General features: G+C 33.0%; 4 protein-coding genes across 19 annotated transcripts in view; 1 reads left to right on the top strand and 3 right to left on the bottom strand.

Annotated features, from left to right (window-relative positions):
- Nucleotides 1–6087: 6087 nt before the first annotated feature.
- On the bottom strand, nucleotides 6088–112427 carry LOC117684530 (uncharacterized). Of its 3 annotated transcripts, none has more exons than XM_066065815.1 (7): nucleotides 112034–112427; nucleotides 110781–110863; nucleotides 110554–110644; nucleotides 108642–108749; nucleotides 7973–8293; nucleotides 7783–7876; nucleotides 6088–7700 (listed from the first exon to the last, which is right to left on the bottom strand). In XM_066065815.1, the coding sequence occupies exons 1-7, from the start codon at nucleotides 112074–112076 to the stop codon at nucleotides 7349–7351; spliced, it is 1092 nt and encodes a 363-aa protein (XP_065921887.1). In that variant the 5' UTR covers nucleotides 112077–112427; the 3' UTR covers nucleotides 6088–7348. The 3 variants fall into 3 exon arrangements, with proteins under 3 accessions (XP_065921887.1, XP_065921886.1, XP_065921888.1); XM_066065814.1 differs by lacking the exons at nucleotides 108642–108749; nucleotides 110554–110644; nucleotides 110781–110863; nucleotides 112034–112427 and adding exons at nucleotides 8655–8762; nucleotides 10199–10289; nucleotides 10426–10508; nucleotides 11689–11884; XM_066065816.1 differs by lacking the exons at nucleotides 110554–110644; nucleotides 110781–110863 and having other exon boundaries at nucleotides 112034–112425.
- On the bottom strand, nucleotides 21461–89480 carry LOC105318823 (uncharacterized). Of its 12 annotated transcripts, none has more exons than XM_066065806.1 (17): nucleotides 37136–37799; nucleotides 36124–36303; nucleotides 35750–35850; nucleotides 35036–35126; nucleotides 32698–32805; nucleotides 32336–32506; nucleotides 31874–32236; nucleotides 31378–31397; nucleotides 26897–26974; nucleotides 26382–26552; nucleotides 26012–26112; nucleotides 25141–25231; nucleotides 23546–23653; nucleotides 23182–23355; nucleotides 22668–23078; nucleotides 22466–22559; nucleotides 21461–22373 (listed from the first exon to the last, which is right to left on the bottom strand). In XM_066065806.1, the coding sequence occupies exons 9-17, from the start codon at nucleotides 26943–26945 to the stop codon at nucleotides 21950–21952; spliced, it is 1623 nt and encodes a 540-aa protein (XP_065921878.1). In that variant the 5' UTR covers nucleotides 26946–26974; nucleotides 31378–31397; nucleotides 31874–32236; nucleotides 32336–32506; nucleotides 32698–32805; nucleotides 35036–35126; nucleotides 35750–35850; nucleotides 36124–36303; nucleotides 37136–37799; the 3' UTR covers nucleotides 21461–21949. The 12 variants fall into 12 exon arrangements, with proteins under 12 accessions (XP_065921878.1, XP_065921871.1, XP_065921872.1 ...); XM_066065799.1 differs by having other exon boundaries at nucleotides 26382–26561; nucleotides 37136–37798; XM_066065800.1 differs by having other exon boundaries at nucleotides 26382–26561; nucleotides 36124–36294; nucleotides 37136–37798.
- On the top strand, nucleotides 96631–99148 carry LOC117684525 (uncharacterized). Its single transcript, XM_034457077.2, has 6 exons — nucleotides 96631–96886; nucleotides 97045–97166; nucleotides 97267–97405; nucleotides 97552–97689; nucleotides 98447–98635; nucleotides 99013–99148. Exons 1-6 carry the CDS (start codon nucleotides 96751–96753, stop codon nucleotides 99063–99065), a joined length of 777 nt encoding a protein of 258 aa, XP_034312968.2. The 5' UTR covers nucleotides 96631–96750; the 3' UTR covers nucleotides 99066–99148.
- A 5132-nt stretch (nucleotides 112428–117559) lies between the features above and the next one.
- LOC136269919 (uncharacterized) overlaps nucleotides 117560–118035 on the bottom strand; it is a 13139-nt gene continuing 12663 nt past the window's right edge. Inside the window, exon 8 of one of the 3 annotated variants that reach the window (XM_066065813.1) lies at nucleotides 117560–118035. This exon is cut by the window's right edge and continues 2806 nt beyond it. The gene's annotated coding sequence lies outside the window, so the exon portion shown is untranslated. The other 2 variants (XM_066065812.1, XM_066065811.1) reach the window with 2 other exon arrangements.

Raw genomic sequence — 118035 nt, 5'->3', positions numbered from 1 at the left:
CCTAATATATTTAATATATTAGGAATGGAAATGTGAAACAATGGATTCAAAAAGTCATCTATTCTATAATTATCAACACAAAACATTTGGATTCAATACAGGGAAAGCTAATTAGACACTTGCAAAAACTCGAGCAATTATTTTGTAAAATCGTAGGCACTGTCCGTTTAAACCACAGATCTATATATTGTGAGTAACTCGCCCTACACTTTCCGCCGTGACGTTAATATTAGTCAACCTGCGTTATTGGTAACCCCGATCTGAAAAGTTCTATCCATCAAAACTAAAATCGTGCATTCAAGAATTGGCTCATTTTATTTATTCAACATTTTTCATATCATAGTTTTATATGTATACCAAAAATAAGTTCCCACTAAATATATTCACTCTTTATGGAATCATTCAATATTATTTCATTGCAAGCATATACTTTGATGCAAATATTCCCACTGACTTGTCCGTCGCCTTACTCTCATTTTTGCTATATTTCAGGCTGGTTCATATGAAAGTAGGTTTTTTAATTATTTCTGAATAATTACTTATCAAATACTATTCAAATATAGCTTACGGACACCAACTCACACGTGATGAAATACTAAAGGTGTAAACAGTTACTCTAGTGTAGGCATTTCGTATTTTATTGGCAAAATGTCTTAATTCATAATTATACTAGATGAAGCCTCGAGCAAGCGCGGGAATTAACGCGCTTAATTAATATGAAGCAATGCTTTACATGTTTTTATTTTAATTCTTTATTTTATCTTTTTAATTTTAACTCAAACTAGTGAGTAAATATTTTGTGTATCTTTTTCTAAATTTGGTTCTTAAGGTCATATTTTAATATAATTTGTATAACTATAATTGTTTACAATCATAATGTCAGATAAAAGTCTGTTTTGAAATAATCACCCCATTAAACTTCACCATTTTAAGCATCATCATGTATCAAAAACACAATCTGTTCATTGTTTACAAATTAATTTCCGAGGTATAGTACCAATCTGTCGTAATATTAAAAAGTATAAAATTAAAAAACCGCTAGTGTAAGCACATGTATTTGCATATTTTTAAAAACCAAAGTTGTCAGAATTAAAGTATCTGCCCGGTGGTTAACTCTTCCTACACTTTACCATCAAAACTAACATCACATCAAATTGTTCCAGTTTATTTATAAACATTTTATATTAATTAAAGGTATCTGCCTGCGAAGTAGGAGGAACTCGTCCTACATTTTTCGCCTTACAATAATAAGTCGACCCGCGTTCTTTGTTACCCCGTTCTGGAAAGTTCTATCCCATTCTCTCACCAGAGGTCGTGCGTCGCAAGCGATTTCAAGAAACACATTGACTCATTTTATTAATTCAACATTTGTCAAACTTAACTTTTATGTATACTCCAAACAAGTTCCCAGTAAATGTATTTACTCTTTGCGTAATCATTCAAGATTATGTCATTGCAAGCATATATTTTGTTGCAAACTTCCCCTGACTTTGATTCGCCAAAGCGTGTCCGCCACCTTACAGCGCTATAGCAAAAGTATTCGCGATTTTTCAAAATGGCGGCCGTAAACAAGGACGCGCTTCAAAATATAAAACTATTAAAAAAGTATGCAAAACTGACTTACTTTTCTCAATATTTCGTGAGATGAGCTTTGGATCATATAACAGCTTGGATCCGACGGGGAATTGATAGGTACAGGTTTTTAACGTATTCAGGGGCGATGTTTTGCCAAATGTCAAGTATAATATTAAAAAGTTCAACCTGGGTAGTGATGTCTCTGGCCATGCTTTGGCGTAACCGCTTTATTTTCAACCAAATCTTTTCAATTATATTAATGTCAGGGGACTGTGCCGGCCATGTAATGGAAGGAATGTTGTTATTAACTTTATATTCACAAGTAATCCTGGCTCAGTGCACGGGTGCTTTGTCGTCTTGGAAAAGGTAAGGTTTATCAGAAAAATGCCTCGCTATAACTGGCCACAAGTGTTCGTCGAGTATGTCAATATACATGTACTTTAGAGCAGTTATTTTGCCATCAACAAGACACAAAGTCCCTACACCATCATAAGGTATGCACCCCAACATCATAACTGCAACTCGACGCTTACGAGGGGGCACATGCACTGAGGTAGAAACGCTTCGTTTGCCTTCCTCCAGACATAAACTCTGTGATTTTCACCAATAACAACTTGGCTTTCGTCAGAAAATATTACTTTGTTCTAATGTTGGTCTACTGTTAATCGCCGTTTCTCTAAACACCAAGATAATCGCTTTTTTCGGTTCACTTCACGAACAACCATACGTTTTCGCACAACTTTTCGTTTATATCCCTGTTCATTGAGAAATCTCTGGACTGTACATTTATGGACAGTTTCTGTACGATGTTTCCCCTCGTTAAAATCCAGTGTAATGTCATTTAAGGTTCTGTACCTGTTACTTTTGACCGCATGCAATATCCAGTTTTCATCTCTGTGTGACAACTTTCGAGGTCTATCAGCTCGAGGTAAATTTTCCACACTTCCTCGTTTGTTATACTTATTCTAAACTGGTCAAACGGTAGATTCACTAATATTCAACAGCCGAACAATTTCACAAGTTTTGTGATTTTCAATTTTCAAAGATACGATTAGATTTTTAACCTCATTGGTAAGTTCACCAGATTTTCGATCCATTGTTAAACTCCGTATGTTTTCAATCACAAAGCAAGGTGCAGACGACAGGTAATATAAAATAACGTCACTTCCTACCTAAAGATAACTCGGTAAAAAAAAAGAACGGATAAATCTAACTTTTCGTAGAGTTATCGCTCTTTTCCCTATCGAGACGCGTAAAGTAGGCCGACGCCATTCTGATAAATCGCGAATACTTTTGCTATAGAACTGTACTTTCATTTTTGCTATTTCGGGCTTGTTTATTGAAAATGAAAGTTGGTTTTTAATTAATTTCACAACAATCACTAATTAGGTACGATTCAATTATAGCTTACGGGCATTATCTCATACGTGTTGGAATACCAAATATGTAAGCAGTTACTCTGGTACAGGCATTTTGTAGTTTGTTTGTTTTAGAAATAATAAAAGATATACAAATCTGTATAATAGTAAGTATAGATTGTGAATGAAATATGAGAAAATCCAGCATTTGAAATTCCAATCCTTCTGAAATACCTGGTATGTAAATGGCTTGTAAGTGCAGGTCTGATAAATTATATTTGCTCTTGTTTCAAACGTTTAATCGACGCTAGATAATGCTTCCTGTGAACAGCACGCACTTTGAATTTGTGTATGCAGTCAACATTATTTTCATATAATATTTTCCGTCGACATTAATGCTTTCCACAGCTAATTAAGGGTTAGTTCACCTCGAGTCTTCTTTTTTAAGCGCTCTCATTGGGTATTTTTTATTTATCTAAAAATGAAGACGAATAAAGATGCTTCTTTTTAAAACAATACTCTGTGATTAATTTTTGTGATATTGGGAAAGTATCTTGACCAGGAGAATTTGGCAAATCTCTAATCTAATTTTATCGAGATTGTGACGTATTTCTTTTTAACTCTACGTGGCATAAAATAGAACCCGTTTGTATCGCCCACAGAAGGGGTTTAGACTATACCATTAGATAAAGGGACACTGTCGATACTAAAACCGTATATTATATTTTGAATGAATTTCTAAGAAGATAACCGCTCTTCATGAAAAAGTTTCGTGTGTGTATATATATATATATATATATATATATATATATATATATATATATATATATATATATATATATATATATATATTGATTAGATATTGCATGCTAACGAAGGTATCATTAAGGATGTGTGGGGCAAATGTCGATATCAATATGGATAAAGTAATGATTATAATCAGAGTACTTGTACCGGTTAAGAAATTTCAAATTATACAATATTTGACAAAAAAGAAATGATTTTTTTTGAAAGCTAAACATTATAAAGGCCCCAGTGAGATTCGAGCTCATGACTTACAGATTCGTAGTTAACGTTCTTACCGTTGTACTACGCTGTAGGGTAATAATTATTATTTTTTTTGGGGGGGGGGGTATATCATGTTATACTTGGTGCTATTGTTAATTTAATAGGAAGTACGTCACACAACAGAGGCGTCCTTAACAAAACATTGGTTTAACTAATTCTTTTATCAGAAAGAAAAATCTCTAAAATCTTACTTTAAAGTGCCATTAACTGTTTATATCTTACTGAAATATCTCTTTATTTGAATCTTTTTCAATCAAATATAAAATCGTATCAAGAATACTGTCTTTCCTTTACCCTATTTTCAAGGTTATTGTAATAACGAGTAGACGAAGTCTTTATTCTAGGTCTTGTTGACTATTTTCATCAACTGGGTCTCTATTCAGTTCTCTAAAGATTATGTGGTTAAATTTTAACTCTGTTGTTTTTTCTCCAGTCTCCTATTTATCAGAAATGTTTTAAACTGCGTTTGTTAAATCATAGTCTTCAATTTGTTTCGCGTTCTTCTTGAATTTCTCAATTTTTCGACGCCCTAACCATTGTCTTATTAAAGTTATCTCCTTTTTTGTCACGTTTCTTTAAATGGAAAATAGAGCGAGCAAGCGAGCTAACTTTAATTTTAATTTTAAAATTAGGTGAATGTATTCCAAAAACTTAAACCTTTAGACTTACGATATTAAGATAGCACAGTTAGTTTCAATGAAAATGTATCTGAATAAACCGATTTTCAAGTATTATAAGCTTTGATATTGTTTCTCTTTTAAAAAAAAAGTGCATAGGTTCTTTTTGTTTAGCAAAAAGAAAAGCAGTGGTATTCTATTTTAACATGTATCTGGATATAAATAGAACGATTGTGATAACACAATACATGCTTAGAAAAGAATCACGTTTAACCAGACACGGAAGGAATTAGGATCTTAACCCACGCCCAACTTTGCAGATGAGATGTGATAATTTTAAAAGTCTTTAAAAAAAGTACATGCCCTTATGAGATCTATGTCGAAATCTAGTTTCAAGGATGATTTATATTTTATATGTATATTATTATTTCTCTAAACGTAAGAAGGAAGGAATTAACAATTATTTATATTTCAATATATACATCTATAATTTTAAAAAAATACTAAAAAAAAGACTAAACCAATCCATTAATTCTACAAACTAACTCTAAGGTGTAATATTTTAGTATATACCTTGACAGTTATATCCACTATATAATAAATAAACAAAATTTTACTTTATATAGGATTATATTCATGACGTTGTACCCCCAAATACATTGTTTTCTGTAAATAATTTATTTTACATTCCAAGCCACAAATATTTTAAAAATCTAATTGCCGAAAAATAAACATATGGAAAGTTTTAATTGCAAATGTCCGAATTCGATAAGCAAATTATCTGTATTTATTCAAATATAATTCTAAAAGCTTAAAAAATCGACAGGATTTCTTTTGTCGGTGATTAAAACAAAAAAACACACACACATGCTCTCTCTCTCTCGTTCTCTCTCTCTCTCTCTCTCTCTCTCTCTCTCTCTCTCTCTCTCTCTCTCTCTCTCTCTCTCTCTCTCAAATATACCAGATTGCAAACGTTTTGTTTAGCGTTTATTTAAAGAATCATGGCGTTCGTGACGATTAGGGAAGCTGGGTGGTAAACAATTTAAACTTGAGATCTATTTTTGATTTTCTTAAATGATATTTTAAGCTATAAACTTTATGTTGCAAAAATCATAAATTTTAGTTTTAAACATAAATTGTTTGTTCTTTAGAAGATCAATATAGTATAAAAATGGCGTCACGGTCATTCAGACGTCATAGAAGGTGTTGAGGGCAAAAATATTATTTCACATATAGTTGTTCTTAATCATTTTCCAAGACAGAATAGCGTGTCCCCTATTTGACCTTCATACTTTGCTGAACATATACTTTAGTCGACCAACTTTGAAACATAGCTAGTCTGTTAAGAAGTACATTTAGTGGCACTTGATATAATGCCTTCAAATACCTTCTTCTAAAAAATTTCAATCGTACTTGTCATACGTTTTGAAATCTTTTCTTTTATAACATGGTAAAGAAAACAATAGAAATTACCTTTCCACATTGCAAAGATATTTTCAAGATTATTATATAGATGTCTATAAACTATTTAAACAGTTTAATCAACAAACAAACAGTTTCATAAATAGTCATTATAGAGTGCTTAAACGTTTGCACTGACCAGTGTCACGGGATCGTAAATTGAGTTCACCGTCGCAGAACTAGAATGTGGGCCGCCAGTAACGCCATACTTTGACATTTCCTCTCGTCCCGAATTACACTGATTGTAAATATTCTCTTATTCCAGGAATTAGTCGGTTTCTCCCAGAGTTGGTTATATGTCATCGTTAGTTTAGTTTCTCCAGATCCTTTAACAGCGTTTGCATCAGTCGTCTTTATGACCGTCTGGTTTTGAACACTGATTTCTAGATTTGAATTTTCTGTTCATTTGAAGAACTCTGTTTTCATTGCCATATTTTCTGTCGGAGGGTTGTCAGGAATACCAAAAATGGATTAAGAGTTTGAAATTGTGTACCAGTATTTCAAACTAGTACTGCCGAGAATACTTCGAAGAGGTGTAATGACATTTGTAAGAGTTTTTTTTTAATGTAAGATGAGAGTTTTTAACATTATCAGAACTCATACTGAAACACTGTTCGTACGGTTTTAGATGCTGCGTCCATACGCAAAAACAGCGTCCATACGTTAATTTGATAACAGATTTTCCCTTGACTATTATTGATGTTATTATTCACTCAAATAATCACAATATAAACAAAAATGATAGCATCCAATAATTATAATCCAAATGAATAGAATACGAATTTACAACTACGTCTGCTGCAGAACCACGTTAACTTATATATGCAACATTTGGTATCGTTATTATCTCCTTTAAGACATAGGCCGCAATAAAGGAGAAGAAACACACATTACATTTCAACAACCCTCCTACTGTACATTTTACACTTCATTCTCATTTATCATGAGTTATGCTGCGATGCTAATATGATATTTGTAAAAGATATGCTTTGTAAAATCTGATTATTCTCAATTTATCGCCAGAATAAATAATTGTTGGCGGCAAATACAAAATGATATTATTATTTAATTACTCGTATGTCGTTCACCGTTCGCATTTCAGCATGGCTTCCACCGAGAGTGAAAAAGACCACGACTTTTGAAAGAGTTTGCTATAAAAAGATGCAATTGCAATCATAATATTACACTCAATACACGTATAAATATTTTTTTAAATTGATCTGTGTCACGAAAAAAAGAATTAATTAATAATGGCAATAAAAAGTGGCTCTAAATTGGAGTGTGTAAGTTTGCATTACCCAATGTCACGTGATCGTAATTTGCGTTCACTGTCGCTGAAATACATTTTGGACCACCTGTTACGTCATAAACAGAAGTTTCATTTCTTTCCAAGGTACATTTATTGTAAACATTTTCTTTTTCAGCCGGTTTCTCCCAAAGGCGGTTATATACATCTTCCTTAGTGCCTGTCATGGGAACTTTGGTATCCCCTTCCATTGCCTCGAGCTTTGAATTGTCTGCTAATTCATAAACCCCCGTGTTTTTTGCCATATTTTCTGGTTGATCGTTGTTAGGAACACCTGACATATTTTTCAAATTCTGCCTCTTTTGATGGGAACACCTGTTAATTAATGTAAAACATGATTCAGCATTTTGTATTTTATGGTTTAAGTCAACTATGACAGAATTTCAGAAGATCCTACCTCAGGTACAGAAGAAAAAGGACCAGCAAACTTAACAGTATCACCAAAACGGAAAGACAATATATTGCGACCATAGCATTGAGGTTCCTTACATCTGCAAATTATAAATTTTATTTATTGTTAAATGTACCAACAATTATTTAGTATAAATAACATACGATATAATATAGTTAAGTAATCAATAAATCACCTTTTTCAAGTGACGACATCTCGTCACGTGGTGTTATTGTGTACGAAGCATCTTCAACTGTTTGTTCCAATTTATTTAAAGTAGTTATTTCACGGGTATATTTTGTTGTGTCTTTTGCTGCCGTTGTTTCCTGGTATTGTGAGATTTTTGTCGTCTGGTTTTGTAATTCTTTTGTTGACAAGTACGTCGTTTTTGTTGTTTTCTTTACATCTCTTGACTCATCAGTGCTTTTACAAACTTCTATCTTCATCGCATTGCAATCACTAGCTTTACAGTCGATCTTACATCTTATGCACTGTGTTTTATTGACAACTGGCATACCTAAATAATGTACATTAGAAAATGTAACAGGTTGAGTATACTTTGCTTGTATAAACTATCTGCAGGCTTGTAGCATCGGGGCTGGGGGATTTTGAAAGTACTATTCCCCGCATTATTGGGAACAAGAGGAGAAAAATATATGGAAATTTAATAAAATAAACAAAAGTAACCGCATATATTGTTCAAATTTTGTACCAAGCACTACCCCCTCCTTAAACAGATCAGAATTTATAAAAGCGTCAAAGTTTCTGTATTTACTCCCCTCCCCGCTTGGTACTTATACTAGATATAATATGTTGTCATGCATAACAAATTTCCTTGGTAAATGATATCAAATGCATCAAGTAAACGAACTGTATACCTTTTTCTACCCAGGAACCAATAGCCTTTTTGACACATTCCATAAGCACAGCTTTTTTCATCTCATGACAATCCATTTGTACACAGGCTTTTAGATCTGCGATTTCGCCTATACCGAAATTAAAATTAAAAAAAAACAACACAAAAAACATTACAACTTATCGATCAAACTACAAACAAATGCAATGTTCAAAATTGACAAACTTGAATTACCTAAATAGATAAGCACTCGAGGCGAAATTTATTAATTACGGTTATTTACTCTCGTGCAAAACAAGTTCATAAAATGTGGTTAAAGAGAATGACCCGAGATCATTAATCATTGATGTTTATTTTCTTGTTTGAAATATCATAAAAAAAACAATTAAATTAAACGCAACAGTGCTCAAATGATATATTGTGTAGGGTAAAATATTTGTTATAATTATAGGCCTGGGACAATAAAAAGAAAATAATATTAATCTATTGTGTAATTGACAATTCTCAAAAGATAGTGTTTGACTAAATAACTAATAAAACGTGATTGGTCAGCAGATCGATACCAATTAACCACGCAAAACGTTTGAGAATATTAGGAATAAAGAAAAAATAATTCGACCAACTTTTTGAAATATTTACTTCGAACACAAAACTAAACAAAAGAGCCAAAGTTTCAATATCGGCATTATTTTGCGCTCAAATTGTAAAACTACAGTTTACAAACACCAACTGGAATAATATAGTAAAACTTTCGTTCAGAAACTTTAATGACACTAACTGTTGTGTCAATGTTAAATTTGTTTTGCAGTTTCAGTTTATAAGTATTCAACTTCTTAAAACCTTGGAATCATTTTATGCAAAATTACATTAATATTGCAAACGTAAAAAAAATTGAAAACTAATTAATCATTTTCCCTCTATTATAGAGTTGATTAAAGAGACCACACCTTTAAGTATCCGTGACAACAGCATGTTTTGTTTTTTTCTCACATAAAACAAATTCTTAACCCTGGCCAAAATTATAGCTCCAATTAGTTTATCAAGGCTCGTTAATCGACGATTTTTAATTTTGAAATATGCTACACAACCATATACCTGGTATGTTATTTTTAGGTTTTAAATTTTAGTTCATAGTCATAATCGGTGTTTTACAACTTTAGGTTTTATTTATGAAAAGTAAATAATTAACATGATGAAAAACTTTAAGTTATTGAATTTAACAAATCGTCATTATGCAGCATTGACAAATTTAGTTTTAAATAATAGATGTGTAAATATGATAGTAAAAGTACATGCAATAAACAAGCGTACATAATTCACAGCTCTAACTCATTCTTGTTGCTCCACCACATTTACTTCCATTTATTCTATATTCTGTGGGAGTGCACAAAACACACGGAGCATTGTTAAGATAGGAGCCATACAGTATAGGTCTGTATTATCAATTATGCAATATATATGTATAGTATCATAACTTGGTAACAATTCATATCCTACAAAGATGTTATGTTAACATCAGACAAGTCTCTTTACTTTCTCTACTCTCAGTACCTGATTATTACATACCTATCGTCCATAACTCCAATGAACGGTTTTGGAGGTCACATTGTTGTTGAAGGTTTTGATGAGTGTCAGAAACAAATACACAACCATTTATCTGGTAAACATATCAAATGAACAAACCAGATTGGTATATTCTTAGAAAGACGTATTTTGTTTTAAATTTCATTGGTATCCAATTAATAATAATAAATGTCAAAAAGGTATAATTTTATCATTTGTACTAAACGTACTTTGATTTCAAGCAAATGAGAGTTTTGTTGTATGCAGTGATTCCATTCGTCAATTTTGTTGACATCATTGGCGTTCAAACATCCTAAGAAAAAAATCTGAATTCTAATTCTAGATCTCCTTTATTGGACGTTTTGAAATCACTGACCAAGCTTTGAGATCAAACAGAAACTTTTAAATCAAAGCAAGAAGCCCACAGGCCTTGACGGTCACCTGAATACCATAATCCGTAGATAGACCAATGAAGGAGTTTCATGATTGCGTTTTAAGTTTCATTTTTTGGTCTTGACCTTTATTCAAGACTCTAACTTTTATCTCGTATTTACAATTTGAATTTGAGTTTCACATGTAAAGAGCATGACATTAAATATTAATAACAATGTTTTTTAATTTTTCTTCGACGAGTGTGAAAGTTCATAGAAAAATATTATTAAATACAACACAACTTCATTTTCTATATGTGGACATATTGACCTGACCCTAAGAACTGTACTCCTAATTCTAGGTCATGAAAGTCACAATTTAGGTAGAGGGCTACACGAACATCATGCATTTATATGAGAGAAAGGATGATTTTAAGAGATTTCATACATGTCCACTATCTTGCCAAATTTCCCCGCCTAAAGGCCTGAATTATTGACCCAGGGGCAATAAATTTCATAATAAAGGTAGAGGGCTTCGTACATATCATAATTATGTATTCAATTATCTCCCAATATTCTGAAAGTAAAGAAGGGGATGTTCTAAGATATGATACATGTTCACTATATAGCTATATTAGCCCTAACCTTGGGCCGGAACCCCTGAGCAGGGGCCATACATTTTACAGTTTTGGTAGAGGGCTTCATGAACATAATAATCATGCATTTAGTATTTCTCCAATATATTTGGATGTAAAGAAGAATACTTTCTAAAATTCAATACGTGTTTACTATATGACCTTAATGTCCCGCCCAAGAACCCGAACCAATGACCAACGGCCCATAAATTTCATAATTTATACAGAAAAGTTCATGGACATCATAACCATGCATTTTGTATTTCTTGAATGTTTACCGGAGTAGAGAACAAGATTTTCTAAGATTTAATACGTGTTTCCTGAATGGCCATACATGTATTGGCCCTGAAGCCTTGACCCAGGGGACATTAATTACATAGTTTTAGTACAGGACTTGATGTTCATCATAAATGCATGGCATGCATTTACTTTTCCCCATTTAGGTGGGAGTAGAAAATGTTATTTTTTTTAAATAAGCTCTTTTTACCTGACATTAAGATCAAGAATAAGTATCCTGGTATCTTAAGCATCTTTCATTTGTGGAATTTTACAGATGAAAGTCCAAAATGGTCAGCAATTCACTAATTTAAAAGGACCGTGTGCACTTTTTTTCATCAGAAGGTTTCTGAGTAAATATAAAATTATGGCAACAGTGTTTGTCTAGAAACAAATTTGTGATCTACATCCCGACACGGAAATTACAGACTTCGAAACAAGAGGTTCTTTCTTCGTCACGTGACTAAATGTGTAAGAGTCTATGTCTCTCCTTTTACTGGTGTAATAAAAATAGCAAAGAGTTTTGAGATTGGATCTCAACTAAATAGAATCCTATTTTTTAACACATTTTTCTCTACAGAATTTAGTAGATAACTTCAGGTTGATAACAAAAGTATGGCTATTAGAGAAAATGAAAGGGAAGTTGTACCCTACTCAAGAGGTAAACCCTCAGCTGTCACTGTGTTAACGCCTTGTGCAGGACGGACAGTGTATACAACCTCTAACTAAAGGCGTACCCCTTCCCTAATACTACTTGTAGAGTATCAGCGACGACTAACTCATGCTGGTCTGCGCGAGGACAGCCTCTGTAATAACCGACTAGTGGTCAGCCTTCAAAAACGATTGGTCCCATAATTATCAATGTGGTATGCCTCTCTCTCAATGCAACCCACCTATCAAATCGTACTTTAGTCTCGCAATTCCTCTCTGTTGGAACTCTGCTAGGGAAGAGAACGCTGCGACACGCTCGCTTATATATACCCTCTATGGGTCACGTCACAATCACCGCTGGTTGCTAGGCGACAATACAAAAGCAGTCGTCATGTGCGGTACGCATGATTTAACATTACATAACACAAAATCGTTACAGTATTTTAAGATTTATATTTGATTCCGAATAAAACTATTAAAGTTGTTTTATTCTCAAATTTCAATGATATTTAAAATGAAATGTCTCAATACATTTTCTTTAAAAAATTAAAAGCAATATGAATACAAAAAATTTGAGCTCTGAATTGTGGCTAATTGCATTAACTTGGTCAGTAATAAGGGAATGCAGACCCATCACTACTGCAAACACTGCTTATCTTTGGAGTTATTGAATTCATAACGCTACTTTATGTGAGCTTCAGGACGTTAGTTGGGAACAAAGGAAGTTATAATAAGATACATGTACAACTGGTGCAGTTGCTACACGGATTCTTGTTCAGTAAAGTACAATTTGGCGGAATGCTAATGGTTTTTTGTGTTTACTTTCCAACGCCGTATTCACATTTTTGAAAGCCAAATTAAACATTTCAACAAGGACTTTACATACATGCTGCTTAGCAAAGTATTTGTACTACCAGGATTAAAATGAAAGGGGGGGGGGGGTAAATTTGAATCTATTTCTTTTAAGTAGAGTCTCAAACCAAGTAAAAAATTCAATAAAAAATAAATAAATAAACTTCCAATAGGTTTTTTAAAGAAATAAGAAGACATTACTTAAGAAGTATTTTAAAATTGCAAGTAAAAATGTACTCGGTTATAAGGAAGTACTTATACCTTATCAAGATAATAAACTTTACGACAAGACACACTTATATTTCAAACGATGGTATTTCCGTGTTTCATAGAATACCATAATTCCAAATATAAATTATATATAGAGTATTTTAGGCCAAGCACATCGATGCCTATAGCTGAAATATGAATGACGCAGCTTCAACCATGTTCATGGACAGCCTTATTTACTAATACAGAGAAAACAAGTTGCTGTCCTTTAAAAAAGGACTTCAATACGTGGACCATTTGCATGTGTTTCCAACGAAAACGTGAACGCCTTAAGATTATCAAAGTTTACACCGACTCTATAGCCGCCTACTTTTAACCACTAAATTTGTACATATATGTATAGCCCTGACTTTTTATCTCAGAATTTAAAGGGTTCATACTTCTAAAATAATTATGATCTATATTAATGAAGTCTGCATGTATAGTATCAGGCATTCGGCGAATTCTACTATTTGCGCACACATTACGATTCGCACTACTTTGTTAAAGCTATACACGCTATAATTTGCGTCAATTTTGAATGACAGTGAAAACGCATGTGTTTGTCTACTTATAAAAGTTATCCTTAATCTGTAAATTACAAGGGTGAATTCCATCTCGTTACAAAGATATAGATTTTTAATTGTTTATTTTCCTGCCAGGAAAATATACCTTTTCATGAATATTGATGAAGGAAGAGCAAAGCGACCTCATTGCGCATGTCCGCGGAGAACTAGGTGGTCGTTATTGTTTGCCTAATTAAATATCCAACTTGATTTTTAATATGCTTAACAGTTGTTAATTTGAAATACATACATGTATAATGAGTAAAATACGCTTGCCATTCACGATACCCTTACTTCTGCATTAACACTTATAGGATCTATAAATAGCACATAGGGGAAAAACACAGGTCTACGTCATTTTTTTAAAGGAAGTATTCATATCTACTCACAGGCTTGTATTTTTTTCTTTTGTTTGTACTCGTATATCGGACAAATTTATGCTTTACTGAAAATATCCTTTCCTTTGTGAAACTATTACAATTATGAAGATGTTGACCCTTCACCAGTTTTGGTATGATAGGCTAAATTTAGCTGTCGATATCACGTGATATATTGATATTCACGAGGAGGCATTACTTTCCTGGCAGGAAAATAAATATTTTTTATTGTTTAATATTTGATATATTTGTTACGTGATCGAATTGAGCATTATAATTAACAGAATAAAGGTAACTTTTATTAGCCTAGTAATCAAACACATACATTTTCCCCTTTATTCAAAATTGACGCAAATCATAGCGTGTATAGCTTTAACTATGCAGTGACAGCTTTAATTAAATTAATTTCATATTTTGATGCATTTTTCTTGAGATTTAAACTTTTATACAATGACATAATTATTCAATCACACTTAAATGCTTAAAAAAAAATTTAATCGGGAAGTACTCTAGCCTAGCCTACTATAAAAGTAAAGTTAATTAAGTTAGTTTATACATGTGTATACGGAAAATAACAAAACATTGCAAATTATGCTATTTGATGCATGTTGTAGTTTCGGAATACATTTACTTATTTATAATACTGACAGTTCATATCACATGCCGATTATTTCTTTAAAAGGAATACTTTGTTTCTGTACTGACTACTGTTTGCCGACAACTTTACAATTACAATTACAGCGCCTTTGAACTTATGTGTGCATATGGCATGGAATCCCGATCCCGATTCAGATAAACTTGTGCTAGCCTGGTTCCCTGAGCTACCCATTACGCACAGGAACCAGGCTAGCTCATGCGCAGGCTGAATTTTCCCCATAGCATCCGGTTTAACCTCGCTTATATATTTTCTGCGTGGACCTCAGGGTCCACGCAATAAAACAGTGTGTATATACGATCAATTGTGTCAACCATCTGTCAGCTTAGAACAGCATCTTTTAGTTTAGCTATGGAAGAATATTGAAAATGCACCCATCCCTCATTTTGGATAGTTGAATTTTCAATTGGTCACTGAGAACGTATCGTCACTTATTTGATTACATGGTGTATTACATATTGTTCTTTTAACAAACGATGAGGCATACTTTAATTAAAATGATATTTCTGTTTTGGTGACAACGATACAATTTGTAAGAATGATAATAATACAGTAAAATATTTGGTAAATGGCAAATGTAATTTGCAATGTTTATCATTTGTGATAGGTCTCTCTCTCTCTCTCTCTCTCTCTCTCTCTTGAAGAAGAAGAAGAAGAAGAAGAAGAAGAAGAAGAAGAAGAAGAAGAAGAAGAAAGAGTTTTTTAATTGTTAGACCAGATAGACATTGTGGGTAATTAAGCTATACGTAATGTTGTTAATTGTAAAACATTGATCAGTTTACACTGTACACAGCATACACTTTCGAAATTCTTTTTAGCAGATTTAGTTATATCAATTAAAACAAGCATCAAAATAAATATTGATTTCAAAAAGGGATTTTATTATCATTTATTATTATCACTTATTATTATGTTATTCATAGATTTGAATAATGTGAAGATGTTTTTAAACTCATAAATATTTGTTTTAATTTGAAAAAAACACGTTTTCATGAAATTACTGGACATGATTCATTAGATATTTAAATCATGCATTTACTCACACCAAATTTAAACTTAAAAGTATTTAACTTGCAAACAAACCAGATTCTTCACGTCTTTATATAAATACAAAATTGTTCGTATAAAGTAACTAAAGGCATACATCCTTCTTGGAACAACGAAATAATGTTTCAGAAATGATGCTTTAACGCTCAATAAAAATGGAATTTTGTTGTAGCGTTAATTCCACCTTCAATATGCAAATTTTCATTTTCCAAATGCATAATTTTGACCGTTAACAGTTATGTAAATATATAAAATAATTTATACTACAGTCCATATTACATCCTTTCCAGGATCGTGAAACTGTCTTACATTTATGTTAATAATTTGTCTCAAATATAAGATTTAGACTTAGTTAAGATTGCTTAATTAAGTGGATCACAAATCGATCTAAAGAAAAAACTAAGATTTGTCTTAGCTATCATAGTAACTCACGCGATTTTACGAGTAGTACTTGCAGTTATAGTTAAATAGATATCAACACCATAAATCACTTTAAGAAATATGTATTGACTAAGTATCGTTGTCTTTTTAAACATTGTGCATTCTGCTTCTTCTCTGTTTACATCAAGGGAACCCGCACTATACCTTTGCGCATGTCCACCTAAATACAAGGAACCCCAATGTAAAAAACGTAAGTATTTAGTAAGTATGAAATGATTCAATATAAATCTACCATTTTAATCATAAATGGAGATATCAAGCTTTATTGTATGATCTAGGGGGCGTGGTCATAAATTTTCATTTAGGTTTTCACACCAAACAATAGTTGGTTTCTGATATGAGTAGAATCCAGCATCTTGAATTTAAAAAGTGTTGTTTGAAAATGCGTTATATTTCTGTAACTAACGTGAAATTACAGCAGGTAAGAAAACTCCCGTGCTCTTGTGTCAAACGATAAAATGACACCAGACAATACCCGCTACGAAAGCCGAGAAGGATCATTCGAGATTCGAGATTCGAAATACGAGATTCGAGATACGAGATTCGAGATTCGAAATTCGAGATTCAATATCTAAATTAACCAATCAAATCATTGATCTGAAACCTGTATCCTAGCAACATCAAACTGTTCTAAATAAAGATCATTCGTACAAATACATGTCTTAAAAGCTCTTATATAGTGGCTATAAAATGGTTAAATTAACATTGATGAATTAACCCCACACAGTATAAACAATTAAATTAGAAATAACACTGTTGGCTTTGCGAATCTAAGTGGTTTTGTTTGCCCTGTATGTATTTCCCCCCGAACAATTTTAACCCGAAGTGTATTCGCCCCAACTGTGTAAAAATCGCCTCGCGAAGAAAGATCTGTTTAATCTAAATGTTTTAGCTATGAAACGAAACTCAATGAAATAATCGACATGTCAAAATATAGGTTATGATAAAGTTTTAAACCATAGAAGATATAATGATTTACAACATCAAAGACAAAAATCCAGATAAGAATAGTGTATTGCAATGCCATTGTCGATATATAGAGAGAGAGAGAGAGAGAGAGAGAGAGAGAGACACACACAGAGAGAGAGAGACAGACAGACAGACAGACAGACAGACAAAGAGAGAGTTTTGTAGTGTCAAATTCAGTTTTGATTTAGAATTTGAAATTGATTTGATTTGTTACAAGCATATATAGACAATAATTAAGCCTCTAAAACGAGAAAAGAGAGGAGGTAGCTAGGGTAGGGCAGACCAACTAGCAAGCTTTAATTTTAACGGTGTTAGCGCACCTGTGATTTACATCGACTCTCTCTCTCTCTCTCTCTCTCTCTCTCTCTCTCTCTCTCTCTCTCTCTCTCTCTCTCATCACCTAGCATTTCCTTTTCCGTGAGGGGGTTTGGGGTATTTGTGATGTCTTACATTAGCTAGCGAAAATAATAAAAAAAACATGAAATTTTCTTTAAATTGTGTGCGGATGTTGTACGCCAATAATCTGTTTTCAGTATATACATTTCAAGAGGGGGGGGGGGGGGGGGGGGGGGGGACTATATAGTCCTAATTAATTTGTCAGTTATTCTGTCCCCACTTTGTTTTCTCTTCGTTTTCCAGGTTTTTTTTATTTGGCTCGGCAAATTAATAGAAAACTTTCTGTGTAGCTCCATAACGATGCACTGTAGATAAATTATGAGTAGTTTTATTTTTGATAAACAGGTACATATCCGTACTTGATTTTTAATTTGACACTTATAATCGGATTTAATATTCCAATAATTATAGGGTAGGAAAGAGTAGACGGGACTTTTTTGCGCATATCCTACTGTACCATTCATTCAACACAGGTATTAGCACTCATCGAGTTCGACTTGCTTTCCTTTTTTTATCTACTGTATCAAAAGCTATTAATTTTTTAAAATATTTTGAATTTATGGCCTGATTATATATAAATTAGAGCTGCGCTGGTGCATATATTCACCCAAATGGACCAAAATATAACCAAATGAATCTAAAAATTTTGACAAAATTAGTTTTAAACGTACGACTCTTTTTCAATTCTAATCGGGTATGTCCTTTAGAAAAATCTTGAACCACACACATTTTAGCAAATAAAACGACAATTGATTCATTTTTTTATGGGGAGGGAGGTGGTGCCGGTGAAGGACATGTATTGCTTGTGGCAGTTGTGCTATACTCTCATTTGTTATAATAGGTAATACTACATATTGATATAAAATGAAAGTTTCCAATTACACTGTACATAGCTTCTATCACGCATTTTGACCCGTGCGATAGTTTAAAACAATTTTCAAAGCATTTAATGTAATTCAACCGATCATTTTTGAAATTTAATTTTCTGGATCCCCGCCTGATACGTCCGCCTCCATGGACATTAGAATTACATGTACGTTGACCATATGTACACATTAACTTAATCGGCTATGTTATGGGACGATAACATTTTTTATCAATGTTTTTGCAGGATATATAACGAATAACAGCCTATTTGTGGGTTTTTGCACTGATTATTTGAGATAATTTGCCGCCATCTTTTATGCATTCCACACACCACTCACAGTTTCTTTATTTGGTGTTCTGTGTGTATGGCGACAAATTGGTAAATTTGCACCACTCACCCCTTGTAGCTTCATCCTGATTACATTTTAAGTGTAATGTAATGTAATTTAAGTGTAATGTAGTAGTATATTAAATACACACATCTTTGTTTGCAGTGCTTATTTACATCTTTAGAGATTTACTTACAAAAAAAGTAAACATTTATATGACTTATATGTAATTATTGTCAATTTTGGTGCGGTGGGGGGGGGGGGGGGGGGGGGGGGTAGGAAAATACAGAGAAACTTAACTTGGCTGTGAAACATATGCTTTTATTCTTTCTTGTTGATATATCAATGAATGAATTATAACAAAATATATGTACAACATTTTAATTAATTTTGAAATATTCATGCACAATCAAATAAAAGGTACTGTTCTCTGCAAAAGAAATCGGCAATGTGAACAAATTCAGGCACGTAGCATCAGGGGGGGCCAGGGGGGGCCTGGCCCCCCCACTTTTTCTTGCAGCAACAATTTTTTTTAAAATTTACATATAAAAAAATGAATTATAATGAGTTGGCCCCCCACGTTTTTGGAAGTAAGTAAAAAATTGGTATAAAAATAAGGAAATGAGGAGTCAAATTGAAGTTACCTCTACCCCCCCCCCCCCCCCCCCCCCCCCCACGGATTAGGAATTTCAAGATTTGGAGGAGAAAAATTTTTGGTAGGGAAGAATTTTTTTTTTTTGGAAGTATAGTTTAGTCTAACCCCCCCCCCCACGGAATACGATTTTGAAGATTTTTGGAAACTTTAAATTTCCTTTTTTTTTTTTTTCTTTTTTTTTTTTTTTGGCTTGTCAAGATTTTTTGGATGGGTCTGGCCCCCCCACTTTCAAAAACGATGCTACGTGCCTGAAATTGGCACCCTATCATCCCTACCTTTAATTGTAGAGAGTAGGTATCCTTCTATATTGAAAACAATTCCAAAAGTAAGACTCATAATAAGTTGTTTACTGAGGAAAAGGGAAAAAAATTGTATTTATCAATAATTCCGTATGATGTGATAATATCTCAATGATTTGTTTATAATCATAGTACTAGTGTATCACTGTATGCATACATAAAAACGATAAGTAATGCTTATATTTATTAGTGAAACAGGACAGATTATTTATATTTAGATTATTTAGATACATGTACTAATCTTCATACGGGGATCTAGAAAGGAGGGGGTCAGGGGATCTGGACCCCCTCCTCGGGAAAATTGGAGCTTATTAAATTTACATAGTAAATTTTTTTAAAATTGGCCTAGGATCCCCTACAGAAAAAATTAGCTACGCTTATGAAGTTCTCTACCATAACCGCATTTTTACACAAAAGGGGTGAATAAACCCGGGTTTTAAACTATTACTGGTGGTGAAATACCTTAGGGTTCAAACGCATCAGGTGGAAATGCACCAGGGCAAACAAAATCACTTAGATCCGCGAAGCACACTGCATTATTACTAGCCTACTTAGATATTCTGTGTAAAAGTAAATACAAATAATTATTTAGTTAGGTAGGGAGAAGTGAACATAGCATTTATTTGTATATAAGAGCATGTACGTATGATTTTTATTTAGAACAGTTTGATGTCGCTAGGATACATATTTTCAGATCCTTGATTTGATTGGTTAATTTAGATATTGAATCTCGAATTTCGAATCTCGAATCTCGTATTTCGAATCTCGTATTTCGAATCTCGAATCTCGAATGATCCTTATCGGCTTTCGTACACCAGACAATACCCGCTGTGAACAGTACGCTCATAAATGTTAAACGTATTTTGTATCAATTTTTGTCGCTGGAGATGGGATGCGGTAAATTCACTTCACTTCTTATTTAAGCGCCCTCAATAGGTAAAATTCTTTTTACCAAATATCTCGAGATCAATTAACTAAACTATGACTAATAATATTTCGAATTCATAATAGCATACAATGGCAAGTTTTTCTTAACCAAGAAAGAATACGAATAAAGATGCTTTTTTTATTATTTATTCCATGACCAGTTCTTGTGCTATCAGAAAATATCTCAACTATTTAACAGCAAGATTTAACAAATATCGAATTTAATTTGACCGAGATGATTTTTATAACTCAAGTTTGTTACCAAACTAAAGTTATAGCCCGTATTATATCACTGAAAGAATGGGGTTTGGAGGTTACAATAAAATAAAGATACACTATCCAAACTAAAAACGTCATAAGAGCAATGTAAAACACCTAGATTACATTTCTGAAAAAATAACACCTATTTAAGGAAATGTTTCGTAAAACAACTGTTTGGATTATTACGCCATTTAGGAAATTGTACAATAAGGATCGATCAAACCAATGGAATAAATAAAATGCATTGTTCTTGATTTGTTTTTATATTTATTAAAAATTGCATGTTACCTAAGGTATTATTAAGGAGGTATGGGACACATACCGATATAAATGTTGATAATCCAAATACTTTCACCGGTTAAGATATTTTTCATTTTAAATTTTTTTTAAACAAACAATATAAGTCAAAATAGAGAATTGCAAAGTGGGTTTTTATTTGTCAGAAAAAAACATAAACGACGGCATTTGGGTGTAAATAGAATGACTGTAATAACATAGTATTAGCTTAGAGAAGTTTCTTCAAGTTCAGCCAAACACGGAAGTAAACAAGGAAACATTTTTTCCTTTCAAAACGAAAACTATTTTTAATCTTATTGCTGAAAAATATAGAATTTGAACTGTGAAATATTTAAATCTAGTCAGTCATTTAGTTGTATTTTTTTAAATATAATTTTCAAAGCTATAAAATCCAGTAATTTTTGTCGTAAAATGTTTAAATAAAAACAACTCTCTCTCTTTCTCTCTCTCTCTCTCTCTCTCTCTCTCTCTCTCTCTCTCTCTCTCTCTCTCGTCAAAAATACTAGATTGCCAAAATTTTGATTATCATTAAATAAAAAAAAAATTGTCATGACGGTTATGGTGTCTTCTTACTCCTATAGTTGTTTTCAACACTTTCAATAAATTTATTATCACCGTTATATACGGGATGGCTCTATCTGGACGTATTTACGTTTGCACTGACCAGTGTCACGCGATCGTAATTTGTATTCACCGTCGCAGAACTAGCATGTGGACCGCTAGTAACGCCATACTTGTAAATGTCTTCTCCTCCCAAGTTACACTGATCGTACATATTCTCTTTTTTGGGACAGGAATCAGCCGCTTTCTCCCAGAGGTGGTTATAGACGTCTTCATTGGTCTGTCTTCCTGTTAGTTTAGTTAATCCACCAATGGACCCAATAATGTTGCCTGGTTCTTTAACAGTATTTTCCTCAGTGTGGTTTTGATCCCCTCTATCTAGCTTTGAGTTATCTGCTAGTTCATAAATCACTGTCGTCAATGCCAAGTTTTCAGCTGGAGGGTTGTTAGAAATGCCTGACTTATTCTCCAATATCTGCTTCTTTTGATTGCGACATCTATTAATAAATATTTAATATAATTCAAAATTTTGAATTCTTTGGTGTTAATCAACTTTTATGAAGGTTGAACTACATTAAGAAGATCATACCTCTGACACAGACAGTAAACGACAAGCAAACTTAAAATTAGCACCAAAATGGAAAGACAATAAACTGCCACCATTTGGTAAGGTTCTTTTACATCTGGAATGTATACATTAATTTTTATTTATTTTTTGTTATTGTACAAAAATCATTTCTTAAGTATGAATACAAAACCTGTGTGCTATAGTTGTGTAACCTTTAACACACCTGTTGTGGTGTCGGACGCAACTTTTGTTGATTGTTCTATGGTTTTGTTCTCACCATCTTTTGTTAACTCCATTGTAATTTGTTTAGGCATTTCTTTTGTAGTTTTGACCTGCCCATCTTTTGCTGCATCGCGTTCTGTATGTGTTAGTTTTTCTTTCGTAGTTTTGTCCAGTTTAATTTTTGTATATTTTGTTGTTTGGTCATGCACAAGATTTGTTGTCTGGAAAAGCATGTCTTTGGTTGGTTGATGTGGCCTATCCTTCGTTGTCCCGCTCTCCCTATCTATTGTTATCGTTACACTTACCGACTCCACATTGCTCTCACAAGCCGCTATTCTCGTCATATTGCAATCTTTAAATTTACAGACGTCATTGCAGCTTTGGCAAAGTGTTTGGTTGACATCTGATTCATCTAATAAAAGAGTGCACATTAGAAGTGACATCAGTTTGACTAATCTTGCCCTATAAAGACATTTCCTGGATAGAGTTGGTTTTTATGCATACATTTTTCTTACCATTGCTTTTGAGAAACTCCTCGGTATATTCCAACGTGCCAAAACCAAACCAATATCTCATTTTGTTATTGGTATCGTCTTCAGAGCAAATTTGGTTTGGGTGATCATGTTTGAGACTCGCTTTCGTTTTCATACATTGTTCAGCCGCACTCTTCCATGTAAAATTTCCAGAAACTGCAGTTTAACCAACAGAAAAAAAAATTAAAAATTAAGGAAGAGTTGAAGATCAACGAAATGCAGAACATGTCTGGTTACTGATATCCTATAGTATTATCTTATTGTGTCAAGCTTATCAATTTACATTTTCGACTTTGTTACGATAAAATTGCACTTATTACAAAAAGTAAAGGACCGTTTTGAATACCTTTATTTCCACAGAAAACATTTGCACCTTCGTCACAATTCACAAGATGGACAGTTTTATTCTCATGACAATCAATTAGTAAGCAGCTTTCTCGGGTTTTTGGGGGTTCTGCATATAGAAAACAACACAATATATCATAGTAAAGAAAAACGTTTTTAATAAGATTTATACTTCCAAAAAACCTTTAGCTATAATTTGGATACTCAAGACAAAATAATCTATTACTTTTGCTATTCTATTACTCATGTTGTGTCAATAGAAAATAATACGCACCTTTACCTTACACCATTCTGTATCAGTCTGAGAAACCGATGTCAGACATAGGACCGAGGGCCCAATGGCTGATATAAGACGATGGCTGATTGATTAGTGATATGCTTAGTAATTACATACTGATAACATATTTTAGGGAAAAAAACTGCTACTTTGTTTGCTAGTTTTGAAAAAAAACAGATAGTTGAATTATATTATAATAATTGATCAATTATTGTGATATATTTTCAGTGTAGCATGAAATACTGAAGTTGAAAGATTTTACAATTATTAGTTTTATTACCATTGAGAATTTGAACACAATTATTGTGTTATAATGATTACAGTATTAATTTATAAAAACGTTTACTATATTGGGACTTATATAATTAATGAAGCGGAAAAAAATCAGACGAGTTTTGAAAGGGGTGATGTACGGATCTGTATCAGCCCTGCAGAATCCGTATCAGCTCTGGAGGCTGATACTGGTACAGAAACCGTAGTATAAGCTATATCGCATATTATTTACCTAGTATGTAATGCATTATTTAAAAAAGGTTTGATTTTAAAATTTCAAGTGCGGATAGTTTTTTATTTAGATTGTAAATTACAAAGGCTATAAATACTGTATTTCTATTACTGTACTTAACTTTGAATACATGTTATACTTATAGTGAATACAGGTTACAATACCATACAATACAATACAAAGGATTTTTAAAAAGATATTTTTGTTTATAATGAAAAGTTGATATTCAACAGTTTCAATAAATGTAAGTTATTCCGAATTGTTGTTAAACAATACAAATTTTATATTAATGAGCAAAATGACAAAGCGGAAACCCTATGAAATTAAATAAATCAGCATTATGTATCGTAGCATTTATAAATTATGTCTTATTCAGCCTAAAAACAGTAAGTTGGTATGGTAGTAGAATTGCTGAGCTACAATACACACGAACGTCTACTTTATTTGCTCCCATACCTTTCATCGTTATTTACTCCCATACCTCTTCATCGCTCTACAACATGCAATTTCATTTAGGTTTCAATCATGCCATTTATTTTAACGATGTATTGAAAGCAACAATATCACATTTTCCTTCATAATTTTTTAATTATACCAAATGCGAGAAGATACTATTTGTGGGACTGCATTACACTCACTATAACAGTGTCAAAAACGGGAGCCATGTACATGTAGTATTAGTCTGTCTTACATGTAATGATACAAGTATTTATTTTTCAAAGATAGTGAACATTAATGGTTTATAAAGACATGTTTTCAAATGCACCTTAAGATTGTTTAGTCTGTACTTTAATTCTTTGATTATATTACATACCGATCGCTCCAAACACAAATGAACTGGTGATGAGGTTACATTGTTGTTGAAGTTCTGGTTGATGGTCAGAGAGACAGAAACAGCTACTGTTCTATAAAATAAACAAAACGGTGGAAATAATTCTATAAAATAAACAAAACAATGGAGATAATTCTATAAAATAAACAAAACAATGGAAATAAATCTATCAAATAAACAAAACAATGGAGATAATACCATAAAATAGACAAAACAATGGAGATAATTCTATAAAATAAACAAAACAATGGAGATAATACCATAAAATAGACAAAACAATGGAGATAATTCTATAAAATAAACAAAACAATGGAGATAATTCTATAAAATAAACAAAACAATGGAGATAATTCTATAAAATAAACAAAACAATGGAGATAATTCTATAAATTAAAAAAAACAATGGAATAAAATCTATCAAATAAACAAAACAATGTGGAAAATTCTATAAAATAAACAAAAACATTTGGAAAGTCTTTAAAATAAACAAAATAATTGAGATTATTCTGTAATATAAACAAAACCATTGGGGTATTTCTATCAAATAATCAAAACAATTTGGGTATTTCTATAAATTAAATAAAACAACTGGGATAATTCTATTAAATAAACAAAGCATTTGCGATATATCTATCAAATAAACAAAAGAATTTCGACTCTTCTATATAAATAAACAAAAGAATTTCGATTCTTCTATATAGATAAACAAAAGGATTTTTATTTTTCTATAAAATAACAAAATCATTTGGTGTATAATTTATCAAAGAACGTTGTGTTTTTAGAATTCGTTAGTTATTCTTTTAAAATTGTAACAAAGAAGCCACTACATTTTTGGTGTTAAATCTAAACTTACTTGCTTTACAAACAAATGATGTCTTTTATTTAAACATTCCTGTACACACTGGTCTATTTTCATGTGCTCAGATTTCTTGACATTATGGGTGTCCATACATCCTAAAGAAAAAAATTATATCTATGTAAAAGTATTTCCAAATGTGATAGTTTGAATTAGTATGTTTTGAGATTGATGACCAATTAGCAAACTAATGTTTTCAGAGAATGGATGTAAATAAAAAAAAATGATGAACAATGTTCTTATTTTACACTATTCGTTAGGTTATAAACTGTAAAATTGCATGGGACCCACAAGACTACATGAATTCATCAGAGGCGTGAGGAAAACGCCACTTGCTAACATGTTTATTAAAGGTTAATATACTAACCATATAGGTAAATAAAGTCACTTTCTTTTTTGTACAATCTTGTCCAGAATTCCTCAATCTGTTTATCCGCAAGACCAAGCTTTGCCTTTTTCAAAACCAGCCCGTGTTTGCTGCAAAATTGTACAGCTTCGCTCCAGTGCATTGTGTGGTTAGAATACAGATGTGTCGCCTCTATAAAGACTTTTTGTAAACATTTTGTACATCAGAATACATAGACTTTGATTGTAATGTGTTCAGTAGAAGGATATATTGGGCTCAGACTAGAGATGTTGTATTGTCATATTATTATGCAAGTTTTACCCACCATAACCATTGTTATACTGGAAATTTTGCCATTTAATTAATCGTTATTTAAGTTAATAAATACATTTAAGAAGTAACAGAATATTATCAAAACGCAATCAGTTGATAAAACAACCTATCAATAAGACTATGATATTAAAGATATTAATTTTCTTTCAACACAGAATGAGAATTGAGTTATTATAAAAGAGCTAATATGATAAATGGTTTACCTGATAATACAAAGATTAAGAAAGACTGTCCTAAAACCATATCCATCATTTCCTGTTAGATTTCATTGATGAAAATTCCTAAAAACAATTATATAAAGAAAAAAAACAACGTTCACTTTCTCAAAAATAGTTGTAGAATTTTGTATCTATCTACATTGCATGTCAACAAAATCCCTGCTGGATACAACAAGGGACTATGTTGTGATTTAAATCCTAACACGGAAGCAGATAAAAACTTGAGAGTGATGCAATGAACACAAATTGGTTCTTTCCTCATCATATGACCTAAAAGTGTTAGAAATGGATATGTTATTGTTTATGTTATAATTTCCTTCAGAATAGCAGTGAAATTCAAAATTTTATCTGAACTAAAGGCTATGTTTAACTTAAACATGAGGCCCTATTCCACTCTCTATATAAAGATACTAACTTAAGCATTGGTACAGCTATTGGATAAAAAGGGGGAAAAAGGTGTTCTTCTATCTGTAATTGTTTCGTAAGCCACATGTTGCCGACCAATATGTTAAAAATCCTCTTTTTGACCTCCTTGACAATTACTTTAACACAGGATGTAAAGGCTTTACAAATCTGAGTAGAAAAACCATGCATATGATAAATCTTCTAAAGATTTTCAAAGATACTCGAGTTAATAATAATAAGGACATATTTCATCGGGATGATACTCTGTTTGTTTCAAGTTTTAATATGTTATTGTAACTTCAAAATGTATCTTGTAAAGGAATCTCTTTACTATTGTATACTTTATTCAATGACATGTGTGGAATTGGATGTTAAATTTAAATCAGGCAAACTGCGTGTCCCACACACTTACACAGACAGATCACGACAACAGATGACGCCTACAGACACAGTTTTACCTGACTATACAAAGATCAGGAACGGTTGTCCTAAAGCCTTATCCTTTGCTTTTAGGTTTTATATATAAAACTTCATAAAGTCAATTATTCTGTAAAAAAATGTTTACATTTTCAATAGACGATTATACAATTTTATATCCGTGGGAAGTTAGTTGAATGTAAATATAGCATGTCAACAGTTTCTGTTTGGAACTGTAAGAGACTGTTGTAATCTACAGTTCAACACGGATGATAAATACTTTCCCGGGATGCAAAGAAAAATTATATCGGTTTGTTCTCTGACCATATACGTTAAAGTGTTTGAATTGAATTAATATCCATTATTTAAGAATTGATTATGTTTGAACTTCTTTCGGAATGAAAATGAAATCATAGATATAATCTTAACTTAAAGCTTTGTGTTCCTTCAACATAAATGATCTTTTTCCATGATAAATTTCATCATCGATTGCACTAAATGTCGAAAGAGATTCTATTAAAAATAGTTGGCAGTGATAGTAGGTGTTAATTAGTAAACGAACATTTAGTTCTATTTCCTAAATATGAAATATGTGCGAAGCAAAAACACATTGAATAGGTTTTTTTGTTAATGGAAAATTGATTGTAAAATCCTATTGTGTTTCCACCTCAACAATAGACTCCAATCGATTTTAGAAGTAAATTGCATGAAGAATTTTTAATGGTACTAATTATTTTCACAGAATTTGCGTATGAGGTTATTCAGTCCTTGACAATTTTTTTTCAATGGGTGGCACTTTAGCTCCCCGGTCGTCCAACTGATTTTATTAGACCGGGAGCTACAGGCCTGCAGCTAGTGTTCACGAACTTTTTATGCAATCTTTGTTCTTTGGGCCAATGGTTTTGGAGAAGATGTCCAAAATATGAAAATATGACAGAAAGATAGACGGGCGGACGAGTACGACAGGTTTAGGTTAGCTAAAATACAGACTTCTTATTTAATTAATTATTCAACAACACTTTAAAACTGTCTGCCTATTAATCAGAGAATTGAAAGGGAAAAATGGCGGTGTTTATTGTTGATTTCTAAAATTGTTTTTTATGAACTGCATTTTATTCTATATACTATAAAATCAAATCAGTCGGGCTGTATGTTTGTTTGATATTCAAGTGCATAGACGTCTGACATTATGCATCCTTGATCTTTTGTAAAGATTCGGATGAACACTTAAATTACTTGTTTTCTGTAGATTGATTTTACTCTGATAACACTGGTGTTGATTATCAGCTGACATCATGAGCAACATCGAAAGTAATCTATTCGTAAGTTTTATGGTCAATACAACGACATTTTTAGCAAATACAATCTTCCACCGGGTCGCATGCTGACTGACAGTTTTCATACTTATTGTTTTATCATAATTAATCACCCAATTTTCTACAGTTTTTCCCGTTTCCTAATTAAGACAAGGAACGGTCAGCACGGGATGCTCATTCCTCCATTGCACATGATCCTACCTTCATTTTTTGGAATTCTGTTTGCTCTGCTCCTGACTTATATTTTCCTTTGAAAATATGATTTTCAAAAACATTGTTTGTTGTCATTACATGTCGTAAAACACTTTTTGAGAAAGAAAGTGAGAGAAAGAGAAATAATGTTTCTATGTAAAAAAAAATCTTACAAAATACATAGTGTTACTTCCCCTTAAAATCGTTCTTTTGTTATGGAGAAAATTGACCGGTCTTTAAAATGTAATTTGTGTTTAATTTGATAAAATGTATAAACGATTTCCTCCGGTTTATAAATTGGGTTTTTCATTTGTTCATTTTTGTATGATAAAATGTAAACGTTGTATCCATTTTGAAATCGGTTTTTTAAAATCACAAATAGCTCATAAAGACTATATTTAGCGATCAAAATAAACAACAATTATTGCGCATCGAAATGCATCTTTATTGTATCATTGTAGATATCGTTTTTATACTGCTTTGTTCAGTAGTTATCTCCCTAGTGTGAGATTAAAAAAGCGACAACTTATCTATCATAACGAATGATAAAAATTTCAATCAAAATTAAAACTTCGAGTAGTATTGGAGACTAAACATACAGAACAAAATGAGAAGTTATGTTGTTTAAAAAATGCAAAAATATTGGTAAAGTTAGATTAATAACACGACAAAACAATGATGTTTATTTCCCTGTTTGAATCATTAGGTATAAAAAGTTCCATGTGATAATGACAATTAGACCTACTTAGATATACAATTGTAAAATGGAGAATTCTCACAGATACAATCGTACCAGTCCACGTGAAGGAGACTGAATGTTTGACAGAATGTGGTGAAATAGTGAAATCATGCTTTTCTAACATGTGCATTGATGAGAACTTCATTTTATATTTGAGCGAAAAGAACACTTTCTTGGGAGTTCGAAGCAAGCTCAAAAATGATAACCCCGTTAAGAAAATATAATAACTTAAGCCATAACAATGTTTTTCATGGACTCAGAACAGAACACCTCTCTGTGGGTTTTTTTTTTCAAATGAAGGTCAACACCCTTTTTTAATGGGAGATAATTAAGAATTATTGAAAATTTGTTGATATTTTTCAAAAAATTCTCAAAACTTCTCTTCTTCTCAAAAACTATTAAGCCACAAAAGCGAGATACGTAAACAAATACAAAAAAGGTCATGGATGACGTCACAGTGTTGACCTAAAAACTGAACTTTATTAATTTTACAACGATTGAAAAGCAAGTTCACAATCTTTATTAACATCTCTCGTTGGCAGGGATGTTAGCGCGAGGGAGTTATTGGTGTGGGAAGAAGCTGGAGTACCCGGAGAGAACCCACGTGGTTAAGCGGGCGACCGCCGTATCCCATCACACACAACAACTGTCGTCCACAGGGATCAAACTCGGGCCGCAGCGGTGATAAGCGAGTGCATTGTCCACTACGCTTCTTTGACACCATGCTCTCGTGCTATATTTCCCGCGATAAATTTAGAAGTGGATCAAACATCTGTAATGGGTGTTCTAGCTATTTCATATATATGACATATGATTTGTTTTTATTTATATAAAAATATATACTAGCAAAATACAAACTTTACTGTCATATCGATCCATTTTGATGCTAATTGTGCATGCATGTACAGTAGGCAGGTAAGTATATGGGTAAGGAGGAAATAAACAATAGGATAATTTGAACTAAATAAAAAGGAATAAAGAGAAAAATAAACCGTTAAAAAATTTATGAAGATATTGCATAAAGTCAAACCATTAAATTTGAAAGGGGATCTACAAACAGGGACGTCTCTCTCTCTCTCTCTCTCTCTCTCTCTCTCTCTCTCTCTCTCTCTCTCTCTCTCTCTCTCTCTCTCTCTCTCTCTCTCTGGGGAGGGGTGGGGGTTGAGGGTTGCAATATACGTATCATAACCATTAAAACTAGTACCTTTGGTATACTTATTGTATAGAAATACTCGTTCAAAAATTGTTTGACGTTCGTTGATACCTAAGTAACACTAAGTTGACAATGGTGCAAGGTATGTGTAATTCTTGCTGCGTTCGCCACAACGGTAGCACCGTAAGGCATATTATAATTTTACAATACAAATAAATAAATAAGAATGACTGAAAATTCTTACCTTTTAGCCTCAAATCGAATCTGAAAATATTCAACATCTTCTGCTTCCGTGACGTACAAAATGACGTATGATTGCAAACGACAAAAAATTAAAACCAATCGAGATTTAAATCCGAAATTGGTTACAAATAAATTTTCTGTAAGTTAGTTGGCAGAAATCTATTAAATAAATTTTATTCATAAATGTATTTATTAATAAATGGATAATTACAGGTTAAAGTCATTAAAATGAATAATAGATAAAACATTTCTTATACGTGTATATGTTAAACATATGTTGTTTGAAACATGTATTAAACATATATATTTATATATATATATGTTAAACATATGTAAAATGCATATCTTACACACGTGCATGATATATGTGTTGAACATGTTAATTTCAAAACATGTGAAGTACACATGCATTACATGTGTAAAACATGTGTAAAGTCATACACAAATCTTATATGTACCCATGTGGACATTTTCCCGGTGTATAGTTTTGTTCTCACCTTCTTTTGTTAAACCTATTGTTGTTTGTTTAAGCATTTCTTTTGTAGTTTTGACCTGCCCATCTTTTGTTGCATCGCGTTCTGTTTGTGTAAGTTTTTCTTTTGTAGTTTTGTCCAGTTTATTTTTTGTATATTTTGTTGTTTGGTCATGCATAAGATTTGTTATCCGGAACAGCATGTCTTTGGTTGGTTGATTTGGCCTATCCGTCGTTGTCGTTGTCCTGCTCTCTCTGTCTATTGTTATCGTTACACTTACCGACTCCAGACTGCTCTCACAAGCCGCTATTCTCTTCGTATTGCAATCTTCATATTTACAGAGGTACTTGCAGCTTTGGCAAAGTGTTTGGTTGACATCTGATTCACCTAACGAATGCACATTAGAAGTGATATCAGTTTGACTAATCTTGCTTTATTAAGACAATTCCTGGATAGGGTTGGTTTTTATGCATGCATTATTCTTACCATTGTTTTGGAGAAACTCATCGGTATAATTCACCGTGCCAAAACCAAACCAATATCTCATTTTGTCAGTGGTATCGTCTTTAGAACAAATTTGGTTTGGGTGAGGCTTAAAACTCGCTCTCGTTTTCATACATTTTTCTGCCGCGCTCTTCCATGTAAAATTTCCAAAAACTGCAGTTTAACCAACAGAAAAAAAAATAAAAAATTGAAAAGTTGAAGATAAAAGAAATGCAGAACATGTCTGATTACTGATATCGTATAGTATAATCGTATTGTGTCAAGCTTATCATTTTAAACTTTCGACTGTTGTTTCTTACGGTAAAATTTCATTAATTATGAAAGTAAAGGACCGTTCTGTATACCTTTATCTCCACAGAAAACATTTGCATTTTCGTCACATTTCACAAGATGGACAGTTCTATTCTTATGACAATCAATAAGTACGCAGCTTTCTCGTTTTTTGAAGGTTTCTGCATAAAGAGTTTCAAAAAATCCACAATATATCATAATAGCGAGCGCAGCTCGCCGGCGCGCAGCGCCGGAGCGAAGCGAGCTCTACCGGTAAGGCGTGTGTGAATAGAAAATTCGGACCAGTTGCACATTCATTCAACGGATTTTTTTGGCGTCAGTAAATCGGACCAGTAATGCATTGTTTTCATCGTTCCAGTAATTCCCTGTAATCATGGCAATTTTTTTCACTTCACACTCCCACGAGAATCAGCAAGACAATATAAAAACAATAACGATGTATACGACATACAGTCAAAACTACCTCTAAAGTTCACCTCAGTACACTCTCAATCAAAAATAATCGAGTGACGTCACAATGGTTTACACATTGATCCGATAGATTTTTTCGGCGTCAGTAAATTTTGACCCACAATTCATAGTACCAATGGTTTCCAACTTCACGTTCTCGCGAGAATCAAAGTAAAACTTTTGAGAAGCATATATATAAGATGTGTAATTTTAAGAACGTCATGCTTTTTAAGTAAATAAAACAGTATACTTCGCGTACTTTTATTTCTCAGCGGAGTTTTAAAGAGTCAGACGACACTTAACCAACGTCAGCTTTGACGTCACAATAAGCACTGATAAATTACTCTAATTGAAGTTATTGTGAATCTGCTGAAATTACCAAAATCCTCTGATACAGGAAACAGTTGTAAATTGCACTCATTTGGATGAATGCTCACATTTATTTTATTCACTATAAGAACGGTAATTTCCTGTAACGTACACGTAGCATCGCCTTTTTTTAAAGGGAATGGGTGGATGGCAGGCTCATCCAAAAAATCTTTGCAAGCGAAAAGAAAAAAAAAACATGAAAATTCTACTCCTTCAGCTCTTCAGCAGTTCAATTGTATCTCTATTTTCAATTCCATTTATTACATGCAAGGGGGGGGGGGGGCAACACCATGTTCTTTTAATAGATTAGCAAATATTTTTAAGCGTAAATTAAAAAAAAATAAACATTAACTTTTTAAAAAAGTGGAGGGGCACATCCATGATAAGTCGATTTTCTATGCGTAAATTGAAAAAAAAAATGAAACATTATTTCTTAACATGGGGGCCTCAATGATGAGTCAAGCTGTCGTAAGTTTATATGTAAGTTTAAGAACAAATGTCTACTGCAAAAAAAAGGGATGAATTGACGTTACAATCACTTTAAAAGAGGAGATACAGTGGAATTTAAATTTATATTAAAATCTTTATTACTCAACAACATTGTATCTGAGATTAAACTACTGTTCTACTTATAAATAAATAAATCATAACAAATCTTTTAGACTATGAATAATGAAAAATTTATTGAAAAATAGGTATGTTTTATTTTATTTTGCAATCAAATTCATTTACGTTGTTAATTTTATTTTTATTGATTTATCATAATTCATTTTATGATCACATGCTGTGCTCGTCCCAACGGTCGCACCGTAAAACATATTAGATACAAACGTTTTTAATAAGATTTATATAATGAATACAATATAAATAAATAAATATTAAATAAGACTTCCAAGAAATATTAAGCTAATAATTGGACCCTCCAGACAAAATAGCCATTACTCTTGCTACTCTATAACACATGTTGTGTCAATAGAGAATAATACGCACCTTTACCTTACAACATTCTGTATCAGTCTGAGAAACCGATATCAGCCATAGGACCGAGGGCCCAATGGCTGATATTAGATGGATATGCTAAGTAATAACATACTGATAGCATATTTTAGAAAAATAAATGCTACAGTACTGTGTTTGCTAGTTTTGAAAAAACAACAGATAGTTGAATGATATTATCATAATTTATTAATTATTGTGATATGTTTTGTTGTAGCATGAAATACTGAATTCATAGGATTTTACAATTGTTAGTTTTATTACCATATTGAGAATTTGAACATATCTAAGTTTCAATCATGTCATTCCTTTTTACAACGTACTCAAAGCAACATTATCATATTTTCCTTCATACTTTTTTTTATTATACCTAATACGAGAAGATACTGTGGGACTGCACTACACTCCTTAACAGTGTCAAGATGGGAGCCATGTACGTAGTATTAGTCTGTCTTACATGTAATGGTACAAGGATTTATTTTTCAAAGACAGTGAACATGGTTTATCAAGACATGATTTCAAATGCACCTTAGGATTGTTTAGTCTGTACTTTAATTCTTTGATTATATTACATACCGATCGCTCCAAACACAAATGAACTGGTGATAAGGTTACATTGTTGTTGAAGTTCTGGTTGATGGTCAGAGAGACAGAAACAGCTACTATTCTATAAAATAAACAAAACAACGGAGATAATTCTATAAAATAAACAAAACAATGTGGAAAATTCTATAAAATAAACAAAACAATGGAGATAATTCTATAAAATAAACAAAACAATGGAGATAATTCTTTAAAATAAACAAAACAATGTCGATAATTATATATAATAAACAAAACAATGTGGATAATTCTATAAAAAAAAAAGCAATGTGGATAATTCTATAAAATAAACAAAAACATTTGGAACGTCTATAAAATAAACAAAACAATTGAGATTATTCTGTAATATAAACAAAACCATTGGGGTATTTCTATCAAAAAAACAAAACGATTGGGGTATTTCTATAAATTAAACAAAACAAATGGGATAATTCTATTAAATAAACAAAACATTTGCGATATATCTATCAAATAAACAAAAGAATTTCGACTCTTCTATATAAATAAACAAAAGAATTTCGATTCTCCTATATAAATAAACAAAAGAATTTTGATTTTTCTATAAAATAACAAAATCATTTGGTATATAATTTATCAAAGAACATGGTGTTTTTAGAATTCGATAGTTATTCTTTTAAAATTGTAGCAAAGAAGCCACTACATTTTCGGTGTTAAATCTAAACTTACTTGCTTTACAAACAAATGATGTCTTTTATTTAAACATTCCTGTATGCACTGGTCTATTTTCATGTGCTCAGATTTATAGACATTATGGGTGTTCATACATCCTAAAGAAAAAAATTATATATATGTAAAATTATTTCCAAACGTAATAGTTTGAATTTGTATGTTTTGAGATTGCTGACCATAATAGTAAACTAATGTTTTCAGAGAAAGGGTTTAAATAAAAACAATGATGAACAATGTTCTTATTTTACACTATTAGTCAGGTGATCAACGGTAAAATTGCATTGGACCCACAAAACAAACTTCATTAATTCATCAGAGGCGTGAGGAAAAATCCACTTGCTAACATGTTTATAAGAGATTATGATACTAACCATGTAGGTAAATAAAGTCACTTTCTTTTTTGTACAATCTTGTCCAGAATTGCTCAATATGTTTATCTGCAAGACCAAGCTTTGACTTTTTTAAAACCAGCCCGCTTTTGCTGCAAAATTGTACAGCTTCGCTCCATTGCATTGTGTGGTTAGAATTCAGATGCGTCGCCTCTATAAAGACTATTTTGTAAGCATTTTGTAAATCAGAATACATAGACTTTAATTGTTATGTGTTCAGTAGAAGGATATATGAAGCTCAAACTAGAGATGTTGTACTGTCATATTATGCAAGTTTTACCCATTATAATCATTGTTATAATGGAAATTTTGCCATTTAATTAATCGTTATTTAAAGGGACATGGTCACGATTTTAGCCATATTTTATTTTTCTGTTTTTATTATCTAAAATGTTTTAGGAATGCATTTCTAATGATCAAATAAAATTTGAGAGTCAGTCGTAGAGTTATATGCAAGATACAGGGCTCACAATTCTTTGTCACGTAAACAATGCCCTTGCCCTGTTTTTGTTTACATAGGTTCAATATACCAGGAAAAAAATCTTTTTCAAGCTGATTTGTCTTATCTTCTTATTTTTTTAAGCATGAATAAACAGTTCCTAACGTTTGACACATTTATTTTAAGTCTAAAAATGAAATTTTTACTTCAAAATTCAAAATGTAAACAATAGCTTTTTTTACATAGCAAAGAATTGTAAGCTTTTTAATTCGCGTATAACTCAGCGAATGACACTTAAATTGCGGTTGCTTATTACAAAAACCTTACTTAAGCACTGTAAACATTAAAATCGGAAAAATAATTGTTGACCCAAATCGTGACCATGCCCCATAAGTTAATAAATGCATTTAAGAGGTAACAGCATATTATCAAGCGCAATCAGCTGATAAAACAACCTATCAATAAGACTATGACATTAGAGATATTAATTTTGTTTCAACACAATTGAATAAGAATTGAGTTGTTCTAAAAGAGCTAATATGATAAATGGTTTACCTGATAATACAAAGATTAAGAACGACTGTCCTAAAACCATATCCATCCTTTCCTGTTAGATTTCATTGATGAAAATTCCATATATCAATTATTTTAAGAAAAAACCTAACGTCCACTTTTTCGAAAGATGGTTGTAGAATATTGTATCATTAGATATTCAGGTATATACATTGCCTGTCAACAAAATCCCTGCTGGATGCAACAAGAGACTATGTTGTGATCTACATCCTAACACGGAAGAAAGATAAAAACTTGAGAGTGATGCAATGAAAAGCTATTGGTTCTTCCCTGATCACATATGTCGTTAAAGTTTTTGAGTTTGTTATGTTATTGATTATGTTGTAATTTCCTTCAGAAAAGCAGTAAAATTCAAAATTTAATGTGAAATAAAGGTTACGCTGAACTTAAACATAAGAGGTCCTATTCCACTCTCTATATAAAGATACTGACTTAAGCATTGGTACAGCTATTGGATAAAGATGGGGAAATAATGTGTTCTTATATCTGTAATCGCTTCGTTAGCCACATGCTGCCGACCAATACCTTGACATCCTCTCCTTGAACTTCTTGAAAACTACTTTAACACAGGATCTAAAGGCTCTACAAATCTGAGTATATGCACCATGCATATCATAAATCTTCTACAGATTTTCAAAGATAAACGAGTTAGTGAAAATAAGGACAAATTTCCCATCATGATGATACCGCCGGTTTTTTTTTTCAAGTGTTTATATGTTATTGTAACTTCAGAATGTATCTTGTAAAGGAATCTCTTTACTATTCTATATTTGATTCAATGACATGTGTGGAATTGGATAAATTTAAATCAGGCAAACTGCGTGTCCCACACATTTACACAGACAGGTCACAACAACAACTGACGCCTACAGACACAGTTTTACCTGACTATACAAAGATCAGGCACGGCTGTCCTAAAGCCTTATCCTTTCCTTGTAGAAAAAGAAAATTATACAATTATGTATTGATGGGAAGTTAGTAAAATGTAAATATAGCATGTCAACAGTTTCCTCTTTGGAACTGTTAGAGACTGTTGTGATCTACAGTTCAACATGGATGATAAATACCTTAACGGGAAAAAATAAATCGGTTTTGTTCTCTGACCATATACGTTAAAGTGTTGGAATTGTATTATTATCGATTATTTTAGAATTTATTATGTTTGAACTTCCTTCAGAATAAAAGTGAAATTATAGATTTACTTAAAGCTTTGTGTTTCTCAAACATAAAAGATCTTTCTTCATGATTCATTTTATCATCGATTGCACTAAATGTCGAAAGAGATTCAGATATTTCTTTAAAATAGTTGCGAATGATGGTAAGTAAGTGTTAATTAGTTAACGAACATTTTGTTCTATTTCGGAATCTAAATATGAAATATGTGCAAAACAGGAACACATTGAATAGCTTTTTTTATAATGGAAAATTGATTGTAAAATCCTATTATGTGAGACCACCACAACAATAGACTCCAATCAATATCAGTAGTAAATTGCATGAAGAATATTTAATGGTATTAATTGTTATCACAGAATATGCGTAAAAATAAGGATAATCAGTCGAAAACTAGCGCATTTTTTGTGCGCAATAAATATAAAAAATTTTCAATGGATGGCTATAGCTCCCCGGTCGTCCATTCGATTTTTTTTTAGGCCCGGAGCTACAGACTTGCAGCTAGTGTCCACGAACTTTTTCTGCAATCCTTGTTCCATGGCCCAGTGGTTTTGAAAAGGATGTAAAAAATGTGAAAAATATGAAAAGTTTTCAGACAGACAGAAGGACGGACGGATGCGTACTCGGTACGACAGCTAGGTTTAGGTTAGCTAAAATACAATCTTCCTATTAAATTAATAATTTGAGAACACTTTAAACTATCTGTATTTCAGAGAATTGAAAGGGGAAAATGGTGATGTTTATTGTTGATTTCTAAAATTGTTTTTATGAACTTCATTTTATTTTATATACTATAAAATCAAATAAATCGGGTTGTGTGTTCGTTTGATATTCAAGTGCATAGACGTCTGACATTATGCATCCTTTATCTTTTGTAAAGATTCGGATGAACACTTAAATTACTTGTTTTCTGTAGATTGATTTTACTCTGATAACACTGGTGTTGCCCTGTTTTTCTTCCTCTTTATCTCTGCTGTTAGATGTAAATGGTTTATTTTTAGAAAATGACTGATTTTCAATTTTTCTAAAATTCACGGAAACGTTAACTGTTGGTGTGTTTTGTTTCACAGAAAAGACGAAACTGATTTTAAATCGGAATGATTTTTAAGCACATGTGTACCTTCGATGTAATCAAATACTTTGCATTTTAATGGTGTGATATTGGTATTCAACTGATAAGAAATCGTTAGTGTTAAAAATGTAGAAAGAATTCTTCCCAACTGTTTGTATAAGAATAACTACCAGCATCCAAATTTGTCCTACCTCAATCTGCATGTTCTCTTATGCGTATCCAAACATAAAATCATGATTACCTTTAATAGATAGTTGGTTATAAATAATATTATATTGTATATTTAGAACATAGTTTGTCACTTTAAGGCAATACACTTTTTAAGTTAAAGTAAACAATTGCCAACAATGCATAGTAGGGAATGCAAACTTAAAGTTTTCCAAAAATAGCACACCCACACCTTGATTTCATTATAAGTTTGAAGATGCTACCGTTTGGGTGAGCGTAGCAAGAATTACAGATATCTTACATCATTGTCACCTCTGTGATAATTTGACAATTATCAGCTGACATCATGAACAACATCGAAAGTAATCTATTCGTAAGTTCTATGGTCAATACAACGACATTTTTAGCAAATACAATCTTCCACCGGGTCGCATGCTGACTGACAGTTTTCATACTTATTGTTATATCATAATTAATCAACCAATTTTCTACAGTTTTTTCCCGTTTTCCTAATTAAGACAAGGAACGGTCAGAACAGGATGCTCATTCCTCCATTGCACATGATCCTACCTTCACTTTTTTGGAATTCTGTTTGCTCTGCTCCTGACTTATATTTTCCTTTGAAATTATGATTTTCAAGAACACTGTTTGTTGTCATTACATGTCGTAAAACACTTTTTGAGAAAGAAAGTGAGAGAGAGAGAGAGAGAGAGAAATAATATTTCAATTTTTAAAAAATCTTACAAAATACATAGTGTTACTTCCCCTTAAAATCGTTCTTTTGTTATGAAGAAAATTGACCGGTCTTTAAAATATAATTTGTGTTTAATTTGATAAAATGTATAAACGATTTCCTCTGGTTTATAACTTGGGTTTTTCATTTGTTTATTTTTGTATGCTAAATGTAAAAGTTGTATCCATTTTGAAATCGATTTTTTAAAATCACAAATAGCTCATAAAGACTATATTTAGTGATCAAAATAAACAACAATTATTGCGCATCGAAATGCATTTTTATTGTATAATTGTAGATATCGTTTTTATACTGCTTTGTTCAGTAGTTATCTCCCTAGTGTGAGATTAAAAAAGCGATAACTTATCTATCATAACTAATGATAAAAATTTCAATCAAAATTAAAACTTCGAGTAGTATTGGAGACTATACATACCGAACAAAATGAGAGGTTATGTTGTTTAACAAATGCAAAAATATTGGTAAAGTTAGGTTAATAACACGACAAAACAATGATGTTTATTTCCCTGTTTGAATCATTAGGTATAAAAAGTTTCATGGGATAAATTTAATGACAATTAGACCTACTTAGATATACAATTGTAAAATGGAGAATTCTCACAAATACAATCGTACCAGTCCACGTGAAGGAGACTGAATGTTTGACAGAATGTGGTGAAATAGCGAAATCATGCTTTTCAAACATGTGCACTAATGAGAACATCATTTTATATTTGAGCGAAAAGAACACTTTCTTGGGAGTTCGATCCAAGCTCAAAAATGATAACCCCGCTAAGAACATATAATAACTTAAGCCATAACTATGTTTTTCGTGGACTTAGAACAGAACACCTCTCTGTTGGGTTTTTTTTCTGAATACGTTAGCCCACATGAACATGCAGACCACTCTTTTGCCTAGACAACAAAAAAAGCTTCAGACATCACGTGAGGATGAATACTTCAAACATACCGGAAAGTGAAAAGTTAATTTGAATTTATCTCATTACTTAATGTATATCATAAACTGGTCATTTCTTTAATGTAAACATTGACAATATGACACAATCTCATAACTCCACAACCATCTTACTAGGATTTTATTATATACAATTGAAGAAAAGGCAATTAATCTTTTTAGATTACCTGAGCTGAACGTTTAACAGAGCTTTTCTGATTAAAACTTATCCGTTGTCTGTCGGCATTGGCGTTGTCGTTGTAAACTTTTCACATTTTCATCTTCTTCTCAAGAACCACTGGGCAAATTTCAACCAAACTTGGCACAAAGCATCACTAGGTGAAGGGAATTCAGGTTTGTACAAATGAAGGTCCACACCCTTTTTAATGGGAGATAATTTAGAATTATTGAAAAATTGTTGATATTTTTCAAAACTTCTCAAACCTTCTCTTCTTCTCAAAAACTATTAAGCCACAAAAGCGAGATACGTAAACAAATACAAATACTAAAAACTGAACTTTATTAATTTTACAACGATTGATAAGCAAGTTCTACAACCTTTATTAACATCTCTCGTTGGCAGGGATGTTAGCGCGAGGGAGTCATTGGTGTGGGAAGAAGCTGGAGTACCCGGAGAGAACCCACGTTTTTAAGCGTGCGACCGCCGTACCCCATCACATGCAACAACTGTCGTTCACAGGGATCAAACTCGGGTCGCAGCGGTGATAAGCGAGTGCATTGTCAACTACGCTTCTTTGACACCATGCTCTCGCGCTTTAATTCCCGCGATAGATTAAGAAGTGGATCAAACATCTGTAATGGGTGTTCTAGCTATTTCATTGACATATGATTTGTTTTTACTTATATAAAAATATATACTAGCAAGAGACATACTTTACTGTCATATCGATCCATTTTGAAGCTAATTGTGCATGCATGTACAGTAGGCAGGTAAGTATATGAGTAGGGAGGAAATAAACAATAGGATAATTTGAACTAAATAAAAAGGAATAAAGAGAAAAAATAAACTGTTAAAAAATTTATGAAGATATTGCTTGAAGTCAAACCATTAAATTTGAAAGTGGAAAATTAGACATCTACAAACAGAGACCTCTCTCTCTCTCTCTCTCTCTCTCTCTCTCTCTCTCTCTCTCTCTCTCTCTCTCTCTCTATCTCGTTCAAAAATTCTTTGACGTTCGTTGATACCTGAGTAACATTAAGCTGACAATGATGCAAGGTATGTGTAATTCTTGCTGCGCTCGCCACAGCGGTAGTACCGTAAGGCATATCATAATTTTACAATACAAATAAATAAATAAATAAGAATGACTGAAAATTCTTACCTTTTAGCCTCAAATCGAATCTGCAAATATTCAACATCTTCTGCTCCCGTGACGTAAAAAATGACGTATGATTACAAACGACAAAAAATTAAAACCAATCGAGATTTCAATCCGAAATTGGTTACAAATAAATTTTCTGTAAGTTAGTTGGCAGAAGTCTATCAAATAAATTTTACTAATAAATGGATAATTACAGGTTAAAGTAATTGAAATGAATAATAAATAAAACATTTATTTTACGTGTATATGTTTGACATATGTTGTTTGAAACATGTATTAAACATATATATATAGTATATACATATATATATATATATATATATATATATATATATATATATATATATATATATATATATATATATATATATATATATGTATAGCTTCTGAAGATTTTAAAATGAAAGCGCTTAAGCTATATTGAACGTTTTTCGTGTTTTCTTATTTAATTTCTCTCTCTCTCTCTCTCTCTCTCTCTCTCTCTCTCTCCCTCTATATATATATATATATATATATATATATATATATATATATATATATATATATATATATATATATATATATATATATATATGTTAAACATATGTAAAATGCATATCTTACAAACGTGCATGATATATGTGTTGAACATGTTAATTTTAAAACATGTGAAGTACACATGCATTACATGTGTAAAACATGTGTAAAGTCATACAAATATCTTATATGTACCCATGTGGACATTTTCGCTGTGTATAGTTTTGTTCTCACCATCTTTTGTGAAATCCATTGTTGTTTGTTTAAGCATTTCTTTTGTAGTTTTGACCTGCCCATCTTTTGTTGCATCACTTTCTGGATGTGTTAGTTTTTGTTTTGTAGTTTTGTCCAGTTTAATTTTTGTATATCTTGTTGGTTGGTCATGTATAAGATTTGTTGTCCGGAACAGCATGTCTTTGGTTGGTTGATTTGGCCTATCCTTCGTTGTCCCGCTCTTTCTGTCTATTGTTATCGTTACACTTACCGACTCCACATTGCTCTCACAAGCCGCTATTCTCTTCTCATTGCAATCCTCAAATTTACAGACGTCATTGCAGCTTTGGCAAAGTGTTTGATTGACATCTGATTCATCTAATAAAAGAGTGCACATTAGAAGTGATATCAGTTTGACTAATCTTGCCCTATAAAGACAGTTGGTTTTTATGCATACCATTGTTTTTGAGATACTCCTCGGTATATTCCAACGTGCCAAAACCAAACCAATATCTCATTTTGTTATTGGTATCGTCTTTAGAACAAATTTGGTTTGGGTGATCAAGTTTGAGACTTGCTTTCGTTTTCATACATTTTTCAGCCGCACTCTTCCATGGAAAATTTCCAGAAACTGCAGTTTAACCAACAGAAAAAAAAATAAAAATTAAGGAAGAGTTGAAGATCAAAGAAATGCAGAACATGTCTGGTTACTGATATCCTATAGTATTATCTTATTGTGTCAAGCTTATCAATTTACATTTTCGACTTTATTGTTACGATAAAATTGCACTTATTACAAAAAGTAAAGGACCGTTCTGTATACCTTTATCTCCACAGAAAACATTTGCACCTTCGTCACAGTTCACAAGATGGACAGATTTATTCTCATGACAATCAATTATTAAGCAGCTTTCTCGGTTTTTGGAGGTTTCTGCATATAGAAAACAACACAATATATCATAGTAAAGAAAAACGTTTTTAATAAGATTTATTCTTCCAAAAAACCTTTAGCTATTATTTGGATATTCAAGACAAAATAATCTATTATTTTTGCTATTCTATTACTCATGTTGTGTCAATAGAAAATAATACGCACCTTTACCTTACAACATTCTGTATCAGTCTGAGAAACCGATATCAGCCATAGGACTGAGGGCCCTTTGGCTGATATTAGATGATGGCCGATTGATTAGTGATATGCTTAGTAATTACATACTGATAACATATTTTAGGGGTAAAAACGGCTAATTTGTTTGCTAGTTTTGAAAAACAACAGATAGTTGAATTATATTATCATAATTTATCAATTATTGTGATATGTACATATAGCATGAAATACTGAAGTTGAAGGGTTTTACAATTGTTAGTTTATTACCATTGAGAATTTGAACACAATTATGGTGCTATAATGAATACAGTATTAATTTATAAAAACTCTTACTAAAACTGGGACCTATATTATTAATGAAGCGGAAAAAGTCAGAGGTGTTGTACGGATCAGTATCAGCACTTCTGAATCCGTATTGGGCCCTGGAGGCTGATATGGGTACAGTGACCGTAGAATAAGCTCTATTGCATATGCAAAAAAGCCACGGTTAATTACATTATATGAATTATTTTAAAAAAGGCTTGTTTTTCAATTTTCAAGTGCTGATAGACCTTGATTTACATTGCTAATTACAAAGGTTGTATATATTGTATTTCTATTACTGTACCTAACTTTGATTACATGTTATACTTTTAGTGAATATCAGTACAATACAAAAGATATTAAAGAGCTGTTTTTGTTGATATTTAACAGTTTCAAAATATGTAAGTTATTCCGAATTGTTGTTAAAACAATACAAATTTTATATTAGTGAGCAAAATGACAAAGCGGAAACCCTATGAAATTAATAAGATTAGCATTATGTACAGTAGCAATGATGAATTAAGTCTTATTTAGCCTAAAACAATAAGTTGGTATGGTAGTAGAATTGCTAAGCTACACTACTCATGTACGTCTACATTTTTTACTCCCATATCTCTTCATCGCACTACAACATGCAATTTCATTCAGATTTCAACCATGCAATTTATTTTCACAATGCACTGAAGGCAACAATATCACATTTTTCTTCATAATTTTTTCTATTATACCAAATGCGAGAAGATACTATTTGTGGGACTGCACTACACTCCCTAACATTGTCAATATGGGAGCCATGTACATGTAGTATTAGTCTGTCTTACATGTAATGGTACAAGGATTTATTCTTTTAAGACAGTGAACATTAATGGTTTTATGACATGGTTTCAAATGCACCTTAGAATTGTTTAGTCTGTACTTTAATTCTTTGATTATTAAGGTCTTCCGTTTCCAACGGAAGACTTTATTGTTTTCGTACTGTTTCTTATTATTATTAAGGTCTTCCGTTTCCAACGGAAGACTTTATTGTTTTCGTACTGTTTCTTATTATTATTAAGGTCTTCCGTTTCCAACGGAAGACCTTATTGTTTTTCTTAGGTTTCTTTTTCCCTATTATTATTATTATTTTTTTTTTCTTACCGATTTTGTGCACGCGATATCTCAGAAACGGCTCAACTTATTTACGTCAAATTTTCAGTTCTGATAGGTATTGATCTGAACCTTGTTGGAAATTTTTTTTGTTGATGACGTCACTTCCTGTCTTGAGATATCGTGGATTTAACTGTTTTTATAGGGGTATTTTGTACGGAGAACTCCTCTTTTACCATTTAAGATATGATGTTGAACTTTTCAGGGCTGATAGACGAAAGATTGAAATAGTGTCTTATGGTCATTAATCATCTTTATGTCAAAGAGCGCCGAAGCTCGCCCGAGCTTGAAAATTAAGATTAAAAAGGCGTCATGATTTTTCTTGGTTTTTATTGAATATCTCTTTTCTCGAAAGCATTTTGTTAAAACAAGTAGAACAAAAAAACTTAATTAAATCAAGAGCTTTCATTTGAGATCAAGAAAAAGGGGCTGGCCCTTCAAATTAGGGGCTGAGGGGGCTCTAAAGTCTTTAAATGATAACTTTTTACTGTGAAATATTTTGTGATGCGTTATAGAAGCAATTATGTTTATTCTTAGGTCATTAACCTAATCATGGCAATCATTTACTCTTATGTTACGTAATTAGGGATTTTAAGGGGCCAGAAGTCCAAAACTTTGATGCTCAATATCTCAAAATGAAGAAACATTTGGATAAGCAATATTGAACAAAAGATGCTCAAAATATTGAGCTTAACAATCTGAAACCATAATTTCCTTGTTTTGCGGTCCCTAAAAGGAGTTACAGGGTCGGCCCCTATAACGATCCTCTCCAGATATCTCGAGAACGGTACAAAATTTGTAGACACTTTTTGAACAAAATGTTTTTGAATTGACAAGAGCTTTCATTTGAAATCATGAAAAAGGGGATGGCCCTTTAAATTAGGGGCTGAAGGGGCTCTAAAGTGTTTTAATGATAACTTTTTACCGTGAAATATTTTGTGATGTGTTATATAAGCAATTATGTTCATTCTAAGGTTATTTACCCAAACATGGCAATCATTTACTCCTTTGTTACGTAATTAGGGATTTAAGGGGCCAGAGGTCCAAAACTTTAATGCTTAATATCTCAAAATGAAGAAACATTTGGATAAGCAATATTTAACAAGAGATGCTCAAAATATTGAACTTAACAATAATCAACTATAATTTCTTTTTTATGCGGTCCCTAAAAGGAGTTACAGGGTTGGCCCCTAACACGACCCTCTCAAGATATCTCGAGAACGTACAAAATTTGTAATTACTTGTTGAACAAAAAGTGTTTGAATTGACAACAGCTTTCATTTAAAATCATGAAAAAGGGGCTGGCCCTTCTAATAAGGGGCTGAGGGGGCTCTAAAGTGTTTTAATGATAACTTTTTACTGTTAAATATTTTGTGATACGTTATAGAAGCAATTATGTTCATTCTAATGTTATGTACATGTACATGGCAATCATTTACTCTTATGTTACGTAATTAGGGATTTTAAGGGACCAGAAGTCTAAAGCTTTGATGCTTAATATCTCAAAATGGAGGAAAACTTTGGAAAGCAATATTTATCAAAAGATGCTCAAAATATTGAGCTTAACAATGTACAACCATATATTGTTTTTATCTGGACCCTAAAAGGAGTTTTAGGACCGGATATCAAAACGATTTTTCCCAGATATCTCAAAAACAGTAACCAATTTCTAAATACTTATTAGTGGTACACAGAAATACCTTTTGACTAAAATGAATGAAAAGGAGCTGATCCCTCAAATAAGGGACACCAAAGGGATAAATAGTCTTTCACCCATTACTCATAGATCCCGCCTCCTTTTCCGGATACGTTTCGTTGATGAAGGTCAAGAGTAAGGTTATTCCATATTCTAAAAATCGGACGGAAGACCTCCTCGTTGCTCGCAACGAGATCGTGTCTAGTTAAGGTCTTCCGTTGGAAACGGAAGACCTTATTGTTTTTGCTTTGTTTCTTTTCCTCTATTATTATTATTATTTTTTTTTTCTCCCACGTTTTCTCTAAAACGCTTCAGCCGATTTTGATAAAACTTTCAGATCTTGTTTATGACAACATTTGTAAGAAAAGTACGTGGGATTTTTTTGGTCGTCACTTCCGGTCCCGAGATATTAAAGATTTTATGTTTTTGCTTGTTCACAAGTTTTCTTCAAAAGTATTTAAGATAGAACTTTCAAATTTTCAGAGATCGTAGAGAGTGAACGGCCGCAGTGTACTACGCATATCCGAACGTCCGCCGTCACTTCCGGTCGTCAGCGGAAGGAAATGAAAAACCTTAATTTTTCAATTTTTTGAACTTGAATTTTTTTTATGTTACTATTCGATAGAGACACTCTAAAAACCTCTGAATATGAAATCTGTTTTAAAATCGATCCATGCATTCTCGAGATTTTGGGCTCCAAAGTTCTGAAGCGAGAGTCCGCGTAGCTCAGTCGTTAGAGTGGTGGACTCGTGTCCAGGCGACCCGGGTTCAGTCCCCGAGTGCCGATTATTTTTTCTTGCTTAACTGTGTTTTGTTTAACGATTTTATCTTTATAATGATGGATTTGAATGTTTTCCGTTTTCTTTTTGTCATAAATAAAATAATAGCGGCTTTTTTCAGTACAAATATAGAGCTCTTTTCTGTCAACTACTCGCTAAATTCGGACGATTGTCGCATTGCCGGCATCAAAGACATGCCGCCGTAGCACCCCTGCAGTTCGACCGCATTAGAGTTCACTGGATCGCTTTGTCGGCATCAAAGAAATGCCGCCATTTCAATGATTGTATACACACAACATTTAGCAATGCACCAACGTTTTTAGTATTTCACATGGCTTAAAAAGAAAGGTTGTTTTGTATTTATTCAAACATTTAGATATGTACATGTATGCATGTATACATGCGTTTATTGACAAATGTTGCGTTTATATTGAATTCCTGAACACTAAAATCTCCCTCTCTCTCTCTCTCTCTCTCTCTCTCTCTCTCTCTCTCTCTCTCTCTCTCTCTCTCTCTCTCTCTCTCTCTCTCTCTCAAAGATCTACTACAGGTAACATGGAGTAATGAGGCTAGAGGCTAATGTACATTTGACGTCAAAAAAGTAAATACGTATTTTTTTCTAGTTACGGGATATTGTCTACGGATGTTATTTTTTGAAATTCACTGTTCAGTGATTTAATAACAAATCTATTGACTGTCTGGGATTAAAAAAAACCGATTTTTATTATCAACTGAATGCTTAACATTGGTCATTTAGACATAACACTTGGGTATCGTTTAGATTCGGGAAAATGGGGAATAAATAATCATACTATATTTTTAATGATGTAGGTTATTTTATTTGCTGACTTTCCAGAATTTTTTTATTATGCAGTTATTGTCGGCAAAGAAAAACTTGAGAAAAAAAAGAAATATAATTCATATGAAAAAGCAGATAAAACAATTATAAATTTCTTTATCAAATCAGAGACGTAAATGTTATTTATGTCTCTGATCAAATCGATTTCTGATTAATCTCTCTCTCTCTCTCTCTCTCTCTCTCTCTCTCTCTCTCTCTCTCTCTCTCTCTCTCTCTCTCTCTCGTCATACATATGTAGTGTTTAGCATGTAAATGTTATGGCATTTTATATATTTTATTTCTGAAAACTTTAAAAGTAAAAAGTAAATCCATAAATTGCGTTTGATGTAAGATTTTAAAAGATTATTGCAAATGTTTCTCGACTTGTTGCAATACTGCTGTTGTCATAGGCAAAATCCCATCGTGAGCTCTGGACCGGTAAATGTCCGAGTAAAAATAAACTGGCGACTTCGAGAGAATAATGCGTATATCTCCCCTATTGTAAGACCCATCAACTTAAAATTCGGCAGGAGTGTATCTCAGACATTACTTTTATGAAAAATACATGCACGTTGCGAGTGTTTTAAAGATTAATTGATTTTTTAGGATTTTGAAGCGAGCTGGTAGTTTTCTATCTGGGTCAGAGTTCGACCTCTTTCTTTATTTATGGTTTCATTGAAATTAATGTTGAAATGGACTTGGCCCCTGTGCAGCCGCGTAATATTTCTGTTGCATGTATATTTCTTTTTTTCCGTTTAGTCTAAATCTACGATAGCGTGTGAACTACTTATGAATGTTAGAACTGTGGAAATTACTGCATCAAATTTTTACCGAATAAATTTACGTGTTACTGATTTCGTTTTTTCTATTTTTATAAAGATTCTATCAATCCTGCTGAAATAAAACAGTCAAACATAATAGTAAACGACACGAACAAAAATTCTCAACACTGAAATACATTGGTAAACTGCATCAGTCATTGTTTTAGGACTTCCCCTAATAGTTGTTACACGAATCCGAGATCCACACCTCAAAATTCTATTTTCGATTTATTTACGACGAAAATCAAGCTCGGGTCTTTTCACCCCCCTCCAGACAAAAACACGCGTCAATATTTCAAATGACCTCGCACTGTTACCAAACCTAAATAGTCAGACATCTTACACTTTGTTTTTCATCTCATACAAAAACTCAGCTCTTCTCCCGGGCGAAAACGCCCCAAATTCAAACACAAATTCGGGAATTATTTCGCGTCAGCCATGTTTTGAGACACCTGCAAAGGCTGTGTGTTCTAATCTCGCCGGAGCCAAGATTTGTTCTTTCTCTCTATTTCTTTCTCTGCTATTTATTTAATTTTCTAACTAAAATAATCAACATAAAAGGGTTGTTGGACTGTAGTACAAGTTGAAAAACACTCTTCAATTAAGATTTAGACAAAAACAGTCTTTTATTATTAGGGTCTTCCGTCTTCAGCGGAAGACCCTTCTATTCTTATTGTTATTAGGGTCTTCCGTTAACAAAGGAAGGCCCTCTTTTTTTCTTCGGTTTCTTTTTATTACAGGTTATTAGACCTGTTATTAAGTCAAAAGACCTCTTATTTAATATGAAATATAATGGGACTGGTCCTTAAAATTAAGGATCCTACAGGTGTATAATCCTTCATCCATCGCTCTTTTAGATCACATCTGCATTTCCTGATATGTTTCGTTGATGATGATAAAAGGCAAGGTCATTTCCTGTTCTAAAAATCGGACGGAAGACCTCCTCGTTGCTCGCAACGAGATCGTGTCTAGTTATTATTATTTTTTTCCAAATTTTGTGCACGAGATTTCTCGGAATCTATTCGTCCGATCTCAACCATTTTTTCACAGATGCTAGGGCGTGATCTAAACTTGATACATTTTTCTTAATTTTTTCGTAGTCACTTCCGGTACTGAATTGTCGGCCATTTTGTAATTATTGACGACCCATTTTGTGCAGCTATAAACTCGGAAACCATAAGAGATATGAATATGAAATTTTCAGGATATGTAGACGATAGTTTGAAGTTGTGCAGCATGTAGTTGTTTAATGCCTGTTGCGCCATTTCTTGGAGCTCGCCTGGGCACGAAAATTGGGTACGAATTTTCATTCAAAATTTTCACACGTTTTGATTTATATCTTTTTATCAGTTGATATTTTGTTAAGACATATATAACAAAAGTGGTAGATAATCAAGAGTTCTTTCCAACAAAATCAAGAAAAAGGAGCTGGTCCCTTAAATTAGGGGCCAAGACACTCGTAAACTCTATTACAAATAACTTTAAAACGATAAAGATTTTGTAATGCATTATAGAAGCAAAGTTGTTGATCGTACCAATATCTATTAGAAAAAATCATTGCCACGCCCATTTATGACGTAATTAGGGATTTTTTTGGGGCCAAAGTACTTAAACTTTGACGCAATATAACTAGAGAAGTAGACGTATTTTGTTAGACATCATAGAAGAGAAAATGGTTGAATTAGTGATTTAAATCGATTCCAGTTATCAAAAAACGAATTTCTCTCCTCATTAGGAATCTAAAGGGCTGGCCCCTAAAATATTCAATCATTTGTATCTCAAAAATGATCAACAATTTTAGATAGGTGTAAGAACAAAAAATGTTAGTATTCTGAAGACCTTTTCAAAGAAATCAAGAAAAAGGGACTGACCCCTAAATAAGGGGCCAAGAAACTCGTAAACTCTATTAAAAATAACTTAAAAACGATAAAGATTTTGTAATGCATTATAGAAGCAAAGTTGTTGATCGTAACACTATCAGTTTGTAAAACTCATTGCCACACCCATTGATGACGTAATTAGGAATTTTAAGGGGAGTAAAACCATAAATCTTTAATGTGCTGTATGTGAAATGTGAGTGGAAATTCTGAAATTTTATTGAGATTTTAATGGTATCGTTTGAAAAATTGAACGGAAGACCTCCTCGTTACTCGTAACGAGATCGTATCTAGTTAAGGTCTTCCGTTGGAAACGGAAGACCTTATTGTTTTTGCTTTGTTTCTTTTCCTCTATTATTATTATTCTTTTTTTTTTCTCCCACGTTTTCTCAAAAACGCTTCAGCCGATTTTGATAAAACTTTCAGATTTTGTTTATGACAAAATTTGTAAGAAAACTACGTGGGATTTTTTTGGTCCTCATTTCCGGTCCCGAGATATTAAAGATTTTATGTTTTTGCTTGTTCACGAGTTTTCTCCAAAAGTATTTAAGATAGAACTTTAAAATTTTCAGGGATGGTAGAAAGTGTCCAGCCGCAGTGTACTACGCATATCCGAACGTTCGCCGTCACTTCCGGTCGTCACCGGAAGGAAACCAAAAAAAGTCATATTTTAACTTTTTTGTTTTGAAATTTTTTTTTGCTGCTATTCGATAGAGACACATAAATAATTTCAGAATATGAAATCCGTTTTAAAATCGATTCACGCATTCTCGAGATTTTAGGCTTCAAAGTCTTGAAGCGAGAGTCCGCGTAGCTCAGTCGCTTAAGTGGTGGACTTGTGCCCAGGCGACCCGGGTTCAGTCCCCGAGTGTCGAACGTTTTTTTCTTTCTTAATTGAGGTTTGTTTAACGATTTTATCTTTAAAATGATGGATTTTAATGTTTTCCGTTTTTTATTTATTTATTATCAGCTTTTTTCCCCATTACAAATAGATAGCTTGTTTCTGCCAGCAGTTCGTTTAATTCAAACGCTCGTCGCATCGCATGCATCAAAGACGTGCCGCCGACGTACCCCTGCAGTACGCTGGGTTATTTGTCGGCATCAAAGAAATGCCGCCATCTCAATGACACACTCAATATTTAGCAATGCACCCACGTTTAAGTAAGTATTCTACATGACCTTAAAAAGAGCACTGATTAGTATTTATTCACATATATAGATACACGTATGCATGTATATAAATTTGTTTATTGTCATACGTTGCTGATATACTGATTCCCTAAACACTATAAAAACTAGAAAATCTCTCTCTCTCTCTCTCTCTCTCTCTCTCTCTCTCTCTCTCTCTCTCTCTCTCTCTCTCTCTCTCTCTCTTTTTTTTTAAAGTACAAATGTTTTAGCATTTGATTAAGAACTAGTTCAGGTAACATGCAGTCAATTGGATAGAGGCTAAAGGTACATTGGCGTCCAAAATTATACATGTATTTATTTCAAGCTACGGGATAATGTCTATGGATTCAAATAATTTGAAATTCATTGTTTAATGATTGTCTTCATACTGATTGGAAGTCAACGCTTAAAAGTCATTTTTATTAAAGATGGTGTACTTTTTCCTTTTTTGGGGGGAATGTCTATTTACCGATACAAATCTGTTGCCTGTCTGGGATTAAGAAAAACATCCGAAGTTTATACACATAACGATACAAACGAACGGGTGACTGCGACAAGGTTTGAAAACTGACCATCCGTTTATGAGTGTTTGAGCATAAGAATAAACAGATTTATAAAAAAAAACCAATAGTTACATCTTTCAAACAACGCTTATACATATGTATTTTATTAAGAAATTGTGTAATATATGATATTTAGAATTTAATATTCTACTTTGAACAAAGAAGTCACCGACCGACCCCCCCCCCCCCCCCCACCTCCCAATTCATAAAATCATTTAGTTTTTCTGGCCCGATTTTACTTGATCTTTGATCTTGGGCCTTTAATTTTAACTAATTACCATTCTAGATTACTGTACTAATTACCAGACCAATTCGTTCATTAATAAAAGAGTTATGACGTTTTTGGCATTTGAGTTTCAATTGTCGTGTTTGACATGAACTATAAAAAAATTCTAACTCCCAAGCCCTTCACTCAATCCCAATGAAAATTTGTGAAAATGAACCTCGGACCCCATTCTTATTGTCTGTGAAATATGCAGCGGATTGAACAATTAAGAAGAAATTTCTGAGATCAAACGGCGAGTATAGCCTGTACGGGGACTTAAAATTTACACAGTACAAGGGATGTAAGCAGCCGCGCAATATTTCTGTTGCATGTATATTTCTTGTTTTCCGTTTAGTCTGTATCTACGATAGCTCCCAAGCCCTTCAGTCAAACATAATAGTAAACGACACGAAAAAAATTTCTCAACACTGAAATACATGGGTAAATTGCATCAGTCAGTGTTTTAGGATTTCCCCTAATTGTTGTTAACCGAATCCGAGATCCACTCCTCAAAATTCTATTTTCGATTTATTTAAGACGAAAATCAAGCTTGGTTCTATTCACCCCCCCCCCCCTCCAGACACAAACACGCATCAATATTTCAAATGACATCGCACTGTTACCAAACCTGAATAGTCAGACATCTGACACGTAAAAAGGATTGTTGGACTGTAGTACAAGTTGAAAAACACTCTTCAATTAAGATTAAGACAAAAACAGTCTTTTTATTATTAGGGTCTTCCGTCTTCAGCGGAAGACCCTTCTATTCTTATTGTTGTTAGGGTCTTCCGTTTACAAAGGAAGACCCTCTTTTTTTCTTTTTTTTCTTTTTATTACAGGTCATTAGACCAGTTCTTAGGTCAAAAGTCCTCTTATTTAATATGAAATAAAATTGGGCTGGTCCTTCAAATTAGGGATCCAACGGGGTGTATAATCCATCATCCATCGCTCTTTTAGATCACATTTGCATTTCCTGATATGTTTCGCTGATGAAGATAAAAGGCAAGGTCATTTCCTCTTCTAAAAAACGGACGGAAGACCTCCTCATTGCTCGCAACGAGATCGTGTCTAGTTATTATTATTAAGGTCTTCCGTTTCCAACGGAAGACCTTATAGTTTTCGTACTGTTTCTTATTATTATTATTTTTTTTTCCAAATTTTGTGCACGCGATTTCTCGAAAACTATTCGGCCGATTTCAGCCATTTTTTCACAGATGATGAGTCATGATCTGAATTTTATATGTTTTTGAAATTTTTGTTGTCGTCACTTCCGGTACCGATTTATCGGCCATTTTGTAGTTTTTTTACAACCTATTTTGTGCAGAGCTGATCTCAGAAACTATCAGAGATATGACTATGAAATTTTCAGGATAGGTAGTCTATAGTCTGAAGTTGTGCACTATTATTTTGTTTTACGCCAGCGGCGCCATTTCTTGGAGCTCGCTTAGGCACGAAAATTGGGTACGAATTTTTATCCCAAATTTTCATACGTTTTGATCTGTATCTTTTTATCAGTTGATATTTTGATAAGACATATATAACAAAAGTGGTAGAGAATCAAAAGTTCTTTTCAGCGAAATCAAGAAAAAGGGGCTGGCCCTTTAAATTAGGGGCCAATACACTCGTGAACTCTATTACAAATAACTTAAAAATGATAAAGATTTTGTAATGCATTATAGAAGCAAAGTTGTTGATCGTAACAATATCTATAAGAAAAAATTATTGCCACCCCCATTTATGACAAAATGAGGGTTTTTTAGGGGCCAAAGAACTTAAACTTTGATACGATATATCTAAAGAAGGAGACATATTTTCTTAAGTATTGTAGAAGAGAAAATGTCTGTATTAATGATTATAATCAATTCCACTAATTTAAACACGAATGTCTGTCCCCATTAAGGATCTAGAGGGCTGGCCCCTAAACTATTCAATCAATTGTATCTAAAAAATGAACAACAATTTAAGATAGGTGTAAGAACAAAAAAATGTTAGTATTTGTAAGACCTTTTGAATGAACTCAAGAACTAAGGGCTGGCCCCTTTTTTTAGTGGCCAAGACACTCGTAAACTCTATTACAGATAACTTTAAAATGATAAAGATTTTGTAATGCAATATAGAAGCAAAGTTGTTGATCGTAACAATATCAGATTGTAAAACTCATTGCCACGCCCATTATTACGTTATAATGGATTTTTGTGGGCCAAAGTCTTATACTTTAACGCAATATACCTAGAGAGGGAAACCTATTTTGTTAGCATTTTTTAAGAGAAAATGTCTGTATTGATGATACTAATCGATTCCATTAATCAAAACACAAATGTCTGTCCCCATTAAGGATCTAGAAGGCTGGCCCCTAAATTATTCAATCATTTGTATGTCAAAAGATGATCAACAGTTTTAGACGGTTGTAAGAACAAAAAATGTTAGCATTTGTGAGACCTTTCGAATGAACTCAAGAAAAAGGGGCTGGCCCCTGTATTTAGGGACAAATACACTCGTGAATCCATAATAAATAACTTAAAAAACGATCAAGATGATGACAAACTCTTTAAGTGAATGCGTGAAAGCTTATTTCTTCATAAAATACATAAAATATGCGTATGTGACGTCTCGCAAAGGATATTTAATCCTGTTTTACCTTAATTTACATGAGTTAGAGTTACTAAAGGTATATCAAAATCAATGAACAGATGATATCAAAATCAAATTGGATTTTAAGTTGGGACATTTAAAAAAATGTTTGTATTATTTTTCTTCTTCAATTAAAAATGATGGGGAAAAGCGATCTTGAGAGAAGAAAATTGTTTTGAATATTCCTGCAATAGCTTTTCTAAATAAATTGAAAACCTCACTATATGATGAATTTGAATTGATATCTTATAAAAAAAAAAAAAAACCCAACAATTATCTATACCGGAGCAAATGCCATAGCGTGGCATGTCGTTATTTTTCTTTAATTTTTTTATTAAAAGTACAGCGCAAACTGTAATAAAAGGTTTGTACATCATTTCGAAGTTGATGATTTCGATGATCAAATAAATCAAAACTTATAGGTGATATAAATTCATTAAAGCATTTGGTCGCCATATTAGTTTCGATCGTTCCTCAACTGTCACTAGGATATATATACCGTCGAGAAAGTTACAGTTGGTTACTTTTCGATCGAGGCATTTAGGTTGCACGGACTTGTAAGTGCATGATCTTCACATTGTAGTATAATGTTTGAAAAAAGAATTTAAAGAACTACAATCAATAAACATAAAATATGATTTAGATTATTCTTTGAAAGAATTTTCAAGGTATCCTTATTATTTTACACTGATTGTGGTGCCCTATTCTCATGCACATCAAACAAGAGTGTCGTTCAGAGTGCATAACGTCACAATGATTTTAAAGACCCCATCGGTACTACATTCATCACACTAGACAAAGGATAGTAAATCCAAGAAAGTAACAACGTAACATTGTTTTCATCAGTCTCTACAAAAATACTCCGTTTTTTACATTCAGGCGGTCATTCAGCATTGCCACGATTTGCCACAGTGTGTGGCTTGCGCATTTGCGATGTTATAATAAACACAGAGAAAACGTTCTACAATTATCAAGGATTATTGAAATATATGTGCCTGGATTTCAGTCCGTTTTGTTTTGTCGTTTTATGGATATTCCTTACCAGTGTATTGGTTGTTATATATGTCATAAAATTATGCAAAGAAATTTTGTTTTTTAATCTGATCAAATAAAATTGGAAAAAAATTTGAATGTAAAAAAAATATCTTCTTCATTATATAGAGCAACAATTGACTGTTCTTTTACTTAGTCTTTATTTAGTCGATTACCGCTGAATATTTTGCAAGTACACCTTGATAGCATCGTGATAACTGAAGTAAACAGGAACTTTCACAACCTTAACGGACAATCCTTCAGTAACATAAATATGATCTAGGATAGTTCCACTTTCAGTTGTCGAAAAGTCAACTCTTTGATTAAACCCCATTGACTGAAGAAAACTCGTAATTGGTCCATTCGTCCTGGCATCTTCGTTGAAATCTCCAATTACAACACACTGAAATCCACGTTCTTGGTAAACTATTACAACTTTCTGAAGGACATCTAGGAAAAAACTGACGTTAATGATGCCTGGTCGGTAGATCACTATTATGATGATGTTCTCTTTGCAAAGCTCTAACGTCATTCCTTCAATATTCTTAAGAGGAAGTTCATGAACTCTGATATTTTCCTCTTTCCTTTGAAACACACCTACTCCCCCGCCTCTGGCTTGGCTTAATTTACAAAAAGTGTTTGATGAATCATCATAACACATTCCTCTTGAAATGCTGTAAAAATTAAAGCCCGGAATTTCATATTCTGACAAATCATCCTGGTCTTTGAGCCACGTCTCTGTTAAACATATAAAATCTGCTTTGCTGAGTCTGTTGTCTGATTTGATGTCCTGTATATGTGCCCTTAGACTTTGTACATTTAGAAGAATAATTGTCTTGCATTCCTCAGTCTGTATTTGTCCAATTTCACCTACTGCGTTTGGTACAAATTTTTCCATGATGCTCAATGATGCTTTAACATCTGGATCAGCGTAGATTTTCTTCTTAAGTTTATCCTCATCTGCTGTCTCTATAAATAACCCATCCTTTGAGGTTACTCTACTAATAGCTACATAAGCCTGACCAGCAGCAAAAGTACGATCCAAATTGACCACTACCTTTTCTGTCGTCATTCCTTGCACTTTGTGTGCTGTGCATGCCCAAGATAGTTTAAGAGGAAATTGCTGTCGAACTACATTTTTAGTATTCTTTTCCTTGATTTCTTCCTGCATTCTTTGAATCACGATCTGATTTCCGTATAATGTCGTTGTTCCATGTAGTTTACCGATTTGTTTACTGTCAAATATTACTCCAACTCCTTGAATGCTTTTTCTCTGATGATCTCTTGCAAACTCAAAATGAGATATGTAACCCATTGCACCATTCACAAGTCCATCTTCGACATTAACATTTCTTGTAAGCATAACCCTTGCATTCACGGCTAAAAGCAGTGAAGATGACAGTCCATCTGTTTTGGCTGTAATCAGTGGTTTCTCACGTAATTTTAACCTTCCTGTTGTCTTGTCTTTCTGGTAATCCTCTGCATCTACCTCTATCAAATCTGCACAGCATGTTTGCAACTTTTCAAGATTGAAATCGTTCACCTCTTCGTTTGTAGAATAAACGTGCAACACGTCATCTGGACCTTCTCTGATGCAATCTCTCAGTAACGTCAAAGCTTCATTCGATATTTGTTCATCAATTGTTCTAACACGCAAAGAATTCAAAACGGCAGCAAATTCAACATCCTCCTTCTGACGCATTATTTCGTCTAGCTCGATAATTTTGAAGAAATCTAACCAATAGTCAACAGGGTATGCGTCATTTACCTTATACAACCTCTCGTCTTTTCGTTGTTTTACAGGCGGAAGTTGGTAGAAATCACCTACAGCAATGACTGAGATACCACCAAATGGTTCCTTGCATTTTTTAATTTGGACGAGTCGTTCATGTATGTAATACATCAGACGTTTAAAGACCATTGATACTTCATCTATGATCAAGATTTGCACGTTTTCTAATTTGGACCTAATTGCATTTAAAGTTTGCTCCTTCAAAGGCTCATATGGAATGGGAAGTGCTTTTGTCAATGAGAAGACATGGTGTATTGTGCTTCCTCCAATGTTAAAGGCAGCCGTTCCCGTGAAAGCAGTTAGCAGAATTGATATGGCGTTGGGTGTGGGCAAAGTCTTTCCAAGAAGTCTTGAGGCTTCGAAATGAATGGCTTTGATCAAGTGACTTTTTCCTGTTCCTGCTCCGCCCGTAATAAAAATATGAAAAGGTTCTGGTTTTCCTTGTGATATTTTCTTCAGACACCATTCGCGCACTGAATAAAAAACCTCTTTCTGTTTATCGTTTAAGCTTTGCAGTAAAGGTAGAATCTCTTGCCTTGAATTCGAAGCTTCCCTGATATGATATATAAAATCTGAAGGAGTTTCTTCTTCAACTTCTTCAGTTACTTCCTTTATTGTATTGTCTTCTGTGTCTAATTTTGATTTCTGAATTAAACACTCTTCCCGCTTCATTTCGGTATCGGGACAAAGACTTGCCCATGCATCTTCAGGGTCGCCGATCATATCAAATATCTCTACGGCATTTTCAATTGCTTCCTCGTCTTTTGAAAATTGATTTCGATGCTCATTGACTACATTCTTCACTGCTTGCAAATCGCCACCTACTCTGACAAACCCATTGCTATAGAATGACTCATACAGATCAAAACCTGGTGGTTTTAGTTGATTTTGATTAATATAGGGCAGAAACAGCTGAAGTATTGATTGAAAATACTTCTCTGGTGCACTTTCAGCATTGAATCTTGGGTATCTTATGACAGCTGGTTTACCCCTTGTTCTTTTCTGGATGTAACCTTTTCCATTTCGCAATTCGTATACTCCTTCCTTTTCATTCTGTGGAATCTGAGATTTTGCAAGTACCCTAAACTCGGAGCAGAACTCTGCAAGGCACATCTGAATGAAATAGTCAGTCTGTGGGCGATTTTCATATCTTTCTACAATATTAGTCATCCAAATGTCTTCCTCGTCTTCATCGCCTTCACATTCGTCCGACTGTGATCTTCGTTTTCTTTTCAACTGTGAAAGAGGTTTGCTTAAACGTGTTGGATTTTCCCCAACAGGAATAAACATTACTTTCCTTGAGCACTCTTTCATTTTTAAATTGCATACTCTGTACACTGCCTCTTGTGCACTGACTTCTCTATGGTTTAAATACGCCGATCCTATTTTCTTAATAGTTTGTTTAGCACTAAGATTCCCTTCAGTTGCCTCGATTTTTGTTTGTTTTAATAACATGCCCATTTCCCGTTCTGATTTTGAGATGTACGAAATAATGTACACAATGCAGCTAAATGGGTCAAGAACATACTGAATGTCCATGTTGGCATCCCAGCATTTGAGGAGACATTCGTTGTATTGATTTGTCCACATTTCCTCTGGGTCCCTCTTCAAAATTGTTGTTGTTCTTGATGTCAGTGCTCTATGTGCGATCTCGTACTCTTCTTGCGACAGAGATAAATTTGTGAATATCTCCTCAGTTGTCTGATTTTCGCTGTTATCGTCAAGAACTTCATTCCAAACTTTCAGTAAAGTATCCTTAGCTTGTGATGTATTCATTTGCGTGTTGGTGTGAAGATTCTCTGGATCTTCCTCACGTCGTTCAGCGATAAAAGTTCTTTCTGATGGCGGTCTTGGGAAGTTGAACCTGCATTCTGTTCCCTTTTTTCTACACGATTTAGAGTGAGTTTTGCTATGTTGTTGTACACTTAACACAGACTGTCTTAAGTCTTTTTCATCATATTCGGATGGTACGGAACATGTCACATACTTGTCAATGAATTCACATACACGTTCGTCACTATCTTTCCCAAATTTTGGTGCGTCATCAACCCAATATAAGCAATGCATATGTGGGGAACCTCTTTGTTGGAATTCAACTCTTACAAAGTAGTCAACAACATTACCTATAGGATTAGCTGGTGCCATAATGACTTCTTTTTGGAATACATGAAATCTGTGTTCAAACATTCTGGCAACAGTGACTGGATTTCTTCTAAGAATATCACTTTTTTCAGACCAGTCTAATTCAGAAGGATTTCTATTGTCATCCTCATGATGCAAAATGCAACCCACTATTTCATTCCATCTGAATTCCGCAGCCGAAAACGAACAAAACCAAGTAGGGATCCCTAATTGTCGGAGCATTGCAAAAAGATCTTTCTGTGTTGTAGACCAATACGCAGGTGTTCCTCTTATTGGTTGCATGAATCGCAAAGCTTCATCATTTCTGAGAAGTTTTGAGAGCACGTCTGGGTCTTGTAGCATTTCTGATGTCACCACCTTTCCATCGTTAGTTTTAGACAAAGACTTCCGAATTGAGATCTGTGTTTTATCTATCACCTGTTTCAATTCTGACATAAATTGCGCAAAAAATATGTAATTTGTATCCTTTGCGAATCTATTGTCTGTATTCATAAGTCTGTTGTTGAAATATCTGGAAAGTGTGATCCTTTCATCCCTCTCCTCATTCCATGAGAATCTGCCAGATGGGAATAAATGTGGGAATGACTTCGCTTCATTTCCTTCATCTTGTAACATTCTAACAGGATTTTTTCCTTCACCTGGTGCAATGTTATAGACGTCGTCAAAGTAATGATCAAGGACTTCTTGCGCTATGTCGACAGGTTGTAGACATGTATCTGTTGCGACTTCCTGGTCATGATTTTTCTCCATTTCTGACTTTTCTTGATTGCTTTCACTAATTTCAATAGTATCGGTTAACAAACAATGATCGTCATTGTCAGTCCAATTACTGTTAATAGAAACGTCTTGGTACCATTTATTGTTATCTTTCAAAAAGTCAAGAGCAGCCTTAATGTGTCGTGGAGTTACGAATTGGTATTCGAAGTATCCTTTGTATGATAGCTTGCGTTTGAGTTTCACCCTCAGTAAAAGATTGTCATCAACATTCAGTGGTAAACTGGTTGTTTTCTTTAAGTTTGACGGCACGCAAACTACAGGTCCGTGTACATTTCTTTGTCCGCCTTGTGGAAGAGCCATGACTTTCATAAAAGGAATGTGTAGAGCAATGAGGTGTTGTTCTAAGGAATTCAAATCACTGAGCTCTGGTGGAATTTCCTCAAGTGACATTTTATTAATTGCAGCTTCTTGTGGGATTTTTCCACTCATGATTTTTCTGTGACATGTAAAACATACCCACATAGAAGATCTGGGACAATAGGTTGTACACGACACGCCACACTGGTGAACATATTTGTCATTTATACACTGATCAGCCACATCTTTTGCTTGCTGGTTTATTGTATACATTTCATGTGTACATCCACGAACTTGGTTTTCGAAAAGCAAACGATGACAACAACAACATGTGTACTCTGGTCCTTGTTTTACGATATCTTTAAACAAGTTCACTACTTCACGTTCACCTTTCAATTTCTCTATCCGTTCTTGTCTTTTTTTCAAAACGTTTTCTTTTTTTTTTCTTTTTGCCTCTGAACTCAAATGATAACTCGCTTTGCTTGCAGATTTCACTTTTTCTCTATGGTTTTCATCCAATTTGTACTTTTCTGTACTTCTTCTTTTAACCTTTTCTTTGTGCATGTCATCTAATTTGTATTTCTGTGTACTCATACGTTTCACGTTCTCTTTGTGTACGATATCTGTTTTATACTTAATTTTGCTTCTGCTTATCACGTCCTGTCTGTGTGACTCATCTGTCTTGTACTTCGTAATGCTTTTTTGCTTCATCGTCACTCTATGTTCAGCATCCAGTGCATATTTCTGCACACCTTTCTCTATCAAATTTTCCCTGTAATGTTCGTCACTCAGATACTTTTCTTTAATCCTTGACCTAAACGCCTCGTCATTCATGTACCGCATTTTTTTCTTGGCAAGTAAATCTCCACTTTGCATTTTAAAGAACTGTTTGCGCTTCGATCTCATTCTTTCTCGATTGTTTAATCTTTTGTTATATTCAGTCATGCCCTCACCACTTGCAACTGGTTGGTGTTGTGAAATGGTTGACCTACTCGACACCATTGTAACAACATCATAATGAGTCTGATCTTTATGGTGCAAATAAATTGACCCTGATTGATCAATAGCTAAATCTGGATCTACCATTCGACCAGAAAAAAGAACCCATCGATTGTCTGAATATGTATAGATATCGGTCTTAAGCAAATGAGAAAGTCCCAAAATTTCTATTTCAGTTGCCCATGTTCCATTTTCAACCATACGAGTGTTTGAAATATGGTTCTCAACAGAGTCTTCTCCATGTCTTAAAAAACGTTTAAAACGCAATTGGTTCTGAAGTAAATGATGACAAACCGCTAAACGAATTTTCTCATGAAAGTCTTGTGCTTCCGTCAAACTAAATGAAATTGCCTTAAATAAACAATTTCCATCCTGATCTATGCGTTTTATCCCAACTGGCTTTTCCATGTTTGATATCTTGTCTTTTGAATTGTCAACACATAAACAAAAAATTCCAAATGACTCACACAACTGTCGTTTCTTCACACCTGATAATGGCATAAAATCAAAACCGACATTTTCACTGCAAACATACTCAACGTCATCATGTCTAAATGAAGGACTGTTTGATGTGTCATTGCAACTTTCTTCCACATGTCCTTCTGTGATATTTTCATTTTCCACAACATTTACTGACTCTGTGCTTTGCTGTATTTGAACAGATATTTCCCTACACTGAAATTGCTTTAATGAGCAGTGCACTCCAGTAATTTCACATTGTACAGTATCAGAATACCCCATTGACCTGGCTAAAGTCACAATATGATTGAATAATTCATGGATTGTAATGTACAGAACCCGTGTACTCTTTCCACTTTCACTCAGAAACCCCTACATAGATCTAGAATGGGAATCAAAAGTAAAATACCCTTTCATTCTTCTTCCTATCAAAAACGTATTTCCACCAAAGCAAACAAAGCATCCATCTGTGTCAGCAAGAGCAATCTGAAGAGCCTCTAGAAGTGGAAATGCATTAAAGTCCTCATATTGAAGTTCAACTCCAGATAGATTGATTAAACTTGGTAACGATTCATTTGCTTTGAACTCAAATGTCTGACTGAAACACTCAAAAAACTGAGGCAATTCATGTACCAACAGATATCTACTAGCAATTGTTGAACTGTGTTGCAAGTAAGTATAGAGCTCATTTCCTGTAAACAAAACAGTGTTCATGTCTCTTCTATCCCATTGACTAGCATTCTTGATCCTTTGAAATGCTACTGCAGCAAGACAGTTTGCTACACATTGTGTTCCTGCATTATCACCAAAAATGATGTCAGCTTGATGATATGATCCTTGAACAGAAAAACATACCTTATCTGTTGTAAATTTGCTATCGTCATTGGTTTCATCATGATCATCACCACCATTTTCATCATCATCAATATAATCTTTAACATCATCAATATCATCATCATCATTCTTCATATATACAGTGTTTTCATATGATTTCCTTTCAGTATACTTTTTAGTTCTCGTCAAGTTTCTGGGTGCATCAATTGATATCCTGCTGGACTCATCCCCACTACAGGAGGATGACATATCCAGCTGCGCCTGTCCTGCTGAGCCAGACACGTGCACGGTGTCCGGCTCAGGTACCCTCGGTGAGGTACAAACCCACGGTGGGGAGTCAGGGGACAGTGCCATGCCGCCGTTTTGGGCACACAGACGACTTCCCTGAGAAGATGCAGAACTCAGGGCATTTGGATGCATTTTCTCACGAAGAGAGGCCTGCATCCTGGCCAGGGGTTTTTCTTCCTTCAGAGGAAACCCCATGGAAACCTGCCCCGGAACACAACCGAGGGGAGCTGAAACAGCTCCTTCTACTTCCCCGCGTGAGGTAGCAGAATTTTCAAAACGCTGATCTGATTCATCTGAAGAGATCTGCTCCTGCTGCCTTGTGTTTCTCATTCTCTGCCTGTTCTTAAGGCGTCTGACCCTTTCACTCATGCCCTTACGTTTTCTTTTAGGCATCTAAAAAACACAAACAATAAACATTTTCATACCCTGCAATAGCTAATGAAATGTTTATTTTTGTACACAATTTTAAACATAACATTATTGAGATATTACAATCTGAAAAGGCCCATTCTAACAATGAACAATAGGATGAAAAGAATTTCAGAAAAATGTTCCTTTACCTTAACGAACATCATTACCATACTAATTTAGCTTTTTAAAAAAATAGATATCGGAGTAGAGAAGAAGATCTAATTTATTTTTAATTTACTATATGGACATCTTGGTTCCATCCTAAGGCCTGAACCCCTGTCCATGGGGTCATGAATTAAACAATCTAGATAGATGGCTTCATGGACATCATAACCATGCATATAGCTTTTCTCAAATTAATATGGGAGTAGAAAAGAAGATTTTTTAAAATCAAAAACACTTTTACAAGGCCCCAACCAATAGCTTGAATCTCTGACCCAAGGGCCATGAATTTCACAATTTTAGAAGAGGAGATCGTTACAATGCATTTTGTTTTTTTCAAAACGTGTCTTGGAGTAGAGAAAAAGAGTTTTTTTTTGTATATTTGGACCATCTATGGCACCGCGGGGGTGATAGAGCCATAATTTTCACAATTTTATTCCTTAAAATACCATTGAGATGCTTCATAACAAAAATGGTAACGATGGGCCTTGAAGTTTTTAAGGAGAAGTTAACAAGAAGCCAATAGGCCTTAACAGTCCATGAGTACCATAGCCCATACACAAACTTGTCGAGCACTCTCATATATGCATTTAATGAAATTTCATTCTGGAGATTAAAAAATTATAATATTGTTATGACAACCACCTTCCTGCCTGAAATCTTTCAAAAAGGACTATGAAACCTATAATTTTAGCGAAAAGCTTATAAAGATCATTATAGAGTGCATGACCTGATATTGAAAAGGTACAAGAAAATTGTCAAAAATGATTTTCCCATATTTGTTAATTTTCAAGATAGGTTTAATGTGAACATGTTTTTTTTTTTGATAAACTAAAACAAAGTGGCAAGTAGAAGATTTTTTAACATTATATACATTAACACTATATGGCCAAATTGCCCATCCCCTATAGCCTAAACCCCTGATCCAGGGGCCATGAATTTCACAACTTAGGTAGAAGAGTTTGTGGACATCATAACCATGCATTCAGTTTTTTTCCCAAATGTGTAGGAGTAAAGAAGATTATCTAAAATTTAATAAATTTCACCATATGGGTATATTATCCCTGCCCTGAGCCAAAACCCCTGCCCCAGAGGTAATGATTTCACAATTTAGATAGAAGACTTCATGGACATCAAAACCATGCATTTTGTTTTTAACAAATATATATGAGAGTAGAGAAGAGAATTTTCTAAAAAAAAAAAAAAACTCCATAGGCAAAATTGTCGAAGCGCAGGTTGAGCATTGCCCCATTTGTGGCATAACCTTACCTCCATTGAACTCTGATTTGAACAAACTTGAATCCACACTACCTAAGAATGCGTCCACACAAATTAAGCTTTTTTGGCCAAATATTTTTTAGCAAAATTTTAAAAATGTCTCCTAATATTTCCTCGATATATTACTATGTTAAAATTTGCACCCCCATTGTGGTCCCTCTGTATCCCTGGGGTTTATTATTTGAACAAAATTTATTCTAAACTACCTATAAATGCTTACACATAAATTTGACCATTATGAGCAACATTGATTTTGAGTCAGAGATGAAGAGTTTTAAAGATTTCCTTCAATAAATTTCTCTGTACACAATCGTACACTATTGTAACCCCCCCCCCCCCCCCCCCCTCCATCAAGACACCATGATTTAAACAAACTTATATCTAAAATACCTGAGGATGCTTCCTCATTAGTTTGAGAATTTCTGGCTGAATGGATTTTGAGAACATTTTTAAAGAGTTATTTTCTCTATATTTTCCTTTGTAAAACTGCATTCCCCCCTCTCCATTGCAACCCCACCCTTATCCTGGGGACCATGATTTAGACAATCTTGAATCTACACTACTTGACATTCCTTCCACACAAATTTGAGCTTTTCCAGCCAAATGGTTTTTGAGACTTCATAAAAAAAACAAATTTTCAACAATTCTAAATTATTTATCCTTTAAAGTGGGCGTGGCCCTTCATTTAAATGAACTTGAATCCTCCCCATCCAGTGATGCTTAATACCAAGTTTGATTAAAACTGGCCCTGTGGTTTTGGAGAAGATGAAAATGTGAAAAGTTTATGACAACTACAACAGCAACAACAATGACAGACAAGATCAAAAAGCTCACTTGCGCCCTTGGCTCAGGTGAGTTAATAAGCAACAAGAGATGTTTGAAAAACAGTTACAGTGGTAACAATGTTATTGTTGACAAGCCAATCATGTTAAATAGTTCGTGTAACGTGGGTGATCGTTCGTGTAACGTGCGGGATTGTGCGTGTATCAGGAAAATTGGTTTGCGTTATCTACATTTTCATGCGTGATCGTGCGTTTTTTTGGTTTTGTTACTTTTTTCACAGAATGCCAGGATTTATTCTTAAAACAACTACAACAAGATATCTGTGAGCCAATGCTCACTAGTGATACCCCCGCTCTGATGTGAATATGCAAAATAAGCAAAGTCGACATTTAACAAAAAGCTGGCATCCCATTGGTACAGAAATATATCTCACAATATGGCATGCCTAAACAAATAGTGTGTTAAAATTTCAAGCATCTGCGATAAATAGCTGCTGAGAAATCTTTGAGGAAAATTTGTTTGAAAATTTTGGCTAAAATAAACAAAGTACTCATTTAACAGGAAGATGACGTCCGATTGGTACAGAAATATATCCCACAATATGGCATGCCTTAACAAACACTGTGTAAAAATGTCAAGCATCTCCGATAAATAGCTGCTGAGAAATCTTTGACGAAAATTTGTTTGAATATTTTGGCTAAAAATAAACAAAGTCGTCATTTAACAGGAAGTTGACGTCCGATTGGTACAAAAATACATCCCATGATATAGCATGCCTATACAAATACTGTGTAAAAATTTCAAGCATCTGCGATAAACAGTTGCTGAGAATTCTTTGACAGAAATTTGTTTGAAAAGTTTTGCTAAAAATAAACAAAGTTGTCATTAAACAGGAAGTTGACGTCTGATTGGTAGAAAAATATATCCCACGATATAGCATGCCTATACAAATACTGTGTAAAAATTTCAAGCATCTGCTGTACACAGTTGCTGAGAATTCTTTGACGGAAATTTGTTTGAAAAGTTTTGCTAAAAATAAACAAAGTCGTCATTTAACAGGAAGTTGACGTCTGATTGGTACAAAAATATATCCCACGATATGGCATGCCTATACAAATACTGTGTAAAAATTTCAAGCATCTGCGATAAACAGTTGCTGAGAAATCTTTGACGAAAATTTGTTTGAAAATTTTGGTTAAAAAATAAGCAAAGTCGTCATTTAACAGGAAGTTGACGTCCGATTGGTACAAAAATATATCCCACGATATGGCATGCCTTAACAAACACTGTGTTAAAATTTCAAGCATCTGCGATAAATAGTTGCTGAGATAAATGCGACAGAAATTTTTGTTACGGACGGACAGACAGACGGACAGACAGACGGACAGACGGACGGACAGACAGACACACAAGGGTAAAACAGTATACCCCCTCTCCTTCGGAGCGGGGGTATAAAAAGTTTTTGTAAAACAATGTGAATTTTAAACTTTTTTTTTATAGAAGAACATTGACAGTTGTTAACAGTCATTCTCTCTTTCGTCGTTAAATACATTTAGTAAGGATTTCCATAGCTCATTCAATCCTTCGTTTGGTCGAGTTAGTTTTGCATAATTTTATAATCAGCCTATATCAAGCAACTATGTGTCTTGACACATAATTTTAATCATATTAGCAAGAGCGACTCATTGAATGATAGCGGTCAAGCTTACACATTCCCGATTTTAAACTAAACAAATATTCTCAACGTTTTTCTTTTAAATGAGAATACGATACGCATTCCTATCTGATACATTGTATAAACATTTGTTTGAAATAAGATTTATTAAGATGCTTTAAAATTTAGAATATATGGAAATAAATCAATTATATACTGTAAATTATGAAAATATTGTATGTGAAAAATCGAAATTCTATGAAACAAGTTAACAAATTTACCTGTATTCTGAATAATTAAATTGTACGTAAGGAAATTGGATTACATAAACAGTCAACTCGTTTGTAAATCATTTCATATAGTTAATGCATTATCTTCATTTCTTTTACACTTAATTTTCTTTTACTTATGACAGAAGTTAATATTCGTTATGGAGACAAAAAAATTAATGTATGTGTGAATCCTATATATTTGTGTATGAATGTGTAAAATTGTTAACTCATAAAATATAAAACAGACTGAGTGCATGAATTAAGTACATGCTGCTTTTCAATAAAACGCAAACACAAAAGAATACAAATTAAAGCAATAATTTTCCTTAATCCTAATCTTAAAAATTAATTTTGATTTTGTGTGTTTAATGGTGTAGAATCGTTCGGTTGCGTGTTTTATCGTTTTCTTTCCTGTATCATAAAAATTCAGTAAGTTAGTGATCGTCCACGTATCGTGTGTGATCGTTCGTGTATCGTGCGTGATCGTTCGTGTATCAGAATCGTGCGTGTCTTTTGTCAACAATAACGTTGCTGCCACTGTATGCCCCCCCCCCCCCCCCCACACATTAAAACAAGAAAATGAACCATAACTGCAAATAATTAAAAGTTCTGCATAGAAGATGTAGAAACTACATATACTTGATATTTTTCTAAGTCCAAGACACATAACTCTGTCAAAAAATGCTTGATTGTACCCAAAATTAAAGTGGAGCTAAATATTATTTTGAATAATCTGTATTCTAAATTCTATTTCAGTAAGTTCAACATCTGCAAAGAAAATAAATGGAAATTGCAAATAATTGGATTTTTCTATTTCCAACGGGCATATCTCTCTCGAAAGTTGCTTGATCATACCAAAAATCGCACTTAACCTAGATATTATTATGAAAAACCTGTATACGAAAATTCATATCAATAAAAGCAACCTCTGCAAAGAAAAAGAACAGAAACTTCAAATAATTGGAATTTTTCTACATCCAAGGGGCATAACTGTCAAAAATTGATCGATGGTACCAAAAAATCGAACTTGACTTAAACATTATTCTAAACCTGTACACCAAATTTCATTTCAATATGTGCATCCTCTGCAAAGAAAATGAACAGAAACTGTTGGTGGACCGGCTGACAGCAGCAAAGCAATATTACTGCCCTATTCCAAAGCAGGGAATTATAAAAGATTGTAAGTAAACAAGGGTGCAACAAAGATTTTCACAAAAATTTCGAAAGGCGAGAATGAGAATTTAAAATAGTTTGACTGTGTTAAATGGGACGAAATATAACGTCACTCTTACATGGATTTCTTAAGACCATTGATACTTATAAGAAACAAGAGAAAAGCTGTCAATGTGACAGCAAACCAGGTTTTCTTTTGTGTGAACAGTATCTATAATCCATATCCTGAATTGATGAACACTACCTATCACGAGAAATGGGGTACTCTATATCCAACATGTGTCCAATACTTTGCCAAAAAATGACTAAGTTCAACAGCTGCTATTTTTTTTTTACATAAATCCAAAGAAATCAAAATCCTAGCAATATGCACACCTTTAAAATATGTCCAATTGATCTGCTAAAGTTCAACTTTCTATCTTAAAAACTGTATGAGGACTTATCTGTACAATAGGGGTACCCTATATGCAATATTTTGAAAAAAAATGACTAAGTACAAAAGCTGGTATATTTTTGAGAAATCAATCAGAAAAAAAAACCTTAGCAATATGCACACATCTGATACATGTCCAAGTGATCTGCTAAAGAACAACTTCCTATCTTGAAAACTGCAGGAGCAGTTATCCGCACTGTACAATAGGGGTACCATGTATGCAACAATTTTATGCAAAATGACGAAGTTCAACAGCTGGTTCTTTTTAAATAAATCATCAGAAACAATTCCTATCAATATGCACATCTCAGATATAAGTCCAATCCAACTGATTTGCAAAAGAACAACTTCCGATCTTGAAAACTGTAGGAGGAGTTATCCGTACATTAAGGGTACCCTTTTGGCAGCCACCCGCTCGCCTGCCATTTTCACCATTTTCATAACCGTTTTTTTTCTTTGAAAAACCTGGATAAAAATTTCTCTCTTTATAGTTTTTTGGAAAACAAAACACTCGTTAAGATTGTTAATGAATGACTATGGAAATATATCGCGTTGATCAATCTCATAGATGGCTCAGCTTTGCCTCATCATTTATCAGATTGATCAACTCGATATATTTCTGTAGTCATCAGTCAATAACAAACCTAACAAGGGCACCGCAAAGCAGAGCATCCCCTCACGACATGACTGTAGGGGGAAATGCATTATTTGTGAAAATCCATGTAAATATTTCAGATCAAAATTTATCAGATCAAAATAAATATGACAGAAGTATTTCTAAAAACCACTTTGAATTCATAATTTCTATTTTATCCTAATCCCCAAGCTTTGTGGTGTATAAATTTGAGGGGGGGGGGGGGGGGGTTTACATGTATGTGGCTGCACAGTTTTCCTATTCCTAGCAGAAACTCAAAACATGTACACATATGCTTCAATTTAAATAATATAGATTCATTAAGTGGTAAAAGCATACATAAACGATCCGTATACATGTATATTATGAAACATAGCTGAAGATCTAGCGATTTGAAGTCTACTCTGATGGACAAAATTTTAGTTGCTTTTGGTATTACAACCCATAGTAGTACCGGTAGATATGCAGTTATTATTGATATGAAACAATCTTCGCATGATTAATGTGCGATATCTGTCAAAGTATCCTCTGAATTTTGGACTAGTTTTATTGTAAGTAATAAGGGAAAATTGGTCTAAAGTAGACTGTTTGTTTCGATATCAATCGAATGACTTTAATTTCTTGCCCGCTTCAATTTTTACCAATGGGCAATCTTCCAACCCTCCAATACTACAAAACGTTTGTTTTTGTATTTTACCTTTACTAGATTAAAATCTAAAATATATCAAGTTGTTGATTTGAACTGCACACAGTAGCGATTTACTTAAAGTCGTACAAAAAATTACCGGAAATGTCTATTCTCAAATCGTACAAAGAAATCATGCTTTAACTTTGCTTTTTTATGATAATTAAAACAAGAGGCCCAGGGGCCACATCGCTCACCTGAGCAACAATTGCCTTAATTCTGATCAAATTAGCATTACAGTATCAAAATATCTTGACAACTGAGTACAGTAGATCTTGCTAAAAAAAATTGAAAATCTGTCAATTTTTATCAACCTCATTTTTTGGTAAATACCAAGCCCCTTTTGTTGTTGTACCTGTAAGAAGATTTGTCTCTATTCCTATATACCCCCCCCCCTCCCCCCATTTCATGGCCCCATTTTTCTCTAGGGAATCATGGTTTCATCAGACTTAAATCTGCATAACCTTTGCTTTCACACTAAGTACTGAGTTTTGAAGCGAACACTTTCCCAGAATAGTTTTAAAGATTTTCTCTTCATATTCCTATGTAAAAATTCAAACCGCCATCACGGTCCCGCCCTACCACTAGGGACTGTGATTTTGCAAACTTGAATTTACACTACCCGAGGATGCCTCTACACAAGTTTAAACCCTTTCTGGCCAAAAATTCTTTAAAAAAGATTTTTAAAGATTTTCTCTATATATTCCTAAGTAAAAATTCATCCCCCATTGTGGCCTCATCCTACCCCTGGACTATTATTTAAACAAACTTGAATCTATACGATCTGGGGATGCTTCCACTCAAATTTGGGCTTTCCTGGCCTAATAATTTTGAGAAGAAGACTTTTAAAGATTTTCTCTATCTATAAAAATTCATCCCCCATTGTGACCCCGCCCTACCCCCAGGGACCATGATTTGAACAAACTTGAATCTACATTTCCTAAGGATGGTTACATGCCAATTTGAGATTTCTTGGCCAAATATTTTTGAGAAGAAGATTTTTAAAAGATTTTCTCAATATATTCCTATGTAAAACTTGATCTCCCAATTGTGGCCCCACCCTACCCCCGGGGATCATGATTTGAACAAACTTGAATCTACACTACCTGAGGATGCTTTCATTTCAATTTGAACTTTTCTGGCCTAATAGTTTTTGAGAAGATTTTTAAAGATTTTAGTCTATATATTCTTATGTAAAACATGACCCCCCTATTGTGGCCCCACCCTACCCCCGGGAACCATGATTTGAACAAACTTGAATCTACACTATCTGAGGATGCTTCCACTCAAATTTGAGCTTTCCTGGCCTAATAGTTTTTGAGAAGACTTTGGCTCAGGTGAGCTAAAAAAGGTTAAATTTACAATGCAATACTAGTAAGTTGTTAAAGTTAGTTTCTGGAAGTTGACTTTGAAAATTTTCTTAATAAATATTGACATTTTTTTTAGTTTTTTTTAGTTTTTTAATCTTTAGCTTTTAAGATCTGTGTACAAACATAGAATTGTGAGCAAATCTCTGTATCTTGCTTATAATTCGAAGCTTAACACTCAAATATGGTTAGTAAATAGAAATTGTAAACAATTATATAAAACACAAGAAACATGCACTATAACAAATAAAGAACACAATTTATTTTTTCGAAATGAATCATATATATATATATACATGTAGATGTATATACCTACATATTTCCGACAGCGATATCAAACTCTATTTAAACTGAATAAACTCGAGAAAATGCCGAGCATCTCAACAAAACCTATTGCATTAATATACCATTACGCAAAATATAATGCCGAATTACCGATAGAATGAATTGTATTTCAGTACTTTTTTGATACATCAGATTTTGCTTAATTTGCGCAGGTAAACAGTTAACTGTTTGATTTACCGAAGTCTCTGTTTGATTTGATACGTAAAAATCACGAAATACAGACGATAGTTCCCAGGTTACAAAGCATAAATAATGAAAACGAAACGAAAATCAGAACAAGCTAACACCAACGTCATGTGTGAAAACTGTCAACGCATTGAAATATTTAGCCTCAATTTACTTCACAAAATCGGCACAAATACATTTTGCATGTTTCAAAACTCTCCCTTCATTCGCGAACTGTTGCACAACAAGCAAATTCATCATAGTCAGATCGACCCTTTTTCGTATAATGTCATGGCTGCTTTAAACAAAGAACCTCGTTTTAGATGTATGGAATACGAGTCTTGGTAAAATGGGTACGCAAACCTGGGCCGTGGCAAAATAAAAGCCGGGGCAGATCGGCAATCGTCAATTCCAAATACGCATTATTTTGCAGCAATATTTACAGCAAATACAAATATACTGGTCCATCAAATATCCTGAAATTTTAATGAGTTTGGCAGATTAATAACTGCCAATCTTTTGTTTTTCCCAGGCCAAGTCTTGTCTACCCATTTTACCGAATGCCGAATCCGAAGCTATTAAACTGATTGAAACACGCCTTTCCTTTATTATTATTTTCGTAATAACTCAGATTTGAAACATAATTAGACCTTAATTTTTGCAATTTATATTTTCCTTCCCATAAGGATAATTTATGCTAAACAACGTTGAATTGGAATCAGTAGTTCTTGAGAAGAAGATTTTTTAAAATGCACCCCCCTTTTTTTACAGTTTCAAGGTTTTCTCCGCTTTGAATACAGATCTGACTTTTATTTCTGCAATTTATATTCGCCCTCCCATAAGGATGCTTTGTGCCAAATTTGGTTGAAATTGGATAAGCGGTTTTAGAGAAGAAGTTCAAAATGTAAAAAGTTTACAGACGGACAGACAGACGGACAGACGGACGGACGGACAGACGGACGGACGGACGACGGACAAAAAGTGATCAGAATAGCTCACTTGAGCTTTCAGCTCAGGTGAGCTAAAAATATTGAATCAATTGACTTGAAAATCAATAGGGTTTGTCCTGTTACCATGCCAAAGAAGTGTACAAAGTTCGATGAATATTCATTGGAGGGTTTTCTGGGAATTTTGCTAAAGAGCTGACAAAGGACACACACAAACACATACACACACACAGCAGCAATGCTATATCCCCCTTGCAACAAGTTGCGCAAGGGGATAACAAGTAATAATATAGAAACAAAAAATGCACATGAAACAAGGAACAGACGTACAAAATTCAAGGTGGAACGCTACACCAAAATTTTATTTTATGGATCCTTAGAGTATCATTTCTGTAGCAAGATTGTGTTATTCAAAGAAGGATATATCCGCTTTATTTCTTTATTGTCACCTCCAGGTGGCAATTCCAAACATACAAATTTTTAAGGATGGCCTAGTCAATATCTTAAACTATTGCTCATATATAGATAAACCTACTGTGGAATCATTTTTATTCATGGGGGACAATGTTGTTGGGTAACTAAAATTTTCCAGGTTCCAGGGGATGTAATTCCATGGGAAGCAAGTTTGGATAATTTTGATAAATATTAAACTAATGCTTATATATACGTTCCCGTGGACGTAAAGTGGGCTATACTTAGCATAACCATTGTTTAAAAGCCTGCATAAAATTTGATATAAAATCGGACCAAGCAGCTTTAAGATCATTATCTCAGTCTACTAATATATAATTCTCAAAGGAAGGTTGGTCCAGTAACATTTTCCAACAACAAAACACGCTAATTGCAGAGTTGGCAATCTGTTATTTACCTTTCTGGTTTGTTGCTAGAATTATTCATTTTTCCAGATGGAGGACAATATAGAACAAAATTATAAAAGCATGAGATGTTTCGGGATTGTATATGTATGAGACATCTCAGTGGTGCAATTCATCCCAAATTCTTAATCCACAGCCACCTCAAAATCCATTGAATTACTATAATCAGATATTTTAATACAGCTACAACACAAATTAATAAAACATAACAGTTTAAAAAAAAATGAATTCTCTATTCAGAATCGCCGTTCCCGGGAAACACAGTAAAAACGAGACCTCTTCACAGGATCGGCGATTCTGTGACAATGTAAAACACCAACCCCCTTCGGCGCCTCCCAAATTTTGTTACAAACAAGTACGCGGACGTGATGTACTAAAATGTGCCTCTGCTATTCAATTATAACAAACATAAAAGCAATAAATAATAATAACATAACACAATACTCAACCTCTCCGATTTTGATTGCGTATTAATATATCTTTAATGTAATTGTATTGATCACACATAACTGATCCTCTGAAGCCCTTGCAGACAAAATGGCACATGCAAACGATACACCGTTTCCCTGTATGCATCCAAATTCATGTACTATACTTACACTGAGTTCTTGTACTGCACTGACACTTTGTACTTGATGGGTGATTCTTTTATTTCACACTTTGATAGCGTTGAAAAGGACTTATTAATTACAGACTCACGCAGCTTTCGATCTGTAGATCACAGCGTTCTTCTTTGTAAACAAATCCAAATATAGATAAATGACGCTGATTGGCTAATTCTCCGATGAGCCACTTTACCCAAATGAACTCCTATAGTGATGTATTTACATTTATCACAATAAAAAATAATAATAATGGATTATGTTTTGAAATTCAGGCTAAAAATTGAAAAAATCACAAATTATCAGTAGAAACCAATGGTACGTTGTTTATTTGTTTATGAATCAATAACAAATTGTAATGTAGGCAGGACGTAAAGCGAAATAATATATATTTAACGCAAATAAAATAACATGTTATTGATATATGATATTATATAGTTCACCAACGACTTAAACATGCTAGAAATGGTATATTTGACGTGATTTTTAAATATCTATTGATGGATAATAATTTGAATATTAGTATAAAAAAAAATCAAAGTACTGAAAGTACCGATAGACGCATCAATTTGGAGGAAATTGAACTAATAAAAATATATCATGTTTTTTTTCTTATTTTTATGTTAAGGAGTATGACAACTTTGCAGTACCAAATACTACATTATTGAAACTACACTGAGAATCTTTAAAATTTTGTATTCGTGCTCACGTGCTTTCATGTACATATATATATATACATGTGTACATATGATCATATATTTGCATATCCATTGTTCTTTCCCACTGTAAGTCCATACGGAGGAACTGCAATTATTTTTCTAATATGTAAACGGTGTGACCGCAGATTTAACATAGTGTAGTTTGAATTTTGTATGATAAAACGCACACAGTAAGATCCGCCTGCCTACTCATACCATTCGTCAAAGTTAAACTAAACGTCGCGTGCTCAGTCTGCATTATGACGTCATATTTCAGACGTAAAACGTTCAAGTTTTGTCTTCGGAAATAGCCGAAGAGAGTTGCGTGATTCCGATTTTTTTTTTAATTTCTTCTTTTATTGTTCATCAATTTAATTCATATGAATGCCAATGTAATAAAATTGAATACTTTGTTCAGTATCAAAAAGATCAGTTCCTTGACGTTAATGTTTTTATTTTCCATCTGATATTTTGATAAGACATACATAGAACAAGTCGTGTTTCTTGATTGAAGCGCTATTGAAACTTATCTGGTTTCCTTTTTACATGTAATTTCTTTTAATTCAAATTACCTTCTATTGAAACACTGGAACTTATTTAATCGAGTTTAGGGGCAATAAACATCGATAAGTGCCAGTCAATCAATGATCGAACTAACTTTTTAAAAACAAAATGGCTGCCAATATGGCGGCGCCCAGGGCTGGAAGAAAATTTTTTTGGCCTTAGTACCCCTGATTCAACTTTCATTTTTCACTGATTTTCTTATATATACGTGTTACCATTAATCTTCGCTTCGCGAGGCGGGCTTCGCCCGTCTCTCGCTGCGCTCGGTATAATTGCAATTGCTCTGTCTGTATACTATGACGTCATAAAGGTGTGACATCATATACTTTTCCTTGACATTATTGATTTAAGGAGGCCGATTTGGGTTTTTTTGCGGAAAAACTACAATAGCATAACTCTTTATTTTTTAACCATATGTAATTTAAACCAACTCTAGTTTATTTGCGAAGGTTCATGAAAATCGACCGTCTGGTTCTTTTTAAGGACCATCTCAAAATAGAGGTACATTTACTATAGGAATATATAGGAAACTGTCATTTTCCGCACATCAAAGCAGTTTTAAAAAATACTACAATAGCTTTTTTTCTCAAATTGTGATATATGATAAGTAATATCATTTCCTACCTTATATGTAAAAAACACAAAATTCTACCGTCTGGTTTTTAGTGGGGGCCATCTCAAAATATTAAAATGCACCAAATTTTGCTATATATTTGGATCATCGCGAATGATGATTGGTATAATGAATTCATTTCAAAAATGAGGAAAATGTCCTCGAGGATAGCATCATTCTGTATATAAAATTTCAACAGCGTACAATTTTTACTTTTTCTTTTATGTTATTTCTTATAACGTACTCCTACAAAGCTTCATTTTATCATAACGTCATAAAAGCGCAATGGCAATGCTCCCCTACCGCACAACGTAAAAATCGTGTTAAAAATAAAAATTTCCTTCAAAAATCTAAATATTTTTATCTGTATTTTGTTTATTGTGTTCAATTTTAAAAATGATATCGAAAAAAATTCATAAGAAGTATAAATCAACTGTATAATATTAGAATGCGCAAAAACATGCGCAATGCAAACTAAAGTCGGCCTCCTTAAACCACAATACGATACATCATGTGGTTTTCTCCAACTCCATAAAATTGATGTATTTAATTTAAACATGTCTTAAAATAACATTTTAAAGGAATTACTGTTATAACATATCATTGATTCTGTTAACAAATCTATGTGAATTAAAAAGATACATTACAGTCTGAATGTCTATTTTTCATACAATGCTAAATGTCAAGGTCTAGGCTAATACAGGGTATTTGCAAGTGGTAAAATGCAAATATAAGTAATAAACAACGATTATTTAGTGAACATGGCGTGATGAATAGCAACTGCTCTGCTGGCATATTTTCAATGATGCGCTAGCGCGCATCATGGAATATGCCAGCAGAGCAATTGCTATTCATAACGCCATGTTCACTAAATAACGTTGTTTATTTCTTAAATGTGTGTGGCATACACAACAACAAATATTTTACAAAACAAAAATATTTAATCAGTTACGATTATAATTAATAACTCACAATAAATCCTTAAGTATACTAAAAGGTATGCTAAAATTTTAAATATAAACTCTTTAACAACAAACTTTTCATATTCGCCCCTATTTGAAAATCCCTACTGCAGTAATGTTATACAAATGCTGACTGGGTTTGATGGCAACATTGATTATATTAACCCCGAGGGACGAAAATATGGCTCGACACGAAGCGAAGGTCAACATTTTCGTCAAGGGGACTAATTAATAAATCAATGTTGCTTTTCAAATCGTCATTTCCGGTTCCGATTTACGGCCGATTTTGTAAATTTTTATGACCATTTTGTGCAGACCTTAACTCAGAGACTATCAGAGATATGAATATGAAATTTTCAGGATTGGTAGACCATAGTTTGAAGGTGTGCATAATGTAGTTTTTAGGCGCGAGTGGCACCATTTCTTTGAGCACGAATTTTCAGGATAGGTAGAGCATATTTTGAAGGTGTGCAGAATGTACTTTTTTGGCGCCTGTGGCGCCATTTCTTTGACCTCGCTTAGGCTCGAAAATTGGGTACGAATTTCGAATCAAAATTTTCATACATTTTGATCTGTATCTTTTTATGAGTTGATATTTTATTAAAACATATATAATAAAAGTTGTAGATAATAAAAACATCTTTCCACGGAAATCATGAAATAAGGGCTGGCCCCTTAAATTAGGGACCAAGACACTCGTAAACTCTATTACAAATAATTTAAAAACGATCAAGATTTTGTAATGCATTAAAGAAGCAAAGTTGTTGATTGTAACAATATCTATCAGGTAAAATCATTGCCACGCCCATTTATTACGTAACTAGTGATTTTAGCGGCCAAAGTACTTAAATTTTGACGCAATATATCTAGAGAAGTAGACATATTTTGTTAGGCATTGTAGAAGAGAAAATGTTTGCATTGATGATTCTAATCGATTCCACTAATCAAAACACCAATGGCTGTCCCCATTAGGGATCTAGAGGGTTGGCCCCTGAAATATTCAATCATTTGTATCAAAAAAATGATCAATAATTTTATATGGGTGTAAGAACAAAAAATGTTAGTATTCTTAAAAACTTTTGAACAAAATCAAGAAAAAGGGGCTGGCCCAATTAATTAGGGGCAAAGGGACTCGTAGAGTCTCTTACACATACCTTAAACATGATTTTAAAAAAACTCATTGTCACACCCATTCATGACGTAATTAGGGATTTTTGTGGACTAAAATCTTTAATGTGCTGTTTCTTAAAACGCAAAACACTTTGTTAAGCATTTTAAAGGATATTGACAATCGTATACATTATCTGAAAGGAAAGGGTTGAGGGGAAATTCTGAAATTTCATTTCATTAATCGTATCATTTAAAAAATTGAACGGAAGACCTACTCGTTACTCGTAACGAGATCGTATCTAGTTATTATTATTATTTTTTTCCACAAATTTTGTGCACGCGATATCTCGAAAACTATTCGGCCGATTTCGACCATTTTTTCACAGATGATTGCCAGAGGTCATAATTCTAGAAGTTTTTTGAAATTTTGAAATCGGCACTTCCGCTTCCGATTTACGGCCGATTTTGTCAGTTTTTACGACCCATTTTGTGCAGACATAAACTCAGAGACTATCAGAGATATAATAATGAAATTTTCAGGATAGGTAGACCATAGATTGTAGTTGTGCACAAAGTAGTTTTTAGGCGCCAGTGGCGCCATTCCTTTGAGCTCGCCTAGGCTCGAAAATTAAGTACGAATTTTTCATCAAACTTTTCATACATTTTGATCTGTATCTTTTTATCAGTTAATATTTTGATAAGACATGTATAACAAAAGTAGTAGATGATTAAAAGTTCTTTCCAACAAAATCAAGAAAAAGGGGCTGGCCCCTTTATTTAGGGGCCAAGACACCTGTAAACTCTGTTACAAATAACTTAAAAACGATTAAGATTTTGTAATGCTTTATAGAAGCGAAGTTGTTGATCGTCACAATATCTGTCAGGAAAAATTATTGCCACGCCCATTTGTTACGTAATTAGGAATTTTTAGGGGCCAAAGTACTGAAACTTTGACGCAATATATCTAGAGAAGGAGACACATCTTGTTAAGCATTGTAGAAGAGAAAATGCTTGCATTGATGATTCTCATCGATTCCATCAATGAAAATACCAATTTCTGTCCCCTTCAGGGATCTAGAGGGCTGGCCCCTTAAATATTCAAACATTTGTATCTCAAAAATGATAAACAATTTTAAATAGACTTTAGAACAAAAAATGTTAGAATTTGTAAGACCTTTCGATTGAATTCAAGAAAAGGGGGCTGGCCCCTTAAATTAGGGGCCAAGCCACTCGTAAACTCTATTTCAGATAACTTAAAAATGATAACGATTTCGTAATGCATTATGGAAGCAAAGTTGTTTATCGTAACAATATCTATCAGGAAAAATCATTGCCACGCCCATTTATTACGTAATTAGGGATTTTTAGGGGCCAAAGTACCTAAACTTTGACACAATATATCTAAAGAAGGAGACATATTTTGTTAAGCTTTGTAAAAGAGAAAATGCTTGCGTTGATGATTCTAATCGATTCCATCAATCAAAACACCAATATCTGTCCCCATTAAGGATCTAGAGGGCTGGCCTCTAAAATATTCAATCATTTTTATCTCAAAAATGATCAACAATTTTAGATACGTGTAATAACAGAAATGTTAGAATTTGTGAGACCTTTCGACTGAATTCAAGAAAAAGGGGCTGGACCCTTAAATTAGGGGCCAAGCCACTCGTAAAGTCTTTTTCATATACCTTAAAAATAATCAAGATTTTGTAATGCATTACAAAAACAAAGTTTTTGATCATAAGAATATCAGTTTGTAAAACTCATTGCCACACCCATTGATGACGAAATTTTTGATTTTAGGGGACTAAACTCTTAAATCTTTGATACGCAAAATGTGAAAAAGCAAAGCACTTTGTTATGCAATTGAAGGGATATTGACAATCGTATACATTATCTGAATGGGAGTGTTTGAGGTGGAATTCAGAAAATTTCATTGATATTTTAATCGTATCGTTTAAAAATTGAACGGAAGACCTACTCGTTACTCGTAACGAGATCGTATCTAGTTATTATTATTTTCCACAAATTTTGTGCACCCGATATCTCGAAAACTATTCGGCCGATTTTGACCATTTTTTCACAGATGATTGCCAGTGGTCATAATTCTAGAAATTTTTTGAAATTTTCAAATCGTCACTTCCGGTTCCGATTTACGGCCGATTTTGTAAGTTTTTACGACCAACTTTGTGCAGACATAAACTCAGAGACTATTAGAGATATAAATACGAAATTTTCAGGATAGGTAGACCATAGTTTGAAGGTGTGCAGAATGTAGTTTTTTTGCGCCAGTGGCGCAATTTATTTGAGCTCGCCTAGGCTCGAAAATTGGGTCCGAATTTCGAATCAAAATTTTCACACGTTTTGATCTGTATCTTTTTATGAGTTAATATTTTGTTAAGACATATATAACAAAATAATAGATAATCAAAAGTTCTTTCCAACAAAATCAAGAAATAGGGGCTGGCTCCTTTATTTAGGGGCCAAGACACTCGTAAACTTTATTACAAATAACTTAAAAACAATTAAGATTTTGTAATGCATTATAGAAGCAAAGTTGTTAATCGTAACAATATCTATCAGGAAAAATTATTGCCACGCCCATTTGTTTCGTAATTAGGGATTTTTAGGGGCCAAAATTCTTAAAATTTGACGCAATATATCCAGAGAAGGAGACATATTTTGTTAAGCATTGGTGAAGAGAAAATGCCTGCATCGATGATTCTAATCGATTCCATCAATCAAAATACCAATATCTGTCCCCATTAAGGATCTAGAGGGCTGGCCCCTAAAATATTCAATCATTTGTATCTCAAAAATAATAAATAATTTTAAATAGGTGTAAGAACAAAAAATGTTAGTATTTGTGAGACCTTTCGATTGAATTCAAGAAAAAGGGGCTGGCCTTTTCAATTAGGGGCCAAGACACTCGTAAACTCTATTACAGATTACTTTAAAACGATAAAGACTTTGTAATGCATTATAGAAGCAAAGTTGTTGACCGTAACAATATCTATCAAGAAAAATCATGGCCACGCCCATTTATTACGTAATATGGGATTTTTAGGGGCCAAAGTTCTAAAACTTTGACGCAATATATCTAAAGAAGGATACATATTTTGTTAAGCATTGTAGAAGAGAAAATGCTTGCACTGATGATTCCAATCGATTCCATCAATCAAAACACCAATCTCTGTCCTCATTAAGGATCTAGAGGCCTGGCCCCTAAAATATTCAATCATTTTTATCTCAAAAATGATCAACAATTTTAAATAGGTGTAAGAACAAAAAATGTTAGTATTTGTGAGGCCTTTCGAAAAAAACTCAAGAAAAAGGGGCTGGCCCCTTACATTAGGGGCCAAGACACTCGTAAAGTCTTTTTCACATACCTTAAAAACCATCAAGATTTTGTAATGCATTATAGAAGCAAAGTTGTTGACCGTAACAATATCTATCGAGAAAAATCATGGCCACGCCCATTTATTACGTAATATGGGATTTTTAGGGGCCAAACTTCTAAAACTTTGACGCAATATATCTAAAGAAGGATACATATTTTGTTAAGCATTGTAGAAGAGAAAATGCTTGCACTGATGATTCTAATCGATTCCATCAATCAAAACACCAATCTTTGTCCTCATTAAGGATCTAGAGGCCTGGCCCCTAAAATATTCAATCATTTTTATCTCAAAAATGATCAACAATTTTAAATAGGTGTAAGAACAAAAAATGTTAGTATTTGTGAGGCCTTTCGAAAAAAACTCAAGAAAAAACGGCTGGCCCCTTACATTAGGGGCCAAGACACTCGTAAAGTCTTTTTCACATACCTTAAAAACGATCAAGATTTTGTAATGCATTACAGAAACAAAGTTGTTGATCGTAACAATATCAGTTTGTAAAACTCATTTCCAAACCAATTGATGACATAATTAGGGATTTTAGGGGACTAAACTCTTAAATCTTCAATATGCAATATATGAAAATGCAAAACACTTTTTAAGCATTTTAAAGGATATTGACAATCGTATACATTATCGGAATGGGAATGTTTGAGGGAGAATTCTGGTATTTCATTGATATTTTAATCGTATCGTTTAAAAATTGAACGGAAGACCTACTCGTTACTCGTAACGAGATCGTATCTAGTTATTATTATTTTTTTCCACAAATTTTGTGCACCCGATATCTCGAAAACTATTCGGCCGATTTTGACCATTTTTTCACAGATGATTGCCAGTGGTCATAATTCTAGAAGTTTTTTGAAATTTTCAAATCGTCACTTCCGGTTCCGATTTACGGCCGATTTTGTAAGTTTTTACGACCAACTTTGTGCAGACATAAACTCAGAGACTATTAGAGATATAAATACGAAATTTTCAGGATAGGTAGACCATAGTTTGAAGGTGTGCAGAATGTAGTTTTTTTGCGCCAGTGGCGCAATTTATTTGAGCTCGCCTAGGCTCGAAAATTGGGTCCGAATTTCGAATCAAAATTTTCACACGTTTTGATCTGTATCTTTTTATGAGTTAATATTTTGTTAAGACATATATAACAAAATTAGTAGATAATCAAAAGTTCTTTCCAACAAAATCAAGAAATAGGGGCTGGCCCCTTTATTTAGGGGCCAAGTCACTCGTAAACTTTATTACAAATAACTTAAAAACAATTAAGATTTTGTAATGCATTATAGAAGCAAAGTTGTTAATCGTAACAATATCTATCAGGAAAAATTATTGCCACGCCCATTTGTTTCGTAATTAGGGATTTTTAGGGGCCAAAATTCTTAAAATTTGACGCAATATATCCAGAGAAGGAGACATATTTTGTTAAGCATTGGTGAAGAGAAAATGCCTGCATCGATGATTCTAATCGATTCCATCAATCAAAATACCAATATCTGTCCCCATTAAGGATCTAGAGGGCTGGCCCCTAAAATATTCAATCATTTGTATCTCAAAAATAATAAATAATTTTAAATAGGTGTAAGAACAAAAAATGTTAGTATTTGTGAGACCTTTCGATTGAATTCAAGAAAAAGGGGCTGGCCTTTTCAATTAGGGGCCAAGACACTCGTAAACTCTATTACAGATTACTTTAAAACGATAAAGACTTTGTAATGCATTATAGAAGCAAAGTTGTTGACCGTAACAATATCTATCAAGAAAAATCATGGCCACGCCCATTTATTACGTAATATGGGATTTTTAGGGGCCAAAGTTCTAAAACTTTGACGCAATATATCTAAAGAAGGATACATATTTTGTTAAGCATTGTAGAAGAGAAAATGCTTGCACTGATGATTCTAATCGATTCCATCAATCAAAACACCAATCTTTGTCCTCATTAAGGATCTAGAGGCCTGGCCCCTAAAATATTCAATCATTTTTATCTCAAAAATGATCAACAATTTTAAATAGGTGTAAGAACAAAATATGTTAGTATTTGTGAGGCCTTTCGAAAAAAACTCAAGAAAAAACGGCTGGCCCCTTACATTAGGGGCCAAGACACTCGTAAAGTCTTTTTCACATACCTTAAAAACGATCAAGATTTTGTAATGCATTACAGAAACAAAGTTGTTGATCGTAACAATATCAGTTTGTAAAACTCATTTCCAAACCAATTGATGACATAATTAGGGATTTTAGGGGACTAAACTCTTAAATCTTCAATATGCAATATATGAAAATGCAAAACACTTTTTAAGCATTTTAAAGGATATTGACAATCGTATACATTATCGGAATGGGAATGTTTGAGGGAGAATTCTGGTATTTCATTGATATTTTAATCGTATCGTTTAAAAATTGAACGGAAGACCTACTCGTTACTCGTAACGAGATCGTATCTAGTATAACATACCGATCGCTCCAAACACAAATGAACTGGTGGTGAGGTTACATTGTTGTTGAAGTTTTGGTTGAAGGTCAGAGAGACAGAAACAGCTACTATTCTATAAAATAAACAAAACAATGGAGATAATACCATAAAATAGACAAAACAATGGAGATAATTCTATAAAATAAACAAAACAATGGAGATAATACCATAAAATAGACAAAACAATGGAGATAATTCTATAAAATAGACAAAACAATGGAGATAATTCTATAAAATAAACAAAACAATGGAAATAATACCATAAAATAAACAAAACAATGGAGATAATTCTATAAAATAAACAAAACAATGGAGATAATTCTATAAAATAAACAAAACAATGGAGATAATTCTATAAAATAAACAAAACAATGGAGATAATACCATAAAATAGACAAAACAATGGAGATAATTCCATAAAATAGACAAAACAATGGTGATAATTCCATAAAATAAACAAAACAATGGAGATAATTCCATAAAATTAATAAAACAATGGAGATAATACCATAAATTAGACAAAACAATGGAGATAATTCCATAAAAAGACAAAACAATGGAGATAATTTTATAAAATAAACAAAACAATGGAGATAATTCTATAAAATAAACAAAACAATGGAGATAATTCTATAAAATAAACAAAACAATGTAGATAATTCTATAAAATAAACAAAACAATGTGGATAATTCTATAAAATAAACAAAACAATGTGGATAATTCTATGAAATAAACAAAAACATTTGGAAAGTCTATAAAATAAACAAATTAATTGAGTTTATTCTGTAATATAAACAAAACCATTGGGGTATTTCTATCAAATAAACAAAACAATTGGGGTATTTCTATAAATTAAACAAAACAACTGGGATAATTTTATTAAATAAACAAAACATTTGCGATATATCTATCAAATAAACAAAAGAATTTCGACTCTTCTATATAAATAAACAAAAGAATTTCGATTCTTCTATATAAATAAACAAAAGAATTATGATTTTTCTATAAAATAACAAAACTATTTGGTATATAATTTATCAAAGAACGTTGTATTAGAATTCGATAGTTATTCTTTAAAAATTGTAACAAAGAAGCCACTACATTTTTGGTGTTAAATCTAAACTTACTTGCATTACAAAGAAATGATGTCTTTTATTTAAACATTCCTGTATACACTGGTCTATTTTCATGTGCTCAGATTTATAGACATTATGGGTGTTCATACATCCTAAAGAAAAAAATTATATCTATGTAAAATTATTTCCAAATGTGATAGTTTGAAATTTTATGATTTGAGATTGCTGACCATAATAGCAAACTAATGTTTTCAGAGAATGGATGTAAATAAAAAAAAAATGATGAACAATGTTCTTATTTTACACTATTAGTCAGGTGATCAACGGTAAAATTGCATTGGACCCACAAAACAAACTTCATTAATTCATCAGAGGCGTGAGGAAAAATCCACTTGCTAACATGTTTATAAGAGATTAGGATACTAACCATGTAGGTAAATAAAGTCACTTTCTTTTCTGTACAATCTTGTCCAGAATTGATCAATATCTGTAAGACCAAGCTTTGACTTTTTTAAAACCAGCCCGCTTTTGCTGCAAAATTGTACAGCTTCGCTCCAGTGCATTGTGTGGTTAGAATTCAGATGCGTCGCCTCTATAAAGACTATTTTGTAAACATTTTGTAAATCAGAATACATAGACTTTAATTGTTATGTGTTCAGTAGAAGGATATATGAAGCTCAAACTAGAGATGTTGTACTGTCATATTATGCAAGTTTTACCCATTATAATTATTGTTATAATGGAAATTTTGCCATTTAATTAATCGTTATTTAAAGGGACATGGTCACGATTTTAGCCATATTTTATTTTTCTGTTTTTATTATCTAAAATGTTTTAGGAATGCATTTCTAATGATCAAATAAAATTTGAGAGTCAGTCGTAGAGTTATAAGCAAGATACAGGGCTCACAATTCTTTATCACGTAAACAATGCCCTTGCCCTGTTTTTGTTTACATAGGTTCAATATACCAGGAAAAAAATCTTTTTCAAGCTGATTTGTATTATCTTCTTATTTCTTTTAAGCATGAATAAACGTTCCTAACGTTTGACACATTTATTTTAAGTCTAAAAATGAAATTTTTAATTCAAAATTCAACATATAAACAATAGCTTTGTTTACATAGAAAAGAATTGTAAGCTCTTTAACTCGCGTATAACTCAGCGAATGACACTTAAATTTCGGTTGCTTATTACAAAAACCTTACTTAAGCACTGTAAACATTAAAATCGGAAAAATAATTGTTGACCCAAATCGTGACCATGCCCCATAAGTTAATAAATGCATTTAAGAAGTAACAGAATATTATCAATCGCAATCAGCTGATAAAACAACCTATCAATAAGACTATGACATTAGAGATATTAATTTTGTTTCAACACAATTGAATAAGAATTGAGTTGTTCTAAAACAGCTAATATGATAAATGGTTTACCTGATGATACAAAGATTAAGAAAGACTGTCCTAAAACCATATTCATCCTTTTCTGTTAGATTTTATTGATGAAAATTCCATATATCAATTATTTTAAGAAAAAACCTAACGTCCACTTTTTCGAAAGATGGTTGTAGAATATTGTATCATTAGATATTCAGGTATATACATTGCCTGTCAACAAAATCCCTGCTGGATGCAACAAGAGACTATGTTGTGATCTACATCCTAAAACGGAAGAAAGATAAAAACTTGAGAGTGATGCAATAAAAAGCTATTGGTTCTTCCTGATCACATATGTCGTTAAAGTTTTTGAGTTTGTTATGTTATTGATTATGTTATAATTTCCTTCAGAAAAGCAGTAAAATTCAAAATTTAATGTGAAATAAAGGCTACGCTGAACTTAAACATAAGAGGTCCTATTCCAATATCTATATAAAGGTACTGACTTAAGCATTGGTACAGCTATTGGATAAAAATGGGGAAAGAATGTGTTCTTATATCTGTTATCTCTTCGTTAGCCACATGCTGCCGACCAATACCTTGACATCCTCTCCTTGACCTTATTGAAAATTACTTTAACACAGGATCTAAAGGCTCTACAAATCTGAGTATATGCACCATGCATATCATAATTCTTCTACAGATTTTCAAAGATAAACGAGTTAGTAAAAATAAGGACATATTTCATCATGATGATACCGCGGGGTGTTTTTTTTTCAAGTGTTTATATGTTATTGTAACTTCATAATGTATCGTGTAAATGAATCTCTTTACTATTCTATATTTAATTCAATGACATGTGTGGAATTGGATGTTTAATTTAAATCAGGCAAACTGCGTGTCCTACACACTTACACAGACAGGTCACGACAACAAATGACGCCTACAGACACAGTTTTACCTGACTATACAAAGATCAGGAACGGCTGTCCTTAAGCCTCATCCTTTCCTTGTAGGTTTTATATATAAAACTTCATAAAGTCAATTATTCGGTAAAAAAAACAAAAACAAACAACGTTCACATTTTCAATAGACGATTATACAATTTTGTATCCGTGGGAAGTTAGTTAAATGTAAATATAGCATGTCAACAGTTTCCTGGTTGGAACTGTAATAGACTGTTGTGATCAACAGTTCAACATGGATGATAAATACTCTAACGGGATGCAAAAAAAAATCATTGGGGTTTTTTTTCTCTGACCAAAAACGTTAGTGTGTTTGAATTGTATTCATATCCATTATTTAAGAATCGATTATGTTTGAACTTCTTTCAGAATGAAAATGAAATTATAGATATAATCTTTACTTAAAGCTGTGTGTTTCTCAAACATAAAAGATCTTTCTTCATGATTCATCGATTGCACTAAGTGTCGAAAGAGATTCAGACATTTCTTAAAAATAGTTGAGAATGATGGTAAGTGAGTGTTAATTAGTTAACCAACATTTTGTTTTATTTCGGAATCCTTAATATGAAATATGTGCAAAACAGGAACACATTGAATAGGTTTTTTTGTTAATGGAAAATTGATTGCAAAATCCTATTATGTGAGACCACCTCAACAATAGATTCCAATCGATATCAGTAGTAAATTGCATGAAGAATTTTTAATGATACTAATTGTTATCACAGAATTTGCGTATAAATAAGGTAAATCAGTCGAAAAACAAACGCATTTTTTGCGCGCAAAAAACATAAAATATTTTCAATGGGTGGCACTATAGCTCCCCTGTCGTCCATTCAATTTTTTCAGACCTGGAGCTACAGACCTGCAGACCTGTGTCCACGAACTTTTTATGCAATCCTTGTTCTATGGCCCAGTGGCTTTGGAGAGGATATACAAAATATGAAAATATGACAGACAGAACGACAGACGGGCGGACGAGTACGACAGGTTTAGGTTAGCTAAAATACAGACTTCCTATTTAATTAATAATTCAACAACACTTTAAAACTGTCTGCCTATTAATCAGAGAATTGAAAGGGAAAAAATGGCGGTGTTTATTGTTGATATCTAAAATTGTTTTTTATGAACTGCATTTTATTTTTTATTCTATAAAATCAAATCAGTCGGGCTGTATGTTTGTTTGATATTCAAGTGCATAGACATTAAGCATCCTTGATCTTTTGCAAAGATTCGGATGAACACTCAAATTAGTTGTTTTCTGTAGATTGATTTTACTCTGATAACACTGGTGTTGCCCTGTTCTTCTTCCTCTTTATCTCTGGTGTTAGATGTAATGGGTTTATTCTAAGAACATTTAAGATGTTTGATTTTCAATTTTTCCAAAATACACGGAAATGTTAAGTGTTGTTTTGTTTCACGGAAAAGAGGAGACTGATTTTAATTCAGAATGACTTTTAAGCGAATGTGTAACTTCAATGTAATCAAATACGTTGCATTTTAACGGTGTGATATTGGTGTCCAACTGATAAGAAATCATTAGTGTTAAAAATGTTGAAAGAAATCATCCCAATTGTTTGTTTTAGAATAACTACCAGCATCCAAATTTGTCCAACCTCAATCTGCATGTTCTTTTATGTGAATCCAAGCATAATATCATGATTATCTTCAATAGTAAGTTGGTACAATGTAATAAATAATAGTATATTGTATATATAGAACATAGTTTGTCACTTTAAGCAATACACTTTCTTAGTTTAAGTAAACAATTGGCAACAATGCATAGTAGGAAATGCAAACTTCAAATTTTCCAAAAATATCACATCAATACATTAATTTCATAATATGTTTTAAGGTGCTACATTTTGGAGCGCAACAAGAATTACACATATCTTGTATCATTGTCACCTATGTGATAATTTGACTATTATTAACTGACATCATGAGCAACATCGAAAGTCATCTTTTTGTAAGTTCTATGGTCAGTACAACGACATTGTCAGAAAATACAATCTTCCACGGGGTCGCATGCGTAGTGATGACTTTCATACTTATATGTCATAATTAATCACCCAATTGTCTACAGCTTTTTTTTTCATTTTCATCGAGTCAGCACACCATGATCATTCCTCCATGGCACCTGATCCTACCTTCATTTTTTATAGTTCCATGCTTGATCTGCTTCTGATTTATATTTTTCTTAAGAATTATGATTTTCAACACTGTTTGTTGTCACCACATTTCACCAAAAGAATTTTTGAGAGAGAGAGAGAGAGAGAGAACATTTCTAGGTGAAAAAATCTTACAAAATACATTGTCTTACTTCCCCTTAAGATCGTTCTTTACCTTTGGAGAGAATTGATAAGTTTTTAAAATGTAATTTGTGTTTAATTTCATCAAATATATAAACGATATATATTATTTTTCTCTTGTACCTTGTTTTTTTTTTCTGGTTTATAAATTGGGCTTTTTTATTTGTTCATTTTTGTATGCTAAATGCAAATGTTGTATTCATTTTAAAATCGATTTCTTTTAAAATCACAAATGGCTCATAAAGACTATATTTAGTGATCAAAATAAACAAGAATTATTATGTATTGGAATGCATCTAAATCATGCTTTTCAAAAATGTGCACCGATTAGAACTATTTTATATTTGGGCGAAAAGAACAAGTTCTTGGGAGTTTGAAGCAAGCTCACAAATGATAACCCCGCTAAAGAAATATAACTCAAGCCATAACTTTTGGAAAGTACTTGTTTTCCTATTCTGATCCTTTATACCATAGTCTTACTTAAGTATTAATTTTATTATATTTCCTTTTTTTACTCACATCTTTTTCCTGTTTGACAATGTACAAGTATGTATACCTCTGGCGATTTGTATTTTTGTATATTCTATTTATATGTTCCTCTTGTACCATATTTTTTGGTTTTAGCGAAACTAAACTTTAATTTGAGCATTTGATGCAACATTGACATTTCGAAAATGACTAAATCTTAGATCAAAACAAATTTTCAGTTCATAAGCAATTTTTTGTGAATATTCCATTACAAGATATGACCTAGTTATAGACAGAACGTATGCATTTTTGACAGTGACCTTAACTTCCAAACATGAGCTTATGTCATGTCAACGACTACTCCAGTGCTCGTCTATTGCTCGGTCATGACGATCATCAACTAAAATATTAAAATATTCTAAGTGAATTACTGTATAAGTAATGTTTGGAAATTAAACTCAAAGTTGTATAAACAAGAGGCCAATTGGCCTTAACGGTCACCTGAGTAGCATATATCCCATACACAAACTTGGCATGGAGTCTCATATATGCATCTATTAGAATTAATTAGGTTTCATACTGGAGTAGAAAAATTATAAATTTGTAATGACGACCACATTTAATTAAAAGAGAACTATGAAACCTATAATTTTGGTGAAAAACTAAAAGATCTGGTCTACAAAATCATGAATTCAGTTTTCCTTTCAGGTGTGTGGGAGTAAAGAAGATAATTTTTTAACATTATATGCATTAACATCTATACATCCATTTTGGCCCTGCCCTAGAGTCAAAACCCAAACCCCAGGGGACATGAAAATTAAAATTTCAGTAGAGGACTTCCTATTAACATAATTATTAGTCGGGTTTTTTTTATACAGATGTGTGAGAATAGAGAAGAAGATTTTTAAACATTATATGCATTAACACTTTATTGCCATATTGCCCCCCCCCCCCTCATGTCCTGACCCCCTGACCCAGGGGTCATGAATTTCACAATTTAGGTAAAGGAGATTGTTGATATCATAACCATGTATTCAGTTTTTTGTGTGGGAGTAGAGAAGAAGATTTTTAAAGATTTAATACATTTTTACTATTTGGCCATATTGGCCCCACCCTTGAGCCTGAACCCCTGACCCAGGGGTCATGAATTTCACAATTTAGGTAGAGGGCTTCATGAACATCATTATCATGCATTTAGTTTTTAACAAATAAATATGGGAGTAGAGAAGACGATTTTCTAAGATTTAATACATTTTTACTATATGGCCATATTGGCCCCACCCTAGAGCCTGAACCCCTGACCCAGGGGTCCTGAATTTCACAATTTAGGTAGAGGGCTTCATGAACATCATTATCATGCATTTAGTTTTTAACAAATAAATACGGGAGTAGAGAAGAAGATTTTCTAAGATTTAATACATTTTTACTATATGGCCATATTGGCCCCACCCTAGAGCCTGAACCCCTGACCGAGGGGTCCTGAATTTCACAATTTAGGTAGAGGGCTTCATGGACATCATAATCATGCATTTAGTTTTTAACAAATATATATGAGAGTAGAGAAGAAGGTTTTCTAAGATTTAATACATTTTTACTATATTGCCATATTGGCCTCACCCTAGAACCTGAACCCCTGACCGAGGGGTCATGAATTTCACAATTTAGGTTGAGGGCTTCATGGACATCATTATCATACATTTAGTTTTTACCAAATATATATAATAGAAGAAAAGACGATTTTCTAAGATTTAATACATTTTTAGTATTTGGCCATATTGGCCCCACCCTAGAATCTGAACCCCTGACCCAGGGGTCATGAATTTCAAAATTTAGGTTGAGGGCTTCATGGACAACATAATTATGCATTTAGTTTTTAACAAGTGTATATGTTAGTAGAGAAGAAGATTTTCTAAGATTTAATACATTTTTACTATATGGCCATATTGGCCCCACCCTAAAGCCAGAACCCCTGACCCAGGGGTCATAAATTTCACAATTTTGGTAGAGGGCCTCATGGACATCATAACCATGCAACCAGTTTTTTCTCACATGCGTAGAGTAGAGAAGAAGATTTTTAAAAATTTGGCTTGTTTTGGATATTTGGTCCCGCCCGTGGTACCCCAGGGGTTTTAGAGCCATAAATTTTACAATTGAGACTCTTCTTACCATAGAGATGCTTCACACCAAAAATGGTAACGATTGGCCTGGTAGTTTTCCAGAAGAAGTTAAAAATGTAAAATTGTTAACGCACGACGCACGACGACGGACGAAGACCAATTGCAATAGGTCACCTGAGTGACTCAGGTGACCTAAAAAAATCCTTATGACAAACGTGATTGATTATTCATTTGTATTTATTGAGTACTGAGGTTATTCATTGAAGGAAGAAAGTAATACTTCTTATTCATATTGAGAAACGTTTCAATTTTGTATGGATCTGCGCATTATTGATTTGCAGGGCAGGCACGTAGCATCAGAGGGGGCCAGGGGGGGCCTGGCCCCCCCCCCACTTTTTCTCGCAGCAACAAATTTTTTAAAATTTACATATAAAAAATGGAATTATCATTGAGTTGGCCCCCCCACTTTTTTGGGAGTATGTAAAAAATTGATATGAAAATAAGGAAATGAGTAGTGAAATTGAAGTTATATAGTAAGCCCCCCCCCCCCCCCCCCCCCCCCCCCCCACGGATTAGGATTTTGAAGATTTGGGGAAACATAACATTTCCCTTTTTTTTTTTTTTTTTTTTCTTTTTTTTTGCTTGTCAAGATTTTTTGGATGAGTCTGGCCCCCCCACTTTCAAAAACGATGCTACGTGCCTGCAGGGTAAAGGGAATCGAGAGAAACAGCATGAGGGAACAGTCAGTAAAGCAAGTTTGTTACAAATTAAATCATTAAAGAATCTTTTTATGGGTTGACAAAATTGTTGTTTCTAATAGAACTGAATGAATAGTAACACTTTCAAAAATCGTGTAGATCATTTTTTCGCACCTGGCAGATATTAGATAAAATAGAACATCAATATCAATTTTCCTTCGTGGACTCAGAACAGAACACCTCTCTGTCGTTTTTTTTTTTTTACGTTAGCCCACATGAACATGCAGACCACTCTTTTGCCTCGACAACAAAAAAAGCTTCAGACATTATATAACTTCACAGCCATCATACTACGATTTTAATATATACAGTTGAAGCTATGCTATTTATCTTTTTCTAATTTGATTTTCAAAACAACTTATTGGTTGTACAGAATTACTGAAACTGATTATGTAATAATAGTTACATAAAACATCTAAAAAGATATTAAAAGGAAATGTTTTTTGATTTGCCAACAACCATCGGTTTTCTAAAATCAATCTTCTTTACAGAATTTACGATTTTATTACGTTGAAAGACTTTATAATATAAGGACATAAATTTGCCATGAACAACATTATAAGCTGTACATGTGGTCTTATCTTCCCAGAAAAAAGTTTGCATTGGTCATGTATATGTAAACTGCTTTTCGCACTTGATGTATTCATGTCGATATTGTTTAAATTGGTCTGATTTACGATTTTAGTGAAACACAAATCCCTTTCCTCTGATAACAGGCGGAAGTTTTAAAGGTACATGTGTTTGTCAATATGGACCAGCATTTAAGAATGTTTATGTTTCTGTTCTTGTGTATATTTATTTATTACATCCAAAGTAAGTATTTGTATAACTGGGTTTTTACTTAACTATCTTCAATCACAGGTTTTTTTTAATCTTATTTTCAAAGGTAACGAGTTGTATCTAAAGGAATTTGTATCGAACAAAACCATGAATTGGACCGAGGCTGTACAGTACTGTAAGGCAATGAACTCTATCCTCGTGTCTTCTCCCACGCAGACAGACCATGAATGGAACCACTGGACAAGAAAGCAATGGAGAATGTCTCCTTGGATTCATGTCATAGGTATGGATCGCATTTGAGTAATACGTACAAAACAGGAAATATACATCCATAACTACATTGATTATAGTTTTAATAAATTTGTTTCGACATGAGATAACCTGTAAAAGTTGCAACCTTTTGTTTACATTTGCCTTATTTTCTTATCCGTTATGACAAAGGATGCTTTAATGAGACTCAGATAGACCAGTCAGTAAATACGACCTTGACCTCTACATCAGTGGTCACGTGTCAAAGTCAAAAAAAGTGTTCAACTGCACATTATACTTTCTTTGGACTGCAGGTATTTGTCATTCCGTCTTTCCTAAAGATTCTAATATACGATTGATTAAAACTATGTTAAATGCTACTTAAAAAAATTACTTTAAATTTTACCCTTTAAGAACACCAGCTGTGTCTGTCTTAGTGACCACTTTTCTGTCACAGACGCCATTGACCCACGTTTATGCAGTATCTTCTGCAGGACATCCGAGATCCTTAACGACTGTGGCGGCCCCGGGACATATAGTGTTTATAAAGCAGGTTGAATACTTCTACTGTTGTTTAATCTGTTATCAGGCCTTCATTAAAGTTTTACATAGTTTATCGAAGTAATCGTTAGATCATATTTAATAAAACAGATCACTATAAAAAATATGCATTCATTTGTTACGCTCTTTCATTTAAAGGGGATTTGGTATTTTTTGACGAACATGACCTAAATGCAACATACATGGCTCTGAAATGTTCAAAAACAACATGGACATTTGTATATCTGCAATCCTCAACGTTGACTGTCAACTGCCAATGTAGACGCCCAGGCACAGGTACAAGTTGTAACTCAATGAGTTGATCATATGAGCGATGTGTCCTCTGGGCCTCTTGTTTTGCCATGATAGGACTTGTGTGGCGATGGCACAGTTATTCCAATTTTTTTGTTCCTTCTTAATAACAACAGTAAAAATCACATTGACTATATTGTTTTCAAATTTTGTTTAAAAGTCAAGAATGCATTCATTATTTTGGCAAAAGGAAACTTGTATCTTGTATTGTTTCCTCGGATGGGGTATAATAAACGAATTATCCCTTTTCACATTAATTTTCTATCCGATTTTTCTGTCAATGACAAGAACTCTGTTTACCTAAAAATATTTATAGTGCATTTTTTAACATTTGATCTTGTACCAATAAAAGTATTATGAAACCAAGTACCAATATTGAAACGAATAAGAAATATCTAAAAAGTCATTCAGGCTGTTTTGTTGAAATGGTAACAACATACTTATTGGTAGCATTATGTCATCGTAAGTCTTTATTTATATATTAATTAAATTGTCCGAGATAAACGTTAATGAATTCTTTTTCACTGAGGCAACTGCAAACTGCGTCAATGATTTAAGCTCTTAATTTACAAACTAAATATTTGTATATGGTTTCGGATTAGCGTTGAAATCATTTTCACTATTTAAATAAAAATGGGATTTACTTGACAAACTAAATGAAATTATGGTCCCATGTTAAATGTAAATGTATATAAAAATTAGTAAATTGCGATGCTAAAGAATTACTTGATATGAATTATAGAACTTAATGACACTGTTTGCTCAAACTGGAATTGGAAAGACTGTTACAAGAATTGTAAAAGAAAGGGACAATATTTACATGGCGATTACGACGTGATGGATCCAATTAGTGCCTGTCATGGAATTCAGACAGGAAATGTTGAAACCTGGGTTGGAATAGCCAGACAAATTTTTTTTTCGTTTTCGTTAGGTGCGTATAGATTAATCACATGTTAAGATGTATGGTTTTGTCATTTAGATATATTTTTTATGTATACATATATTTAAACGAATTTGGTGCAAATTTATCCCTTCTTTTAGATTTATCATACTCTCTACAACGACAATGTAAAACTTGTCGTCAGAGCAACTGCTCATTAACTTCCTGTTCTGATCATAATTACGCACTTTGTAAACAGGTTATTATTAATTTAATATACTAGATGTATTAGCATCCAAATTCCTCTTTAAGAAATTATTGAGAATAAATTCTTACTTGTAAAGAACTAGTTATTTTGTGCAAAATATTAAATTTCACTATTTTTAAAGCAAGGATTTCTAGTGTTTTTACGTAAATTTTAATTTCAGCTTTTGTCAAAAACATCAAAACCAAAATCAAGCAGCCCATTGGCGCCAACTAGTCAAACATCAAACGAAGCATCGTTGATTTTCTCCAATCAATTTCATAATGATAACCAAAGTAACTATTTCGTATTTCTTGTTATGTAAAAGAGAATTAAAAAAAGTAATACACTTTAATAATCTTATTTGTTACATTATCAACAGACAAAGAGAACTTTATTAATCAAAGTACTAAAGTACTGAAAGCCGGGCTATTTGGTGTGTCTTTATGCATATTGTGTAGTAAAGAGTGAAAATCTCTATCTCTCTCTCTCTCTCTCTCTCTCTCTCTCTCTCTCTCTCTCTCTCTCTCTCTCTCTCTCTCTCTGCTTATAATGTCGGTAAAGCATCAGAGAGCGATCAATTTTTGTGAGCGGCTAAAACAAAATTATGTCTCTCTAGTAGAAATTTGAAATTTTCTCCATTTCTTCAACGCGCAGCAAAGTAGTTCATGGAAATTCATGCGCATTGTATGTGTCCAAAATGCATAGTCTTGTTTTAAAAACACGTTATTATTAAGAAAACTAAAAAAGATAGACAATTCTCTAGAAAGTATACAAAAGAAACAAAATGCAAACACTTTTGAAAAAACGTGGCTCTTTGTGTAACTATTTGGTAAAGCGGAAGCTTTGACTTTGACGATGTTTGGTTTTTTGTTTACTTTTGAAGTTGTGCTATTTATAGTTACATTTACATTGGCGATTTGCCTGCCTACAGCCAAGACTCTGCTTTCAGCAGAGCCCGGCTAAAAACTATATAGTGCATCTGAAAGCTTGGACACTTTTGATATACTATTTATTAACCAGTTATCGAAATGTTGTTTTGTTAAGGAAACTTTAGTTCTACCGTATAAATTTTCTTTACCTGGCTGCTTTTATAATTTATGTACATCTCTGAAAAAGGACTATCTTTTTAAAATAATCAGATTTGAATGTGGTTTCGGTTTGCTTAGAATCGTAAATTTTGAGAGATAGTTGAAAATTCTATTCGCCTCAGCCATCATTAAGGAAAGCTGGGGGTTTGACTTCAAATGTTTTTATAACCGGATTTTCCAACGGAAATATCCGGTTATTAAAATTGTGAAAATGGCGGGTGGCTACCAAAAGGGTACCCTCATTGTACGGATAATTCCTCCTACAGTTTTCAAGATAGGAAATTGTTCTTCTGCAGATGAATTGTACATATATCAGAGATGTGCATATTTCTAGGAGTTGTTTGATTTCTGATAATTTATGAAAAAAATACCAGTGTTTGCACTTAATCATTTTTGGCAAAATATTGCATAAAGGGTACCCTTATTGTACGGATAACCCCTCCTACAGTTTTCAATATAGGAAGTTATTCTTTTGCAGATCAATTGTACATATATCAGAGTTGTGCATATTGCTAAGATTTTGGTTTCTGATAATTAATGAAAAAAGTTCCAGCTTTTGAACTTAGTCATTTTTTGGCAAATATTGCATATAGGGTACCCCCATTCACTTGATACGGAAGGTAGTGATTATCAATTTCGGGTTGACATGGATTATGGATACAGTTCACATGAAAGAAAACCCGGTTTACTGTCACATTGACAGCTCTTTACTTGTCTGATAGGTATTTTGGTGTCTTTAGTTCTTTGGATTTCTTACATTGATACTTTTGAAATACTTTTCATCGTAACGAATTCTTAATTATTATTATTATTATTATTATTATTATTATTATTATTATGTTTTTTTTTTTTGGATTTTACAAATTGATTAGGTATAAAACTGTAATTATTTGCAACTTCTCACTTCTTTAAATTTATTTGTAGTTAACTTTATGTCTTTTATAAAATTCTTATTCAAATATCTGCTAGCTTGTATTATTTTTGTCGACACAGTATCAAAGTATTGTTGTGATACACAAAATCGTGTTGCCTTTCTACAGAACTAAATATTGTGAAAATATCTTTATTTCGGTAGAACTCGAAGAAATCTTGCTCACTCTTGGTGGTACTATTATCGCTATAACAGCTACAATTGCTCCTCTGGTATTTTTTGCAAGGTAAGATGATAGTCTTTAAGGATGGTTGAAAATTTCATCCGATGTTCCTATTTATGTATATGCATTTTGTTCATTAAATCCACTATAGAAATTTTGTTTAAATCAAATAAATCATATGACTTAAAATGTTTGATTTTAATAAAGTGTAAAGCAACTTACGTGCGAGAAATTTTCGAGACATGTCTTCGCAAATACTTCTCGCCGCGAACCAGTCTTCAAATATCTCTGCTATACTATTTTCAGAATAATCCACATCTTCATTCCGTTAATTGATTGAAATCCCTGGTAAACAGTGAAATAAAATTTAATGAGTAAAACCCACTGTATTCTAAATGTTTCCTTCAGCAAAAATGCTACATGTGGGTCTGAGACCATTTAGGAATTACATATCTTAACATTATACCGACTTTTTCTTTTTGCAATGGTTTCTTCGCCGAAAGCGATTGATCCCATCAAAATCTTAAAACAATGTCCTCTGTGATTTTGATACATTTATGATATCAACCATCACATATCATTAATGTTTTTTGGGAAAGTGGCGATCTAACCTGAGTTTTCACTGGTTAGTGGATAAAGATGATTTTTATTAGAAGCAAAATTGAGGCAAATTGGTACTTCGCTGAACCGAGTATATTTTTGGTTTGGACAAATTAACAAAATATCGAGACCAGTTTACTTGAACCAATATGACAGTTAAGGTATTTGTTCAGCACCGTTTGTCATATCATAGCAATGTTGTTTCACATTTCCCAATTATATTTTGAGATTTTCATTCTGATTTTATTATTCTAGTTCTTTGTTTTTATTTTACAGAATACGAAAGGGGAACAACACAATTTTCATCTCCTTCTTGTCCTCAGGCAGTTAAATATGTTACTCGAGAGGAACTAAACAATGGATACGATTGCATAATGCTTAAAATTGTAACAAAAAAGTATGAAAATTATTCACGTGATGAACATCCTTATGACTCTTTAGGAGAGTAAAGCCAGAAAGTCGGGCGAACGTGCAAGTCGGTAGGATCAAATGGCCATTGAGACAGAGATCGTTCTCCCCTTAAATTTGAGACTAGAATCGACGATATATGGAGTTAAGTCTAGAGGGAAACACTGAGATTGATGGCTTTGCTCATATTTTTCTTACTAAAGAAGGGTTAAATCGTTCATGCAAGAGCTTTCATTATCTATATAGTGCAGGATGCTCTCTCATTTCATCTAATAAAACTAAACAGAATAATGCATGTAGTTAGTATAAAACATCCAGATACTTTCCAAAAATTACTGTTCAGAGTATGCAGTATGCATTTTCATGAAATTTGTAATTTTGTAATTACACAGTAATAGTTACACATTTTTCAATACTCAAGTTTGCAGAAAAGGTGTACAAAATGTTTTTTATGTTTCAAATGCATATTAAAACATTACAAATGACCAAATGTATATCTATCTAACAATTAAAATAATGAAAGCTGTTAAAAAAAACTTTTTAAAGATATTTTATCGAATGTCTGACTAAAAGTTTTGCAAGAATAAATACAAATAGAATACGGATGACTTACACGTACATTGAGTATCCTATCAAAAATGTTTATAGAAAGCTGCAACATTATGATAATTGCTCTCTGTATTTTGTTTTATTAGCGACTGTTATAAGGTAAGCAATATACATTTATGTTACTTCACCGGCCCTTCCTCTGTCAAAAAAGGCAAAGGTGAAACATTATCCCGAATATTATGGAAGTTGAATTTGGCAAAGGCATATGACATATACTACCTGAAAAGTGCTGCTAGAATCCTGTGCTTCGTTGTTGTAATTAAAAAATACGTAGTTTTTTCAATGCAATTGAAGACGTCGAGGGGGTTTCCGATAAATAATGACGATATTTATATTATGCGATTTACAATTAGGATTCCAGCAGTAATATTAATAAATATGAGCAAATTGCCGATCGATTTTTTTATCATACATACTAATGAACTTCGGGGTAGTGTTACACTTTTGATTTTTTGTTAAGGTTAAAAAAGTGATCTAATTTTAACTGTCACGTGATACCATGGCACGGCAGCTTCAAAGATCCTCTCGCTTCCGAAGTAGAAAAATAATATCATTGCGAACACATTCACTTGATATTATTATTCAGCACCGTTTTCATAAAAAATTAATTTTTTTTTAGATTGATCATAAAATCGAAGGTCATTAAACTCGGAGTTGCCTTAACCTACCCGCGTACTTTCCTCTATCAGTCTATATTGATTTTTTTTAAGAACAAGGTTGTATCATAATTAGGTGATCGTCAAGGTCCTTGGGCCTCCTGTTATTCTTAAACATGTATAAAATTTTCCGTCGCTACAAAACGTCAATAGGGGAAGGAGGGTTCTTGGATGCTGAATAATTATCGGCTTCATTACTCTTTGAGTAGCTGTTTCCTTTTTCTGGGGATATTTTAAAGAAGCCGTTGTTCTGCATTGAGTGAGTGAACTATGGTGGCCCTTTCGGCACATCTCTAAAATCCAGTTGTGATTTTATACCAGACGGTGATCCTTGCAGTTTCACAAGTTCATTATCATATATGTAGATGTATGATATATCTAAACATTGTAAAAGTTTGATATTTATAATTATATAATGTGTGTTCCTTGAAACCCATATTCTGTATATTAAGTCTATTGAAAGAAATTTTAAATCAGCGTGAACCTGGTAACGGATAATCGAGACTGGGACGTATTCTTCTTTTAACTCTACGTGGCATAAAATAGAACCCGTTTGAATCGCTCACAGAAGGAGTTTAGACTATACCATTGAATAAAGAAACACTGTCGATGCTAAAAACGTCTCTAGGGCATTATTTTATATTTTTAATGAATTTCTAAGAAAATAACTGCTATTCAGGAAAACCTTTTATAATACATGAACAGGTTGTTACGCCATTCAGGAAATTATACAATAAAACTAAGACCGAAAAAAATGATAGAATACATAAATCTTAATAGATAGATAGATAGATAGATAGATAGATAGATAGATAGATAGATAGATAGATAGATAGATAGATAGATAGATAGATAGATAGATAGATAGATAGATAGATAGATATTAGATATTACATGCTAACGAGAGTATCATTAAGGATGTGTGGGGCAAATGTCGATATCAATATGGATATAAGTGATGATTATAATCAGAGTACTAGTACCGGTTAAGAAATTTCAAATTATACAATATTTAACCAACAAAAAGAAATGATTTAATTTTTTTGAAAGCTAAACATTATAAAGGCCCCAGTGAGATTCGAGGTTACGACTTTCAGATTTGTAGTTAACGTTCTTACTATTGTACTACGCTGTAAGTTAATGATTTTTATTTTATTTTAATGTTTTTTTTTGGGGGGGGGGTATATCATGTTATACTTTGTGCTATTGTTAATTTAATAGGAAGTACGTCACTACAGAGGCGTCCTTACTGAAACATTGGTTTAACTAATTCTTTTATCAGAGAGAAAAATCTTCAAAATCTTACTTTAAAGTGCCATTTACTGTTTATATCTTACTGAAATTTCTCTTTATTTGAATCTTTTTCAATCAAATATAAAATCGTATCACGAATACTGTCTTTCCTTTACCTTATTTTCAAGGTTATTGTAATAACGAGTAGACGAAGTCAGTTTTCTAGGTCTTGTTGACTATTTTCATCAACTGGGTCTCTAATCAGTTTTGACTCTCTAAAGATTATGTGTTTAAATTTTAACTTTGTTGTTTTTTCTCCAGTCTCCTATTTATCAGAAATGTATTAAACTGCGTTTGGTAAATCATTGTCGTCAATTAGTTTCGCGTTCTTATTCTCAAATTTTCGACGCCCGAACCATTGTCTAATTAAAATTATCTTCTTTTTTGTCACGTTGCTTTAAATGAAGAATAGAGGGAGCAAGCGAGCTAACTTTAATTTCAAACTTCCTTTTTTATTTCACAAAATCAGGTGAATGTATTCCAAAAACTTAAACATTCAGACTGATGATTTTAAGATAGCACCATTAGTTTCAATGAAAATTTATCTGAATAAACCGAACTTCAAGTATTATAAGCTTTTGATATTTTTTCTCTTTAAAAAAAAAGATTTGCAAAGGTTCTTTTTGTGTAGCAAACAGAAAAGCAGCGTTATTCTATCTTTACATGTATCTTGCTATAAATAAAACGATTGTGATAACACAATACATGCTTAGAAAAGAATTAAGTTTAACCAGACACGGAAGGAATTAGTATCTTAACCAACGCCCAACTTTGTAGATAATGAGACGTGATAAGTCTTTAATATAAGTAAACGCCCTTATGAGATCTATGTCGAAATCTAGTTTAAAGGATGATTTATATTTTATATGTATATTATTATTTCTCTTAAACCTAAGAGGGAAGGAACTAACAATTATTTATGTTTCATTATATATAATTTATAAAAATTACTAAGAAAAAAAAATGAACCAATAATTAACTCAAAGATGTAATATTTTAGAATACCTTGACAGTTTTAACCACTGTATAATAAATAAACAAAATTTAACTTTCCATAAGATTATATTCATGAAGTTGTACCCCAAATACATTGTTTTCTGTAAACAATTTTTTTTTTACATTCCAAGCCACAAATATTTTAAAAATCTGATCGCCGAAAAATAAACATTTGGAAAGTTTTAATGACAAATGTCCAAATTCGGGTCAGCAAATTATCTTTATTCATTCAAATATAATTCTAAAAGCTAAAAAATTCGACAGGTTTTTTTGTCGGTGATTAAAACAAAAACACACACACATGTTCTCTCTCTCTCTCCTCTCTCTCCTCTCTCTCTCTCTCTCTCTCTCTGTGTCTCTCACTCTCTCTCTCTCTCTCTCTCTCTCTCTCTCTCTCTCTCTCTCTCTCTCTCTCTCTCATGGCTTTCGTGACGATTAGGGAAGCTGGGTGGTCAACAAGTTAAACATGAGATCTATTTTTGATTTTCTTAAATGATATTTAAAACTATAAACTTATTTGATGCAAAAATCATATATTTAAGCTTTAAACATAAATCGTCTGTTCTTTAGGAGATCAACATAGTATACGAATGGCGCCACGGCCATTCAGACCTCTTTAAAGATCTCACATACAGTTGTCTTTAATCCTTTTCCAAGACAGAATGATGTTTCCCCTATTAGACCTTCATACTTTGCTAAACATATACTTTAGTCGACCACCTTTGAAACATAGCAAGTCGTAAACTGAGTTCACCGTCGCAGAACTAGAATGTGGGCCGCCAGTAACGCCATACTTTGACATTTCCTCTCGTCCCGAATTACACTGATTGTAAATAAAATCTTTTTCCAGACAGGAATTATAGACATCGGCCTTTGTGTATGTCATCGTTAGTTTAGTTTCTCCAGATCCTTTAACAGCGTTTTACCAGGGGTCAAGATTAAAACAAATTCAAGTTTAAATTTATTTTTTGAAGTGTCTCATGCATTAACACTATACATTCACATGTTAAAATGCACACACAATTAATGTACATGGCTTAATATTGGACATCATAGACAATACAATACTAAAACTTCATAATATTTTGTCTTTTCAGTTGTTAATACATATAGCTATAAAAAATAATTTGGATTAAGAGTTCTAACAGCTACGTACCGGTATACACACGTACAGATATGACATAATATCTATAGCAAATATATCATTGTAGTTTTAACAGTTTAAAGCTGTAAAATTACTTGTAACCTTAAAAACAAATTATCTATTGGACCATAAACATAAGTATATTTTTCATCACATCCCAAAGTTCGTATAAAAGTAGTTCCACAAATTGTTTTTATAAAGTTGGTTACCTAAATTCAATACGCTAGCTAAATCTATTTATAGCAACAGATATTTTCCAATTGTTCATAGGGAAACACACGGTGCATGTGTGAAATGCGCTATATACCTCTCATAATGAACAAGTTATAAAAAATATGACCAAAAGTCCATTGATAAACTGTAACCAAGTGCACAAATTCATAACTGACGACGAAAATTGTCCATTATTGTTATAGGCCTACCCTAAACTGCTACTGGCGTGCCAGTACTGTGCGAGTACATATCGATATACATGTACACCTGTAACCTTCAAATTGACCATTAAAAATGCATGTATATGTAAACATACTATATAAAATGTTCTATTTAATGAGTGAAGTAATTTTAATTGTGTGCATTTTGTGTTTAAGTCGTCTCTACATGCAAATGAGGAAGAGGGGGCAGGTTTAGTTCTTTTTTTCACGGCAGTTTGACACTGTACAATTCTTTGGATTTAAACTTACCTATAAACAAAAGTGGCAGTCCTGGATTTCTCCAAATTAAACTCTGAAACCTAGATCATTCGTCTGCGTTTGTCACTACGGTGACGTCATACTGTATACACAGCGAAAGAACTCAAAAATTTGGGGTTTTTTTTAGAAATTAATATAGTGCGCAGAATTTTACATCGTGATTTTCGGCATGGAAGTCGCTCCTATAGAGTTTTATTTTTTGGCAATGTAAGAACTTGGTAAATCAATGCGCACACAGTAAATTGCTGAATTATACTGCCGATTTTACCAATTTTTTCCGGAAATTCTAATTTCGCCGGAGAATTTCACGTAAAAAATCACGTTCGAGGCAATATCGGCAAAATTTAATTCTATATTTAAATAACACATATATTATATTAAATATTTTTACGGTACAATTTATTTTTCAAGAGTGCAGTTAATTTTTTGGTAAATTTGAGGGCGTAATATCACATCAACTGAATCAAGCTCTTTTTTTCTTTTTTTCTTTTGTATGTACCAACAATTTTTAAGTATGAATAAAATACAATATAATATAGTTAAGTAATCAATAAAGCACCTGTTTCCAGTAGCGACGTCTCGTCACGTGTTATTGTGTACGAAGCATCTTCAGTTGTTTGTTCCAATTTATTTAAAGTAATTATTTCACGGGTATATTTTGTTGTGTCTTTTGCTGCCATTGTTTCCTGGTATTGTGTCGTATGGTTTTGTAATTCTTTTGTTGACAAGTACGTCGTTTTTGTTGTTTTCTTTACATCTCTTGACTTATCAGTGCTTTTACAAACTTCTATCTTCATCGTATTGCAATCACTAGCTTTACAGTCGATCTTACACCTTATGCACTGTGTTTTATTGACCACTGGCATACCTAAATAATGTACACAGGAAAATGTCATAGGTTGAGTATACTTTGCTTGTATAAACTATCTACAGGCTTTTAGCATCGGGGCTGGGGGATTTTGAAAGTACTATTCCCCGCATTATTGGGAACAAGAGGAGAAAAATATATGGAAATTTAATAAAATAAACAAAAGTAACCGCATATATTGTTCAAATTTTGTACCAAGCACTACCCCCTCCTTAAACAGATCAGAATTTATAAAAGCGTCAAAGTTTCTGTATTTACTCCCCTCCCCGCTTGGTACTTATACTAGATAGAATATGTTGTCATGCATAAACAAATTTCCTTGGTAAATGTTATCAAATGCATCAAGTAAACGAACTGTATACCTTTTTCTACACAGGAACCAATAGCCTTTTTGACACATTCCATAAGCACAGCTTTTTTCCTCTCATGACAATCCATTTGTACACAGGCTTTTAGATCTGCGATTTCGCCTATACCGAAATTAAAATTTAAAAAAAAAACAAGACAAAAAACATTACAACTTATCGATCAAACTACAAACAAATGCAATGTTCAAAATTGACAAACTTGAATTACCTTAATAGATAAGCACTCGAGGCGAAATTTATTAACTACGGTTATTTACTCTCATGCATAACAAGTTCAAAAAATGTGGTAAAAGAGAATGACCCGGGATCATTAATCATTTATGTTTATTTTCTTGTTTGAAATATCATATAAAAACAATTAAATTAAACGCAACAGTGCTCAATTAATATATTGTGTAGGGTAAAATATTTGTTATAATTATAGGCCTGGGACAATAAAAAGAAAATAATATTAATCTATTGTGTAATTGACAATTCTCAAAAGATAGTGTTTGACTAAATAACTAATAAAACGTGATTGGTCAGCAGATCGATATCAATTAACCACGCAAAACGTTTGAGAATATTATAAATAAAGAAAAAATAATTCGACCAACTTTTTGAAATATTTACTTCGAACACAAAACTAAACAAAAGAGCCAAAGTTTCAATATCGGCATTATTTTGCGCTCAAATTGTAAAACTACAGTTTACAAACACCAACTGGAATAATATAGTAAAACTTACGTTCAGAAACTTTAATGACACTAACTGTTGTTGTCAATGTTAAATTTGTTTTGCAATTTCAGTTTATAAGTATTCAACTTCTTAAAACCTTGGAATCATTTTATGCCAAATTACATTTATATTGCAAACGTAAAAAAAATTGAAAACTAATTAATCAATTTCCCTCTATTATAGAGTTGATTAAAGAGACGACACCTTTAAGTATCCGTGACAACAGCATGTTTTGTTTCTTTCTCACATAAAACAAATTCTTAACCCTGGCCAAAATTATAGCTCCAAAATAGTCTATCAAGGCTCGTTAATCGACGATTTTTAATTTTGAAATATGCTACACAACCATATTCCTGGTATATTATTTTTAGGTTTTAAATTTTTTTTTTTTTTTTTTTTTTTTTTTTTTTAGTTTTATAGTAGTAGTTTATTGGCGGATACATTACATACATTGCCATAGCATAAATGTAACATTACTTTACAATAATTGTGGGTACAGGTGGGAAGCAGGTGATATATATATATATATATATATATATATATATATATATATATATATATATAAAGTATAAAGTGGATGAAAAATATCAATAAGACAAATAAAGCAGTAAACTTAATTTAAACTTATATATATATATATATATATATATATATATATATATATATATATATATATATATATATATATATATACTGCAAATTCCCCATATTACGCGAGTACTGAATTCCGCGATCCCGCTGGTTTTAAATTTTAGTTCATAGTCATAATCGGTGTTTAACAACTTTAGGTTTTATTTATGAAAAGTAAATAACATGATGAAAAACTTTAAGTTATTGAATTTAACAAATCGTCATTATGCAGCATTGACAAATTTAGTTTTAAATAATAGATGTGTAAATATGATAGTAAAAGTACATGCAATAAACAAGCGTACATAACTCACAGCTCTAACTCATTCTTGTTGCTCCACCACATTTACTTCCATTATTCTATATTTTGTGGGAGTGCACAAAACACACGGAGCATTGTTAAGATAGGAGCCATACAGTATAGGTCTGTATTATCAATTATGCAATATATATGTATAGTATCATAACTTGGTAACAATTCATATCCTACAAAGATGTTATGTTAACATCAGACAAGTCTCTTTACTTTCTCTACTCTCAGTACCTGATTATTATATACCTATCGTCCATAACTCCAATGAACGGTTTTGGAGGTCACATTGTTGTTGAAGGTTTTGATGAGTGTCAGAAACAAATACACAACCATTATTCTGGTAAACATATCAAATGAACAAACCAGATTGGTATATTCTTAGAAAGACGTATTTTGTTTTAAATTTCATTGGTATCCAATTAATAATAATAAATGTCAAAAAGGTATAATTTTATCATTTGTACTAAACGTACTTTGATTTCAAGCAAATGAGAGTTTTGTTGTATGCAGTGATTCCATTCGTCAATTTTGTTGACATCATTGGCGTTCAAACATCCTAAGAAAAAAATCTGAATTCTAATTCTAGATCTCCTTTATTGGACGTTTTGAAATCACTGACCAAGCTTTGAGATCAAACAGAAACTTTTAAATCAAAGCAAGAAGCCCACAGGCCTTGACGGTCACCTGAATACCATAATCCGTAGATAGACCAATGAAGGAGTTTCATGATTGCGTTTTAAGTTTCATTTTTTGGTCTTGACCTTTATTCAGGACTCTAACTTTTATCTCGTATTTACAATTTGAATTTGAGTTTCACATGTAAAGAGCATGACATTATAATATTAATAACAATGTTTTTTAATTTTTCTTCCACGAGTGTGAAAGTTCATAGAAAAATATTATTAAATACAACACAACTTCATTTTCTCTATGTGGCCATATTGACCTGACCCTAAGAACTGTACTCCTAATTCTAGGTCATGAAAGTCACAATTTAGGTAGAGGGCTACACGAACATCATGCATTTATATGAGAGAAAGGATGATTTTAAGAGATTTCACACATGTCCACTATCTTGCCAAATTTCTCCGCCTAAAGGCCTGAATTATTGACCCAGGGGCAATAAATTTCATAATAAAGGTAGAGGGCTTCGTACATATCATAATTATGTATTCAATTATCTCCCATTATTCTGAAAGTAAAGAAGGGGATGTTCTAAGATATAATACATGTTCACTATATAGCTATATTAGCCCCAACCTTGGGCCGGAACCCCTGAGCAGGGGCCATACATTTTACAGTTTTGGTAGAGGGCTTCATGAACATAATAATCATGCATTTAGTATTTCTCCAATATATTTGGATGTAAAAAAGAATACTTTCTAATATTCAATACGTGTTTACTATATGACCTTTTTGTCCCGTTTTAGAACCTGAACCCATGACCAACGGCCCATAAATTTCACAATTAAGGCAGAAAAGTTCATTGACATTATAACCATGCATTTTGTTTTTCTTGAATAGATACGGGAGTAGAGAGCAAGATTTTCTAAGATTTAATACGTGTTTCCTGAATGGCCATACATGTTTGGCCCTGAAGCCTTGACCCAGGGGACATTAATCACTTAGTTTTAGTACAAGACTGGATGTTCTTCATAACCATACATTTACTTTTCCCCATTTAGGTGGGAGTAGAAAAGAATATTTTTAAATAAGCTCTTTTTACCTGACAATAAGATCAAAAATAAGTATCCTGGTATCTCAAGCATCTTTCTCTAGTAGAAATTTACAGATGAAAGTCCAGAATGGTCAGAAGTTCTCTAATTTAAAAGCACTATGTGCACTTTTTCCAAGAACATTTTTAATCAGAAGGTTTCTGAGTAAATATAAAATTATGGCAACAATGCTTGTCTAGAAACAAATTCGTGAGTACATCCCGACACGGAAATTACAGGCTTCGAAATTAATGGAAAGAAAACAAGAGGTTCTTTCTTTGTCACGTGACGTAAACGTGTAAGAGTCTTTGTCTCTCCTTTTACTGTTGTAATAAAAATAGCAATGAGGTTTGAGATTGGATCTCAACTAAAAAGAAACCTTTTTTAACACATTTTTCTCTAAAGAATTTATTAGATCACTTCATGTTGATAACAAAACTATGGCTATTATGAGAAAATGAAAAGGAAGTTGTTATCTTATATCATATTTATTTAGCCCCTTCGTAAACCGGATGTTTCAGACAAAAACATTGAAAATTCACATCAAAATATATGATCTGAATAGCTATACAAAATCTTAAAGTAAAAGTGCATATGATATACAAGGTAGGTTTTTTCATACTTTTAAAACTGTTTGATATTATTATCAAAACCGATTTGGTTGGACTTTTCCTATAGCGTCACGATCATTTCTGTCAGCTACGTCATGCATAAATTATACACGCCGCCGTTGTGAAAACTTTATGATTGGTTAACTCCTTTTCTTAGGCGGAGTTATCAGTACACGCTTATGCAATGCCAGAGCTGAAGGATTTCTCAGAACAGTTCATTTCCCCCAAATATTATTAATTCAAAATCGACTATCCCCTATGTTTAAATTCTGTGCAAAACTCTCTCTCTCTCTCTCTCTCTCTCTCTCTCTCTCTCTCTCTCTCTCTCTCTCTCTCTCTCTGTGTGTAAACGGGCGTTAAACCATACCTTTAAGCTACGGTCCAGCGTACGGCGTTATAAAAAATATAATATTTAAAAGTTGCATGTGCTAAGCGTTCATTTCATGTAAATACCGTAAATGTATAATGCACATGTATTACCTACTAACTTGCCAGTCGAAGTGATAGATATGAATTCCTTGATTTCTACACATTTCGATCGGCAATCGACAGTCAATAAAAGAATTGAACGATGGTGTGAGAGAACGAGACGGAAGTGGAGAGTGCAAGGGGGTTTGTACATGTGCGTCTTCATTAGGCAAGTGTCCGATTCATTTCTCTTCTGTTGCCCTATCACTTTCGGTGTAAATATATATACTAAAATATCCATAAAACCATTTACTGCAGATTTCTTTATTTTGCCTGTCTCTGAACCACCGATCCCCAGCTCCATACATGAACACTGGTTTGTTTACATACATAAAAAATACAGTTCTTGATCTGCTTTCCGAGTACGGTTAAAGGTTGTTTAATAGGAGAAAGTTTGGGGCAAGTAAAATACAGTTATTAACAGTAGTAAACTACGCGGGGGTGTTAAGGAAGCATATGGGCAATATGCCGTCTAATTTTGACTGTTTTATTGAAAATCGTGAAATTAAATAATTATTTTGAATAAGATCAAAAACTTAGTATTGTCTTTTAAAATAGATGTCAGTGCAATAAAATCGGGAAGTACATCACTGCCACATTGGTGCATTATCACGTGACAACTATAAATAGCTTACGTATATTCCTTAACATAAAATGAGATAGAACAACACTACCCCGCGGTTTCCAAAATAAAATAAACATACCAAGTGAAGGCAAAACATCTCAGTTTAATCAAAACCGCTGCTAGAATCCTATGTTTTTCCTTACTAAAAAGTTATTCATCCGGTTCTCGTAAAACCTTCCCAACTTTTATAAAGTTTGCACGGAAAACGGCAAATTGCGTTAAAACAACACACAACATGGGATTCTAGCAGCACTTTTCAATTTAAGCATTGATCAAACTAACGATACGTATAAATTTTCAAGTTCAATATACGCGGGGTAGTGTTGTTCTAGTCGGATTTTTATATCGTAAACAACGACAGAGGAAAGCCTGGCCGAGAAATAAAAGCAAATTTACATACCTTTTAACGAATGATTGATAAAACTAACATCTCCCCCAGTATTCTTATGTTCAATACTCAATAAATCACACCACAATACTTCATTAGAGCTCTTAGATTAGTTATATTTTGCATATGTTTACAATGCTTTCCGATCAAATTCACACGACATTCAACTTTTAGTCATGACGTCATCCAAGTGTAAATCTACGTACATGTAATACAAACTAATTTCTGGCAAAAATTGTCGTCAGTATTTTTTATTTGTTTTTGGTCTATGTTTCGTTGCTTATATTTTTGAATATGTACATAATAACTAAGATTTGTGATTTCACGGAATTACATGTAACTCAGATTCCATATGCTTCCTTAACACCCCCGCGTAAATGAAGAATTATTTAAATGGATTATTTGCACAAAATGTGGTATGGTATGATGTAAATCTTTTTTTTAAAATAGCGTTATTTTTATACGCGGCAAATTGCCGTAAAGTTTTTTTGTACATGTAAGTATTGTATGCACTGTAGCTTTATATTTTCTAACCCAAAAGTTATACATAGAGCTACAGCTTTATTATGCTATGTACCGTATGTATTGTTTTATCACAAGTGTACACTTTCGAAATATAGCCCAATTTCGACAGTCACGAGTACCCATGTGAATTTTTCATTCTCTGATATGTTGTTGTTCTGTCCGTGCATAATTTAGTCTTAGTTAACCAGCAGCCAATCAGCGGTAAGCTGAATCCACCAATTAAAACAATTGTGGTTAAGGTGGGGGTATTGTTTATGTATGACGTAGCTGAAAGAGTTGAACGCGACGCGATCGGAAAAGTCCAACCAAATCGGTTTTAGTAATATTAACTTAGATGTATGATACGAAATTGTTTCCACTACTCATTCTGCTACTGATGATTTTAAGCACACGCATTTTTAATGAAAACATATTTTTTACGTGTGAGATTACTCATGTTTTTCTCTGAATTAGCATTTCCCGCTTATTCTGATTTTTATTATAAATCAAAGGAATCTCTAAGTGTCTTTTAATCTAAACAACAAAATGTTTAAACCATGATATAATTTTATATAATGAACCAAATTCTTCAAATATTCCCAGTGGGCGCGCAAGGTTCTTTCAACGTTGTGAATGGTTGAATTTAAGTTGCAACGTTGATCAACTATTACTTATCGTTGAATCAACTTTCAGGTTTCAACGTTGAAATCCAAACCCAATTTTAACGTTGATTTCACTTTAAAGACCCAACTTATTTTTAACATTAAAGGCAACAACCCCTTTTCTACGCGGACCAACGTCTTAATAGATGAAACTACACACATTTCCAACTTTGAAACCAACTTCTTTAGAGTTTTAATTGAGGTTTTACATATATTTTGTTAAATATATGCAGGCATTGAATAAGTTGTTTTAGAAAAAATCTGATTTTTATTTGAATGTATTGTACCGTGTCGAGGGGTCCGTTTCCTAGTCATTTCTTAGGTCTAGGGGTTAAATATTAAAATATCAACAATAATAATTTTCCTCTCTAAAATGATTGGTGATTACAATTGGCCTTCGAATATTTACACAATGGCCTTCCCTTACTTAGAGTAAAATCACAAATGAATATGGTCGGCTGGGATTGAAACTTTATTGATACCACAAGGTAAACACTATTGATGCCTTTTTCAGGTGGTAGTGATTTCCCACGGCACGCCCTAGCTATATAACCTACTAAAGAGGTAAACCCTCAGCAGAGGCAGTCACTGTGTTAACGCCTTATGCAGGACGGACAGTGTTACAACCTCTAACTAAAGGCGTACCCCGTCCCTAATACTACTAGTAGAGCATCAGCGACGACTACCTCAGGCGATGACAGCCTCTGTAATAACCGACTAGTGGTCAGCCTTCAAACACGATTCGTCTATAATTATCAATGTGGTAAGCCTCTCTCTCTCAAGGCAACCCACCTATCAAATCGTACTTTAGTCTTGCAATTCCTCTCCGTTGGGACTCTGCTAGGGAAGAGAACGCTGCGACTACGACATGCTCGCTTATATACCCTCTGTGGGTCACGTGATAATCTCCGCTGGTTGCTAGGCGACAATACAAATGAAGTCGTCATGTGCGGTACGCATGATTTAACATTACATAACACAAAATCGTTACAGTATTTTAAGATTTATATTTAAATCCGAATAAAACTATTAAAGTTGTCTTATTCTCAAAGTTCAATGATTTTTAAAATGAAACGTCCCAATACATTTTCTGTAAAAAATTAAAAGCAATATGAATACAAGAAATTTGAGCTCTGAACTGTGGCTAATTGCATTAACTTGGTCAGTGATAAGGGAATGCGGACCCACCACTACTGCAAACACTGCTTATCTTTGGAGTTATTCAATTTTTCACGCTGCTTTATGTGAGCTTGAGGACGTTAGTTGGGAACAAAGGAAGTCAGGTATAAGATACAACTCGTGCAGTTGCTACACGGATTCTTATTCAGTAAAGTACAGTTTGGCGGAATGCTAATGGTTTTTTGTGTTTACTTTCCAACGCCGTTTTCACATTTTTGAAAGCCAAATTGAACATTTCAACAATGACTTTACATTCATGCTGCTTAGCAAAGTATGTGTACTACCAGGATTAAAATGAAGGGGGGGGGGGTTAAATTTGAATCTATTTTTTTTAAATAGAGTCTCAAACCAAGTAAAACATTCAATAAAAAATAAATAAATAGATAACTCCCAATAGGTTTTTTTTAAGAAATAAGAAGACAATACTCGAGAAGTATATATTGCAAGTAAAAAATGTACTCGGTTATAAGGAAGTACTTATAACTTAATCAAGAGAATAGACTTTACGACAAGACACACTTACATTTCAAACGATGGTATTTCTGTGTTTCATAGAATACCATAATTCCAAATATTAATTTTATATAGAGTATTATAGGCCAAGCACATCGATGCCTATAGCTGAAATATGAATGACGCAGCTTTAACCATGTTCATGGACAGCATCATTTACTAATACAGAGAAAATAAAACAGTGTGTATATACGATCAATTATGTCAACCATCTGTCAGCGTAGAACAGCATCTTCTAGTTTAGCCATGGAAGAATATTGAAAATGCAGCCATCCCTCATTTTTGATAGTTGAATTTTCTATTGGTCACTGAGAACGTATCGTCACTGATTTGATTACATGGTGTATTACATATTGTTCTTTTAACAAACGAGGAGGCATACTTTAATTAAAATGATATTTCTGTGTTGGTGACAACGATACAATTTGTAAGAATGATAATAATACAGTAAAATATTTGGTAAATGGCAAATGTAATTTGCAATGTTTATCATTTGTGATAGGTCTCTCTCTCTCTCTCTCTCTCTCTCTCTCTCTCTCTCTCTCTCTCTCTCTCTCTCTCTCTCTCTCTCTCTCTCTCTCTCTCTCTCTCTTTAGAAGAAGAAGAAGAAGAAGAAGAAGAAAAGAGTTTTTAAATTGATAGACCAGATAGACATTGTGGGTAATTAAGCTATACGTAATGTTGTTAATTGTAAAACATTGATCAGTTTACATTGTACACAACATACACTTTCGATTTTGTTTTTAGCAGATATAGGTATATTAATTAAAAGAAGCATCAAAATAAGTATTGATTTTAAAAAGGGATTTTAGTCATAGATTTGAATAATGTAAACAAAAGATGTTTTTATACTCATAAATATTTGTTTTAATTTGAAAAAAAACACGTTTTCATGAAATTACTGGACATGATTCATTAGATATTTATATCATGCATTTACTCACACCAAATTTCAACTTAAAAGTAATTAACTTGCAAACAAACCAGATTCTTCACGTTTTTATAAAAATACAAAATTGTTCGTATAAAAAAACTAAAGGCAAACATCCTTTTTGGAACAACG

Source organism: Magallana gigas, chromosome 7 (genome assembly GCF_963853765.1).
Source record: "Magallana gigas chromosome 7, xbMagGiga1.1, whole genome shotgun sequence".
NCBI lineage: Eukaryota > Metazoa > Mollusca > Bivalvia > Ostreida > Ostreidae > Magallana > Magallana gigas.
The sequence above is the reverse complement of the archived record's forward strand: the minus strand, read 5'-3'. Positions and strand labels throughout refer to the sequence as shown.

What these genes read in the sequence shown, in the direction of transcription:
- LOC105318823 (XM_066065802.1), bottom strand. Translation starts at nt 26,945, where the DNA reads ATGATGGATATGGTTTTAGGACAGTCTTTCTTAATCTTTGTATTATCA. An exon ending in TGACTTTATTTACCTATATG is followed by an intron (nt 26,113 to 26,381) that starts GTTAGTATATTA and finishes TTTTTTCTTTAG; the next exon opens with GATGTATGGACACCCATAAT. An exon ending in ATCATTTGTTTGTAAAGCAA is followed by an intron (nt 25,232 to 26,011) that starts GTAAGTTTAGAT and finishes TTTATTTTATAG; the next exon opens with AACAGTAGCTGTTTCTGTCT.
- LOC117684525 (XM_034457077.2), top strand. Translation starts at nt 96,751, where the DNA reads ATGAATTGGACCGAGGCTGTACAGTACTGTAAGGCAATGAACTCTATC. An exon ending in ATATAGTGTTTATAAAGCAG is followed by an intron (nt 97,406 to 97,551) that starts GTTGAATACTTC and finishes TTTCATTTAAAG; the next exon opens with GGGATTTGGTATTTTTTGAC. An exon ending in ATGTAGACGCCCAGGCACAG is followed by an intron (nt 97,690 to 98,446) that starts GTACAAGTTGTA and finishes TATGAATTATAG; the next exon opens with AACTTAATGACACTGTTTGC.
- LOC117684530 (XM_066065815.1), bottom strand. Translation starts at nt 112,076, where the DNA reads ATGCTTGAGATACCAGGATACTTATTTTTGATCTTATTGTCAG. An exon ending in ATTTTTGATCTTATTGTCAG is followed by an intron (nt 110,864 to 112,033) that starts GTAAAAAGAGCT and finishes TTTTTTTCTTAG; the next exon opens with GATGTTTGAACGCCAATGAT. An exon ending in CTCATTTGCTTGAAATCAAA is followed by an intron (nt 110,645 to 110,780) that starts GTACGTTTAGTA and finishes TATGTTTACCAG; the next exon opens with AATAATGGTTGTGTATTTGT.